Genomic DNA, 120105 nt, shown 5'->3' with positions numbered 1-120105 from the left:
TTGGAATTATCCTGTAACCTTGTAATTATACATGTACCATCTCGGTGGTACTCCCACACATTATCATGAACGATGTTTCTGGAACTATGACCATCTATTTTTAGTGTTGACATAAAATTCCTACTTTCGCTTTCGTGTAAACAGGAAGTGGTCTTGTCTTTCACATACGACGACTGGTGACTTGCGTGTGTTTGACGAGTAGTATCATACAGCTCAGCATCGGGGGGAATATTGTGAATACTATGTATTATAAGTGCAGTGCAGCTTATTGCATTAGGAAATATATTGTTAATGTTATGTTTATTAGTGTCGTAGAGCCTATTGCATCAGGAAATATATTGTTAATGTTATGTTTATTAGTGTCGTAGAGCCTATTGCATCAGGAAATATATTGTTAATGTTATGTTTATTAGTGTCGTAGAGCCTATTGCATCAGGAAATATATTGTTAATGTTATGTTTATTAGTGTCGTAGAGCCTATTGCATCAGGAAATATATTGTTAATGTTATGTTTATTAGTGTCGTAGAGCCTATTGCATCAGGAAATATATTGTTAATGTTATGTTTATTAGTGTCGTAGAGCCTATTGCATCAGGAAATATATTGTTAATGTTATGTTTATTAGTGTCGTAGAGCCTATTGCATCAGGAAATATATTGTTAATGTTATGTTTATTAGTGTCGTAGAGCTTATTACATCAGGAAATATATTGTTAATGTTATGTTTATTAGTGTCGTAGAGCCTATTGCATCAGGAAATATATTGTTAATGTTATGTTTATTAGTGTCGTAGAGCCTATTACATCAGGAAATATATTGTTAATGTTATGTTTATTAGTGTCGTAGAGCTTATTGCATCAGGAAATATATTGTTAATGTTATGTTTATTAGTGTCGTAGAGCCTATTGCATCAGGAAATATATTGTTATGTTATGTTTATTAGTGTCGTAGAGCCTATTACATCAGGAAATATATTGTTAATGTTATGTTTATTAGTGTCGTAGAGCTTATTGCATCAGGAAATATATTGTTAATGTTATGTTTATTAGTGTTGTAGAGCCTATTGCATCAGGAAATATATTGTTAATGTTATGTTTATTAGTGTCGTAGAGCCTATTACATCAGGAAATATATTGTTAATGTTATGTTTATTAGTGTCGTAGAGCCTATTGCATCAGGAAATATATTGTTAATGTTATGTTTATTAGTGTCGTAGAGCCTATTGCATCAGGAAATATATTGTTAATGTTATGTATATTAGTGTCGTAGAGCCTATTGCATCAGGAAATATATTGTTAATGTTATGTTTATTAGTGTCGTAGAGCCTATTGCATCAGGAAATATATTGTTAATGTTATGTTTATTAGTGTCGTAGAGCCTATTGCATCAGGAAATATATTGTTAATGTTATGTTTATTAGTGTCGTAGAGCCTATTACATCAGGAAATATATTGTTAATGTTATGTTTATTAGTGTCGTAGAGCCTATTGCATCAGGAAATATATTGTTAATGTTATGTTTATTAGTGTCGAAGAGCCTATTGCATCAGGAAATATATTGTTAATGTTATGTTTATTAGTGTCGTAGAGCCTATTGCATCAGGAAATATATTGTTAATGTTATGTTTCTTAGTATCGTAAAGCCTATTGCATCAGGAAAATAATAGTGACTTTTAAGTTGTATAAGTCTCGTATAGGGCATTGGATGAGGATATATAGTGTATATATTATGTTTGATAAGTGTCCTATGCCTCACAGCTGCAGGTAATTCATTGAAGACATCACGTTTTGCAAGTGCCGTGGCTCGTTAATATTAACGACGCAGTCAGAAATATACAATCCATAGTATGATCTCTACCAAAGAGCATTATCATAGTGAATCTTGTGTATATTTCTTATCGAATGTTATGTTGGATTCAGGGGGCGGGGGGGTGGTGGGTGGGGTAGAAAAAGTTCATACTGACCTATTCTTGTTGTGAGAGTCGACTGAAGTAGGGATCGGATGTTTAGCTTCTGTCACGCCTTATTATCTTTGTGACGAAAAAGCAATATCATTTAAGTGCTTGGATATGGGTCGACAACACGTACTACCTGTATGTTACAATATGGAGAAACATAGATCACTCTTCCATTTTAAACATTCGATTCATCTTTAAGATTCTCAAACAAAGTTCAAGGCGTCAATAAATATGACAAGATTTTATTGAACCAATTCCATTGGTTTGAGAATATACATAAATAGCTAGCATCACACTGCAGGTAATAATAACTCAATACATGTAATAGCCGATACCAGAAACACAATATAGCAGAATAAACTGGATATGTATAGATAAGTCACAACGAAGTCTTGAGACTAGCTGCATGTTGAACTATACCAAATATTAGAGAAAGCAGAGAATAGTTTTAAAGATGTTTTTTGTAAATGTCGTCAGTTTTGTCGCGTAGTAATATCACATAGCTAAATTATATCATTTTTCACACGTGACTGTAGGTATATAGTCGGATACGGATAAACAAATAACATATATTGTGAAATAGGTTTTCCTAATCCGATTAAGTATCCCCCCCTGCCGTAGTGACCACCATAGCCTCCCATGCCGTATCCGTATTTGCCTCCGTACAGACGTCCATAGCCTCCGTAGGGACCTCCAAAGCCTCCGTACAATCCACCAATTCCACGATACAGACCGGTAGGCTCGGCAAAGGCGGTACCAGCCAGGCAGGCAACAAGAGCGGCGACTATCTTCATCCTTTTGAGTATCTATTTAGTAATGTGAAAATCATTGTTAAGAAAGGGAAGTAGTATGTTATCGTTACTCATCTGGAAAATTGATTGATTTACCTTGGGCTGGCTACTTCCAGGTAAGTAACGCACCTTAGCTTAATGGTGTTAAGTAAGCATTCTTTTCGCATCAAAGAGCCCGAGATTATCACCCTACGTGTACACATGCGAGTGAGTGAGTCAGTTGGGTTTAACGCAGCTTTTAACAGTATTCCAGTTATATCATTGCGTGTCAGCTTAATGTGGGAGGAAAGCCCGAAGTGATGCAGGTCTCAGACGTATACCACTTCGGTGAAACCCACGAGCACGGGTATGGTGCTGACAAACCTAGAAACTTATCGGGGCGACCCGGGATGTACTCACGCGAGCTGGTATACATGAACATCGATGAAGGAAGTACAAAACAACGTATATAAAGGCTGAAAAACAGACACATTCTCTCTCTGGCATCGTCTAACTGCATTTCAAACAGTCCTCGATCCTCAACGTTTAACCTTTATTAAGTACGATCAAATAGTGATAATACTAGGTGTTCACAAAAAGATGACCACCCGTCACAAACACATGCAAAGGCAAGTCATTTGCTCACCGTAAACATAGGTGGTACCCGTAACACATTCTAAGTGAAACAAATATTGAGCACAACAACCAAAGGTGTGCAGCATTCAAAATGTCTGCGAAAGGTGGCCTTTCCCTTATCTATATCATTCTACAAACGTTCATGAAAAGCGCTGTGATTGATAGATGCTTATACGAAATTCGTGACAGATTTACACAATGCTAATAACAAAACGCTTCCGTTTCCTTGATACGTGTATATAAATGAAAGCAACAATAATTTCCTTTTTCGTCTATAATGTTAACAATGGTGATCACTAGTGATTTCTAACTATTATAACGATTGATAGTAATCACCTACTACCTGGTTTTTATTGTTATTTAGTAGGGTTCCAACAATAATATATCTTCCAAGTTTGAGATAGATACAATGTAGAAAAGTCTTGTTTTTCTGTATTATATGGCAAGCATAGATGTTTTATAACCTAGCTTAATCTAAGCATTTGATGTGTTGTTGTGTCATAAGATTAACCTGTCAATACGCCATCCCGAGTAGTAGCAGTAGCGGCAGTAGATGGTCCTTCTGTTCTTGTTGTTGTTGTAGTGGTGGTCGTAGTAGGAATAGTAGCAGTGGTGGTAGTAGTAGTAGTAGTAGCAGGTGGATATGTATTATTATTGTTAGTAGAAGTAGTAATAGTTGCAGCAGCAGTAGCAACAATAGTAGTAGTAGTACTAATAATAGTAACATCAGCAACAGTAATAGTAGTAGCAGCAGCACCAACATTAATATTAGTAGTAGTAGCAGCAGTAGTCGTTAGTATTAACACTCCTGCTGTTGTACTAGCAGTAGCAACAGCAGCAATATTAACATTAGTAGTAGTAGCAGCAGTAGTCGTTAGTACAACATCAGGAGAATTGATACTAGCAGTTAGCAACAGCAGCAACATTAACATTAGTCTTAGCAGCAGTAGTCGTTTGTACAACAGCAGGAGTATTAATACTAGCAGTAGCAACAGCAGCAACATAAACATTAGTAGTAGTAGCAGCGGTAGTCGTTAGTACAACAGCAGGAGTATTAATACTAGCAGTAGCAACAGCAGCAACATTAACATTAGTAGTAATAGCAGCAGTAGTCGTTAGTACAACAGCAGGAGTATTAATACTAGCAGTAGCAACAGCAGCAACAGTAGTAGCAGTAGTGTGTCGAAGCGGCAGCAGAAGAAGTAGCTGTAGTAATTGTAGTAGAGGCAGTGGTAGTAGTAGATGCAGTGGTAGTAGTAGAGGCAGTGGTAGTAGTAGAGGCACTGGTAGTAGTAGATGCAGTGGTAGTAGTAGAGGCAGTGGTAGTAGTAGAGGCAGTGGAAGTAGTAGTAGTAGTAGAGGCAGTAGTAGTAGAGGCAGTAGTAGTAGTAGTAGTAGTAGTAGCAGTAGTAGCAGTGACAATGGTGGTGTTGGTGGTCGTCGTGGTGACGGTTGTGTAGAGGTAGTGGTGGTGGTGTATGTGGTAGCTTTAGTCGTAGTAACAGTGAGTGAGTTGGCCGCTTTTAACAGTATTCCAGTTATATCACGGCGTGTCAGCTTATTGTGGGAGGAAAGACCGAAGTGATGCCCGAACGTCTCAGACGTTTACCACTTCAGTAAAACCTACGAGCACGGGAATGGTGCTGACAAACCTAGAAACATAATTTGGGCGAACCGGGATTCGAACCCACAATCATAGGTTTCTGGCATGCCAAAGGGACGCAACTCTAATCAGCAAATGGCGGCGCCTTAGACGACCGGGCCAACCGTGTCTCCGTAGTAAGTGGTTTAGTAGTAGCGTTGGTAGCGACGGTAGTGGTACATCATTCTGTCAGCAACTGGTTCGACTGTTCAGATTACTGACAGATCACAATGAAAGTGGGAGACTTACGTCAAAATTTACTGAACACAGAAACGTATCAAATATTATCACAAATTAAACAGGATAACACCGTCTGCGCCACAAGTTGGATTATATATCGCTAAACGACCCATTCACGCTATTCTCTCTATAGACAACATTAATTTACATTTAAAACCCATGTCTGTAATCTCTCAATACATCTTACAAGATCAGACATTCTACTCAAAATCGATATTTAAAACTTATTGTATTAAAAATGAATCAAATAAACAGCAGGTAACGTCGCGTTCAAGATTATTGCATTTAGAAAGGGACGTCCTTACGTGTGCGTGCGTGCGTGCGTGCGTGCGTGCGTGCGTTTGCTTGCTTGTACTGACCTGGACTTATGCCCATTTTATAGTGCAAGCCCGCTGTTTTAGCCACCGAATGCCGAGCGCCATGGTAACATCAAGTACCATATTTTAACGTCTTCTGGTATGACGCCGCCGGGGATCGAAACCACGACCTTCCGCTCCCCACACAGACGTTCTACAACAAGACCGACCTTTTAGATCCAGGGTAGAAAACTGCTGTCATATAGCTTGAATATTGCTGAGTGCGGCGTTAAACAACCAACCAACCAACCAACCAACCACAAGACCACGTAGGCGGTCCACCAATGAGGGGAATCGAACCGGTCTTCGGCTTGCCGAGCGAATGTTATATCCCATGGGCTACCCCACCGTGCCCCTGTAAGTTAAAGTACTTACTTGTAGGGATCCCTGTCAAATCAAATACAGAGGTTAGTATCCATCAGGTTATTTCTGAAAATGTACTTTAATTAAATCCGTACCACTGATAATAAAGTTTACTAATGTGGTATCCACGCCGGTTAGGAAAAGCATGAAATGTACAGCTATTCTAACATAACTGACTGAATTTTACGTTGAAACATGGATAATGATCAAGAGTGATCAACTGAAAATGATGTTATTTTTAAAACATTATGTGTGGAGGTTTTTACACATGTTGATTTCCACTGTCTGGCTGATGTCCCATGAAAGGTGCAAGGCCTGATACTCGAGTAGAGCACGCTCGACATGTCCAGCCAGAGCGTCTTTGCATGGAGGTTGGTGACGTCTCCCCATTGTTTCAAGGGCTGGTGGCATGGCTACATGCATGAGCATCACGAGACTAAGTCAATGTGCACACTTTCAGTTGCTTGTCCCTGAACATCCTAATAATCCCGGGGCATGTGCTTGCTGGTTAGAATGGGACTATGGGAGCAACCATCTTATTCACGGGGGTGAGGGGGAGCGATATTTTCTAAAACAAGACCCCATTTCCCTGTTTTACTGAAAACAGCTATGTGCCCTTTTCCTATAGAAAGTGGGTATTGTATTATCGAAGAGTCAAATGTCTGTGTAAAGTGATCTTAGCTCAAACCAATCAAGCTCCCCAATCCCCGACCTCCCACCCCCTTGACAACAAATGGTTGCTCCTTCGGGTTGGACTATAAAACAGGGTTTTTTTCCACAGTCGCATCCCGCATCTCGTTTAACGATCTCTGCGATTTTCCATTGTCAATAGTATTTATAGCGATTATTTCAAGATTTCTAGGAATCATGTTCAGTTTTCTAAGATCACTTGGTTTAGCCCCGCAGGCACCCGGAGCGACCCAACAGCAGGCGACTGAGTCTACCCAGTCGACCCAGCAGCAGACACCCCAGTCTACCCAGTCGACCCAGCAGCAGGCATCTGACCAGACACCGTCGACGTCAAGGGCTTCTACTTCCTCGACGCCCTTTGCCACCCCGATGACGACCACACCGGCAGCAACGAGGAGGACAACAGTGGCACGTCATCGGGGGGCGGCGCCATTGAATGTGAGTAAACACAATAGTTTTGGTTGGATTAACTGCTTCAACCCGTTCTTCTAGATCTATACACGCTACTAGTTCTGTGTACATGCCTACTGTCTTACTCTCATGTGTCGTGTGTCGTGTTAATTTCACTATGGTGTGGGTGAGAGGAGTTTTAAGCCTATTTACGCACGGCGGGCAAAATATGAAGCATTATAAATGCAATAGGCTGACATCTTACATTTGTTTTTGGCAGCTTGTCGAGGCTGAGCTCATCCAGCTCCGCGAGGAGAACCGACGACTCCATGAGGAGAACCAGCGAGTCCTTGAGGAGAACCGTATTCTGAAGGAGGAAAACAGGAGGCTAAAGGCACATGTAAGTCAGATACAGAATGAATTTGTTTTACACCAATGTGAACAGCATACTAGTATTGTGATGGCGCGACATCTTGATGTTGACACAGGGTACATACAGTGTTGGTTATACGTCTTCCGTCTGCGTAATGACGTCATCGAGTCTCTGAACCGCGCGATATTCTCTTCCACTATTAATTGAACTACTCGATGAATTGTTATCAGTTCTCCGACCTTCATTTTTATGAAAACGAGAAATGACACATGAATTCGTATTTCAGTGTTCAGGTACTCAGGAAATGAGCTAAGGCAAAATGAAGGATTTGCCACTCAGTTCATAACTCACATGGATGACTAAGCGTTGTTTTATAGTCAGGGTTATAGCTATATATTGTTGAATGTAAATCTCCTTGAAGAAACAAAGTATGTCTTAGGGTCGGTAACAGGCATGCTTATTGGGAAACATTTGTTTGGGCCACCTGCACTCTGTGTGTTCACACGTAGTTAATGTCAACTCTTACATTCCTCCTTAGGGTGTCCCGTCGACAGCAACGTCCTCGGCGGTTCCATCTACCTCGGCGGTTCCACCTACCTCGGCGGTTCCATCTACCTCGGCGGTTCCCTCTACCTCGGCGGTTCCTTCTACCTCGGCGGTTCCCTCTACCTCGGCGGTTCCCTCTACCTCGGCGGTTCCCTCTACCTCGGCGGTTCCCTCTACCTCGGCGGTTCCTTCTTCCTCGGCGGTTCCCTCTACCTCGGCGGTTCCCTCTACCTCGGCGGTTCCCTCTACCTCGGCGGTTCCTTCTACCTCGGCGGTTCCCTCTACCTCGGCGGTTCCCTCTACCTCGGCGGTTCCCTCTACCTCGGCGGTTCCCTCTACCTCGGCGGTTCCACCTACCTCGGCGGTTCCATCTACCTCGGCGGTTCCCTCTACCTCGGCGGTTCCCTCTACCTCGGCGGTTCCCTCTACCTCGGCGGTTCCCTCTACCTCGGCGGTTCCCTCTACCTCGGCGGTCCCATCTACCTCGGCGGTTCCCTCTACCTCGGCGGTTCCATCGACCTCGGCGGTTCCCTCTACCTCGGCGGTTCCATCTACCTCGGCGGTTCCCTCTACCTCGGCGGTTCCATCTACCTCGGCGGTTCCATCTACCTCGGCGGTTCCCTCTACCTCGGCGGTTCCCTCTACCTCGGCGGTTCCCTCTACCTCGGCGGTTCCCTCTACCTCGGCGGTTCCCTCTACCTCGGCGGTCCCATCTACCTCGGCGGTTCCCTCTACCTCGGCGGTTCCATCGACCTCAGCAGCACCTGGGATGGCAGTGACTCTTGCCACTTTGTCGACACAGACGGTTCCAACTGTGAGTATTCTTTGTAGTTATTGTAGGTATTGTTATATATATTAATATATTTTTATGGTTGTATGCGAGTTTTATATATTACTGTGATATTCAAGTTATTATACTGTCCATCGATGTCAGGTTTTTATAGTCTGAATATGTGTATCAAATGTTTAACTTCTCGTCACGATATGACTGAGATCTTGCCGATATGACGTCAAATATCAATATGACGTCTATAAGTAATCGAGAGGTGACTATGGTTGATGCATGTCCTCGTATCCCAATTGCGTAGATCGATGCTCATGATGTGAATCACTGCACTGTGTGTATAATTACAACAAACGGTTATTTCATCTTTATAAAATGCTATTATACTATTCTATCTATCAATGAGTATTTTTTTCTCTCAGAATCAGGTCATCAATAACAACTTGAGGAGAGATCAGAGGCAAAGACAGAGAACGATGAACCTGTTCAGGCAGCAACAGCAACAACAGCAACAACAACGGCAACAACAGCGGAGAGAGGAACAACAGAGAATCGCTCGACAGCAACAACGCCAACAGCAGCAACAACAGCAACAACAACCCTACCAGACCCTACTACGTGTATTAGATGAGGCGCAGAGGACTTCGGTGAGATTTCGCTTCATTTGTTATAATTGTTACTTCATTACCCAACGATTGTAGAAGTACTGGCTTGTCAAGCACCGTCTTGCATTTTGCCATACCTTCTTATTGCAACTACAACAAACACTCCTAATGCGCTGTCATCAGTTCATGAAACAATCCGACAGAGGACAATAGTGCGTTAGGATGTTTCAGTTTCACATTCGGGGGCATGAGCGACCCAGTCATCTAAGGTGCCGCAATTGGCTGTGCAGAGTTCCTTAATCAGGCCAAAAACCGGTGAACGTGGGTTCGAATCCCAGTTCGCACCGATTATTTCTGTTTCTCAGCGCCATACTCGTGGCTTCCACCAATGATGTAAACGTCTGAGGCCTGCATTACCTCGGCTGTTCATCCTACGTTGACTAGAATACTCTTCCAAGCTGTGGTAAAACCCACACTCACGTATTTCCATGTACAGTGTTAGTCGTGCCGATTGTCGACGCTAGCTACCACAAGACGCTTGTCCCACATTAAACTGATTCCTCACCGTAATAACCGATATGTCCCCAAACACATGCTAAAAGCATTTGTATTTCCCGTTTTCTTAACATATAGATATAGACGGACGTTTCTTGTAAATAACAATGCCATTACTCTGTATGACAGAAATAATAGTTATAATTGTATGATATTAACTATGTTTCCTCAATTCAGACAAGGAATCTGATACAGAATATGTTGAACATTAAACAAACTTTTTTAAGCTTGCATGAACAAAACGCCCCAACTCACTCACTTTATACAATAGGAACACCGATACATGATTAGTATCGTTATTTTTACAATGTTATGTGTAACGGTGACTGTTCCCTTTTAAACTAGAACCTGGTCTCACTTTAAGCCGATACTTCACGATAACACTGATATACTCCGACAATGAAATATTACCCACACTCACTGTCCACAAAACCCCTGAACATTCGCCATAGAACAGGTCTTCAGCAACCCATGCTTGCCATAAATGACTGTGCTTGTAAGAGGCGACTAACGGGATCGGGTGGTCAGGCTCAGTGACATGTCATCGTATCCCAGTTGCGTGAATCGATGTTCACGATGTCAATCACTGGTTTGTCTGTTCCAGGCTCGATCATTTACAGACCGCCATCATATAGCTAGAATATTACGAGCGCGGCGTTATATAAACGAACCGACAGCCACCCTCCGCAATAGGAACAGGATTTATGATTTGTATCGTTTTTATATCTATTCCTGGTCAGTAGGACCCTGTTCCCAGTGGCTGTGTAAGGGTCTAAGTATTGTTTTTTTTCATTACAGAGTAGGGGGCGCGTCCGGAAGCCGGCGGGTGCCGTACAGATGAGCCTGGGAGGGGGCATGTCAAGTGAGTTGACCCAATGTATCCAGATGTATCATTTACAAAGGGAGGTAATCAACGCATCCACCAATTCTACGTGGGTTAGCCTAGTTCTGAACCGCTGGCTACACACACACAAAACGTACGATGTGTTATCCCATGTGTTATCCCATGTGTTATCCCATGTGTTTAGCTCATTCTTGTTATCCGCCCTAATAATGGTGGAATAATGATATACAAGCACTCACTCACTCACTCACTCGCCCACGTTTAGCCCCGCGAACATCCAGGTCAGTTGTGTCCTGTGGCAACCCATACTTGTATATTTCGGACATTGGTGTTGGTAGATGCTTGTAGACGTAGATTAGTGTGTATCTTGGACAAAGAATAGGAGCGTCCATCCTTGTGTTTAAATGGTCTGTTTCTACATATATTGACGAATCTCCTTACCACTTCAGGTATAGTTACCACCGACCAGGCCAAGTTTATAAGGAAACGCCAGCGATAGGTGACCAGCCTGGATGGACACAAGCTTCCACTGCCGACCAGGTCGAACTGGTTTTACACCTCCAAATGCTGTAAGTAAAACTAAAGATCAATCTTTATTTCAGAAAAAAATCTGAATTGCCATAAGGCCTATAGTACATATCTTTGTGGATAGTGGGTGGACATATTTATTTCTACTTATTCAAGTCACTCATCTTATCATTTCTAAAATTCATTGCTTCGAATATGTATATAGTGGAGCTAATTGGCGAAGCTAGCTACCACGAGACGCTGGTCCCACATTAAGCTGATACCTCATCGTAATACTGATATATATAGACAGTTTTATTTAGTAAAATGTCTTTGTCCCTAAAAACATGCAAAAACATTGGTATTTCCTGTTTTATTAGGGGGCACGGGTGGCACAGTCGTCTAAGGCGCCGCGATTCCCTGTGCAGAGTTGCGCCCCTTAGGCACGCCAGAAACCTCTAATTGTGGGTTCGAATCCTGGTTCGCCCCGATTATGTTTCTAGGGATGTCAGCACCATACCCGTCCTCTTGTGTTTCACCGAAGTGCTCAACGTCTGAGACCTTCATCACTTCGGGCTTTCCTCCCACATTAAGCTGACACACCGTGATATAACTGGAATACTGTTAAAAGCGGCGTTAAACCCAACTCACTCACTCACCCCTGTTTTATAAACATATAGATATAGACGGACGTTTCTTACTCAGTATGATAAAAATAAGTTTTAATTTTATGATATTACCTATTTTTTTACAATGAACGTGATCCTCATTTCAGACTAGGAATCCGATACACAATATGTAGGACATTAAAGAAACCTTTAAGCTTGCACGACATACACCATCTTTCATTGTAAGTGGTATCTAAATATCTTGAAATTGCGACATCTTAATCTAGAATATGATATCAAATGTTGTATTAATACACATGACAAGTTAGTTGACCCTACTACAGTAACTACTAAAACTACTACTGCTACCACTACTACTTCTATATGTTCTCCGGTTGACCCAGAACAGATAATCCAGTACCTGCTTCCTGTTGTCGAGTACATGTGTGGACCATTAACAATGTCTGATTCTACCATCCCATCGACCACTGTTAGCTTGTCAGTCAAATATCAGCTATAATATTGCTGCCTGCGGCGTTATGCAACATTCACCCCCTTACCTTTCCACTTGTAACTCTGCCTCCCTGAGACCTCCTATGATTTCGTTTTATAATATTGGTTCGACATGGATGTTTCTAGGTTTATCATCACCTGGTTTTTACATGATCTGTTTCTACATATGTTAACGAAAGTCTTCTTACCACTTCAGGCATCAAAATAACGACAAGGCTGCGTTCATCAGAAGACGACAGCGATAGTTGACCAGCCTCTGTAGCCACAAGCTGCCATTGGCGACCACATTTGCCTGATGTTACATCTTGAAATGCCGTAAGTAAAACTAAACTTATAAACGAATCATTTACGCTCCAGGTATTAATTCTTTAGGGCAAACATTTTTCCGTCGTTTTAAATAAAGATCGATTTTCTGATTTATAGCACACTTTGGAACTGGTTAAGTTCCAGATACTCTTCCGTCCACTTTAAACAACTTCACGAAGGACACAAACATGATCCGATCGTAATGTTTGTTTAAAGAGGTGATTGAAAAATTCTGAAATTAACAAAATATTGTTTCTTCTTCAGGTGTCTTTACAGACTAGCTTCTCCAACATCTGCCAATGACACCGCTTCATGTGCAGGAATTGACACCCTCTGATACATTCGATGTCATGTATCTTATCACTGAAAAAACAAAGCATTTCTTCAAACTTCACATAACCAGCGCGTTCCAAAGATGCCAACTTAACATGTTGGATCTGAACGCCAAACCTTTCCACAACGTTCTGCTTTTGACACATCGTCCACTTACAAGTCCCTGGTGGTGTCCATGGGTACCTCCTGATGACTCGGCAGCTCCGAGGTGTTGAGGGGTGTTTCATGTTTCATGGCTCACATTTCTACCCGAAACACCCGCTAACACTTCCTAGTTGAACGATGACTCAGTTGTATTCACAAGCATTTTCTAGGGTAATTGTATTTGGTCAATCGTCTTCAGTAAGGGGATTGTTGCGAAAGATTTTAATAAGCGTGTCAGGTCTTACTTGTGTGTCCGAGAACATATCACATTACAATGGGTTAAAGCGTCACCTCAACAAAATATTTCTGTTAACATTCATGATACAATGAGTTGAGGAGGATATTCCTAATCATGTGCGGTGCTGTGGAAGGATGTTGGTATTATCAGTCTTCAACGAAGATGGACGATTCTTCAACAGAACTAAGTGACAAGGTAAGTTTCAAACTGCGCTTATTTGATGGTTAAAAATTGTAACTTATAGACTGGCTGTTCCAAACAACTGTCTTAAGACATTTAGAACTCCCAGGCTTATAGAACACCGCATTCATAAGTTCAATTCTAAATTCTATGGACAGACTATTCCTAAGAATTTTCTTAAGAAGTACAAAACTTCCTATCCTTTCCTTTACCCGACACGTCTTTCGTCAGTTCTGTGTGTGTTCCTGTGTGTGAGAATTGGCATCTGATCACGATCTGTACTATAAAAGGGACGCTTGTCGCCGCTGTACACTACACCGCCTACCACGCCCGTCCACCACGACCGTCCACCACACCTCAGCTCTAGTCTATGGTGAATATATGAACGCTAGATCCCTGCTAGATCCTTTAACTGGATACTTTATATACACAATGAAGACTGTAAACGTCAAGAGACGCCACTCAAACGCACATACAGCCTAAGACACCAGTGGCCAAATAATAATATACACATACTAAAAATAGATGTTGTTTATTATCCAAACATACACTCGCCTAATATCTGTATTGGGAACACAGTGCATTTAGCGAGCATTGGCCTCACCCACCCTCCCCCTACATTTAATAGGGCTATTCTATGTGCAGACTAGGTAACCCAGTACCTTATGGTTGTTGAATACAATCAGGGCCCGTCACATGTGTGATGGCCAGTGAAGACCCGTGGTAGAATAGGTCTTCAGCAACCAATTCTTGCCGTAAAAGGCGACTATGCTTGTCGTAAGCGGCTACTAACAAGATCGGCTGGCCAGGCTCACTGACTTGCTTTATGCATGTCATTGATCCCAATTGCGTGGATCGATGCTCATGATGTCAATCACTGGAATGTCTGGTCCAGACTCGATTATTTACAGACCGCCGTCATATAGATGGAACATTGTTGAGTGTGTGAGTTAAACAACAAACAAATAAACACGTGTGTGATTGTACTCACGTTGATCATTCTACCATCCCATCGACCACTGTTCGCTTTTCATTCACCCCCTCACCTTTCCACATGCAATGGTAACTCTACCTCCCTTAAATGTCTCAGAAACTCCAATTCCATTCAACTCGTCAAATAGGAACTAGTATATGATATTGTGATTGGAAAATTTCTAAATTCTTAAGTTGGTCTTTTTGCCTCTTGCCTCAGTTGCCAGCTACCCTCTTGCCTCAGTTGCTGCCTTCTAAGTTGCCACCAGCCTCGGTTGCCAGTTGCCACCAGCCTCAACCTTCACCTGCCTCAGGTACGACATACACTTAGCCCAAATTTATCAGACTGTCAATCGTTTCACAGTAAACAAAGTTATAGTTCTTAAGTTGGTGTTAGTAGTTAACTGTGTACGTTGACAAGTAATAGATGTTCCTATCCCGGTGTTTGTTAATTGCCTCTTTCATATATCATAACGAAAATCTCCTTATCACTAGTACTTCAGGTGTCCTTCCGAAGGACCAGAACGCAGCCTCAGTCACCTTAACAGTTGCCAGGCGTAGTTGCCGTCTATCCAGCGTCCACCATCCTCAACCTCATTCACTAGCTGGATTGGTCTCACCGTCAAGTCCATTGGTCATCGAGTCATTCCTCCTCCAACGCCATCTGGAGTTACCTCCTCAGATGCAGTAAGTAAAACGGAAGCTTTAAACGAATCATTTATACTGTAGGAATTAATTCTTAATATATAAAGATTCAATTCCAGCTATACATTTTCCTTGAACAGTTGCTGCTGGCGAAATATAGCCCTTTTTATATTGTACCGTAATTTATAGTGATATCTTTTTATAGTTGTATGCTAGTTTTACATATAAATCTGTGATATTCTAGTAATTTTACTGTCCTTCGCGGACAGGTTCTTATTTGGTTTAAATATATTGATAAATAGTTTGTAACTTCTCGTCACGATATGGCTGAAATATTGCCAATGTGACGTAAAGCATGAACTCGCTCACTCACTCACCTTGAACAGTTGTCATATAAGTGCATGCATTTCCGACATTATGTGTCTGTCCACTATAAACCGAAACGTTTAAAAACGGCTACGAGTATGGGAATTTGTCATGTTTGTTTATAAAAGGGATTGAATAATTGAGCAATTAACGAAACTTTGTCTTCTTCTTCAGGTGTTGTGACGGCTACCTTCAACATCCGCCAATTACACCGCTTCATGTGCAGGAACTGACACCCTCTGATATACTCGAAATCAGTATATCTTATCACTGAACAAAACAAAGCATTTCTTCAATCTTCACATAACCAGCGCGATCCAAAGATGCCAACTTAACATGTTGGTCTTATCTGTACGCCAAACCTTTCCACAACGTCCTGCTTTTGACACATCGTCCACTTACAAGTCCCTGGTGGTGTCCATGGGTACCTCCTGATGACTCGGCAGCTCTGAGGTGTTGAGGGGTGTTTCATGTTTCATGGCTCGCATTTCTACCCGAAACACCCGCTAACACTTTCTAGTTGAACGATGACTCAGTTGTATTCACAAGCATTTTCTAAGGTAATTGTATTTGGTCAACCGTCTTCAGTCAGGCGATTGTTGTGAAAGATTTTCATACAGGAAGTATGTACGCGATTTAAAATGAGCGTGTCAGATCTCACTAGTGTCTTCCGAGAACGTATCAAACTGCTTTTGATTAAAACTGCTTTTGATTAAAACGTCCCCTCAAAAAAATATTTTCGTATTGTTGTGAAAGATTTTAATAAGCGCATTGAAATGAGCGTGTCAGATGTTACTTGTGTGTCCGAGAACGTATCAAATTACAATGGTTTAAAGCGTCACCTCAACAAAATATTTTCGGATTGTTGTGAAAGATTTTAATAAGTGCATTGAAATGAGCATGTCAGATGTTACTTGTGTGTCCCAGAACGTATCAAATTACAATGGTTTAAAGCGTCACCTCAACCAAATATTTCGGTTAACATTCATGAGTTAAGGAGGATATTCCTAATCATGTGCGGTGCCATGGTATGCTGTTGGCAGTATCAGTCTACCGCTGAAGTGGATGGATGTTGAACAGAACTAAGTGACAAGGTAAGTTTCAAACTGCACTTATTCGATGGTTAACAATTTTTAGATCAGACTGTTCCAAACAACTTTCTCCAGAATTACAAGACTTCTTACCTATCTTTTGGTCAGTTAGGTTCTAAGTTCGTGTTCCTGTGTGTGAGAAATGACATCTGATCACAATTTGTACTTGTACAGACATCCTTGTCCACGCTTTACCCCGTCTACCACATCCGTCTACCGGACCCGTCTACCACATCCGTCTACCGGACCCGTCTACCACATCCGTCTACCGGACCCGTCTACCACATCCGTCTACCGGACCCGTCTACCACATCCGTCTACCGGACCCGTCTACCACATCCGTCTACCGGACCCGTCTACCACATCCGTCTACCGGACCCGTCTACCACATCCGTCTACCGGACCCGTCTACTGCAACCATCACCGCTCTAATCTAAGTGAGTGTAAGAACGCTCGGTCGCTGCAGTTTGTCTGTAGTATTGATTGTATACCAGTTGCAGTAGTCACGGGGGCCCACCACAGTATAAGTGCCAGTCTCAAAACATATTACCATTACACTTTCATCTATGTATAGAGAATACTTTCATCTGCGTGTGCGAGTTTATATAGTATACATACATATCGTTACTCAGTGATTTTTGTCTTGTGAAGTTGCGACCCTACTTGGTCACTAGTTTATAACAACGTTTACGTTTAGCTGATTACTTAAGTACTGTTAATTTACCTGAATCTTTGGCAGCATGTATATTTTCATTCGGCCTTTTCCGTATATTTACAACATACTCAGATCATTTCAAATTGTCAAACTATCAGAACTAAAATAAAAACACAAACTGCAGAATTTTTCCTTCAGTGCTTCACTGGATTGTGACGAGTATTGGTTTGGAATGGTGTTTATAGTTTGGATAATTCTCACTCTTTCATATTCACGTTTTACCTCCCTCATAAACCTACTTTCGGTAATGGTTGGTTTAACGCCGCACTCGGCAATATTCCAGCTATATGACGGCGATCTGTAAATATGTCTGGACCAGACAATCCAGTGATTGGCATCAATTGGGATCGATGACATGCATTAACGAAGTCACCTAGCCTGACCACCCGATCCCGTTATTCGCCTTTTACGCCACGCATAGGTTGCTGAAGACCTATTCTAACCTGGATCTTCACGGTTCCTTTCTGTAATGGAGAAATCATGACAATCCACATATTCGAGTGATTTCTTCGACTTCAATCATGTTATGGTTGATATATATAACTCCGCCAAAAGTGTGAGTCTTGACCTATAGTTGTTTCTTTGTTTGTAGTTGGAGAACATTTTGTACTCTCCTCTCAAATGTTACGTGTCTAAAATAGTGCGTTAATTCCATGGTAGACCTATGTCGATGCTATATTTTACACTGTGGCACTTATACGCTTCCATACTACAGCCCTGTCATATATCATTAGGCAATTCCTGACACCAAATAGCAGTATAGCATATTATCCATAGAGGCAAGGGTACTGGTGTAATTATTTTCAGTAATTCTCCCTGAGCAATAAACTTTCTTCATGCTAACTGTCTACGCCATTCCTTTGTCACATTGTTTTCATTGATTGCGAAGCGTACCATAGCAACGTCACCTCATATCAAGTAATGGCTTGCATATCATGAATAATGACGTCATTCCTTGTTTATGACGTCAGTCTGTGACGTAGTCATCTGGTATTGGAACTTGCGCAAAACATCTTAGCGCTAAGATGATCGTAACTCCACACTTTAACATAGGCTTACGATAGTCGTATCGCTAAGATCGCTTTGTGCAAGTGGGCCATGATTCCTCTACTGGTGATAAAACTAAAAGTCACCAGGGCTGACTGGTTATATATGTATATATATATATATATATATATATATAATACCCCACTCGCTACTCGGAATGACGCATTATATGTCCCTAGTGAAATAATGTTGAACGCCCTTGTCAAGGCTCAGGACAAATTAATCCCTCGGAACAGATAATCTGTCACTCCGACCTGCCAGAAGGTTGTTCAGTCCTGCTCCATAAGTAAAACAAATGTTTCGGTGTATATAACAGACATATGAATATATATCCATCGTCCATCTTCGTTCAGATAAAACGAATGTATCTCTCTCTCTCCAACATGCATCTCCTCCGAATCCCAATGGACTTGTATGGACCCAGCTACTTTCCTCCACGATGTATATGAACTCTCCTGGATTGGAGTGTCCCAATAGCCATCCTGCTTCCATGTCTGTGCTTGTCACACTGAAGACTACAACACTACAGTCTGTATGGCCATAGTTACAAAGGATGCTGACTACATAGATATCAGTTGATAAAGTTAACTAAGTCCTTCTCAAATTCAAACCCCTTCTCCTTGATCAGCTATGTCGTCCTAAGTCAGATGTAATTCTTACGTCCACGTTCTGATATCACTTACTCCAAAACCGTCCTGAAATTTTTTTTGGTCTCTATTACGAGGATGGATATATACAGGCGTGGTGGAGCCATGCTGCCCTGGATATATACATCTGAAGCACTGATCAAACGTTAATGTTGACAGTCGGGGAACTCATAGGGCTAGTGTTTATAGTTAAGGTTTCAGCTATGCTTCAAATTCTACATTTGTCATATTAATTTTCAAACTCTTTCGGCCTGTCATGAGAATGGATATATACAGATGTGGTTGAGCCATGCTGCTCTGGATGTATTCATTTGATACCTTCTAAACAAGCAGAGGTTATTCAAACTATGAGTACAAACAGGGGTTTCAAACCATAAGTCAGTTGTACAAGCGACTCAAAATGTTGATATGGGTCACATTTTACCCTTGTCTTGGCAAATTCCAGTGACATTAATGACGATACATATTCCATATATAGATATTAGTCAAACATTCAATAAGTATAAACGTTGTATCGTGAGGCGACAGCCCGCCATCGCGGAGGAAGTGTTTGCACAATGTCTGATTATCTGATATTCTGCTGAAAGCGTCCAAATCCACAAACCCATGATAAACATGTATATATTTTTATACATGTTTTATGTTCCTTTCATTGTCTCATTGTAACATCTTGTAAGAACACGCGTCTGTTTAAATGTGTGATTACTTGGTGATTTCATCATGACACTTGTAAATTTGTTTTTAATAAAGTTTTAAAATTCGCTATGTTGTCAAGTTCTTACCTGGTGCCGCCGCAATTTGCTGCCACGTCCCTTTGTCGTGCCTGGATTCCTGATCGTGGGTCTGAATCCCAGATCCCAACTTGTGAGGACCACGCTCCTTCTGACTGGTTTCACCAGTGCTAAACGTGTCCTGCATTTCAGGCTTTCCTCCCACATTAATGACTACAACGGAGAGCGTTTTTCTAGTTTGTTGTTTAACGCCACACTCGGCAATATTCCAGCTATATGACGGCAGTCTGTAAATAATCCAGTCTGGATCAGACAATCCACGCAATAGGGAAACGGAAACGTGTATCAACCAAACAGTTAATATTAATGCCAAATTCCTTCCCTCCAAATTAGGGGTGGTCGGGTAGCCTAGTGGTTAAAGCGTTCGCTCGTCACGCCGAAGACCCGGGTTCGATTCCCGACATGGGTACAATGTGTGATGCCCATTTCTGGTGTCCCCCGCCGTGATATTGCTGGAATATTGCTAAAAGCGGCGTAAAATCAAACTCACTCCTCCAAATTGGTGTCAGTAGAACATTATACACGGGACAAATAAAAAAAACGGGCTTTTTATACGATGAACGAAAACGGAAACAAGAGTAATACAATGTGTTACATGATGTGTGACAAGTAGGGCTAATGGCGGACACGATCGATGCTGAATGCCGTCTGACTTATTCGTGCTTAACTCGTGTCATTCCGGCACCAGCCGAATGGAGACTGGTCCCTCGATGGCATGGAGTGGCACGAACACCAGATGTCGCTTCAAACAAGAACGATAACTCCTATTCTACCAGCGTCTTGTAATTTTGTGGGAATATTGTACAACATAATTACTTAAGTTCTTGCATATGCATATTCAAGATTTGATACATATATAATTTGCCAAGTCCGAAAGTATAAAAGATAAATCAAAAGTCAAATCAGTTTGGACACAATGTGCTCGGGGCCTCACGTGACCGGCGATTGATAGAACCGGGCCCATTCTACCACCTGTCTTGGTGAAGTCAGGGTCGAAGTGGTGTATTGGACAAAGGAACACTATTCCTGGAACCAGTGCCCTCATCCACCAGACCACCTTTCTCCACCGACACGGGCGCAAATCACGGCAAACTCAATGTGACTATTCAATATTCGGCACTCGTGAAGCGCAACCTCCTTGCGATGAGTGTGGGGTAACGCTAATAGATCTTCCCCCGTGTGGACCCGGGATAGAATGTGTCCACAACATCCAAATGCTGGTCATAAAGGCGACCAAATTGGGCAGCCTGTTTGCCATGGGTTGCGTCCCTGTGTCGGCAGAGAAAGGTAGTCTGGTGGTTGAAGGTGCCGGAGCCGGCAATAGTCTCATACTTTTAGCCATCGTATAGGTGCAGTTTGAAACTCACCTTGGCATTGTTTTCTGTCCAGCAGACATCAGTCTTTGTGCTAGACAGATGTGTCTACATCCCCTGGACAGACAGCTCCCCAGGCCAACCTCAAGGTTGAGCAAAACGGTAGCCCTCAATGCCATTATCATATAGCACCGCACATGATTAGGAATATCCGTCTTTAACTCATAGTATAAAGAATTGTAACTGAAATACTTTGTTGAGTTGAGTCTTCCACCAAAGTCAATTTGATACTTCTACTGACATAGCAGTGATATCTGACACGCTCATTTCGACGAGTAAGAACTTCCTGTTTCAAAATCATTCAAACAATTTCCTGACTAAAGACGTTCACTGAATTCAAGTACTAGAGAAATGCTTGTGAATACAACCGAGTCATAGTTCAACTGGAAGGTGTTAGCGGGTGTTCAGGGTAGGAACATGAGCCATAAAACATGAAACAACCCTCAACACCTCAAAGCTGCGGAGTCATATGGAGGTACACATGTACATCATCACGGACTTGTGTGTAGTTCTGGAACGACCAACATGTTCACTTGTAACCTTCATGTAGATGTCAGATTTCCGAAATACTTTGTCTACTTTCACGATACATTATCTGGTGCAAGTCAAGAAAACATAAAAGTGTTGATATCAATAATTATACGGATCAATTTATCACGGACATGTCGAGTATATCAGAGGGCATCAATTCCTGCACATTAAGGGGTGTGATTGGCAGAGGTTTTGGAGAAGGTAGCATGTCATCAAACCTGAAGAAGAAACAGAATTTAGAATTATTCAGTGACCTTTATAAATAAACATCACGATCAATTTACGCGAGTGTGGCCCTTATTACCCCCCCCCCCCCACCCCCACCCACACGGCATATAATGCGGGGGGATACAGCGATCAGCCAGTCTGTCCGTCCGACGTCCGTCCGTCTGTAACCATTACCTTTTCCAGGGCAGAACTCGAAAACAATTCAGTGTAATTGATAGAAACTTTGAAAATCTATCAGCGAGACACTGAAGTTGTGCCTTTTGCTATTTAGGAATCTTAGAAATTTTTATTTTTTATGTTTCCATGGCAACAGGTTGGATTTAAGTTTTCATATAGAGTGGGTTCACTCACGGAGTAATAAACTGTTAAATATTTCCTTGCTTAACATTGCATGTCTACATATAAACCACATACTGAACTGGTGCCATTTGATATAAAGGCGTTTTAGAAATGTTTATTTTAGAATAACCATTGCAGCTATTTTGACATGTGCTAAGAGAAACGTGGGGTCAGTTCCATGGATTGGGACCATAACGTGTTAAAATGGGTGGGGGATATAGATGACTTCGTTGACTATACGCTTGTTTAGTTATTGTTTCTTGCTTGGTGATCTTTCCTCGCTGCTTGTTTCGAATAAATTCGTCCTGGTACTTGGTAATGATACCTGGTGATACTAAGGCTCACGAAACACAATGAGATTATGTCGATAATACGAGATTATGTCATCCCAAAACACAGACGTGTGATATATATATATATATATATATTACTATGTTGATTTGTCTACTGATATCTAAGGCGGCGCTACATGTTTCCAGTCTTAAGTGTATAAAGTATCCAGTCATAGCGTTCATGTACTCACCAAATACAAGAGCGGAAACAGATGTAGAAAACGAATGTGGTACACGGCTGTGGCAGTGGTAGCTGTGTATGTACAGATTGTGATCAGATGTCCGTTCATACAGAGGAACAAAAATATAGAAATGAAATGTCATCGTTCAACTGGAAGGTGTTAGCGGGTGTTTCAGGTAGGAATATGAGCCATGAAACATGCAACAACCCTCAACACCTAAGAGCTGCCGAGTCATCTGGGAGGTACATATGAACATCATCAAGGAGTTGTAAGTGGACGATCGTGACAAAAGCAGGACACTGTACCAAGGTCCACAGACAAATACAGTTCAGGATAACTCCAACATGCTCAGTTGTCATCTTTGGAATATGCTTGATACGTCTAGGTTTCTGAAATACTTTATATCCATGTATCTTATCTCTGAAGTATACAGAGTATATGAGAGGGTGTCAATTCCAGCACATGAAACGGTGTTATTAGCAGAGGTGTTGAAGCTAGCCGTGACCACCACCTGAAGAAGAAACAGTGTTTTTATTAATTTCAGAATTTATTTAGTAACGTTTATAAACATACATGACGATCTATTCGCGTGTGCATGGTCCTTATCGAATTTGTTGATAGTGGAAGGACGAGTATGGGGAATGCATATACTGACAAAGCTGTTACAGTGAGATATGACGTAGAAGTTAAATCTTGATTCCATATGATGGTAACAATGTTTGCCGTAAGGAATTAATTTCTATGACATAAATAATTGGTTTATGACTTCAGTTTACTTACTGCATCTGGAGAGGTGACACCAGGTTGACGTGGTCGCTGTCTTTGAAGCAGGAAAAGATTGCTGTTTGGTTGATGGAGAGACCATTGGTTGCTGGATGGTGATACTGAGGCTTGTGCAACTGCGCATGGATGGCATCTATTGTCAGCGTCTACCGTCGCCTTTTTCGTATTAACATTTGCTGTTGCCTTGTAACCTCGCCTGAAGCGGTAAGGAGAAAGTTCAGTGACGTGTAGAAACAACCAATTAAAGCACCAGCGTGATGCCAGTGTATTGTTTGAAAGTATGTCAATTGAAATAGATCCTCTTCACACAACAATTTCATATAAAATCAAATTCATGTTAACTCATGGTACGGTATTTTCTCAGTGGACAGACCAGTTTGATGTTGGAAGGCCAGCAGTAATGCAGGTTTCAAACTTTACTACTTTGGTGTGATGCTGATAAACCTAGAGAGATTATCAGGACGTATCAGGAATCTAACACACGATTATAGGCATCTGAGATGTGAGAAGACATATGAGATGTGAGGAAGAATTATCATTGCATGTAGACTGGCGTTCTGCATCAGTCACTCCCTCATATTTCAGCAATTGCAATATGTCAGCAAATAGTTGACTGCCATGGAAACAGTGGTCGGTGGGATGCTAGAATGATTAACGCTGGCACAATCACACTTTGTGACTGGCCCTGAATGTATTCGACAGCAAGCATAATTTAGGTACTGGGTTATCTCGTCTGCCCTGGGTCAGTCACCCCGAGAGTGTGTAGAAGAAACAGTAGTTGTAGCAGTATTAGTAATATAGGGTGAACTCCGTGAAATGTATGTTTGTCTGTTTAACGCCACACTCAACAATGCTCCAGCTATGGCGGCGGTCTGTAAATAATTGGGTCTGGACCAGATAATCCAGTGACTCATCATGTGCATAGATCTCTACAATTGGAATACGATGACATCCATGAACCAAGTTAACGATCCTCACCACTGATCATGTTAGTCGCCTCTTCACTGGGGAAAGTGTGAGTGAGTGAGTGGGGCATTGTGCCTGTATAGCATTATTCGGCTGATATCAGGGCTGAGGACTAGAATGGGCTTTACACATAGAATAACATAAGTTCTGTGTGACAACCCATCTGTACCCAACTTGCTGTCTGCTGTATAGGTATGTAACCTCCATCTAATAAATATACCACATGACGCGCTACTCAATGTACTACTCTGTAATATCATATACTGAATTGAATTAAAACAAAACAAACAAAAAGAACTTACTTGTCATTCCTCCTCCTAGCGTCATTTGCACCATTCCTGCCGGCTTGCGCACACGGCCTCTTCTCTGCAATAAAAGAAAACAATACACCTCACACCTTTACTGTAGCCAAGGTTTCAACAGTCCCACTTACCAGGAATACTTTGTTGGAGCAAGCTCAGTGATTGACGATGCACGCTTACCACTTTGATGAAACCCTCGAGCACATGATATGGTGCTGACAAACCTAGTTTCTGGAATGTCTAAGGAATATTGCAAGTCGGTCCCAATTTATAATAGATGAAATAAAATCTTACCTAAGTCCCCTGTGCCTCGTCCAAAACGCGCAACAGATCCTGGTAGGGCTTCTGTTGTTGCTGCTGCTGCTGCTGCTGCTGTTGTCGTTCCCTCGCAAGTCGCTGCTGTCTCTCTCTTTGTTCCTGTTGTCTCTGTTGGTGCTGTTGCTGCTGTTGTCGTTCCCTCGCAAGTCGCTGCTGTCTCTCTCTCTTTGTTCCTGTTGTCTCTGTTGGTGCTGTTGCTGCTGTTGTCTTCCCCTCGCAAATCGCTGCTGTCTCTCTCTTTGTTCCTGTTGTCTGTTGCTGTTGTTGCTGCTGCTGTTGCTGCTGTTGTCGTTCCCTCGCAAGTCGCTGCAGTCTCTCTCTGCGTTACTGTTGTCTCTGTTGTTGGTGCTGTTGCTGCAGTCTTTGCCGTTGCTGGTTGAGTGTTCTCTGTCTGCGCAGTTGGTCTTGAATATTATTTTGTGCCTGCGTCTGTGAGAAAAAATACCCATTGAGAAACACGTATATCATCATTATAAGATACCTTTAAACTTTTTTATACTTTGAGTGAGTGGGTTGGCTTTTGTGACGAATATTTGAGTCTGAGTTACACTTTCTGGTGTAGTGATAATCCTGACATTTCAAAAAGAATTAGTTTACTTGATTAAGGCAAACCGCAATTTCAAGGAAAACATCTTCAGATTCAAATTCATTTATTTACTCAAAGCCACACTCGGTAGTACAGATAAAATTAACATTACATAAATATTCATAGAACAATTTATGAAATTGGATACATACTTTGAATGTTATGTAACGCTGCATCCAACAATATTCCTACTGGGAATATGTGATTACAACTTCTAAATTTCTCAAAGGAGAGCTCAGGTTTGATATACTCATATACTACCTGTAGAACCAGACATGATATTGGTCTCTTGGATAAGTTGCTGACGAAACCATTTTCGCGTATTCTTGAGGCCAAGGATAGGACAATCCTAGATATGAATATTTCATATGACACACTTATCAACCGGCCCAAGTCACTGGACATCCCAAGTTTTATGAGAGGTTCGAGGTTCTTCCATACGAGAAGAAACCCACAGATAAATCGGATTCAGTGCTTGAAGCCCTCACAACGTCATGCCATAATGACGTCACCACCCACCTCATCTTGGAGAATATCATACCAGACATCACATCACTTCTACAGCGCCTTCTGGCAGATCAGCTCCCTGGTGGCATTCGATGGAACAAAACTTCACAATCACATCCACATTGCACGTCATCTTTAAAACACAACAAACTCCCAGAATCTGTATTTGGTCAGTTGGATCACATAAAGTACAACAAACCATCTTCATCCGTTTACACTCAGGAATCACACATCATTTTCAATGACAACAGAGTTAATGAGTGGATAGCCACTCTATCACATGATTCCCAACAGAATGTCCTCAACCATGCCTCAAAACTTAAAAAAACATCCCTCGCCCAATTAAAACATCGCAAATTAATTATTCAGCAACAAAAGCAGGATGCCCTCAAACGCAAACAAGAGGATGTTGCTCGTAAACTTAAAAGACAGCAAAGTAAACATGATGCCAACCAAGAGTCAATTATGATACATGGACTGTGGCAGTCCCACAATGAAGTGGACAACCGTTTGAATCAATATCGTCAAAGAAGGAGCGTGTGGAGGCACTGAAGTGTCAAATTCGTTTCCGAAATAACAATACACTCTCTCTGTTATATATATATTTAATTATACCCCGCCCAACAAAGTTTGCGGGGGATATAGAGACGGGCTCCGTTCGTCCGTCCGTCCGTCGGTCCGTCACGTTTCGTTTCCGGAGCTTTTCCATCACAAGGGATACGTATTTCAAAGTATCATGTATCTTTAAAGGAAATCGAATTACTACATAAATTTTGATTGTTTTATTTTGTAAATAAATAAATAACTTTTATAATTGGTAGACTTATTCAGTAACTGAGATTGTTAGTGGCTATATCCTCGAAGGGGGTTAAAGTAGTGTAAAATTATTGTCCCCCTAAGAGGGTATGTAAGACCACGTCTTTCAAAGTATGTTTATTTCTGCTCGTTTTTAGACGTAGTATTTATGTTCATTTATTCTGGCTAGATTTGTTATTAATCGCCAACAGCGGAAGGGATGATGTAAATCCGGCTGGGGTCCCATGCAGGTAGCAAAAGTAATGTAAGTCTTCAGCCTTCAGCTGCTGGCGATATATAGCCCTTTTTTATATTGTACCGTCATATATAGTGATATCTTTTATTGTTGTATGCTAGTTTTAAATATTAATCTGTTATATTCTAGTTATTTTACTGTCCATCGATGACAAGTTTTATTTTAGTTAAGACATATGTATTAATAAATGAAATTTCTCGTCACGATATGGCTGAAATATTGCCGATGTGACGTAAAGCATAAACTCACTCACTCGTATCCGAAGCATAACTCATAAACCGTTCATCAAACTTTGCAGGTTTGTCAGGTACATGCTGAACTGGTGCCTTTTGCTATCTAGAAATTTTAGAAATTTGTATTTTTATACGTTTCCATGGCAGCAACATAGACTTAGGTTCCAAGCTCTTCTTTTTTTACAATTTCCATGACAAGTTCCACTTTGGTTGAAAAAGGTTAGGGTTTGTTTAGATTTAATTATGTCATAAATTCTGTAACAGGGGCGGGGGATATAGCCACGTTAGTGGCAAACTCTTGTTGTTACTATCTTGTGCCTGGTATTTAGAACTTTACTCTGAATGTGTGTTTGGAACTTAATTATCACTTAATACTTATTTTTTGTTTATGTAATTTTCAACGGGGTGCTCAATTAAAACAATTGAAAATATCGTATTTTAATATAAAGATTTAGTGAGATATGTTAAGATAATATTTCATGACCAGTGACATAAACTGTTAAATATCAAATGTTATAGACGCATAGTGTTTACATGTAGGTTTATCTTTTAACACTGCACAGAGAACAGCAACCAGAAACGTGGGTGAACGAAGCGTTATTTATTCCAACTGGTCCAGCGGAATCCAACAGAAGGCGTTTGCATGCTTCCTTTGTGATGGCGTGCGTCCCGTGGGCACACCAGAAACCTATGATTGTGGGTTCGAATCCCGGTTCGCACCGATTAGGTTTCTAGGTTGGCAGCACTATACCATATGCTGGTGGGAGTCACCGAATTGGAAAACGTCAAATTACAGACCGCCGCCATAAAGCTGGAATATTGCTGATTATGGCGTTTACCAACACACATCAAGCTGTTGTGTCCACTATGGATATACCTCCACTATGAATATACCTCCACCATGAATATACCTCCACCATTAATATACCTCCGCCATGAATATACCTCCGCCATGGATATACCTCCGCTATGGATATACCTCAGCTATGGATATACCTCAGCTATGGATATACCTCAGCTATGGATATATCTCCGCTATGGATATACCTCAGCTATGGATATACCTCAGCTATGGATATACCTCAGCTATGGATATATCTCCGCTATGGATATACCTCAGCTATGGATATACCTCAGCTATGGATATACCTCAGCTATGGATATATCTCCGCTATGGATATACCTCAGCTATGGATATACCTCAGCTATGGATATATCTCCGCTATGGATATACCTCAGCTATGGATATACCTCAGCTATGGATATACCTCAGCTATGGATATATCTCCGCTATGGATATACCTCAGCTATGGATATACCTCAGCTATGGATATATCTCCGCTATGGATATACCTCAGCTATGGATATACCTCAGCTATGGATATATCTCCGCTATGGATATACCTCCACATATGTTTACAGTAATTAGCTCAAGTACTCTCCTGCACTGAGGCAACCTCTCTTTAAATTATGAAATTTTGGGGATTTACAGATAAGATTGATCTGTTTCGGAAATTGTTGGTGGTAGATGCTTGTAGAAGTAGATTAGCGTGTATCTTGGTAAAATTGAGTGAGTGAGTGAGAGTTAAAATTAAATTTTAAGTCACATCGGCAATATTTCAGCCATATCGTGACTATCAAGGGTTTGATATAATAAATACTATTAAACGTATAACAAAAATTGCCAACGAAGGACAGTAAAAACACTAGATTTATCACAGAAAGAGATATAAAACTAGTATGGAATCATAAAAAAGAGAACTATACATTACAATAACATGATAAAAACGGGCTATAAATCGCCAGCTACCGAAGGTAGATCACCACATTGGGGACCATGGGGACTTACAGTACCTTTGCAACCTGCATGGACCCCAGCAGGATTTACACCATCCCTTCCGTCTCTGGCGGTTGTACCTAATTTTAGCCACAATTAAAATTACAAATATGCTACGTTTAAAAGCGTAGTAGATGTAAGTATTCTTTGAATGATATGGACTTACGATATCCTCTCAGGGGGACAATAATTTTACTGTACTTGAACCCCCTTCAAGGATACAGCCACTTACAATCTCAGATATAAATTAATTCTACTAATTTTAAAAAAATATTATACACAAAACATTAACAATTTATGAGTCAATTCTATTTCTTTTAAAAAACCAATAACTAAATGAGTACTTATAGTATTAAAAAGATCATTTATAGATTTGACCGGGAAATATTTATCCTTTGTGATGGAAAAATCAACACAGTCAAGCAAGATTATGCTTGACGGTGATTCTTTCATCACAAGGGATGGAGAACGGAGGAGCCTCACCTTTCAACAAATATTCATGGGTGTAACGGCAATGGCCAATATGGCATCGTCGCATAATAACCTCTTTAAATCTGGACTGACAACCCAAGTACGTGTTTAAAACTTGGTACAACGTCCTGATTCAGACACTATCGTCCACTTACAAGTCCCTGATGGTGTCAATGTGTACCTCCTGATGACTCGGCAGCTCTCAGGTATTGAGGGGTGTTTCATGTTTCATGTTTCATGTTTCACATTTCTACCTGAAACACCCGCTAACACTTTCTAGTTGAACAATGACTCGGTTGTATTCACAAGCATTTTCTAGGGTCATTGTTTTTGGTCAACGTCTTCAGTAAGGGGATTGTGAAAGATTTTTATACGCGGATTGCAATGATCGTGTCAGATTTTAATTGTATGCCCGACAACGTATCAAATTACAAATAATTAAAACGTCACCTCAACAAAATATTTCAGTTTGTATTTTTGATAAGACGAGTTGAAGGCGTCTGTTCCTAATCATTTGCGGTGCTATGGTAGAATATTGGCAGTATCAGTCTACAACGAAGGTGGATGTTTGTTGAACATAACTACAAATGACAAGGTAAGTTTCAAACTGCGCTTATTTGATGGTTAAAAAGTGTAACTTATTTTATAGACAGGCTGTTCGAAACAACTGTCTTAAGACATTCAGAACTCCCCAGGCTTATAGAACACCGCGTTCATAAGTTAAATTCTAAATTCTACAGAAAGACTCTTCCTACAAGACTTCCTACTGATCTTTTCGTTTACTCGACACCCCTTTTGTCAATTCAGTTCTAAGTTTGTGTTCCTGTGTGTGAGAATTTACATCCGATTACAATCTGTACTTGTACAGGCACGCTTCCCCAGCTGTACACTACACCGTCTACCACAGCTATACACTACACCGTCTACCACAGCTGTACACTACACCGTCTACCACAGCCTTACACTACACCGTCTACCACAGCTGTACTCTACACCGTCTACCACAGCTATACTCTACACCGTCTACCACAGCTATACACTACACCGTCTACCACAGCCTTACACTACACCGTCTACCACAGCTGTACACTACACCGTCTACCACAGCTGTACACTACACCGTCTACCACACCTCAGCTCTAGTCTATGGTGAGTATATGAACGCTTGATCCCTGCAATTTAACTGGATACTTTATATACACAATGGAGACTGGAAACATCTAGAGACGACACTCGATTGCACCTACAGCCTAAGACACTAGTTGACAAATGATGATGCGACTATGCTTGCCGTAAAAGGCGACTATGCTTGCCGTAAGAGGCGACTAACGAGATCGGGTGGTCAGGCTCGCTGACTTGGCTGATACATGTCATTGACCGCCGTCATATAGCTTGAATATTGCTGAGCGCGGCGTTAAACAACAAACAAATAAACACATGTGTGATTGTACTCACGTTGATCATTCTACCATCCCATCGACCACTGTTCCCTTGTCAGTCAAATGTTAGCTGTAATATTGCGGACTGCGGCGTTCTACAACATTCACCCCCTCACCATTCCACATGCAATGGTGACTCTACCTCCCTTAGATGTCACAGAAACTCCAATTCCATACACCGTCAAGTATATGATATTAGACCATCTTTAGAATATAGAAATCTTCCAATCACAATGACACATGTTGACACACAATGAGGATGGTCACTGGAGTAAAGATAACTCTTAAATTCAAAACAATAAACTGTTGAAACAAGTTCATACTTTTAACGTATTTAATCAATTACACTATTTTCTATAATGAACAATGTTTCTCCACTAATTGTGGATAAGTTAACTTTTTATATGTGAACTCAGTTAAATTCCCGTCTTGGAACTAAACTATACGCACATGTTGCAACCTGACAACTTTTGCTAAATTGAACTGAAAAACCACAGTTATCGTAACATGTTAAGTGCCTCTTGCACGTGAAGCACAACATTTTCATGTCCATTGAATGTTCGTTTGGGTGCGTTTTGGCGCACTGTTTTTAATGCTGCGTTTTCGCGCACAGTCCTTCTGTCCAGTCACTTTTGTCAAATGATGTGGAAAGGAAATTCTTTGAATAGCTGGTTTGTCTGACATATGCTGAAATAACAAACGAGTCAAGCAGTCCTTCTTAATATTTCTGGGAATTAAAAACAAGATTTTCAAACATTATTTTATTTCTGAAGGTAATGTCCAGCCTCAGTTGCCACCAGCCACCAGCCCCACTTGCCACCTGCCTCAGGTACCTCACCCGACATACACTTAGCCTACATTGATCAGTCTCTGTTACCAAACTAATCCCGACTTACCAAGACAGAAAATCTCTTCAGCTATCCATAGTCTCACCGTGAACAAAGTTATAGTTTCTAAAGTTGGTGTTCGTAGATAAGTGTGTACGTTGGCAAGAAATAGATGTTCCTATCCCGGTGTTTGTCGTTAACATATATGAAAAAGGCAGTGAACAATCTCCTTATCACTTCAGGTGCCGTTTCAGAGGACCAGAACGCAGCCTCAGTCACCTTAACAGTTGCCAGGCGTAGTTGCCGTCTATCCAGTTTCCACCAGCCTTAACCTCATCCACTAGCTGCCATTGGTCTCGCCGCCAACAGTCCATTGGTCATCGAGTCATTCCTCCTTCACGTCCATGCCATCTGGTGTTACCTCCTCAGATGCAGTGGGTAAAACTCTACATTTATACTGTAGGGATTAATTCTTAATGTATAATATTGAATTCCTACTGTGTATTTCCCTTGAACAGTTGTTATATAAGTGCATGCATTTCCGACATTATTTGTATTCGGCTGTATCAGGCATTTTCTAGGGTGATTGTATTTGACCAACCGTCGTCATTAAGGGGATTGTTGTGAAAGATTGTAATCGCTGGTTAAAACGTCACATCAACAAAATATTTCAGTTAACATGTGTGATGCTATGAGTTAAAGCAGGATATTCCTACACATGTGCGGTGCTGTGGTAGGATGTTGGAAGTATCAGTCTACCACTGACGTGGATGGAAGTTGAACAGAAATATGTGACAATGTAAGTTTTAAACTGCGCTTATTTGATGCTTAAAAATCACAAGATCCTCGCATTGACAGAGTGTTCCTAACAACTTTCTTAAGAAGTACAAAACTTCCTATCTGTCTGACGTGGATGGAAGTTGAACAGAAATAAGTGACAATGTAAGTTTTAAACTGCGCTTATTTGATGCTTAAAAATCACAAGATCCTCGCATTGACAGAGTGTTCCTAACAACTTTCTTAAGAAGTACAAAACTCCCTATCTGTCTCTTTCATTTACAGAACACTCCTCTGGTCAGTTCAGTTCTAGGTTCGTGTTCCTGTGTGTGAGAAATTACATCTGATCACAATTTGTACTTGAACAGGCATCCTTGTCCACGCTTTACCCCGTCTACCGCACCCGTCTACCGCACCCGTCTACCGGACCCGTCTACTGCAACCGTCTACCACATCCGTCTACCGGAACCGTCTACCACATCCGTCTACCGGACCCGTCTACTGCAACCATCACCGCTCTAATCTATGGTGAGTGTAAGAATGCTCGGTCGCTGCAGTTTATGTCTGTAGTATTGATTGTATACCAGTTGAACCACTTTCATCTACGAATGCGATATCATATATTATATTCTACTCAAAAGAAGTTAGGGATCACCCGAGTCTTTCATACTGGTAATGTTAATCTGTCATGGCATGACATATGAAAGAATCAGGTGATCCTTAACTTCTTTTGAGTAGTATATATACGTATCGTTACTCAGTGATTTTGTCTTGCGAAGTTGCGACCCTAGTTTGACACTCGTGTATACCAACGTTTATGTGTAGCTGATGACTTAAGTACTGTTAATTAAATGTTTGGCAGCATGTTTATTTCATTTGGCCTTTTCCATATTTTTAGAACATATCAGATCATTTCAAATTGTCAAACTATCATCACTAAAATATAAACAGAGAAAGTTCAGAATTGTACCTTCAGTGCTTCATTGGATGATGACGGGTTTGAAATATTTTTTATAGTTTGGACAATTCGCATTCTCTCATATTCACGTTTTACCTCATTTGGCCTACTTTCTGTAATGGAGAAATCATGACAATCAACATCCGAGTGTTTCTTCGCCTTCAATCATGTTATGGTTGATAAATAACTCCGCTAATAGTGTTAGGAATGACCTTTTGTTGTTTGTTTGTAGTTGGGAGAACATTTTGTACTCTCCTCTCATTATTACGGTTGTAAAACTGTGCAATAATTCGATAGCAGACAATTCCTTCTTCCCCGTAGATATTATATATGTTGTTGCTATATTTTACACCTTGGCATTAATAGGCTTCCATACCACAGGACCCGTGAAGAACCGGGGTTAGAATAGGTCTTCAGCAACCCTTCCTAACGAGCAATGCTTGTAGTATGAGGCGACTAACGGGATCGGGTGGTCAGGCTCAGCGACAAGGTTGATGCATGTTATCGTATCCCAATTGCGTGGATCGATGTTCATGATGTCGATCGCTGGATTGTCTGGTACAGACTCAATTATTAATAGACCGCCGCCATAAAGCTGGAATATTGCTGATTGTGTCATTAAACAACATACCAACAACAACCATACTACAGCCCTGTCATAGATCATTAGGCAAATAATGATACCAAACGGTTGTATAGCATATCAGTCATGGGGGCAAGGGTACTGGTGCAATTATTTTCAGTAATTCCTTTTCATGCTAATTGTCTACGTCATTACATTGTCACATTTTTTTCATTGTTTGCGAAGCGTACCATAGCAACGTCACGTCATATCAAGCCATGGCTTGCATTTAATTAATATTGACGCCATTCCTTGTTTATGACGTCAGTCTCTGACGTAGTCAATCTGTTATTGGAACTGAGATGATGTCTCCACTATTCATAAAACAAAAAACACATGGGGTGACGTTGGTAATATATAGAGGATATTTCATGTGTCGAGTGAAACATCATGTTTCTCTCATTGTAAGATATTGTAAGAAAACGTGTCTGTTTAAATGTGTGATTACTTTGTACATTTGTTTTTAATAAAGTTTTAATAAGCTATGTTGTCAAGTTGTTACCTGGTGGCGCCGCAATTTGCTGCCACATCCCTTTGTCGTGCCTGGATCCCTGATCGTGGGTCTGAATCCCGGATCCCAACTTGTGGGCACCACGCTCCTTCTGACTGGTTTCACCAGTGCCCAACGTGTCCGACCTGCATCATTTCAAGCTTTCCTCCCACATCTATGACTACAATGGAGAGAGTTTTCTAGTTTGTTGTTTAACGCCACACTCCGCAATATTCAAGCTGTATGACGGCGGTCTGTAAATATTCCAGTCTGTACCAGACAACCCAGTGGTTGACATCATGAGCATCAATCCACGGAATTGGGATACGATAACATGTATCAACCAAACAGTCAATATTAATGCCAAATTCCTTTTCTCCGAATTGGTATCAGCAGAACATTATACGCGGAACAAGAATAAAAAACAACGTGCTTTTATACGATGAACGACAACGGAAACACGAATATAAAAATGTGTTACATGATGTGTGACAGTTAACGCAAATGGCGGACATAATCCATGTTGAATGCCGTATGACTTATTTGTGACAAACCCGTGCCATTTGGACACAAGCCAAATGAGTGAGTGAGTGAGTATGGTTTTACGCCGCTTTTAGCAATATTCCAGCAATATCGCGGCGGGGGACACCAGAAATGGGCTTCACACATTAGTACCCATGTCGCGAATCGAACCCAGGTCTTCGGCGTGACGAGCGAACGCTTTAACCACTAGGCTACCCGACCGCCCCTCGAAGGGATGGAGTGGCATCAACACCAGATGCTGCTTCAGACAAAAACGATAACTGCTATGCTCATGTAATTTTGAGGGAATATTGTAAAAATATCTACAAAAACATGTATTTTGTTAAAGAGCACATTTATCAATCAACTCATTTTTGCTAATGTTGTGCTTGAAAATTAAGATTGTAAAATTAGATGCGGATAAAAATTACAAGAAGGTGTTTTTTTGTTTTAAAATGATTTCCACAATGTAATATTCAAACCCCGTGGGGATTCAGAGTTGTCTTGCCTGATCAATATAGTAGAACCTCCAGTAGTTTTATTACTTGCAGGTGAAAACGAATGATAGCAATTATATTGCCTTAAATCAAATACATCGTTATACTTAAGATATGTCTCTTGGAGACACAGTGCTGATGGTTTAAAGTCCTGAACTAGCAATTCTATCCTCAATTTTTCCTCAGTCCTCTGCAAATCCACTGCATCAAATGAGGCATTTGAGTCATGGCAGCTCAATAGATGACCTTAGACGCGAGCGTGAAGAAGATAAACTGCTAGCACTGGCCTGTGAAGACGGAGTTACCCTCATATCCAAAGGTCCAAATGAGTTATGAACAGGCACCTCTGAAGGAGAGGATGTCTTAAGATGTTGTCTATTTAGGGTTTTTCTTTCTGTCTTTGTCATATATACATTACCTGTTTTTTCAATAACTGGTAATGGGCTGAATGATGGATGTTGTTTCTACTGGTTGATCAGAGTGAACCCACGTGGCAACTCAGTTTGACATTCGATTGATGAAGTGGAAACAGAGCTAGACACTGCATCATAAAGAGGTAATCGGTGATGGTAACTGGTTAGTTACTTGTTTTTTGGCTTCCAGATACGACATATTGTTGTTGTGTTTCAGTTGCAATATCTGTGACTCAGTTTTCATACAGGACAGGACTTCATGTTGGCGGCACTCGTGAAGAGCAGCCTCCCCGTTGTGAGTGCTGGGTAACGCTAATAGCTCTTCCCCCGTGTGGCACTCGTGAAGAGCAGCCTCCCCGTGGTGAGTGCTGGGTAACGCTAATAGCTCTTCCCCCGTGTGGCACTCGTGAAGAGCAGCCTCCCCGTTGTGAGTGCTGGGTAACGCCAATAGCTCTTCCCCCGTGTGGCACTCGTGAAGAGCAGCCTCCCCGTGGTGAGTGCTGGGTAACGCTAATAGCTCTTCCCCCGTGTGACACTCGTGAAGAGCAGCCTCCCCGTTGTGAGTGCTGGGTAACGCCAATAGCTCTTCCCCTGTGTGGACCGGCGGTAGAATGTGTCCTCAGCACCCCACTGCTTGTCATACGAGGCGACTAAATTGGGCAACCTGGTTGCCGTGGGTTGCTCCCCTGTGTCGGTGGAGGAAGGGATTCTGGTGGTTGAGGGCATTGGAACCAGGAACAGTGTTCCTTTGCCCAACACACCACTTTGACCCTGACTTCACCTAGACGGGTGGTAGAATTGGCCCGATTCTATCAATCAGCTGGTCACGCCATGCCCACTTTAGATATATACTCAACAATATATATACAGGAACAAAAGTCCCTGTGAGACCAATATTTTAGTGTATTTTTCAAACAAGTAAAGTTTGGTTTTCGATATTGTACATGTAAATGTATGGATTCAAGTCACAAAAACGCTACTGCTACAGAAAAGCATGCATTCCATGCAAACGTTGACTTTTATGCAAGCCCCATGCATTTCACTACTCAAGAATGAGTATGAAAACATGTGCGTTAACGGAATTCTATATGCATTGTTTAGCATCGTGCTGACAACAACCAGTCAGAAAAACAGCAATATAACGCAAGTATTCAACATTACGAAATGCCTCGCCTGTCCGAAAATGAGCGTCTGCGAGCCATCGTTATGCTTGAAGCAGGATCGAGTCAACGTGATGTTGCAAGACAATGTAACGTCCACAGAAACACCATTTGGTGTTTATGGCAACGTTCGCAACAGACGAATGGAGTCAGAGACCATCCTTGGAGTGGCAGGCCACGCGTAACCAATAATCGACAAGACAATTGGATTCGAACAACACAATTACGAAATTCCAGCCTGAAACAGTGACTGCAAGAAGCATCCCTGGCCTTCAACGAATATCTTCACAAACCGTACCTCGCCGTCTCAGATGTGCAGGGATTGTCGCCAGAAGACCCGCCAGACGTCCCATTTTGACAGGGAACCACCGTCAAATACGTCTACAGTGGTGCAGACAGCGTCTACGCTGGACAGCCATGCAGTGGAAACAAGTTCTATTCACTGACAAATCTCGTTTTCACCTCAGTCACAGCGATGGACGGATTCGAGTGTACCGACGTCGAGGTGAACGTTACGTCAATCATTGTGTCATGGAAGAAGATTGGTTCGTGGGGGTAGCGTTATGGTATGGGGTGAGATTACAGCAAGACAGAGGACCCGTTTGATAGTGGTAGAGGTAAATCTCAATGGACAGCGCTACCGCGACGAGATCATCGGCCCTGTTGTTCTACCGTTTTTGCGTCGTCATGGCCCAGGTATTACCTTTCAACATGACAACGCCAGGCCTCATATTGATCAACTTGTTCAGGATTCTCTTCAACAAAACAATGTGAATGTCATCCTCTGGCCGGCTCGCTCCCCTGATCTCTCACCAATCGAGCACATGTGGGATGAGATGGATCGGCGCCTTCTACGTCAACCACGTGTTCCACAGACACTCCAGGAACTTCGAAACATGCTCCAGCAGATATAGACAGATATCCCACAGGACTTTGTGCGACGCCTGGTCCATTCCATGAGACGAAGATGTGTTGCTTACATCGCAACCAGAGGTGGACACACACGCTATTCATTTGTAAATTAACATTATGGCATGTTCATGGTTTTTTTTATGAAATCACGCATTTTCTGAAGTCAGTATGGCAAATTAAACCATTTGAACACTAACAGGAGTCTTTTATCTGTTGCAAATCGAAATTGTCATTGAAGATTATGAATCTGATAACAACTTATGTATATTTAATGACGATTCAAGCACATATTTACATCCTGTCACCGGAACTTATTCTGCACTTGATCTGTCCTTTACAGATTCAGATGGTCCGTACATGACGACCGTTGTAGAAGTGATCACTTTCCTACTGTTCCAAAAGCTGTAAAACCAGTTGATGACCCATCTTCACCACGGTGGACTTTTACAAAGGCAAATTTATCTTTGTATGAAATTTTTGTACGGAAAAAATAAAGCCTGACAATTTCAGAAATGTACCCATACAGTTGTTTTCAGCTAAACTGAATCATAGTGCTGGCCAAACAATTCCTAAGTCCTCTGCAAATCCTCATATTCGTAAACCATGGTTTAATAACGACTGCAAACAAGCAAGAAAGTGTAGGAAGAAAGCGGAAAAGTATTTCCGCAAACACCCTACTGTTCATAATTTGAATAATGTTAAAATTACTAATGCTAAAGCACGACGTGCTTGTAAACAAAATAAGCGACAATCTTGAAGGAACTATGTCTCCAATATTAATTCACGGGCACCCATGTCACGGGCACCAAGGTATGGTACATGGTTAAAAGAATAAAAGGCAAAGGTTCCAAATCGTCTGTACACTATCTGAAACACAGTTACAAATTTATAACTGATAAAATTGATATTGTGAATAAACTTGGCGAAACTCTTGCAAAACATTCTTCATCATCAAATTATGAGATATCAGAAACAACAGGAAAAGAAAAAAGTTAATTTTGATTCTAACAATGGTGAAGATTACAATGAAGTCATCGCATTGCATGAGCTACATACCGCTCTTGAGCAAGCTCATGAAACTGCAGCAAGGGATGATAATATCCACTATCAGTTATTGACGCATTTGCCTCAATCATGCCTTGAGACACTTTTAGATATTTTTGACCAAATATGGACTTCAGGGAATTTTCCTCCTTCGTGGCATAATGCCATTGTAGTCCCTATCCCAAAACCTGGCCGGGATCATACAGATCCATCAAATTATCGCCCTACATCGTTAACTAGTTATGTTTGCAAAACCATGGGACGAATGGTGAATAATAGATTAGTTTGGTATCTCGAAACCAATTACCTTCTCACAAATATTCAGTGTGGTTTCCGGAAAAATAGAAGTACTATTGATCATTTAGTACGGTTAGAATCCTTTGTTAAAAATGCTATTGTATTTAAACAACACCTAGTATCAATTTTCTTTTATCTTGAGAAAGCATATGATACTACCTGTAAGCATGGCATTTTAAAGGATTTACATGATTTGGGCTTGAGAGGTCGTTAACCTCATTTTATATCTCCCTTTTTAACAGACAGGCAATTTCAAGTCCGAGTGGGTACAACCCTGTCTGACCCACAAGGCAGTATTTTGCCTGTCACTTTATTTAGTATTAAAATAAATAGTCTGTACCTGAACTATTTTTGAATGGCACCCCTATCAAAGTTGTAAAGGAGGCAAAATTCTTGGGACTCATCTTTGATAGCCATTTGACTTTCTTACTACATAGTAAATCACTTAAAGCGAAATATCTGAAGGCACTCGATTTGTTGAAAGTTGTATCTAATTCAAAGTGGCGAGGGGATCAGACAACCCTCTTACACTTATACGGGTCATTGATCAGTTCAAAACTTGATTACGGCTCCGTCGTCTATGGTGGAGCCTGCAAAAGTAATTTACAAAAACTAGATACTATCCATCACCAAGCACTGAGGCTTTGCCTTGGAGCCTTTCGGACTTCACCTATTCCAAGTATGTCTGTTGAGGCGGATGAGCCTTCTATCTAACAACGCCGTCTGAAACTATCTTTACAATACGTCACTAAATTATATCCTAATCAGTCAAATCCAGCTTTTAATTGCGTATTTAATCCTCTTTACGAAAATATTTAAAATAGGAAAACATCTCTTGTTCCACCACTTGGAATAAAAATTAAATCTGTCGTTTCTGCTGCTAACATTAACTTTCAAGATAATACGGAAGCCTTTTAGGGCCATTTGTATTTTAATTTTTTTCGATACTATCTTGAAATTTCAAGATACTAAGTTCAAATTTCAAGATACTTTCTTGAAATTTCAAGCTACAGAGGTTGAAATTTCAACATATTAAGTTGAAACTTCAAGATACGAGTACTAAGTTGAAATTCAAGAGACTAAGTTGAAATTTGTTGGTTACCATGCCATGTTGATATCATTGGTAACACAATGACCAATGCTGCTGCAAAAACAGCACTAAACAAATCTGTGACACCACCTCTGATCCCACACACTGACTTTAAACCTGTGATTAGATCTTACATTCGTGATCTAATGCAAAAGAAGTGGGACACCCAAGTAGGTGTAAATACGCTACATGCAATAAAACAGACCATCGGTTACCAAAATGGTTACACTTACTTGGGTTGTCAGTCCAGATTTGAAGAGGTCAGTATGCGACGATGTCGTATTGGCCATTCTCGTTATACGCACGAATATTTGTTAAAAGCTGAAGATCCTCCATTCTGTATCCCTTGTGATGAGAGAATCACGGTCAAGCATGTTTTGCTTGACTGTGTAGATTTTTCTCTCACAAGGGATGAATATTATCATTCAACTTCTTTAAAGGATCTTTTCAATAATGTCAGTACTCCTTTTATTCTTGTTTTTTTAGGACGTCAACACTGCTTCCGCGAGTGGCCAATGTGACATTGTTGTCCTCCCCTGCCCTCAGTATCAGTCTACACTGCTCCAAGTTACCTAGAAACTATTGGATTTATATTTTGTTGAATATTTTGATTTGTCTTTCGGTTTTCATTTTTTTTAAATTCAAATCGGAGTAGCCGCCAATACATCGATCTGCAAAACAATAATGCATGGGATGCCTGATCGCTGTGCAGAGTTGTGTCCCTTGGGCACGCCAGAAACTTATGATCTTGGGTTCGAAACCCCGTTCGCTCCGATTATGTTTCTAGGTTTGTCAGCACCATTCCCGTGTTCGTCGGTTTCACCAAAGTGGTAAACGTCTGAGACCTGCATCACTTCGGGCTTTCCTCCCACATTAAGCTGACAAGCCGTGATATAACTGGAATACTGTTAAAAGCGGCGTTAAACCCAACTCACTCACTCACTCACTCACTCACTCACTCATCAAGAGATTTTAGCATGACGTAAGCCTGATATGTAGTCTTTTGTTGTTATGGTGAATTAAGGAGTCGATTTTTTTATTGCTCTTAGGTATATTAAATATATTGAAGAGGACCAAGAAGAACCATGTTATTAGGGGTATTTCTTATTAAATCTGAGAAAGGTTTTGCGGAATAAGGTTGCATACTTTCTATGAAGTTTTTGAATGAAGTTCCCCAAAAATGTCAGCACCATAACACAATAATGGAATTATCTTACTGTCAAATATTTTAAAGTTGTTTTACTACATTACTACACTTTGGCGCTAGAATACATACACGCGCTAGAATGCAATATCATATATTCTAGCGATTGCGATTAGTTCTAGCGGTTGCGAGCACTGAGATCTGATTTTAAAATGAGATTGCACTGGAATATTGTGTTGCGGTGAATTTCCTGTGGGTGACCGTAAATCAAAATGAACAGGCTATTTAAAGGTGCACTGATCTAACGCAATTCCCAGGGACTGGTTGTTGCCTTTGTTATTGTTTTTTTCCCAGTGAGTACCTGGATGTATAGCAGAAATCTAGACTAGTTCGCGACCTCTGCTGCGCCATTCGTAAGCGCATTAGTCACTTTTATGGGTAGTAATAAGGGCGTATGGTCACATTGATCAACAAAATGAAATACTGTTTTCGAGATAATAAGGAAATGTAGGTATCTTTGTGGGTAGCATCGGTGGTGACGAAGTTTTGATAAGTCACTTGCTTGGCAATTTTGCGATTTTCGTTTACACTATTTTTGACTTGCAAAACTAAGTAAATATTTCACCTGAGCATTGTTTTTTTTATAGTATGTATATTTTTTTACTGTCAAAATGTGTAACATTTTCAAATTTATTAAACGTCTAAATATTCAGGGTTTTTTCAAAGTGACTGAAAAAAACCATTTCCATCTGTATTATTATAATAACGAACTCCAAACATTTTGATGTTTAATATCATCACCAAGAGACTGAAAATGTTACGTTGAAAAGTACATGTCTATGTTGTTTGGCTTCTAATCCTACATAATAATATGTTGTGATGATTGTAGGCCCTTTTGATCGTCTTAATCAATCTGGGCAGATTTTTTTAGTCAAAATGACTGAAATATTTGCACATTTTATAAATTGCCTGAGAGAATCGCATTTTACAAACTGATGGTAATATATACACGCTTACAAAGGAAAAGACCTGTGAAAACAACGTCTATCGCGCATTGAAGAATTTCTCAACCAAGACGTAGAGAAACAAGAACGAATCGGTTCAAAAGAAGGAAAACAAAATGCAAATACTATAATTACAACCTACCAAAGTTATGTGTATAAATTTTAGGCAGCTTCCTTGTTCGTGAATGTATCCATGAATATCCACACAAAGGAACAATATCCCACTCGCCTGCAGCTGTACAAAGAAACTTATTCGATGTCACGTGTCTCTATGACAATCAAATATTTTTAAAGATATCTATCGTTTCGGGATATTATAACCCGTGTTCGTTTCTCAAATGATCACTTGGATTGTTTCAGGTGTTTTACATAGGTGTCAAGTGTCAAGTCTCAATGGTCGGCTGAGAAAGCCCTCGTGACAACTATTTTCATAACGTCCACAGTTCCTAAAAAATCCATTGAGTGAGAGATAACAATGATCAATCAAACAACGTATTACCAGTTAACCCTTTGAACAAAGTATGTTGTTTTTACATCGGCACTTCACGCCATGGTATGAGTGTATTCCCTTTGTTTTAGTAAACCTAGACATGTAAACACTCACTTTTGACATATCAACTGTGCAAGATAACAGTAATTAATCAATCAACGTATTTTCTGTTAATCCTTTGATGACTAGGAACGATCCGTTGATTTACAAAAAAAAGTAAATCAACTGATCATTCGCCTCTTGCTGGTCTGCCACGTGCATATTACATAACACACATTTCACCTCACTTCAAACCTGGATTTAGATTGAATAATTACCCCAGACACAATAAATGCCAAATGGGAACCTTTGTCAGGTAATCTAAGTGGTGCTACCACTAATTGTACCTGTAATAAATTCATTAACTGAGCATCAAGTGATTGACGACAAATACACAAGTGTAGGGTTATACGAGAAAACGTGGATGACAACAAGGGAGTAGTAATTATTGACGCAATCCGAAATCCGAAAATGCTTTCACTGCAGGGATACTTTTAGGCTGAAGAAATTAATTAACATGCGCACTTTGACGAAATCTTTATAGATCACAGTTAACCAATCAGTGTTTATGCAAAAATGCGTAAAACAAATATTGCCTCCAGCCTCCAAGTTTATTTAGCTGTCCATGCAGACGGTAGCCCATGCAGTCTCTGGTCACGCCCAGTTGCGTTACGTATCATCCAGGTACTCACGGGGGGAAAACAATAACAAAGGCAACAACCAGTCCGGGGAATTGCGTTAGATCAGTGCCCCTTTAAAGCGCTCGGCTTGTTGCTCAAACCAAATTGAATAGTGGAACCAGTTTAGTGGTGAAAAATCATATAAACTCCTTGACATTACATGCCACATTTAATCGAGGTCTGGAGTTTAGGCCCTAAGCAGAACCTGGGTCCCGTCTATCAATTTGCGCAAGTTGACGACGCGCACAAGGAGCCGGGAACCAGCTTAATATCAAACTTAAGCTTAAGCTGGTTCCCGGCTCCCTATGCGCGTCATTATCACAAGCTAAAATATTCTTCTGTGGAAATTTTGTATATTTTAGTTACCACAAAGTACATTCTAGGATTGTCCTGTACGATTTTATTTATATGAAATCAAGGAGGGTGGGATTATTACATTCTGTGCTGCTGATTCTGTCAAGACATTACATAATCAGTTGCAGTGGTGGGATATTTCTTTACCTTTAATTCCATTAGTATGGGCTTGAGAACTTCTTCGTATGCTTCTTCTGGTGTTTTATTTACAGAGTTATGGGAGGGTCTACTGTTCACTGAGTAAAACAGGTTTGGGCGATCACATGATGCGGATTCTAAGCTGTAGTTTGCGCAAAACCGAAGATGTTTTGCAATGTGTTTTTTTTGTCGTTTTTGTAGCTGTTGCTGTCAAAGCAACAACTTTTGCTTGTGGTAGTATAGCCCGTAACATGTCCAGTTGTCGATAATCAGTGCGGAAACTCTCACACCACGTTTCAATGCAGTGAGCCTCATCCACAATGATATGCGATACCTTCTCCTGATATATATATTTTTTTTTAGCTCACCAAGGAACCCCTTCTGTAACAAGTGCTCAGGGTGCCCGAGAATATATGTTGGCATATGGGACATGACACTTTCGAATCCAAAACGCTCTGGTATAATTTGCACACACCTTTGGCCGTAATACTTAGCCTTTTCATGGATGATTGCATTCAGTGGACTCACAACCAATATGGATGTTAAATATTCCTGCAAAGGGCATTTGCATATCATAGTGCATGAACAAGCTGCCTGACAACGCCTGACTCCCATATAATAAGGAATCAATTCATATGCCAGACTTTTACCGAAACCAGTCGGCAGAACAGTCATTACATCACCGTTTTCTGAAGCGTAAACAATGTCAATTTGCTGTTTCTTCAAACAAAACACAGAAGTATCTAAATCTACAGAGTATCGAATTAATGCACATTTAAGAGCATTAACTCTATTCAACATGTCTTCAATTTTCGCCATTGAACTAGTAAAATGTATAAAGAAATACAGTAGTTTGAACGCTCAGCCGAAACGTAAACATAGCAGACGAAGCAGCGTGGTCCAAAAATAGCAACCAATAGAAACGCACGTAACAGAGCCATTATGTCATTCGTTCACAGCCATCGTCTCATTGGCCTCTACCGGCTCCTAGATTGTGATATTGGAGACGGGGCCCAGCTTAACTTAAGCTGGGCCCCGTCTCACAATAACTGGTAATAAACTGGTTTCACTGTATACGCGACGCTTTCAGCCTTCGCAAATAGTAGACAGAGGAGCTACTCGGCTAATCCACCCAGGGTTGCTTGACCCGGAATGAGACGATTTTGTTGAACCAGTGACCGCAGGGATGTATTTGCAACATCGGCACTGGGTTATTATGTAAGTGAACAGTAAGCACATGAATGAATGCATGCTAGACCAGTAATCTCAGTTTAGGTTTGTGTGAAACATGAGAGCTGGTCCCACACACACACACAAGGACAAGGGGAATCCCCTTTGAGGCGTTTCGTAACATGGCGATACTTGTTGACGTGATGGGACACCGTTTCCTAACTATGTCATTGTACTGACGATACATGTCGTACACAAGACTAAATAACAGATCTTATTATCATCCACAGATATATCCGCAATATGCCTAGTTACCAGCTGGTTACATAAGCACTGACAGTCTCGATAACACATGACAATATAGTATCAACAAAGATAACAGGTGCAAACATAACGATGGGAAGCTAGGAAATGGAGAAATCTTTCACAGGTTTTAGAAGATCACCACTACTAGACTATATCTCCAACCTACAAATGGTTACTTTCACTACCTATGATGGAAATCATCCTAACAATCAATTGCCAGTAGTTCAGTCAATCCTCAGAAAGTGTAAACAACATTGAGATCCTCCCTCCTAGTTTGTTTGTTTAATGCGGAACTCAGCAATATTCTTTCGACCTCAGTGGCCAGTAGATAATCGAGACCAGACAATTCAGTGATTGATATTAATAGATGGTCATGGTACTTGTAATAACATGCTATCACCGAGGGCAACCACTCAGTTGATTAAGTCACCTCTTACGACCAGCATACGTTACCTATTCTGACCCGGAATCACGACTGAAGTAGTTGTTGATAGGGTACAGTAGATATGTACCTCACGATTGGAGGTAAATAGAAGCACAACACCCGGCTATCTGCCATGTTGTTTCTAGGGTGAAATAGATGCACAACACCCAGCTATCAGCCATATTGTTTCTAGGGTGAAATAGATGCACAACTGCCAGCTATCTGCCATGTTGTTTCTGGTGTGGAATAGATGCACAACACCCCGCTATCAACCATGTTGTTTCTAGGGTGAAATAGATGCACAACTGCCAGCTATCTGCCATGTTGTTTCTGGGGTGGAATAGATGCACAACACCCCGCTATCAACCATGTTGTTTCTAGGGTATAGGTATGACTGTATGAATGGATGTACAAATGAAGTCAGTTATGATTTTATACATCTATGTTTGTGAAGCCAGTTGTAACAGGAATAAAGTTATACAATTACGAGGGAGTCGATGGACAAAGTTGCGAGTAAAACGGTAACCAATGCGACCTAATTTAAAATTTGTCTACTGTCTAAAATTCAGATGTAGCCAAATGACTACCTAGAAAAATATCTTGTGGCGACTAAATGTTATGCTACACATCTGTAGCCCCAAATTAAATAACAGCTGATGTTGGAAAACACCTCTGCTAATAACTGTACTCGCAAATAATTCCTTCTAAAGTCGACAATAAACCAAAGTACATAAAAATTAATGTAATTAGTACTTTATTTTAGTTGGCAATGCTCTTTGGATAAGCGAGGATATACCTATATAATCTAGTAATATAAATTGCATCATTGTTCAAGTCACAAGTAACAAAATTCAAGTACAGTTTCCATTAAGATACATTTTTAAGACTAGTGCTGTAACTTGTACATATTAAAATAGTTATTTGATAAACATAATTTCAAATGCTTTGGGCTACCTACAATATTGGCTTGACTTCTTGATTTTACCACTGGCTACCTGGAAAAAAATACTTGTAGCCATATGGCTTCTTGGTAAAAATTTAAACTTTGAGGCCTGTTATAGGAGAGTGGGTACAAGGTTATGTTATATACAACTATCACAACTGTGTTTATACAATTGATTCAATGAATTGATAGAGTTGACTGCACTTTGAGTATATAGATACTGTCCCATGTACTCTCGACTGACTGATGGCTTGGCTCGTCTCATGTTGATAGCCTCTTGGAATTTGCACTCCCTCCATTTGTTAATGTTTGTACAGAAGACGTTAGTAGGAGTGAAACGATACAACGGTGTGCCAGTGCATTGAAAGTTTTTATGCTACAATTCAATCGACAATAGGTTTTCTCCTTTATCAATGCAAGACGATACTCTTGCTAAAATATCTAACTTACTGCTTGTTTAATGACCCCCAGCAATTTTGTCATTCAAATATCGCAAAATGTCATTAACGTTCCAAGTTTACTGCTAATAATAGCAGCTACGCATATGTGTCTGCAGCTTGAATTTCCTTTTGAACATGCTCCGAATTATTTATAAAGAAGTTTCCACACAATTTGACATAAATAAGTGTAGTACGATATGTATCATATCGTACCTTGCTGTATCATTTCACCCCTAGAAGTTAGTGTGTTGTGTTATATGGCAGTGTATTTTATTGTTTAACAATGATTGTAACCATGGTAACTGTTACATTGTTTCTGTTGAGATTCGGGAGACGCTCATGACATTGTGTTTCGACAGTGATCAGTTTTCAGGAAGTTTCTATATTTAGATGGAAGTGTGGTGTGTAAGCTTCCAGTCCGGTATGGCGCGGACGGTGATAGTATGTTATAGAAACTTCTGTAATGTACTAGTGCCTCTAGACTGGTAAAGGCACTGTGTAGAACTTTTCAGTAACTAGTTGGGCTGTATATAAGGGGACAATAGCATGTAACAGATGCCAGGAAATGGAGTGCTTGGGGCTGTTGATGATGTGTTCCGAGAGGGATAATAAAGAAAATTATATCCAGAATATTATAAACAAATTGTCAATGCCTGTAAAGACTCCAGATTAATCTGGTCCCAAATATGTATTCCAGGTTAGAGTTGGTCCGATGCAGCCTGTGCTGGTCATAACAGGCGTCTCAGGTGTGTAATGACAGGTCAATGGCAACATGTCAACCATGATGACATCAAGCTGGCAAGCAGACTCTTAGAGATTTCTCAAGACTGCAGAATGTGACGTGGCGGACAACTTGATATTGAACTGAGTATAGGAGTTAAATGCTTGTAACCTTCACACTGGCACACCTTGAAAAATAGCAAAAGCATGTGTTGTGGTTTTGAGTGAGTGAGTTTGATTTTACGCCGCTTTTAGCAATATTCCAGCAATATCACGGCGGGGGACAGCAGAAATGGGCTGCGGTTTTGAAATGTAAATGTGGCTAGTTTCTAGTTACAACTTTTATTTATAACAAGGAACTTGATCACAGATGTCACTGATAATCTACCACGTTTCATGTTTTATTGCAGATAGAAGAACATTTCACATCATGTACAGCTAGCCCAAATAACCTCATGAGGGAGAAGATGTTTCATTCAGAAGAAGTTTGAAAAGATGAACTTTTCAGACATTAAACAACTGCACTCAGAAGCAGATCGGCTCCAGACATTCGAACACTGGCCTCTAGCCTCCGCAGTCAACCCCCAGCGACTCGCCAAGGCGGGGTTTTATTATATCGGACCGAGTGACAGAGTGAGGTGTGTCTTTTGTTACGGAATCCTCAAGAGTTGGCTCCCTAATGATGACCCAGAAACAGAACACAGAACCCACTTCCCCGACTGCCCATTCCTGCAGGGTAGGGAGGTGGGAAATGTTCCCATGCCAACATGGCAGGCGGCAAGGCCAAGGTCGCTTGTCCGAATGGAGAGCATTCGGTTTCCGGCTTATGATGAGATTGGTACCCGCTTGGAGTCCGTGTCTAGACTGCCACGGAGTGTACTGCAGGACAGACAGGTGATTGCGGAGGCAGGCTTTTTCTATACAGGTGAGTGGGCGATTGACTGAGTGGGATGGTGGGTTGGTGAGTGAGTGAGTGGGGGGGTGACTGAGTGAATCCATGTCTGGACTGTCAGGGAGTGAACAGACAGGTGATATTTCTGAATTTTATCAAATAAAGAAATTCCAAATTTGTGAACTAAAACTAATGCCATGGGCACTTGTTTTGGAAACGTAGATGAATTACTGTAACACATATATATAACTCAGAAAAACATATACAAGACATTGCCAACATCTGCCGAGACATCTGTAATTGTCTTCATGCAGGCTTTGGTGACAGCGTCAAATGTTTCTCCTGCGGAGGTGCATTGCGGAACTGGCAGAAGGATGACGACCCCTGGATTGAGCATGCGCGGTGGTTTCCCCGATGCCCCTACGTCCGTCAGCAGAAGGGGAATGAGTTTGTAGATGACATTGAAGCCAATTTCAGGAATGCAGTAAGTGGCATGGTGGGTAGTACTTCTACTTATCTTCCTTGCCTGCTGTCACGTCTGTGTTGGTCTGAGTGTCCTTTCAGGTCTGTGTTTGTGCCACCATCATTGTCTTCAGCTATGACTGTGTGATTGTAGAGGAAGGCGTCTTCTATACACATGGGTGAGTGAGTGAGTGAGTGAGTGAGTCCGTGTCTAGACTGCCAGGGAGTGTACTTCAGGACAGACAGGTGATTGCCGATGCAGGCTTATTCTATACAGTTGAATGAGTGAGTGAGTGAGTCCGTATCTATCATTTCTAACTGCAATATATAATGTCTATATTTATCCTTAATCTGATCATTATAAATATCATTTCTAACTGCATTGTAATCTGGTCTATATTTACCCTTAATCTGTTCATTATAAATATCATTTTTAGTAACATTGTAATCTGGTCTATATTTACCCTTAATCTGATCATTATAAATATAATTTATTATTACATTGTAATTTGGTCTATATTTACCCTTCATTATGTCATTATAAATATCCTTTCTAATTACATTGTAATCTGGTCTATATTTACCCTTTATCTGGTCATTATAAATATCCTTTCTAATTACATTGTAATCTGGTCTATATTTACCCTTCATCTGGTCATTATGAATATCCTTTCTAATTAAATTGTAATCTGGTCTATATTTACCCTTAATCTGGTCATTTTAAATATCCTTTTTGTATTACATTGTAATCTGGTCTATATTTACCCTTCATCTGTTCATTTTTAATATCTTTTCTAGTAACATAGTAATTTGTTCTATATTTACCCTTCATCATGTCATTTTAAATATCCTTTCTAATTACATTGTAATCTGGTCTATATTTACCCTTCATCTGGTCATTATGAATATCCTTTCTAATTAAATTGTAATCTGGTCTATATTTACCCTTAATCTGATCATTATAAATATCATTTCTAATAACATTGTAATCTGGTCCATATTTACCCTTAATCTGGTCTTTAAAAATATAATTTATTATTACATTGTAATCTGGTCTATATTTACCCTAAATCTGATCATTTTTAATATCTTTTCTAGTAACATAGTAATTTGTTCTATATTTACCCTTCATCATGTCATTTTAAATATCCTTTCAAATTACATTGTAATCTGGTCTATATTTACCCTTAATCTGGTCATTATAAATATCCTTTCTAATTAATTGTAACCTGGTCTATATTTAACCTTAATCTGGTCATTATAAATATCCTTTCTAATCAAATTGTAATCTGGTTTATATTTACCCTTAATCTGGTCATTATAAATATCCTTTCTAATTAAATTGTAATCTGGTCTATATTTACCCTTAATCTGGTCATTATAAATATCCTTTCTAATTACATTGTAATCTGGTCAGGGGTCCGGAAAATTTAAAATCCCAATCGGACATTTACATTTATGCCACGCCCCCTTCAAACAGCGTGTTTTAGTACGACTTTTTACACACAAATTACAAGTTGTTACGTATTCATAATATGATGAATTATGAATTGTTTCAATTTAAATTGTTTAATTCACCGGACAATTAATAACAAATAATATCATTTTAGATATATATGGAAAACATTCGTTTGTTTCTGTTATAATAACGATCTGTCAACGTTGTGAACGGTCTAATTAATATTCATGAGTCTGCTAGAGTGTACACGTTGTAACATTTGGATCGAGACTATTATCCCATATTTGGTTATCACGTGACCTCACTGGAAAAGGTTTTTTTTAAAACTAAAGATTATTTAAAACAAGACAGATAATATAATCATAAATCATAAACTATCGTTGATAGCAGTAGTTATTTGAATACTTTTTCATCTGTACTTAATTATTGACCATAAAATTTTTTGTAATCGATCGTCACAGAAAGCAAAATGGCGGTCAATCAAGATTCAATATACGACTAGCTACTGAAAACAATAAAATCTGCAAATCCTCGTTGTTTGTCAACCAAGTGAAAGTCGTTAGCCACGACTTACAAAATGATCATTCAGACTTTGAGGGTTTGGCAGATCCGCTCGACTGATCTGCATCGGTCGACTGGCTGTCGTCACGCTTTCGCTTCTTGACTGAGGTTACGTATCGTAACATTGTGAGGATAATGAGGTACATCGATGATGCAAGGTATTTATGTACAGTTGTAAATACGTTTTACTCAAATTAACAAGATGTTCTCAGTAATAAATCCTCGATTAATCAGTGTCAACTCAGTTTATTGCCTATTACAGTGATTGACCGATTGGACTATCATTCTAGGTACGATGTATTTACAGCAATCAAAACAAACAAAGCTTGTCAGTGTAGATAATCTTCATTGTGTTACAACTGCAGACAGAAATTGCTCAGTCCTAACGGTTGATCATGTCCGGTCAAAATTTAAGAATGTCCGGACAATACTTTTTAAAATGTCCGGACAGAAAAATTTAAATGTCCGGTAAGCAATATTTTAGACCGGACATTTGAGATTCCCAATCGGACATGTCCGGCGCATATGACGGTTTCCGGACCCCTGAATCTGGTCTATATTTACCCTTAATCTGGTCATTATAAATATCCTTTCTAATTAAATTGTAATCTGGTCTATATTTACCCTTAATCTGATCATTATAAATATCATTTCTAATAACATTGTAATCTGGTCCATATTTACCCTTAATCTGGTCTTTAAAAATATAATTTATTATTACATTGTAATCTGGTCTATATTTACCCTAAATCTGATCATTATAAATATGATTTCTAATAACATTGTAATCTGGTCTATATTTACCCTTCATCATGTCATTTTAAATATCCTTTCTAATTACATTGTAATCTGGTCTATATTTACCCTTAATCTGGTCATTATGAATATCCTTTCTAATTAATTGTAACCTGGTCTGTATTTAACCTTAATCTGGTCATTATAAATATCCTTTCTAATCAAATTGTAATCTGGTCTATATTTACCCTTAATCTGGTCATTATAAATATCCTTTCTAATTAAATTGTAATCTGGTCTATATTTACCCTTAAACTGGTTGTGATAAGGTAAAAATGTCACGTGAACATGATCTGTGTTCCAGTCACTGCCGCAGTCGCCCCAAAGGGAACATCCTATACCAGGTGAGTTCCACTGAATGTAGGATGTAGGATGTGTTAATCGTAGGATGAGATTTGTGTCTCTATTCTCCAAGCCCAAGATTGAATTGGTCCCCTGTAACCTATGCTGATCTCCAGGTGAGGATTCCAGGTTAGAATTGGTCTAAAGTAACCCATGCTGGTCTACAGATGGGGATTCCAGGTTAGAATTGGTCCCCAGTAGCCTATGCTGGTCTACAGGTGGGGATTCCAGGTTAGAATTGGCCCCCAGTAACCTATCCTGGTCTCCAGGTGGGGATTCCAGGTTAGAATTGGTCTAAAGTAACCTATGCTGGTCTAGAGGTAGGGATATTCGGGTTAGAATTGGCCCCCAGTAACCTATCCTGGTCTCCAGGTGGGGATTCCAGGTTAGAATTGGTCTAAAGTAACCAATGCTGGTCTAGAGGTGGGGATATTCGGGTTAGAATTGGCCCCCAGTAACCTTTGCTGGTCTCCAGGTGGGGATTCCAGGTTAGAATTGGTCCCCAGTAACCCATGCTGGTCTACAGGTGGGGATTCCAGGTTAGAATTGATCCCAAGTAACCTATGCTGGTCTCCAGGTGGGGATATTCGGGTTAGAATTGGCCCCCAGTAACCCATGCTGGTCTATAGGTGGGGATTCCAGGTTAGAATTGATCCCAAGTAACCTATGCTGGGCTAGAGGTGGGGATATTCGGGTTAGAATTGGCCCCCAGTAACCCATGCTGGTCTATAGGTGGGGATTCCAGGTTAGAACTGGTTCTCCGTAACCTATGCTGGTCTCCACGTGGGGAATCTGGGTTCGAACTGGACCCAAGTAACATATGCTGGTCTACAGGTGGGGAATCCAGGTTACAATTGTCCCCAGTAACCTATGCTGGTCTCCAGGTGGGGATTCAAGGTTAGATTTTATCCCAAGTAACCTATGCCGGTCTACAGGTGGGGATTCCAGGTTAGAATTGGCCCCCAGTAACCTATGCTGGTCTACATGTGGGGATTCCAGGTTAGAATTGGTTCTTCATCACTGAAGATGCTACACCATGGATCATTGGTCAGGCTCGGTCACTTGGTTGATTGCGTGTCCTCAAACCCCAACAGTGTGGATCACTGCTCATAATATCAATTACTGAGTGTGTCATGAAACCACAGACAAACAATTTAAACGTTGATCCCTGACTCAGAAAACAACCAAGCACTTTTAAAATGAAAGCCATCCATGTTATGTTTCCAAGTACTTGATCGTCTCCTAACCAACACAACTTCATGCATATTTCAGCTCTGTTGGTCAAATAACAGCATATTTCTACCTTCTTTGACACATCTTAGTCTGTCTCATTGATCGGCCTGTTATACCAATATGATTAATGAATCTACCAGTTTCCATGAAAAGATATGTATTACTATGGAATATTTTTGGGAATCAGTGTGATATACTAATATGTTAAGGAATGACAGATAGACGCCATGAAGTGTGGTCTCCCATGATCCAGGCAGTAGTGGAGAGTGGCTACAGTGTGGAGGTCGTACAGAGGGTTCTGCTTGATCTCAAGCGATTACGAGGTGCGTGTCCATCTCTTCCTTCTGTCCTGTGTTTGTAGTACTCCGCATTTACAGTAAATTGGCCCCCAGTACAGTAAATGTATCTGGTCAAGATGCAGTCATGTACAGGGAGACTGCAGCATTAACCAACACTCACTCACAGCACGGTCTGACTGCCATGTTTTCTCCTCTGTCCACCAGGTCCAAATTCTCAAATTGATGTGCAAAGCTTGATGGAAGCCGTTATGAGGGACCAGGAGGAAAAAGGTGGCTCCGGATCAGCATCACAGGCTCGTCCTGCCCCATCAGGTAGGCTGGTTACCATGGTTACATTGGCTGGGGATGCATGACCCATCTCTACTGCCTTAACTTAGTGTCCATACAGTCAATAACAACATTATTGGCTGTGTTCTTCAGGAGCCCCGCTGGGATATTCCTGGAACATGATATATTTCAGCCATGCCATGCCATCCCCTGACACTGCAGAAAGCATCTCCAGTACCCATGCTTGTTTTATTGAGATCATTTGGTTTCAGTGTGTGACCTGATCGTGTGTCTTCTTGTCCCCATGGTATGTGTCATCAGTGTTCGAAGTAATTTTAGGAGCCAACAAGACAGTCGGGCAGGTGATCCATAAGTTTTCTCGGCCAATCTTCAAAGTTACCTGCCCACTTTCAGGCATTATGAATATTAAAAAATCACAAAAACTGAGAGACAAGTTGTGTCTTGTGTCTTCAGCTGAAATAACGCAAGCATTTACTTTAGAATCTTTAAAGGTTATAATTCTTAAGTAGTCTTAAACTTACTTGCCAGACAGTTGGGCAGGTGGAGGAAAATTTCATGCGGGCAGGCGGGCAGGCGGGCAGGCGGGCAGTTTTTTCGGACACCGTGTGGCATTCCTCATGCACTCAACCCCTGGTTCAGCTTGCCCAGAATGTTTACACGATGCTATGGTCTCGGTGGAATATTTTTCACTGGGAATAAACTACAATATTACCCATAATGGAAGAAAGCTCATGTGTAACAGCTTTTCCATATTTGCTATTGCGCATTTTTGCGATTCTCAATGCTGACTGGGCCTTCGATGCTCTGTGACGTCTAAATGCTTCATTGTTGAGAAGATTACAATGACGTCATCCATTGTTTAAGTTGTCACAAACTGATTTCATTATGTCATCTTAGCAATTGGCTTCCTTCAGTGAAGTTTCTCTGTGGGGTTGAAATTTCATACGTTTTTTTTCGTTTTTTTCTCTTTAAATGTCAATATATGTGACCCGGCAGGAGAAAAGAAGTATGGTTGCTGGGATATCATTGTGCTGTGACAATATTAAGACATTTGACGTCAACTTACTTCAGTGAAGATCGATATGTGTGATGTCATGTATCTCTATATATAAATATGAATTGAAGCTTGTGAATTGAATTTTTGTGTTCTGAAGATGCTGTAGTTTTAAGATGTAATGAAAAGTCAATGTTTCACCCGTTGGGTCCCTTATCTCATGGCTGGTGGGCCCAGCCGTCTAAGGTGCCGCACGCCAGAAACCTCTGATAGTAGGTTCGAATCCCGGTTCGCCCCGATTATGTTTCTAGGTTTGTCAGCACCATACCTGTGCTCGTGGGTTTCACTGAAGTGGTAAATGTCTAAGACCTGCATCACTTCAGGCTTTCATCCTACATTAAGCCGACATGCCATGATATAACTGGAATACTGTTAAAGCGGCGTTAAACACAACTCACTCACTCACTCATGGTGGGTCACATATGGAAAACCTACTTCAAGCTCAGACTTACAGGTTATCTGTCTCTCATGAATGAATGCTGCAAGTCCCTCGCCAGTTCATTCACAGGGAACAGGTTATCTGTCTCTCATGAATGAATGCTGCAAGTCCCTCGCCAGTTCATTCACAGGGAACAGGTTATCTGTCTCTCATGAATGAATGCTGCAAGTCCTTTGCCAGTTCATTCACAGGGAACAGGTTATCTGTGTCTCATGAATGAATGCTGCAAGTCCCTCGCCAGTTCATTCACAGGGGACAGGTGATCTGTCTCTCATGAATGAATGCTGCAAGTCCCTCGCCAGTTCATTCACAGGGGACAGGTTATCTGTCTCTCATGAATGAATGCTGCAAGTCCCTCGCCAGTTCATTCACAGGGGACAGGTTATCTGTCTCTCATGAATGAATGCTGCAAGTCCCTCGCCAGTTCATTCACAGGGAACAGGTTATCTGTCTCTCATGAATGAATGTTGCAAGTCCCTCGCCAGTTCATTCACAGGGGACAGGTTATCTGTCTCTCATGAATGAATGCTGCAAGTCCCTCGCCAGTTCATTCACAGGGGACAGGTTATTTGTCTCTCATGAATGAATGCTGCAAGTCCCTCGCCAGTTCATTCACAGGGGACAGGTTATCTGTCTCTCATGAATGAATGCTGCAAGTCCCTCGCCAGTTCATTCACAGGGGACAGGTTATCCGTCTCTCTTGAATGAATGCTGCAAGTCCCTCGCCAGTTCATTCACAGGGGACAGGTTATCTGTCTCTCTTGAATGAATGCTGCAAGTCCCACGCCAGTTCATTCACAGGGGACAGGTTATCTGTCTCTCATGAATGAATGCTGCAAGTCCCTCGCCAGTTCATTCACAGGGGACAGGTTATCTGTCTCTCATGAATGAATGCTGCAAGTCCCTCGCCAGTTCATTCACAGGGGACAGGTTATCCGTCTCTCTTGAATGAATGCTGCAAGTCCCTCGCCAGTTCATTCACAGGGGACAGGGTATCTGTCTCTCTTGAATGAATGCTGCAAGTCCCACGCCAGTTCATTCACAGGGGACAGGTTATCTGTCTCTCATGAATGAATGCTGCAAGTCCCTCGCCAGTTCATTCACAGGGGACAGGTTATCTGTCTCTCATGAATGAATGCTGCAAGTCCCTCGCCAGTTCATTCACAGGGGACAGGTGATCTGTCTCTCATGAATGAATGCTGCAAGTCCCTCGCCAGTTCATTCACAGGGGACAGGTTATCTGTCTCTCATAAATGAATGCTGCAAGTCCCTCGCCAGTTCATTCACAGGGGACAGGTTATCTGTTATTCCTCATAGCTCGTTGGTTATTCTCTTCCCTCACTCACTCATTAACTTCTTACATTGTTGGATGTAGTTGATGACTGAATGATCAAGAATGTATTCTCCACAATTAAAGAACGATATCATTCCATATCACGTCACATCCATCCATGAGTCTTGTTCTGTGTTCCCAGGTACACACTGGGACCCCGAGGATCGAATCATCTGTAAGATCTGCATGGAGCGAGAGGTTGAGGTCACCTTCCAGCCCTGCGGCCATCTTGTTTGTTGTGAGGAATGTACCCATCACATCCAGGATTGTCCGGTCTGCCGGAGAGCAATCCGATCCACAGTCCGCACATACTTAGCTTAATGTTCAAGAAGTACAGTACAGTCAGCGTTGTAATGGCCTTGTTATCTTTCACTCCAACAGTTTGGGACTGTTGATGTCAATGATTCCAACTGTAAACTGTAAACTGATTCTGTCATAAGATAGTATTTTCGTCTTCACTAGAGTATTCCTGGACCAAGTGTCAGCTGTTTCTACAGTACTTGCAGCTTGTGTTCTGATAGAGAGGAGATTTAGAGCCTGAAGTGGGGGAACCAAGTCAGAAATACCTGAGTATTTACAGACTAAAAGTCTTAAGATATCTTAGGTAGGGAACATTATCCATATTAAGGTTAATTATGAACATACCAATACTTAAAGAAAACATCATGGACTGGTTTTTTTATTATTTAAAGAAATATCTTGAAACTTTATATTTTTAAGCAATGTTTCTAGTGAAAGGTTATGATTTTATTTTCATATTGATATTAATCTGAAAATGTTAATTTAAAACAGTAAAACATATTTTAGATTTATAAGTAATTTTGACATCTATGGATTTAGAACTCCAAAAATAATTATTTTAGCAAATTTTCTAGATAAATAATAATAGAAAATAACAAAAAAATTGTTCTCAATAGAGTGTACCTGCTAAATCTAATTATTTTCTTACTTTAGACAAATTTTATTTTATGTATTTTCTCATGCTTTTAGAAAATCATACTGCATAACAAATATTCTTCAGGAAAAGAAGTGATGAGAGTTATCCCCCTTTGACAACGTTGACATTGCCTTGGAACATTTCAACTTGACTGGATATTATTTTTGACAGTACATGCAGCTTGTGTTTCACAGGTTTCCTTGAGTTTGACCTCTGCCATATTGTCTTATTTCATCCAAGGGCTCACAACAGACTTTTATACCTACTATATCAGAAGCTCCTCACAGCGATAGCCCATTCGCGGAGCTCTCCATACCGTCACTGCCACCATTCAAAGTGCCCCACTGTGATAGGTGGCCACAACCATGCTCCGTGAAGATCCGGGGTAGTATATAGGTCTTCAGCAATCCTTGCTTGCTGTAAAAGGCAACTATGCTTGTTGTAAGAGGCGACAAACAGGATCGGATGGTCAGACTTGCTGACTTGGTTGATGTATGTCATCATATCCCAATTGCGTAGATCTATGCTAATGATGTCAATCACTGGATTGTCGGGTCCAGACTCAATCATTTACAGACCGCCGTCATATAGCTGGAATATTGCTGAGAGCTGCGTTCAACAAACAAACATACAACCACGTTTGGAGTTGAACTTGCAGCCGACTGACCGTCATGTTTACAAGCAAGTAATGACTGTCATGACGCTGAATACTCTTACCCCAGCTAAATTATTTTCTTTGTTTGTCAATTTGAATTTCTGTTTCATTTCAACTATGATGTAATTGGTACAGTAAGAATGTAATGGCCGCGACCTCACTGGTGGCAGCGATTTTTCCGAGTGTGTAACGAAGGTGTCACGCACTGGGAAGGAGCTAGACTATTTCCTTGATGGGTGACATGGAAGGTGAAGGCCACTCATTGGGACCTGGCGAACTATTGATGCAATATCATAATTGTCGAACTTTATGATGTTTTGGGCGGTGCCTGAGAACCAAGACTGTTATTTTTTGGTAGCCTAGGCTTGTCAACGCTATTGCCAGTGCTTGCAAGTTTCTCCACAGTGGTAAATGTCCAAGACCAGCATCACTCCTGCGTTTCCTCAAGCTGAGGCGTTGTGTTGTTACTTAAATACTGCTGAAAGAGTTCAACCCATCTCACTCACTCCCAGCATACTTGTTTATCATCTTTGTTTACTGGTAGATGTTTATTAGAATTAGGAAATTGGTGGGAATGAATACACAAATCGTTTTCCTGTTTACTGTTATGCAAGTCAGGCTCCTTTGAACAGAATATTTTGAGTCCTGTAACATGTTTGATAATAGATAGGAATGAGTTTAATGGCTCAAGTTCAAAACGTTCTGAAGTTACGTCCCAAGTTCCACAATGTTCAGGAAGTTAAGTCCCAAGTTCCACAATGTTCAAGAAGTTACATCCCAAGTTCCACAATGTTCAAGAAGTTACGTCCCAAGTTCCACAATGTTCAAGGAGTTACGTCCCAAGTTCCACAATGTTCAAGAAGTTACGTCCCAAGTTCCACAATGTTCAGGAAGTTACATCCCAAGTTCGACAATGTTCAAGAAGTTACGTCCCAAGTTCCACAATGTTCAGGAAGTTACGTCCCAAGTTCCACAATGTTCAAGAAGTTACGTCCCAAGTTCCACAATGTTCAAGAAGTTACGTCCCAAGTTCCACAATGTTCAAGAAGTTACATCCCAAGTTCCACAATGTTCAAGAAGTTACATCCCAAGTTCCACAATGTTCAAGAAGTTACGTCCCAAGTTCCACAATGTTCAAGATGTTACGTCCCAAGTTCGACAATGTTCAAGAAGTTACATCCCAAGTTCGACAATGTTCAAGAAGTTACATCCCAAGTTCCACAATGTTCAAGAAGTTACATCCCAAGTTCGACAATGTTCAAGAAGTTACATCCCAAGTTCCACAATGTTCAAGAAGTTACGTCCCAAGTTTGACAATGTTCAGGATGTTACGTCCCAAGTTCAACAAAGTTGATCTAAAGAAATCTGAAAAATAATGGGTCAAACAGAAGGTAGTAATATATGACCCCATCCCTTTTCCTCACCTCATCTCTTTTCGAGACCCTAAACAGAATGTGACCAATGACGTAAACAAGGTAGATGCGCTCATGGGGTGTATGTGATGTTTGTATGTACATGGGATCAGGTCCCGTGAAGATTCTCAGGGTAGAATAGGTCTTCAGCAACCCATGCTTGTTGTAAGAGGCGACTAAAACGGGATTGGGTGGTCAGGTTCACTGACTTGGTTGATGCATGTCATCGTATCCTAATTGCATAGATCGATGCACATGATGTCAATCACTGGATTGTCTTGTCCAGACTCGATTATTTACAGACCGCCGTCATATAGCTGGAATGTTGCCGAGTGCGGCGTTAAACAAGAAACAAATGTGATCAGATAGACAGGGGTCTACGTATGTTTATTCATCTTCTACTTGTTGTTAATTGGTACCGATTCTGTTTTGTTTGTACCGGTACATGTTACTCTGCTCACTTGCAGTTATTATACTATCTCCCGCCCAAATAACGTCTTGCGGGGGACATAGAAAAGGGCTCTGTTCGTCACATTTTGTTTCAAGAGCATAACTCATAAACCGTTCTTTATGCCCGATATTTCTTTATGACATGTTGCAAACACACCAGCATGCGTTGAGCTGGTGCCTTTTGCTTTCAAGAATTTTTTAACAAATATAATTTGTAGTTTAAAGGGATGAAGCTGGACTTGTACAAATGGGGATTCCATTTTGAGGAGCATAACTCTTAAACCATTCCATATTTCTTCATGAAACTTTGTGAGTACATCAGATATCATATATCACACTACCCTGTTAGAATAGGTCATCAGCAGCCAATGCTTATTTTGAAAGGCCGCTACATTGACTAGGTGGTCTGGCTTTGCTGAGATTTTGTTATGTGAAGTTACTTGATTTGTGTATTGATAGCTTTTTCTCAGTTTATTTTGATTTCATTGGGTTTCCACGAACAAACAAGTATGTACAAGAGATGTATTTGCATATTATCCTTGAATTTGAAACAAGCTTTGTAACTTATGTTTTGGTAAATGATGATTGTGTAATCTTAATCTGTGACTTTTGCCAATAGTCTGAAAACCCAGTTTAGTAACTGTTTTGTCAGTGTCGCGTTAACGAATAAACAGACAAACAATTAAGCTCAGCCAATAATTGCCCATATATAATACCACCAAAATCTACAGAATATTGCGCGGAGAGACATCTGGTGAGTGAAACTGCTGTTCTGCCTGTTGAGAATGACCTCCTCCATTGCACTGTGAGATCCTATGTATTGTGGTCATGCTGAGACCAGACCAGTTGTACGTCTTGTTTCACAGAGTTTCTTGGTTGAGATGTTCAGGTGAAGAGCCAAAATAACATCATTTCTAAAAGAAGTATTTAGCAAAAAAAACATAAAAAGACACAGACACTCCTAAGTCAATTCCCAACATGGTCGTCTGACTCCTACACCCTAGAGAATAAATTTGTGAGAGAGTGAGTGAGTTTGGTTTAGTGCCGCTTTAAACAATATGGCATGTCAGTTTCCTGTGAGAGGAAAGCCTGAAGTGATGCAGGTCTGAGACGTTTACCACTTTGTGGAAACCATGGGTATGGTGCTGACTAATCTAGAAACTTGATCAGGGTGGACCGGGATTCAAACCCACAAACCAAAGGGACACAACTCTGTACTGCGAAATTGCGGCATCTTAGACAACTGGGCCACCCCTGCCCCAGAGAATAGATTTGGGTTTTTGGATATATTTAGATAAGCCAACTTTATTTCCGAGACTATATGTCAGTCTACCAACATTGGTACAATATGTGATGCCATTTATTTATTGCCCTTGGTATAATCTGGATGGAATATTTTTCGAAGCTATGTAATATCTAGTGGACTTACTCATGGTGTCACAGGGGTACGGGTGGCCCAGTCATCTAAGGTGCCACAATTCGCTGTGCAGAGTTGTGTCCCATTGACCACGCCATAAACCCATCACTGTGGGTTCAAATCCCTGTTCACCCCGATTATGTTTCCAGGTTTGTCAGCACCATACCCGTGCTCATGGGTTTCACGAAAGTGGTAAACATCTAAGACCTGCATCACTTCGGGCTTCCATCCCACAGTAAGCTGACACGCCGTGATGTAATCTGGAATACTGTTAAAAGCGGCGTTAAACCCAACTCACTCACTCACTCGCTCGTGATGTCATGAATCAACGTGGAACACTTTGTGTTGTATTTCTGTTAAAGCAAAGTTGTTAATACTCTTTGATGTTTTCACCATGCCTGCATTTATGGAAAGCCATGGATTTGGTTTCATGACCAAGTTGACTTGAAGTCCATCCCAGTCCCTATGTGTTTGTTATCCTAGATATCAACACAGTGAGTGAACTGCCTTGCCATATTCTCTACTATCCTGTGTAGCCACATCCAGTTTGAAGTAGTTACTGTTGTTGAACATATTCCACCCAGAGATGGCCTGTAACCCCTGTCTGTTATAAGAAGTGGCTCATCATGATTGGCTGGTCACAATGTCAGAATGCCTGTTGATTGCATGGAAACTTTTGTTTTTTATCACCCGCCCAACAATGTGAGCAGGGGATATTGAAACGGGCTCCGTCTGTACGTCACGTTTCGTTTCCGGAGCATAATTCAATATTTTTTCATCAAACTTTGCAGGTCTGTCAGGTACATGCTGAACTGGTGCCTTTTGCTATTTAGAACTTTTAGAAATTTTTATTTTTTACGTTTCCTTGGCAACAAGATGGACTTATGTTCTGTGAGGGTAGGGTTTGTTTCCAGAGCATAACTCATAAACCTTTCAATATTTTTTCATCAAACTTTGCAGGTCTGTCAGGTACATGCTGAACTGGTGCCTTTTGCTATTTAGAAATTTTAAAAAGTTTTTATTTTTTACGTTTCCATGGCAACAAGAAGGACTTAGGTTCTGTGAGGGTAGGGTTCGTTTCCGGAGCATAACTCATTAATCGTTCAATATTTTTTCATCAAACTTTGAAAGTCTGTCAGGTACATGCTGAACTGGTGCCTTTTGCTATTTAGAAATTTTAGAAATTTTTATTTTTTACGTTTCCTTGGCAACAAGATGGACTTATGTTCTGTGAGGGTAGGGTTTGTTTCCGGAGCATAACTCATAAACCTTTCAATATTTTTTCATCAAACTTTGCAGGTCTGTCAGGTACATTCTGAACTGGTGCCTTTTGCTATTTAGAAATTTTAGAAAGTTTTTATTTTTTTACGTTTCCATGGCAACAAGAAGGACTTAGGTTCTGTGAGGGTAGGGTTCGTTTCCGGAGCATAACTCATTAATCGTTCAATATTTTTTCATCAAACTTTGCAGGTCTGTCAGGTACATGCTGAACTGGTGCCTTTTGCTATTTAGAAATTTTAGAAATTTTTATTTTTTACATTTCCTTGGCAACAAGATGGACTTAGGTTCTGTGAGGGTAGGGTTCGTTTCCAGAGCATAACTCATAAACCGTTCAGTAATTTTTCATCAAACTTTGCAGGTCTGTCAGGTACATGCTGAACTGGTGCCTTTTGCTATTTAGAAATTTTAGAAATTTTTATTTTTTTATGTTTCCATGGCAACAAGATGGACTTAGGTTCCAAACTCTTCTTTTTTTCACAATTTCCATGACAAGTTCCACCTCGGTTAAAAAAGTTTAGGGTTTGTTTAGATTTAATTATGTCATATATTCTGCAACAGGGGTGGGGGATATAGTCACGTTAGTGGCAAACTCTTGTTTCTTCTTTTTTCAAAATATTTATCTTGTGCAATCCTCAGTGTGAATTGCCAGTGTCATATCGTGAAGTATATGCATTTTTGTCATTACTATATTAAGCTGTATAATATGCATTTTTTTCATTTCTATATTAAGCTGAATTTACACCTCTTATTGAGTTTACTCCATTATATTTTCTTCTGTATTTGATCATCTGAGCTGCATGACATTAAGGTCTTCATACATTTTGTCCTCACCTGGATACTGTTGTGAGAAGCGAAGTAAATGTTTCATTTGGAAAAATTCAAAATGTCCACCTCATCATCTCATGTTAGTGAAACTTTGAAGTTCAAGGTCACTTCGTATGCAATAGACCCGTGAAGGTCCAGGGTGGAATAGGTCTTCAGCAACCCATGCTTGCCGCAGAAGGCGACTAACAGGATCGGGTGGTCAGGCTCGCTGACTTGGTTGATGCATTTCATCGATCCCAAATGCGTGGATCGATGTTCATGAAGTTAATCACTGGATTGTCTGATCCAGACTTGATTATTTACAGACCGCCATCATACAGCTGGAATATTGCTGAGTGGCGTAAAACAACAAACCAACCAACCAACTAATCATATGCAATAGGCATGTTTATTCTCATATCTTGATTGACTTAATTGGTGCTAACGTATGGACCACTCAGCTGGACCACTCCCCTGGGACTATATGGAAGGTCTATAGTTTTTCTGCCCAAATCTATTTATTTTACACAAGCTAGTCTGACATGAGACTAGTTGTTCCTTGTGTCTACCTCAGTCTGCATCCGGTTTGTCTGCTCCGGGTTTGACCACAGTCTGCAGCCCAGCAAAGTGGACAATGGTGGAACACTCCTCACTCCTCAAGGACAGCATCCTAGCCATGCAACTAAATGTCTCATTGTATCTCATTATTTATCATATATATATTTCTATATAATTTAAGATTTTATTGTTTCCCTTATTCACAAGTAATTATTCCACTGGGGTTTGAAAGCAGTTTCTTAATTATTGCCTTAACATTGTTTATGAATTGTTGTGCAAAGACAGCATGGGCGGATACAGAGGGGGGTGGGGGCGGGGGGGTGCACCACCCCCCCCCCCCCCCCCCCCTTTTTATTTCGAAAAAAATCTTTATTTCTGTATAAATTACCACCAAAGACAATAAATAGATCTTAATTGTGCACCCCCCCTTTGCAAAAAAGCTGTATCCGCCCATGGACAGGGTTTACAGCTGATCATCAAAATGTCTATGAAGGAATTCCATGTTTCCAGACGCTGTGTCAATATAACACCTGACACTATAGATACAAACAGTCTGTGCATGTTAAAGATGTTGGCCAATTTTAGGCCAACTTCGTTAAAGTATTTGTCAACAATACAACTGGAAAGTTCTAGTAAAGAAATAGGACTAAGAATTCTAAATATGGATGACAACTTCTAAAATCAATTGATGTCTTCAGCCTCTTCTAAATGAACTTATGTTTGTTGTGTATTTAAAGATATGTCAATACTTTCAGTAATGCTCTGCTTTCAACATGAGGTGGAGGGGTGGAGAGCTGGAACTTGGGATGAGACGAATATATTTTCAGGCAGGACTTATCCAACTGTGTTCTATAGACGGTGGGGACAAACGTGCTGGTATAACACGAGGACAACTTTTGTTTTTCCAACATTGTCAGAAGCATTGTTTTTTCAACAAAATTCTGTGACTCCCCCTCCCATTGTATCCATGGTTATTAGTTAATGTATGGTACGACATATATCCTGATATATTTTAGTGGCTAGATCAGGACATTCTCATCGTGTTATTATTCCTCTTCTTTGTTAAATACACCCTTGGAATTAGTTCATTGTATTGTCAATAGTTGTGTTTTTGCACATAGCATTTGAACAAATATCCGAAACAAGATTTCGGTGAAGTGTACGTGTTTGTCCCAGGAGTATATACAGTAAACCCTTGTTAATCTGGACAGTTGATTTCCAAGTGATAGCATCCAAATTTACATGTTTATGGATGAGCGATTCCTGGTTAGGGGTTAATTTATATTTGTATATACGTAAGTTGTAGGTGTAATTGTCTGTAATAACATTGTCCAGATTAATGGGGGTTCACTATAAGTAGCATGGGGCCAGGTGTTACTGTATCTGTATCGACACAGAGGCTGTACATGCAATGTTGCTTGCAATAAAAATATGTCAACTGTTCGTTCTGTGTTTCTGTTCAAGTTTATGTCAGCCTCTAACAAGTATTTGGGTGGATTTTTAGAACCACAAACATTACTGACAAACGCCCATCCTTGCATAATTGAACATAGAGTATAAAAACACTGGAAGTATTGATTATTGATGGTGACAATTGCCTTATGTGATGTCCGGTTCCATAGGTTGTTGGTTGGAAACCTTGATTTTTGCTAGGTCTGGCTTTCAATACTGATCATAGAGATTGATGATTGTTAACAAAATATTGATCTATTATCGATGAATATCGGAGAAGTAACTTTGAGCAAATATACAAACAAGTCCGAAAGAAATCAAGACACTTCATGCCAGGGGTGAGTGGTTTATGCATTGATAACTTTGTGGACATTTAAGTTGTAACAAAATAAACTGCTTTCCGTCTTTGGCAATTGATTCGATTTAAAATTACAAGTCTGTTTTGGTTAATTTAAACTTTATTTCATCATTATTGTGCATGTAAGATATTATCGATAACAAAATTTTCATATCAATAAACTTAAATGTTTCTTCCCATTGACGATAATTCAGATTTTTTTATCCTGCCCTAGTTTGTGCTTGCGTGTTTTGTTTAACGTCTACGACCTGCTTCACTGTGGTGTATTTTCCAAAGAGCTGACGCGCTGTGATGCAACTCAAATATTGTTGAAATCATCATGAACCCAACTCATTCACTCCATACACGTCCATATTCGAATCATGGGACCATGTCATGACTTCTGTTGTTTGAAGTCTCCTACCAAGACTGTTACATGCTGCAGACGTTCCCGTCACGCCATGGTTAACTCCCTTTGGCATGAGGAGGTTAATGGTAGACCTGGTTGACTGGCATCGTACCTCACGACGCAGATCGCTCATCATGTTATCAACGACTGATTTATCTCCCCTAGACTCTCCCCTGTGTCATCTATATGTCGAAAAACAACATTCACTCATGCAGTATACAGATGTTGTTTGTGACAGTTTTCCTCTTGTAGAGTGAGTTTGGTTTTACGCCGCTTTCAGCAATATTCCAGTAACATCACCACAGGGGACACTAGAAATGGGCTTCACACTTTGTACCCATGTGGGGAATCAAACCCAGGTCTCCGGTGTGATGACTGATCCTATTAGTATATAATACAGGTCAATGGGCACAATCCGTTGCCCATAACAAGTGTTGGTCTGGCTGTTTTTTATGTTTCTTCTCCCCTCTCCCCTCCCCCCTCCTTTGGCGTTGACATTCCCATCCTTTTCCGAGCCGTTAATTGAAAAGCTATTCCTTGTTTTTCAACAAAACTTGGCATATGTATTGCTCATCAGCTTCACTGGTGGTTTTTGGTATTTTGATATTTTTCAAAATTTCACACGTGTGAAATCACTTGCTAGCCAGTGGGATGACTCAAGTTTCTCTTCAACATGATATCCATTGAACATAAAGTCTGGTAGTTCTAAAGAACACTGATCTTCGGAATGTTTATTGTATGGATTACAACCAGATACAAACACTGCAAGATTCCATTCTTCCTGTGATACAAGCCTGACACAAAGCATGATCATATTGAAAATAGCATCTACCTGCAAGATAAATCTTACTTCAGACCTAATTCTTTTTGGCTTTTCAAAACATTTCCACACAGATGATATTTTTGATCTGATACTCTTATTGGCCAAATTTCACATTTATAGATGCAAAATGAAAAATAACCAACCAACCATTACACATTTCCAAAATGAGGTTAAATATTATTACTAAATAGAAAAATATAGACACTTTAATAAAGCCAAACAGACTGAATTCTATACGAAATTGGCTCCTTATGAAAACCTTTTGAAAATATAAACATTTGCTATTCCAAAACTTTACTAAATATATATCCTGCATTCTGTCTTCATAAATACTAAAGCTTCTAGTGAGTGTGAATGTGTGTATGGATGTGTGTGAATGATATGTACTTTATTAAAAGACCCTGGTCATGTAATTGGACTCTTATCAAAACATGATGTACTTTTACCAGGAACTATAAAAAAATATTAAATTTTTTTTAAAAAATAGCATCTACCAACTCCAGTGACGTTCTTGTTGAAATACAGTAAACTACGTTTATAACAAACACGCTTTTAACAAACTGACGGATATAACACACTGGGTTTTTTGTCCCAACCATTTGCTGTACATATGCTTATTATGAACAACAGTTAACAAACTAAAATTAGCGGTCTCTTTGAGTTTGTTACATTCGTAGTTTACTGTACTTGTTTATTTTGATGTCCACGTCACCACAACACGCATTTCCCTGCCATTAGTTTCACGTCATTTTGTCACACACTCAGACTTTGCCGGTTGTCACTGAGGATGTGATTATTTAGTTCAATACCTAATGTAAAATGTAATGAAACTATCAATTATGCAAAATGGTTTAATGTGGTCTTCCTGTATACTGCTATTTAAGATAATGTAACGTACGATGAATTAGTACACATATAACATATCGATAAGGAAGAGAATTTAGCGTGAACTTCTTTATTATGAGACCGCCTCAATGGTCCTGTGGTAGAGCGTCTGCCCGGAGAGCGGAAGGTCCGGGGTTCGATCCCCGGCCGCGTCATACCAAAAGACATGAAAAGATGGTACTTGTTGTTACCCTGTCTGGTGCTCAGCATTAAGAGGATAAAATAAGGACTGGTCGGCTCGGAGTCGGTATACTGTGTCTGAGTGGGGTGTTCATGTTAAACTGTGGCATGGTATCTCAGTAAGCTAGCACTATAAATCGGCATCAGTCCGGACTAGTACAAGCAGCCACACACACATGCATGCATGCACGTCGCTATATAAGTGCAATAATCTTGAACGTGACGTTAAACCCCATTTCACCTCACCTCTTTATCATGAAGATCATAACATTTCAGAGTATATACTTACTCCTGCATCAAGTGTCATCAGAAGGTGTAGGTATACTCCGAAACGTTTGGTTCCTCATAATGAAGAAGTTGACATCCATAATTTCTCTTTCTTATGTGTATCACTTCTAGATGCCTTTCAAAGACTACATACAATGACGCTCTGCTCTGCCTGGATCCTTCTGATCCAACAGCCAGGGTAGAAGATGGTGATAGTCATGCAGTCGACCCTGTCCTGTCTTGAGTGAGTGAGTAGTGTTTTACGCCTCTTTCAGCAATATTCCAGCAATATCACGGCAGGGGACCCAAGAAAGGAGCTTCACACATTGTACCCATGTGGAGAAATGAACCGGGTCTTTGATGTGCCAACGAACACTTTAACCACTAGGCTACCCCATCAACCAAGGATGTTGTATTGCAAATACTAAATGACATGTCAAAATAATGATGAAAAAATTATTTATATGAGTACATGAACACTTGACCAGTTGCTTTCTCACTTTGAAAGGGGAACTTATCTAAATGGGCCAAGGGAGTTATAATTCAACAAAATATTTTCATTGATATCAATAATAGTGGCATAATGGATAGAAGGTAACATCGATATTTGTCTCAGTCCTTGTTGTAAAATCTTCCCGAGGCAAGGGAGTTAACTGACTGTCAAAGTCCAGTTTCCACCCTTGCTGAACTAGGCTGGAATTATGGAGCTATATTTGGCTGGACTAACGAGTCTATGCATAGTTTAATCAAAATCGTTCGATAAAATAGATATCCGGTTCGTAAACTGCCGTGCAGATTTATAGGATTTGCAAAGCATGTGTACTAGGGGGGTATAAAAACTGTCAGGTTCATAGATCATATAGACAGAGGAATATGTCCACGCTCACACTCATATCACAGTTCCAGTATATGGACGCTACGTGTAGAAGCCAGACAGGCCATGTGCGTGAGTACCACACATCCACCACACAGACCTGTAACACGACAGTCACACCGAGCCAGATGGGTCCTACTACAGTTCCAGTATAGGGACGCTACATGTAGAAGCCAGACAGGCCATGTCCGTGATTACCACACATCCACCACAAGGACCTGTAACACGACAGTCACACCGAGCCAGAGGGGTCCTACTACAGTTCCAGCATAGGGACGCTACATGTAGAAGCCACACAGGCCATGTCCGTGATTACCACACATCCACCACACAGACATGTAACACGACAGTCACACCGAGCCAGAGAGGTTCTACTACAGTTCCAGTATAGGGACGCTACATGTAGAAGCCAGACAGGCCATGTGCGTGAGTACCACACATCCACCACACAGACATGTAACACGACAGTCACACCTAGCCAGAGCTGTGACGCTGTTGTACGGACCACGGACTTGTATAGGTCCGTGTACAGACATACAACATGTAAACAATATGGCAACATATAAGAACATATAATCTATGGTGCATGATACAAAAATGGCGCCACTTTGTCACACAAACAATGCAAGACCCACTCAAGTAATGAGGAGGTTACTATCAGTGCTGTCTAAATAATGTGTGCAGGTGTTCAACGCATAAAAATACTTTAAAACCTTAAACTTTGTCATCATCACCAGGAAGACATCACTATTATGAAGATGATGATCCATATTGGCACAAAATACATAGAGATCTGTGCTTAGTCGTTGACGGATCCACAGGGGGTCTGGATCCAACCACCACCCAGTTTGGAAACAAAATGTGGTTTGTCGTTGGCAGTAAACTACATGTATCAGAGAATTTTGATATTTTGGACCCCTCCCTTTTAAAAGTGCTGGATCTGCCCTTGTTTGTGGATCAGATAACGTGTAATTATTCAAATGAGGACACAAACAGAAGTAATTGGTAGGGACCGACATTCTCACGACGCTTGTGTTCCCTTAATAGTTAATGCAAGAAATGATTGTGTGAGGGTTTCCATGCCATATATGGAGTTGCATGCCATATATGGAGTTGGACTGGTTCTACTTGTAGTGGACAATGTATGACGGCAATATCCGGGCGGTGTCGAAGATGACAAGCTCCTTGCCGCATGCCGATGTGTGAGAGTCGTAGCCTGGATGGACACTGCCCTGTGTGAAGCTTGAGATTGTGTACGTCTGGAAACAGAAAATGGTCACAGCTATTGCCAGTCTGGTGAGTGAAGAAGTGAGTGACTGCTGAATGATAACAGCAGTATTTCAACTATATTTGAGATTTTGAATTTGCGTACCGAACACAATTTTATTTGCGTCCTGCGCACCACAAGTCTCGAATACCTTCTAAATAGGCCCCCGAATACCTCTACATAGACCCCGAATTACCCTCTATAGACCCCCAAATACCCTCTACATAGACCCCCGTATACCTCTACATGACCCATGTATATCCTCTAAATACACCCCCAAATACCCTCTAAATGGACCCCCGAATACCCTCTACATAGACCCTCGAATACCTCTACATGGACCCCCGAATACCTTCTAAATAGACCCCCGAATACCCTCTACATAGAACCCCAAATACCTCTAAATGGACCCCCGAATACCCTCTACATAGACCCCCGAATACCCTTAACATGGACCCCCGAATACCTCTTCATAGACCCCCGAATACCCTTAACATAGACCCCCAAATACCCTCTTAATGGACCCTCGAATACCCTCTACATAGACCCCCGAATACCCTCTACATAGACCCCCGAATACCCTCTACATAGACCCCCGAATACCTCTTCATAGACCCCCGAATACCCTTAACATAGACCCCCAAATACCCTCTTAATGGACCCTCGAATACCCTCTACATAGACCCCCGAATACCCTCTACATAGACCCCCGAATACCCTCTACATAGACCCCCGAATACCTCTAAAAAGACCCCGTAATACCCTCTACATAGACCCCCGAATACGTCTAAATTGACCCCCGAATACCTCTACACAGACCCCAAAATACCTCTACATAGACCCGCTATTACCCTCTACATAGAACCCCAAATACCCTCTAAATAGACCCCCAAATACCTCTACATAGACCCCCAAATACCTCTACATAGACCCATATATATCCTCTAAATAGACCCCCCAAATACCCTCTATATAGACCCCCAAATACCCTCTAAATGGACCCCCGAATACCCTCTACATAGACTCCCGAATACCCTCTACATAGACCCCCCGTATACCTCTACATAGACCCATGTATATCCTCTAAATAGACCCCCAAATACCTCTACATAGACCCCCGTATACCTCTACATAAACCCATGTATATCCTCTAAATAGACCCCCAAATACCCTCTATATAGACCCCTGAATATCCCCTTAATAGACCCCCGAATACCCTCTACATAGACCCCTGAATACTTCTACATAGACCCCTGAATACCTCTAAATAGACCCCCAAATACCTCTACATAGACCCATGTATATCCTCTAAATAGACCCCCAAATACCCTCTACATAGAACCCCGAATACCCTCTACATAGACCCCTGAATACCCTCTAAATAGACCCCTGAATACCCTCTAAATAGACCCCCAAATACCCTCTACATAGAATCCTGAATACCTCTACATAGACCCCCGAATACCCTCTACATAGGCCCATGTGTACCCTCTACATAGACCCATGTATATCCTCTTTATAGACCCCCAAATACTCTCTACATAGACCCATGTGTACCCTACATATAGACCCCGAATCCCACACACCAAAAGTGGATTGGCAGCCTCAGTCCGCCATGTCACTGAGCATGACCACCAGATCCTCGTATAGCTCCTCTTACGACAAGCGGTGAGTGGGATCTACTCTGATCGGGAATAATCTCGGGACTTTGGACTGACAGAATAAAGAACTGAGGACGTGTTTCACACAACTGTGCTAAGAGGCTCTTAGCTCCCATACTTAACCTAGACTTACGACATCCGTAGCACTGCTATCGCTTTGTGAAATGGGTTCCTGCTTTTAACCAGTGTACCGAGAAGGTGGAAAACCTGTGCATCAGCTACCCATTACAACTTGATACTTAACTTATATATTTGACAATAACAGTCAAAAACGGTTGTGTTGAAATTGAAACGACCTACGTAAATACGTCAAGGTAGCCGAGGTCTGACAACCGAAACTGATGACTAAAAGAGGAATAAGGATGGACCAAGTTTTACTTTGAGACAAACAGATGTGAGTTTGACACATCAAAGTTTGATACAACAGTCTTTGACTGTACCTATATATGTTTGAGAAATAAAGTGGGCTCCACCCATGTGTAGTGTAATAAAGTATAGCTTTGCCCTGAACTATTTCATCTGAAGCACAAGGACGCTTAGCTAAATTCCAAGATGAGAGCCTACCCACAATATAATATGTTTCATTTAAACCATTCAAAGAACTCATGACATTCCACATTTAGCTTTGTTTAAACCAGTCAGGTTGTGGTTGAGTGCTGTGGTTGTCCACTACCCTGGGCACACGTGTTACCTTTCCCAGCAGGACTTTACAGAGCAGCAGCTTGGTGGAACCTCTGATGTAGCGCATGGAGTAGTCGGGGTACTCGCTGAAGTAGACGCCGCTGCCGTACTTGTTGCCGGACTTCATTTGGAACCCTGGGTCGCCTGGCAACACAAGGTCAAGATGGCAGATCAGCAACACTAACATCTCCAGACTACATCTGTCCATGCATGTTAGTGGAGGAAGGACGTGTGAGGAAAAGATATGTGAAGGAATCAGATAAACCCACCATGCATGAGGAATCCCTTCTCGCAGATCTTCTTGATGTTTCCCTCATCTGTTCCATGGAACGCCAGAATGGGCTGGGCGTTCATCTCCCCGCGAGAATTCTTCAGAGATTCCTGGGCAGATCTAGTTGCAGAATGACAATATTGATAAACATTAAAACTAACAACCGTCCATTTACCGTAATGTAATCACACCACACGGGGGAGGGCGTTACCATGGTAAAACATCAAATGATCTTTTGCCACGAGATGTAAATCAAAACAGCAATATTAACTTACTGGCGTAAAACTAAAACTAGTGAGGAAAATTAGAGTTATTTATTATGGAATATTGTGTAATTCTTGTTTAATTAGTATTGAGTGAGTCAGTGAGTTAGCTGGTGTTACGCCACTTTCAACACCATTTTGTCATGTCATGGAGTGTCAGCTGATGCAGGAGTGATGAGATCAGTGACGGAAGTGATGCGGGTCTCCTACTTCAGTAAAACAATGCAAGATCACAAGTATTCTGTGACCATAATCAGGACAAAACTGTTTTTCGAATCCACAATCATTGGATCCTGGTACGCCAAAGGAAGGCAATACAGCTAACGAGAATTGAAATGCAACAATTGTAAACATTTGGTTAGCGAGTACACCATACTGTTTTGAAGTTTCTACGTCACAAAGATAGTTTTCAAAGTCTGGTTTGTGTGTTGAGGTTACCGTGGGACTGATTAGCATAGTACTTGCTAAGTACGTAGTACTTGATAGTACTTGATAGTACTTGATACACAGACATACCTGAACCGCTTCACCAGATCAGGCGTCACCACGTATTCAACTTTCACAACTTTGTATCTGAAACATATTAGGAACATTTTATGTCTCCACATAGCCCATCACATGTTATGATGATTCATAGATGATTCTAAGGACATACAAGGTCACACTAAATTACCATGTGGTTGTTGTTAGGATACAGGGCCCCCGTTCCAGCCATCTTAGCACTAAGGTCATTGTAACTCCCAAACACTGACCTATGACTGTCATAGTGCTAAGATCACTTTGTGGAACTGTGATTATAACTCCCATACTTTAACACTGGCTTACAATAGTCGTAGTACTAAGATCACTTTGTGAAACAGTGATTATAACTCCCTTACTTTATCACTGGCTGAGAGAGTCGTAACACTAAGATCACTTTGTGGAACTGTGCCCAGAACACCCATACTTAACACTGGCCTATAAATTATAGTCGTAACGCTAAGATCACTTTGTGGACCGTGATTATAACTCCCTTACTTTATCACTGGCTAAGATAGTCGTAGCGCTAAGATCACTTTGTGGAACGGTGATTATTACTCCCATACTTTATCACTGGCTAAGATAGTCGTAGCGCTAAGATCACTTTGTGGAACGGTGATTATTACTCCCATACTTTATCACTGGCTAAGATAGTCGAAGTGCGAAGATCGCTTTGTGGACCGGTGCCCAGAACTCCCATACTTTAACACTGGCTTATGATAGTCTTAGCGCTAAGATCACTTTGTGGAACGGTGATCATAACTCCCATACATTAACACTGGCTAAGAGAGTCGTAGCGCTAAGATCACTTTGTGGAACAGTGATTACAACTCCCTTACTTTAACACTGGCTAAGATAGTCGTAGTGCTAAGATCGCTTTGTGGACCGGTGCCCAGAACTCCCATACTTTAACATTGGCTTATGATAGTCATATTGCGCAGATCGCTTTGTGGGCCGGTGCCACCGTCAGACCACTGACCTCCCTCCCTGGTCGCTGAGCAGTCTGTAGAACTGAGACTCTGCAGTCCTGAAGTGGAGGTCTTCTGCTGTCCCTTTGAAGTTCCTCTCGGGTGTGATGGAGAAGTAGACCGTTTTGGTGCCAGCTAGCGCCTCCTTCTCGCCCTCCACGTACCGGCCCAGACCTGACGGTGCCCCCTACAGACCACAAGCAGAGTTCCACAGAACACTAGCAATTACACCATCAGTCACAGAGGAATGAATGTATACACAGCGACATTGGTAGAGTTTAAACATGGATGGAAAATGCGTCCCAACATACATCCTTAGGTTTGAATCGACCTGCTGATCAGGAGATCCCCGACACATCATGTAGTGATTGAGTATGATTTTACGCCGCTTTTAGCAATATTCCAGGAATATCACGGCGAGGGACACCAGAAATGGTCTTCACACATGTACCCATGTAGGGATTTGAACCTGGGCCTTCAGCGTGATGAGAGGATGCTTTAACCACTAGGCTACCCACCACCCAGATCCTATAGTTACATCGAGGGATCACTGTTATTAGTCTATACATCCCTTCACAAACATAGGTCTTTAACGCACCCTTTATTCTGGAGTAGAATTGATGCCTAATACATCCAGCTTAACTTAAAAGGCGACAGAGGAGGATTGGATGACTGCAGTGCCTACCATGAAACAGCAGAAGAATCTCTGCGCCGAAAACAATACTCCCTCTCATACAGTTATGTACTGGTGATATTAAGGATATTCAGACTGTTGTGCCACTCACCATGTTTATCTCACCATGTATGCCACAAGATGAATACTATTGACTTTTAAAAAAAAATCCTGCCTACCCTTAACTTCACCCGTAAGTACCCCTTTCTTGATCAACCTATAACCATACCTTTTCTATTCTGTTGATGGTCAACGGCTTGCCTCCATCAGGAGGGTATTCCAACCTGGCTTCCAGGTCGATCTTGTACTTCCTTCCCTTGAAGTCCTCGATCTCAAGTGTCTTCACCTTATCGTTACGGGCCTTCTCAAGTTGACAGTTGATGCCTGGTGTGAATGGCGTACTGCATCCCTTCTCGTCCACATACACCCACTCCACCAGCTGGGCCAACGTCCTGGCCTCCCTCTGCATCAGAGACTTCTTCTGCAACGTCTGCAGCTTCTCCACGATGATGTCGTAAGCTGCCGACATCAGCCGAATTTTGCCTGTCAGAGTCAGGCCGTCTGCTGTGTTGGAGAGTGCTACACCCTTGTCATCTGCTATTCGGTACAGAGAGGACACCTGGTGGGAAGGCATGGAACTCATTATAGTGCATAAAGGTGTGACATATTGGTGTGGTTGTGGAAAGAAAGAAACACAGTTTTTATCAGATTGACTCCCATTAACTCAACAATTAAAGCCTACATTCTACTGAACCTAGGAATTAAATGATTGAGGTAGGTCAACAATAGAATATAACCTGGTCAACACCCAGCACATTAGAATAAAACTAGGTCAATTCCTACTACATAAGAATGAAATTAGGTCAACACCCAGCACATTAGAATGAAACTAGGACAATTCCTACTACATAAGAATGAAACTAGGTCAACACCCAGCACATTAGAATGAAACAAGGTCAACACCCAGCACACTATATGAAACTAGGTCAATTCCTACAACGTAAGAATGAAATTAGGTCAACACCCAGCACATTAAAATGAAACTAGGTCAATTCCTACTACATAAGAATGAAACTAGGCCAACACCCAGTGCATTAGAATGAAACTAGGTCAACACCCAGCACAATATAATGAATCTAGGTCAATTCCTACTACATAAGAATGAAATTAGGTCAATGCCAACTACACATGAATGAAATTTGGTCAATGCTTACTACATAAGAACGAAATTGGGTCAACACCCACCAAATTAGAATGTAACTAGGTCAATGCCTACCTCCTTGGCTTTCAGTTTGCCAATGAATTCGTTCCAAGATTTTGACAGCGGCTTGTGATCAAACTCTTCCTTGCACAGCATCGTTATCCTCTCCTTAGCTGCCTCAGCGTTCTTCTTGTCGTCGGTGTAGATGCAGAGGACCACGCTGTCATCGATGTGTTTGTTGCTTGTGTCAATGACGTCATCTGGGGATTTGTGATGTGACCTTTTCGATCTTCGATGTGACCTTTTACTTCTTGCCTCTTGATGACCTACAACATCAATGTCAGCTCAGTGTCTGAGACGGGAAATCCCTTGTGACAAATGGATACTTCCGGAAGGCTGGAGCAGGCTATAGTTGAGTGATATGAGTAATCTCCCCTTGGATGATTATGAACAACATGTTTTATTCTGGTGTGAAGCACAAAATGAATAAGGTAATCGAGGAACCACTGGAATCTGGTGATTCTACTCATTCAAGTGATTTCTCCAACTCCAACTTGTTTGACAGGCATTACTTATGGATAACAACATCTTTAACACTGTAAAGACCACACTTCGGTATAGCCTCCCACATCATCAGCTGACTCCTCAAACAGCACAACTACTTCACCAGTTCCACTACCCTGCTAAGAGCCAACGGAAGAAACACTACCAAACCTCAAGAGTCTAAAGGTGTAGTTTATAAAATTGACTGCAACTGTGGACAATCTTATGTAGGTGAAACATCCCGCCCCATCAACACCAGAATCAAAGAGCACAAAAAACCTCAACCATCAAATCAGACACTAAATCAGCCATCTCGGACCATATCAGCAACTGCCCCAATCATATCATCAACTGGAAAAAACATGCAAATCCTCTCCAACAACCTCCATGACTTCACTAAAAGAAAACTAACAGAAGCAGTCCACATTCGCCGCCACAAGCCATCAATCAACAGAGATCAAGGCTATTTCATCCAATCCGCCTACTATGAACTCATTAAGCAATAATCACAAACACATATGTGAACTTATCCTGTTTAATTGGCTTCATGTCCCATTGGCTTCCAGCTATGTGTTCTCTGTCCATCATGTTGTGACAGTATCATCCTTCTGTTGTCAACACTTACTCATGTTATCCCACTCATGTATGCAATTGTTGTTACTGTCAATCCTCTACTGTTAATCCTCCACCTACTATATATATTCTGTACAATGTTCCCCAAACATCTCACCTGGGATGCTCACATTAAAAACCTTGTAACCAGATGCAGCAAAGACCTAAACACGTTAAGATGCCTAACCGGCTCCAACTGGGGGGCCTCTAAAAACACCCTCCTCTCACTCTATATATCACTAATTAGGTCCAAACTAGACTATGGCAGTGCCATTTACGACACCTTAAACAACTCTCTCATTAAAAAACTAGACTCAATCCAGTATCAGGCCCTAAAACTAATCACACGAACTCAACATGGCACCTCTTCCACCTCACTCCAGGCCTTAACAGGAGAAATGCCACTTAAACTACGTAGGGAACAACTTACCCTAAACTTCTGGGCCGCGTCCCAATCAAACCCACTAATCGAAAACTTAATAAAAAAAATATTAGCCCTAGAAACCAAGCCCTAGCCCGGAAACATCCACTACTTACTCCAATTTCCCAAAGAATAACCAATTACCTAAACGAACACAAAATAAATAATCTTAAACAAAACAATAAATCATCCAATATCTTCACTCCAAAACTTAAAATACCAAAAATAGACACAACACTAGCCGATACACTAAATAAACAGACCGATCCTAACATCGCTAAAACCACCACACTAGCATACATACATGAAAATTGGCCAAATTGGTGTCACATATACACAGACGGATCCTCAGATCCGATCTCAAAACACACAGGTTTCGGAGTCCACATCGCACAACCAACCAAAGACACACAATCTTACCGACTCCCAAACAACCAATCCATATTCACGGCCGAACTAATGGGCATGGCCTCAGCACTACACAATCAGCAATCTAAAAAACACCAAAAAATCCTCATCCTAACCGACTCCCTCAGTGGACTACAAGCCCTCAAAAATAAAAACACTAAAAACCGCCCCAAACTAATAAATCAAATACTCAATAGCTCAAACAACTTAACTAAGGTAGGTAAACAAATAGAGTTCATTTGGATCCCCGCCCACGTAGGAATCTTTGGAAATGAAAAGGCAGATAAAGCAGCAAAATTATCCCTTAAACTCCCAGAAATAAGCTTAAACTTACCCAGCTCAAAATCAGAAATCAAAAGTGTCACTAAACAAAAAATTAACAAAAAATGGCAAAATATATACCAAAACTCAAATAGCCAAATCAGGAAAGTACTCAAAAAACCCCTAAATAAACCCAAAATACTACACCCATCCAAAAAAATCGACAGAATAATTACCAAACTACAAACAGGCCACACCAAACTAAATAATCACCGTAAAATAGCTAATCTACACACAACAGGAAACTGCCCACATTGCAAACAACAAGAAACACCAGAACACGTACTCATTCACTGCACACACTACCAAACACACGGAACAACACTACAGACCACCCTAAATCTGAAAACCGGACTTACACTAGAATCAATCCTAAATCCACAAAATAAATTAGAAAAATTCAAAGCCTTAGGCATATACCTAATAAAAACAGGACTAATTAGTCGCATTTAAACCCCAAATAAAATATTAAAACCAAAACTACTTTATTAGATAACCACCCAACACACACAGCTCCCTTAGTTCGTCCCCCACCCACTCTTGGCATTCTTTCCAAATCTCAAAATTTCAAAATTACTATATAAGTAACCCCTAAAGCCCCCTCCTGGGTTGCACAAACACACTTTTCCCCTTTTTGGAAACACATTAAATGGCCTGGCCGGGCCCGTGTGCGACATACGCTTGCGTTACGTTAAATCTCCAATATAAGTAAGTAAGTCCCCAAACCACAAAAAAATCCTAATACTTACCGACTCCCTAAGTGGACTGCAAGCCCTCCAAAACAAAAATACCAAAAACCGACCTAAATTAATAAATCAAATACTTAAAAGCTCCAACGAACTAACTAAGGCAGGCAAACAAATAACCTTCTTGTGGATCCCCGCCCACGTAGGAATATACGGTAATGAAAACGGCGATAAAGCAGCTAAACTATCCCTCAAAATCCCAGAAATAAGCTTAAACTTACCCATCTCAAAATCAGAAATTAAAAGTGTAAACAAGCAAAAAATCACAAAAAATGGCATAACCTTTATCTAAACTCAAATAGCCAAATCAAAAAAGTGCTCAGCAAACCACTAACCAAACCAAAAATTCTCAATCCATCAAAAAAAATCGACAGAGTAATCACTAAACTCCAAACAGGACACACCAACCTAAATAACCACCTAAAAAAAATTAAAAAAACACTACAGGTAACTGCCCACATTGCAAACAACTAGAAACCCCAGAACACGCACTCATCCACTGCACACACTACCTCACACATCGAACCGCATTACAAACCACCCTCAATCTAAACAAGGCTCTCACTCTAGAAGCAATACTAAACCCACAAAATAAACTAGAAAACTTCAAGGCCTTAGGCCTATTTTTAATCAAAACGGAACTAATAAAATGCATCTAAAAACATAATAACCTACCAAATCAAAATTACATAAACAAACAAACATCCACCATACCCAGCTCCCTTAGTTCTCCTTCCCAACCCCATCGGCATCTATTCCAAATCTCAAAATTCCCAAATTATATATAAGCAACCCCTAAAGCCCCCTCTTAGGGTTGCACAGACCACCTTCGCCCCTTTCGGAAACACATTAAATGGCCTGGTCGGGCCCGTGTGCGAAATACGCATCAGTCGGAAAGCGCACGTTAAATCTCCAAAGTAAGTAAGTAAGTAAGTCCCCACACCACAAACACCTCCACAAGCCTCCCCAATGAAAACTCAAACAATAAAAACCAACCTAACCGACAAAGACGAGTATTCTTCCACTGAGGAAATAAATGAAATCACTTTCTCAGCCCCTAAAACCAACAAAAACTTCAGGCACAAAAATCCTCAATTAACTAGCACTAAAACTCTTAATAACCTCACACTACTCCTAGCCTACATGCATAAGCAAAACTCACCAAATGCTAGTACTAAAGCTTTTCACTCAGTCTACCAGATCTAAATTCACCCTACCAAACTATAACTCAATAAGAACTGACTGAGCCAAAACAAACCTAGGTAGAGCCGGAGGCGGCCTAATCATATACGTCAGGGAAGATTTAAGCTACAAAGAACACACCAAAATAAACACACCAAACCTAGAGGCAAACGGTATCCAAATAACAAATAACAACCAAAAAATTAATATCATAAATATATACCACTGGGTAGAAAAACAGGTCAAACCTGAGGATTTAAACACCCTCCTCCAAATAGGCAATACATCTACAATCTTCCTAGGAGACTTTAATGCCCACCACCCTACCTGGGGTATAGAAGATAAAATAGATAAACATGGAAAACTCATCTCAGAATGGATAGAACAAAATGACCAAATACTACTAAATAACAACCAACCTACTAGATACGACAAAATACACCACAAAATGTCGGCTATCGACTTAACCATATGCACCCCAGATTTAGCCCAAAGTATTCAATGGGAAGTACACGGGGTACCACTAGGTAGTGACCACTTCCCAATAAATATAACTATAGGAGACGTAAACATCCCAACACCAGCCCAAAACCAGGAACCTAAATTCCACTACAACAAAGCCGACTGGGACAAATTTCAGGAAATTTGCAACCAGGCTAACATAGCTGACCTAGAAAGTAACGACCCTGAAATCTACTGTAAAAACCTCACTGACTATATAATAAACGCAGCTAAAAACTCCATTCCTTTCAAAACAACCAGCATAGGCAAACCCTTGGTTCCTTGGTGGAACGAGGAGATAGAACAAACTAGGCGTAAACGCAAATCCGCATTCAATAAAGCCAAACGTGACTTCAAACACCTAAAGATAGCACATGAACTAAATCACAAAGTACAAAGCTTAGTTAAAACAGCTAAAACAAGAGACTGGAAAAAATTTTGCGAAGAAATTAACCATCATACAGACGCCAGAACAGTTTGGCGCAAAATCCACGCCATTAGGGGCATTAAACGTCATAAAAAAACTCCCAACATAAACAATTCAACAAACCCCACTGAAAAAGCTAATAACCTAGCAAATCACTTCTCGGCCGTCAGTAGCAATAGCAACTTCAACCAAAAATTCCAGGAACAACTAAAATCAGAAACCAAATTTACCAAAGAGCCAAAAGATAATAACCTAGAAATTAATCTCCATTTCACAATGGAAGAAATACTCCACGTCCTACAAAATAGGAAAATGGGCACAGCCCCAGGCTTAGACCTTACTTCATACCAGATAATTAAACAACTACCACCCAAACTACTCCAAACTCTTCTGAAACTCTATAACCTCATATATCTAAACGGAAAGGTCCCATCACCTTGGAAACAAGCCCTGGTCATACCAATCCCCACACCCAATAAACCAGCTGACCAGGCTAATTCATGCAGACCAATCTCTCTAACTTCTAACTTATGCAAAGTAATGGAATCAGTGGCAGGTTACAACACTACTTAGAACAAAACAACATAATAAATCCAGACCAAAGCGGTTTCACTCCTGGACGCTCAACCTTAGATAACCTCGCCCGACTAGAGCAGGACATTAAAACAGGCCAACTTAACAAACAATATACTACAGGCATCTTTCTAGACTTCTCCAAAGCATTTTCGACATGGTTTGGCATAATGGGCTAATACAAAAACTACAAAAAATAGGTCTTAAAGGTCAAATAATTAACTACATCCAAAGTTTCCTAACAAATCGCGAAATCACTGTGGGCATAGAACAAACGCTATCGGACCAATGTCCCCTAGAAAATGGCACTCCACAGGGCAGCATCATAAGCCCAACACTCTTCAATATTATGATTAACGATCTATTCGAGGGACTATCCCCCAAAGTAAACACACCAAAATTCGCGGATGATGGAGCCCTCTGGATCCGCACTAAAAGCATTAAAATGTCCCAAAACTTACTACAAAAATCTCTAAATAAAATACAAAAATGGGCTGACAAACTCAGAAAAAACCACAGGAATAGTATTTAAACACAAAAATATGCAACCCGTTCCAACTAAACAACAAACCAATCAAATTCCAAAAACAAACCAAATTCTTAGGATTAATCTTCGATGAACATCTCACCTGGGATGCTCACATTAAAAACCTTGTAACCAGATGCAGTAAAGACCTAAACATGTTAAGATGCCTAACCGGCTCCAACTGGGGGGCCTCTAAAAACACCCTCCTCTCACTCTATATATCACTAATTAGATCCAAACTAGACTATGGCAGTGCCATTTACGACACCTTAAACAACTCTCTCATTAAAAAACTAGACTCAATCCAGTATCAGGCCCTAAAACTAATCACACGAACTCAACATGGCACCTCCTCCACCTCACTCCAGGCCTTAACAGGAGAAATGCCACTTAAACTATGTAGGGAACAACTTACCCTAAACTTCTGGGCCGCGTCCCAATCAAACCCTCTAATCGAAAACTTAATAAAAAAAATATTAGCCCTAGAAACCAAGCCCTAGCCCGGAAACATCCACTACTTACTCCAATTTCCCAAAGAATAACCAATTACCTAAATGAACACAAAATAAATAATCTTAAACCAAACAATAAATCATCCAATATCTTCACTCCAAAACTTAAAATACCAAAAATAGCCAACACAACCCTAGCCGATACACTAAATAAACAGACCGATCCTAACCACCACACTAGCATACATACATGAAAGTTGGCCAAATTGGTGTCACATATACACAGACGGATCCTCAGATCCGATCTCAAAACACACAGGTTTCGGAGTCCACATCGCACAACCAACCAAAGACACACAATCTTACCGACTCCCAAACAACCAATCCATATTCACGGCCGAACTAAAGGGCATGGCCTCAGCACTACACAATCAGCAATCTAAAAAACACCAAAAAATCCTCATCCTAACCGACTCCCTCAGTGGACTACAAGCCCTCAAAAATAAAAACACTAAAAAACGCCCCAAACTAATAAATCAAATACTCAATAGCTCAAACAACTTAATTAAGGTAGGTAAACAAATAGAGTTCATTTGGATCCCCGCACACGTAGGAATCTTTGGAAATGAAAAGGCAGATAAAGCAGTAAAATTATCCCTTAAACTCCCAGAAATAAGCTTAAACTTACCCAGCTCAAAATCAGAAATCAAAAGTGTCAATAAACAAAAAATCAACAAAAAATGGCAAAATATATACCAAAACTCAAATAGCCAAATCAGGAAAGTACTCAAAAAAAACCTAAATAAACCAAAAATACTACACCCATCCCAAAAAATCGACAGAATAATTACCAAACTACAAACAGGCCATACCAAACTAAATAATCACCGAAAAAAGCTAATCTACACACAACAGGAAACTGCCCACATTGCAAACAACAAGAAACACCAGAACACGTACTCATTCACTGCACACACTACCAAACACACGGAACAACACTACAGACCACCCTAAATCTGAAAACCGGACTTACACTAGAATCAATCCTAAATCCACAAAATAAATTAGAAAAATTCAAAGCCTTAGGCATATACCTAATAAAAACAGGACTAATTAGTCGCATTTAAACCCCAAATAAAATATTAAAACCAAAACTACCTTATTAAATAACCACCCAACACACACAGCTCCCTTAGTTCGTCCCCCACCCACTCTTGGCATTCTTTCCAAATCTCAAAATTTCAAAATTACTATATAAGCAACCCCTAAAGCCCCCCTCCTGGGTTGCACAAACACACTTTTCCCCTTTTTGGAAACACATTTAATGGCCTGGCCGGGCCCGTGTGCGACATACGCTTGCAGTCGGAAAGCGCAAGTTAAATCTCCAATATAAGTAAGTAAGTGCTCATTCAGTCTTGCTTGACAACGGTATAAGGGTCTATACCGAAACGTTGCCTTTACAATGTTAAAGAAATTTTTGTCCATAAATTGTGTCTTTGTTAGCCATGTTATGGTTGAAATAAAATTTCCCTATAAATTTGTATAACGACCTTTATCATAAAATGGGTAGGTTTCTCGGCAGGATAAAGCCAACGGATAAAAAGGATATCCGTTGGGGTCATATGCGGATAGAGATGCAAATATCAAAGGTCAAGTAGGACTACTTTCACAGTTTATAAACAAACATGGCATCGCCCTCGTCATTCGGCGATCGAGTCAGTATTCCATCGGGAATCTGGATAAACTACAGGGATAATTTCTATCATTATCAAACGAACAGTCTAATATACTGAAAATCAGTGTCTAACTGTGACGTAGCTAAGGCATTTTATAAGTTTTTGCAACTTTCGAGATATAAATTTCGAAACAATTTTGCAAGGGCACGAGGCCTAGCCAAGCGGGATCAGTAGCCATATCTGTGCTTGTAGACCTCTGTGGCTTGAAACCTTATCCACAAATCAAAATGGTCAGATTCGGCCGAAATATGTTTGAACTGTTACCTTGTTTCGATTTGTCGCTGTGTGTACATCTGACTACACTTCTTAACGTTATGAAAGGACAGTGAGTGAGTGAGTGAGTTAAGATTTAACGTCACATCGGCAGTATTTCAGCCATATTGTGACGAGAAGTTCATTAATAATACACATAATTATACGAAATAAAAACCTGTCGACGAAGGACAGTAGAATAACTAGAATATCACAGACTTGATTTAAAACTAGTTGTGAATAATAAAAACAGTATGAAAGGACAGACCGACTGTCAACAACGTCTGACCGTGGCCGTGACATCTCAGACTAGGTTTAGAGTAGCTTCCCTTTGACAAAGGGCAGTTACTCTAGCGGACAGACAGATGGATTGCCGAGAAAGGCAATTAAAAAAAACTGTTTTTGCGAAATAAGTTGCTTCGCCACTGTATAAGAAACAGATTTCAGTTGGAACTATATTGGCTACTGTCACACTCCGACTGACACATCAACTTACCCTGTGACGTAATAAATATTAATGCGCGCACTTCAGGAAAACTCGCAATGTTTAGGTAATGTTTGTGAGAGGGAAAGCGATTTTAAAGCACAGAAATAAGGAATGACATTATATGATAAAGAGTTTATCACGCTTGTGTGTTTGGGGATGGTAAATATCCTGTATTAGGAATAAACACTATGTATTTACCTTGCCAAGGCTTGCTAAATACAATGTTTATTCCTAATGCAGGATATTTACCAACCCCAAACACACTCGCGTGATAACCTCTATATATTTGCGTAAGTATTACTTGTTTGTAATGCACGTTAGAATGCCTGATTATGCCATCATAACGGTTTGACATTAAAAAATATATTATGCCCTACCATTGACAGTGTCTGCAAAAGACTTGGCCCCTGTTGCACAAAGCGATCTTAGCGCTATGATTGTCTTAAGTCTTTGTTATAGTATGGTAGTTACAATCCTCTCATTGTGAAGAGGCCTGGGGCTCACTCACAAGTAAACATCCATCGCAACAAAACAACTTACAATATGAGTATCACCAAGACATCTGTGACGAGTCATGCCCCCGATCTTTTCTACCGTATACCAGCATATCACCGTATCACTGCAATACTTTGTCCAACATTCTAGTGTGACTGTCCACTGTGGGGATAGGGAGTGGGTATTGTTTTACGCTGCTTTAACAGCATTCCAGCAAGACGGGGGACACCCGAAATGGGCTTCACACATTGCACCCATTTGGGGAATCGAACACGGGTCTTGGGCATGAGGAGCGAACACTTTACCCACTAGGCTACCCCACTGCCTCTCTGTGGGTATTGGAGTCTGAACAACATCAAGGTCCACAGACAACATGGCAGATGATCAGTGGAGCTCGCACATAGGGGCAGAATCTGTGTATTTGGATCATGTATTTGATGGTAATAGACTAATGCTCTTATATCTGGGCGAACACAACCTGTAGGTCATGCTCAGCTGGCTCTACTGTTGAGAACAGACATATTTTTGTGGAATCATGTTATCATTTGTATTGAGCCATACATTCCTGTCAAATCTCAGATATTAGTTCTATAATCAAGTGCAAATAGAGCCTCTTGGAAAAAGAAGTGTGTGACATACTTAAAACACATGAGTTTGTAACATGTTTCTTGTGCGTTTACAGATTCAGAATGCTTCAGAAGGGGACAGGCCCCTACCCCTATCCCAACTCCCTTCCCCTACCCCAACTCCCTTCCCCGATCCCAACTCCCTTCCCCATCCAAAATCCTTACCCCTATCCAAACGCCCTATACCGATCCCAAATCTTTACCCCTATCCCAACTCCCTACCCCTATCCCAAATCCTTACCCCTATCCCAAATCCCTAACCCAATCCCAACTCCCTTCCCCTATCCCAAATCCTTACCCCTATCCAAACTCCCTACCCCTATCCCAAATCCTTACCCCTATCCCAAATCCTTACCCCTATCCCAAATCCTTACCCCTATCCCAAATCCCTAACCCTATCCCAACTCCCTACCCCTATCCCAACTCCCTAACACGATCCCAACTCCCTTCCCCTATCCCAAATCCTTACCCCTATCCCAAATCCCTAACCCTATCCCAACTCCCTAACCCGATCCCAAATCCCTAACCCGATCCCAACTCCCTAACCCGATCCCAACTCCCTAAACCGACCCCAACTCCCTACCCCGATCCCAACTCCCTTTGGATTCGTGAATGAAAATGCCATTCTGAGAAATAACCACCATACCCCTTTTGTCATGTGCAGAGTGTGATGGCGATGTACGTGGCCTGCCACCAGCAAACACTGTCCTGAAACCGTTCAGCATCTCGTCCTGGAAGATGACGACTCGGACCTGGCTGAGGCTTGGTGACGGGTGGCTGGCGCCGTACTTGTTAATGGCGTCATAGATGGCGCTCGCCATCTTCTCTGGAGACTGCTTCAGTCCACCTGCACAGAACCGAGCCGATAGTCAACATGGTCTTAAACAATGCAGGAATCAGTTTCACAATCTATGCGATGTAATAACAGTAACTCCTATTCTTGTTGTCAGTTTTAGGTGAGATGAAATGGGGTTTAACATCGCATCAAAGATTATTGCACTGACTCACCTGTACCAAGAGCAGGTATTGACATGGACGAGACGCCCTTCATATTCACCCAGTCCATGCACTGACTCACCTGTACCTAGTGCAGGTATTGACATGGACGAGACGCCCTTCTTATTCACCCAGTCCATACACTGACTCACCTGTACCTAGTGCAGGTATTGACATGGACGAGACGCCCTTCTTATTCACCCAGTCCATGCACTGACTCACCTGTACCTAGTGCAGGTATTGACATGGATGAGACGCCCTTCTTATTCACCCAGTACATGCACTGACTCACCTGTACCTAGTGCAGGTATTGACATGGATGAGACGCCCTTCTTATTCACCCAGTCCATGCACTGACTCACCTGTACCTAGTGCAGGTATTGACATGGATGAGACGCCCTTCTTATTCACCCAGTACATGCACTGACTCACCTGTACCTAGTGCAGGTCTTGACATGGATGAGACGCCCTTCTTATTCACCCAGTACATGCACTGACTCACCTGTACCAAGAGCAGGTATTGACATAGACGAGACGCCCTTCTTATTCACCCAGTCCATACACTGACTCAGCACCTTCGTCCAGCCGTAGTTAGACTGTTGAGCCCTCACATGGGCTACCATCTTACATTTCAGATTACCACCGGAAGTCAAGACGTAGCCATACTTTGTCATAGAATGTTCTGAAAAACATCAAACGATCATTGAAAATAGATGGGCAATACGATTAATATGCTATCATGCTGAAATGGCATTGTGTGTTCAAAGCTTTCGGACATGGGAGTCGTGCCAATTTACACTTGTCAGAGGGGTACACATATGACGTGATCTAGACTACCAGTCCTCAGACTTTCATTTTGAGGAAGCCTCGGTGGTGAGAAGATAGCTGACTTTGTGTGCTGGCGATTAGGTGCCTTTTCTCTGGCAGCGTGGGTTTGAATCCCAGACGGGACTCTACCCCCAAAAGTATTAGAATCTCTGCTTTTGTAAGAAAGTGTTATCCCAGACACAACTTTTGTTACATGTTGAAAGAGAACAGAATTGTGTCCCTAAGTTCGTGGTTAGTTCGACTGCAGGGTAGGCCCAGACTATGATCCGTTTCATCAGTACTGTACCCGTGTTTCATCAGTACTGTACCCATGTTACATCAGTACTGTACCCGTGTTTCATCAGTACTGTACCCGTGTTTCATCAGTACTGTACCCATGTTTCATCAGTACTGTACCCGTGTTTCATCAGTACTGTACCCGTGTTTCATCAGTACTGTACCCGTGTTTCATCAGTACTGTACCCGTGTTTCATCAGTACTGTACCCATGTTTCATCAGTACTGTACCCGTGTTTCATCAGTACTGTACCCGTGCTCCTGGGTTTCGCTGTCCTCCCACTTTCATCATATAATACTCAAAAGAAGTTAGAGATCACCGTGTCATGACAAATGAAAGAATCAGGTGTTCTTTCACATCTTTTGGGAAGTATATGTCACAAATAATGTCTGTAGCAGTGTAAAATCCATAGCCACACACACACTCACTGCCACTCATATACGGGCACACGGATGGCCCAGTCGTCTGAGGCTATGCAGTTCGCTACCATCAGAATGCAAGTTAAATCAATCATACATATAATGTTGCAATACTCGACTCCAAGAAGAACAAGACTCACTCTTCTCGAAGCACTCCTGTTGTATGACTGGTCCTGCTGCCCGTAGTATCGCCTTTGAGATGGCGCCTGCAGGAAAGAACACACCACATTGTCAAGAGCTTCATGGACATCTGTAGCCACTGTTAGCAGGATCACTTTGTCAAATTGGGGAATAATTTTGTCATGTTCACAGACAGATACTACATTGGGTGTCACATGAGTCAGGGCATGTCAGGTCACATGACTCCCAGGTGATCGGACTTACTGTAATTGAGGTCACATGAATCCTTGCAGCAGTTGACGATGCAGTCTGTAGTTTCCATGGTTACATCACCTTGTGCAATGACAACTGTGACGGGACCGAGCTTATAGTTGGATCCGGTGGGGGAGTTGGAGTGCATCCCTGAGGAAGAATGTTTGATTCCATGAAACATTTTTCATGTTACTTCATAGCCAACTCACGTATTCTACATCAATCTATCACCCACCTTTCCCAAATTTAGTCACCTTTCCTGACCTTTAGTCACCTTTCCCGACTTTTAGTCACCTTTCCTGACCTTTAGTCACCTTTCCCGACTTTTAGTCACCTTTCCTGACCTTTAGTCACCTTTCCTGACTTAAGTCACCTTTCCCAAAGTTTACTGGGGACTTTTTCTAACCCATAATCTCCAACTAGGCAACACTAGCCAGTTAACAGAGCTGAATTGTAAGTGGAAGGTCTAATAGTTAATAATGTTATTTACCTTTTGAAAAGCCGAAAAGGCTATTCACAGGGACCCCACCTGGGGCTGCCAGCACTGGGCAGGGAGGAACCAGTGCCTGTCCCCTCCCAAATGTCCGGTGCCTCCTGGAGGACCCCCTGTGGCCCCTGGAGGACCCCCCCCGGCCCCTGAAGGCAGGCTTAGTGTAGGGGCTGGGGGTGCTACTCATCCAGTCACTATCACCATACGGCCTCTCATTCTCCGCCTTGAACGCCTGGTAGGTATAAAAATCAGGTTCTGATATTACACTGACAGGGGCTACACAGACCTACAGATTCTGTCAGAGTTGCTGAACCTTCTCTTTCAATCATGCATGTGGTGTTATAGGAAAGTACCTATTATTTGTAGGATAAATCATTTTCTATTTGAGTGAGTGAGTGAGTGAGTGAGTTGGGTTTAATGCCATTTTTAACAGTACCGTATATCGCTGTTTATAAGGCGTGTTTTTCGTACCTCGAATTAGGGGGCTTTCAAGGGAGGTTGTCTTATACACAGGGTTGAAGAGTGTTGATGTTTTTCCCCCAATACAGACATAACTGTGAACACGTAACACCGGAAATACCATGTCAACAAATCCGTACTGAAGTATGCAAACTAATCATGTAATTACACTGTCTGGTTATAAATACAGTTCATTATATATCTGGACTTACCTTTGTTATCTATTTTATTAATTCAAAACGTCATTCAATATTGTTTATTTTCATTTCCACAAAATCGTATGTGAAGTGATCGGAAGGTCGCACAACTCACCGTTATTTACAGCAACCATGGTCATATTACCACTATTGATGCCTTGAAACGAACTTTAGTGGATAGAGAATGGATATATATATCATAAATGCCATACTTTGACTCGCTGAAAGTTATATTTGTTGTTGTTTCACTATTATTTGTCAGCATAAAGTTTTCACCATCGCGAAAAAAATATTCGGCAATAGCGATCAGCTGTACCAAAGAGATATGCTTATAGTTATTAATCTATTTCAAATATATATAATAAAATACTACTTAAATAACATGATATTGGAATAAATTATTCCGAATGAAATAATTTGTTTCAGTTTCAATTCTTTCTAATATTGTATCAAAATTCATAAAGGTAATATTGTTTAACAATGCCAATCAGAACAGGAAATACAAATTAATCACTAAATGATCATGTCCAGTGTTTTTTTTTATCTCAACTTTTAAACTTTGACCAAGTTTAATTGCTATGATCTGTTCGTTTCCCTTCAGCAATCAGGGAAACATTGTAATTTTTTTCTGAGGAAGACAAACACGTTTTTATTGCAAATGTAGGGATTGTTTATGCCTGCTTCATTCCGATTCGCTTTACAGACGGGGTATATAAATTAGCATAGATTTTAAAGGCTTTTTCAAGTGGGTTGTCTTATATGAGTGGTCGCTTAATAGCCGCGATATAGAGTATTCCAGTTATATCGCGGCTTGTCAGCTTAATGTGGGAAGAAAGCCCGAAGTGATGCAGGTCTCAGACATTCACCACTTCGGTGAAACCCACAAGCACAGCACAAACCCATACTCCCTGATTTCATCAACATGGTCATTAAAGGTCTATGACCTGCATCACTTGGGGCTTTCCTCCCACATCAACAGGGGCGGTCGGGTAGTCACTGGTTAAAGCGTTCGCTCGTCACGCCGAAGACCCGGGTTCGATTCACGACATGGGTACAATGTGTGAAGCTCATTTCTGTCCCTCGCCGTGATATTGCTGGAATATTGCTAAAAGCGGCGTAAAACCATACTCACTCACTCACTCACTCCCACATCAACATGTTGACAGATGAAACAACTGAAACTGAAACATGTTCAAAGAGGCAATAAATCAAACTCACTCACTCACTCCCTACTCTACAGACAGATTACCTTGAACACAGCGCGATCACTCGGATGCACCACGAAGTACACAGTTTGTAAGGGAGATGCGGAGTTGGTGTCTAGGAATGTCCGGACGGAGCTGAACATGAGGTCGGCTGCAATGTCGGCTGGGAAGCCCTGTCGCCCTGTGCCGAGGGCAGGGAAGGCAATGGATGTAAAACCACTGCAGTCCGCCTCCGTCAGACACTCCGTCACGAGGGTCCGCAACACCTGGCAACACAACACTCAAGGTCAAGGTCAAACAATACTTCATGCAGTAAACTTCCGTGTATGCATGACCAGATCGTCTAAATACATTTTGCCAGGGCTACGGTCAAGCTTTTCTTAATCAGATAGATTGTACCTATCTCTATATATCTACAACAGGTTCCGGGTAGGGTCGGGTAAAAGGGTGGTGGGTACCTGGGTAGTAAATCTGGACTCGTCCCAGCCCTAGTGGTAATATCCTAAAAAAGAGAAATAGGTGACCATGCAGGTGAAACCTGAGTTACCGTATTCAATGTAATAAGCGCCCCGCTCTAATAAGTGCCCACGGTGATATTTGCTAATATATTGGCTAGTGAACAATCCCAATTAGCACCCCTTCCGATTGATCAATGTACACAAGACTGATTTAGTAGTAAAAAGATGCACTCGTGTGTTATATGCACCCTTAATTATGGGCAATTAAATTCTGGAAAAATATATCTGTCGTATATAAACATTTCAGGCTGTCAGCATAAACCACGAAATTTACAATCTTTCAACTCTGTTTTTTTTTCACCAAAATAATATTCTAATAAGAGCCCCCTATTTCTTATTTTGAGAGCGCACTGGGCGCTCATTACGTCAAATCTGGTAGTTTGAGAATGAACCATCTTTGGAATAAATTCAGGGTCTTTGAATGCAGATTTATTTATCTATATTTTAACCATTGAAACCATACAGTAAGTTGTATTTAGAACGTCATATACCTTCTCTGCCTTCCCTTTGCCGTTGTTCCACTTCAACAGCAACCCATGGAAGACGGCCTTGCACTGCAGATTACCTCCCTTTGTGACCGCGACCTCACCGAGGTTGATACCTTCCTCATACTTCCTGTCACATTCTTCTTGTAGTTGAGGACCAGCGGCCTTGAGCAGTGACCTTGACACTGCACCATAGTTAAGGTCAAGGTCACCCTGAGCTGGATTTACCAGAACATCCACCTGCATCATGGCACAATGAATTACTACCAAGTTGTTCACAAGGTCACTGTGGTCAGTATGATCCATCTCCGTCTTCATGCACGCTTTTTATGTAAGCATTACCATATCATAATTTGTAAACTGGTCTCCAGGATTCAAAGCTAGATCGGAACGTCACCCTGCTTCAAAATTAATCAACATTTAGGGCATCTGGGTTAATGTCCACATGAATGGATAATATTGATTTCAATAGAGAGAGAGTTTATGGATGTCAACTTCTATATTATGCAAGAACACAACATTTCATAGGATGTGCTTACTTCTTTTTCAGGTGAATGAAAGAGTACATGTATCTTATGTGCATTAAATGCCAATGAAAAGCCTGGCTTGATCCAAACCATCTCACCTTCACTAGCGCAAGTTCCCTGCTGACAACATTGATACCCGGGGAGTCAGTATCATCTTCATCACTTGCTACGGATGTTGATCCTGCAAGTACCAAGATGAGGTAGGTCATTAGCTGCACGCCCAAAGTATACAGTCGGGCTTAATGACCATAGTGTACAGTCGGGCTTAATGACCATAGTATACAGTCAGGCTTAATGACCATAATATACAGTCGGGGTTAATGACCATAGTATACAGTCGGGCTTAATGACCATAGTATACAGTCGGGCTTTATGACCATAGTATACAGTCGGGCTTAATGACCATAGTATACAGTCGGGCTTAATGACCATAGTATACAGTCAGGCTTAATGACCATAGTATACAGTCAGGCTTAATGACCATAGTATACAGTCGGGCTAACTGACCATAGTATACAGTCGGGCTTAATGACCATAGTATACAGTCGGGGTTAATGACCATAGTATACAGTCAGGCTTAATGACCATAGTATACAGTCGGGCTTAATGACCATAGTATACAGTCGGGCTTAATGACCATAGTATACAGTCAGGCTTAATGACCATAATATACAGTCGGGCTAACTGACCATAGTATACAGTCGGGCTTAATGACCATAGTATAAGGTCGGGCTTAATGACCATAGTATACAGTCGGGCTTAATGACCATAGTATACAGTCGGGCTTAATGACCATAGTATACAGTCGGGCTTAATGACCATAGTATACAGTCGGGCTTAATGACCGTAGTATACAGTCGGACTTAATGACCGTAGTATACAGTCGGGCTTAATGACCATAGTATACAGTCGGGCTTAATGACCATAGTATACAGTCGGCTTAATGACCATAGTATACAGTCAGGCTTAATGACCATAGTATACAGTCGGCTTAATGACCATAGTATACAGGTCGGGCTTAATGACCATAGTATACAGTCGGGCTTAATGACCATAGTATACAGTCGGGCTTAATGACCATAGTATACAGTCGGGCTAAATGACCATAGTATACAGTCGGGCTTAATGAATGATTAAGACACAAACATAATCGGGGCAAACTGAGATGAAAACCCACGGTTATAGATTTCTGACGTGCCAAAGGGTTGCAACTCCGCACAAAAAGTGAGTTATATTTTCACATATACTGTTGCAAAACGGTCCTTACAACATGTTGAGGGCATAAACAAGATATTGTCCCATGTAGAATAACTGGATGTGAAGTTACTACAATACATACAATGAAACCTCGAAGACATTATGACCGTCAAATATATGGGGATCTATTCTAACCCTAAATCCCCATGGGGTTGATATTATGGAGTTCAACTGAAGAAGATTTTATTGTAATTGTTCATTGTGAACATGAGGGTACCCATGTACTAAACAACCTTAGCACTACTACAAGGTATGGCAGTTACAATCACCTTAGCACTACTACAAGGTATGGCCGTTACAATCACCTTAGCACTACTGCAAGGTATCGCAGCTACAATCACCTTAGCACTACTGCAAGGTATGGCAGTTACAATCACCTTAGCACTACTACAAGGTATGGCAGTTACGATCACCTTAGCACTACTACAAGGTATGGCAGTTACAATCACCTTAGCACTACTACAAGGTATGGCAGTTACGATCACCTTAGCACTACTACAAGGTATGGCAGTTACAATCACCTTAGCACTACTACAAGGTATGGCAGTTACAATCACCTTAGCGCTACTACAAGGTATGGCAGTTACAATCACCTTAGCACTACTACAAGGTATGGCAGTTACAATCACCTTAGCGCTAAGATCGCTGTATATACCCCTGGTATTTTTTGTTGTAATTGTTCATTGTGAAAAAACCTTAGCGCTATGACCATCCTAAGTCTATGTAAAGGTATGGCAGCTACGATCACCTTAGCGCTAAGATCCCTGTACTTACCCCTGGTATTTGTTGTTGTAATTGTTCATTGTGAAACAACGTTAGCGCTATGACCCCTAAGTCTATGTAAAGGTATGGCAGCTACGATCACCTTAGCGCTAAGATCGCTGTATATACCCCTGGTATTTTTTGTTGTAATTGTTCATTGTGAAACAACGTTAGCGCTATGACCGTCTTAAGTCTATGTAAAGGTATGGCAGCTACGATCACCTTAGCGCTAAGATCCCTGTACTTACCCCTGGTATTTTTTGTTGTAATTGTTCATTGTGAATCAACGTTAGCGCTATGACCCCTAAGTCTATGTAAAGGTATGGCAGCTACGATCACCTTAGCGCTAAGATCCCTGTACTTACCCTGGGTAGACTCTGTATCTGAAGCATCCTCCGACTCCGACCCACTGTTACTATAATGAACAGGCTCTTCCTCAAGAACACTTTCCTCACTGCTGTCAACATCACTGTCACCATGACTACCACTGTCTTTCTCAAACAGCTTGTTCCCAACTTTCACGAACATGTCCACTGTGTCGGTCTTGATGTCGCAGAGATAAACGTGTTGAAGGCAGGTGTCACCCTCTGGATCGGGCCGCCACATGTGGAGAAGGGCCTCCATGATAGCAGTGATGGCGTCCTGCAGAGGGTAGCCAAATATACCCGAGCTGATGGCAGGAATGGCGATGGATTTGATATTGTTGGCCTCAGCAACCTTCAAGATGTTCCCCACAGTCTCTTTCAGGACTTCCTCCTCCCCTTGGTCACCCCCTGCCCACACTGGTCCCACGGCGTGTATCACCACCTTGCAGGGGAGGGACCCTGCAGGCGAGCACACCGCCTCCGCATCCACCAGGGGACCGTTTTCCTTGATGTATTGGTCACAGTACTTCACAATGGCATTTCCACCTGCAACATGATGTGTGTTGGCATTTTGGGTCTTCATGTAAGATTGTCGTTGGCTATTTCAACAGATGCACACAATTTGACGTCTTACCTATAAAATAGTGACCCTTTGCAAACTTTCAAAGCATTTAATACTTCATAGCTTATGAAGATATGAACATGATACAGTAAACTGGTCATACCGAACACACGAGTTACTATTTGGTCACGACTATTTGCTGTAGTCATGCTGTATATGTACTTATAACGAACTACGGTTATAACAAACTAAAATTAGTAGTCCCTTTGAGTTCGTAGACTGTAGTTGTTTCCGTATTGCAATGGCCTGAATCTTACCCACAATGTGTGCTTATGTATGGTGATTAGCCTGTCATACTGCGGATTTGTTTTGTTTGTTTGTTTCTTCTTTAACGCCTCACTCAGCAAAATTCCAGCTTAATGACGGCGGTCTGTAAATAATCGAGTCTGGACCAGACAATCCAGTGATTGACATCATGAGCATCGATCCACAATTTTTGGGATATGATAACATGCATCAACCAAGTCAGCGAGCCTGACCACCCAATCCCATTAGTCGCCTTTTACAACAAACAAAGTCGTCTTTTACGGCATGCATGGGTTGCTGAAGACCTGTTCTGGATCTTCACAGGTCGCAACATGCATTAAAATTATCATCACACTAACAACAATTACTCAACGTTTGATGTTGTATCTTGATATTATCTCATCACGATGACAGGAACATTCCATTTGCCCTCATCGAAAACATATATGGACTTGGAGCATATTGTTATCAGAAGAAACAATCTCATTAAAATCAGACCTTAGTTCTACCGCTAAGCAAAGATCTGAAGACGTCCCATCAGAACAACCTTTCATCCGACCAATGAGAGAGTCGCTTACCAGATCATGAAAGTGACAGTCGGAATGTAATCATACAACCTCAAAAACTTTAACACTGGGTATTCCAAACGACAGTTACAGGTTTAACGACTGAATCCATAAAATCTAGACCATCTATCAGCCATTCCAGAATGTTGTTTTTTGCTTAGGTTTCAAAGCGTAGTCGCCAATTTGAAATTAGCTCCGTAAAGCACGAGAAAGCTGCCTTCTGATTGGTCATTCTACTGGTTAGTCAAAGTTCGCGCGAGGTCGGTCTGACTTGACCCGTAATGGGATGTCCTCAGATCTTTGTTTAGTGGTAGCGAGAACTAAGGTCTGATTTTAATGAGATTGCAGTAGAAAAAAAGATGCTGTCCTATGTTTAGTGTGAAAAAATGTTTTGTTATGGTTTCAAAACATGCATTTGTATTTTAACCACAAAACAATTGTTGGCATTAGTCATTTATAAATATTCTCCATGATTAGGTGGGCTGATATCTTTAACTAATGCCGTATAACTTTATTTGGACAAACAATATCCTGGATAAGTGTGTTGCCTACCTTTATCGACTATGGCTTTCGCCACTCCTCCTCCATGCTGCAAGTCCCTATTGGCAGCGTTAACGATGGCGTCCACAGCCAGGTCCCGCATGTCTCCCAACATGACGGACAACACTCCTCCCGAGGGGACATCCCATCTTCTCATCTCTCGCTTCTTCTTCTCCTTCTTCTCCGGAGACATGTCCTTTGGTTGAATGATGCACTTCGTATTTTGTTCAACGGCTGACAAGAGTTCTCTTCCCTTCCCCTTAACAAAGAACTCTTCAATTCCTGGAAGAACGATCTTATGCTGTTTAGAAAATATTTGAGACGTCATTTTGTTAAGGAGTTTCTCCGCGTCAGCAAAGCCCTTCTGATATCCTGAAATTTTCAACTCACAGCTGACGATTCCTTCATCAACAATTATCTTAACTTGATGCTTCTCCAGCTTCCCTTCTATCAAGCGGATGTCATTTGATTTAAACATATTTAAGAATTTGGCAGTTGAGGCTTCAAGGGGGAGAGATTTTGACCGTAATGCGTTCATGCTGAGGAACTTCTCCACCTCCTCCCTGACACTCCCTCCTATATCACTGGTGCACACGATCAGGAGGTTCCCCTTCTGCTGGTCCAGCTCCAGCTTCCCCTGATGAGCTTCCAGTAGCCCGCTCCTCTTCTCTCCCCATTCTGCCTTCCTCAAGACTGCTTCTGTAGCAGTGTCTACAGCAATCGTTAATTCCATTAAACTTGTCTCAAAAACGTTTCTTCCTTTTTTGGCATCAGCCTCTGTTTCCGAATAGATCAGAACCTCCTTGTTGCCGCATCCCCATACACAACGAATGCTATTCAGTTTGTTTTGTATGAAGTCTGCTGTCTTGTGTGATCTCAGAAGTTTCATGGCTTCCTCTGTCTTGAAAGGGGTTATTTCAATTATTATATTTTGAACAATTCTCAAGCATTCTAATTTTGCAGAAAGAACATCAGCTCTGGCCCCTTCAAATGTAACAATGTCTTTCTGGGTGTCTATTCTTGTATTTACCTTCGGAAACATATCTTCAAACTTTGACAATAGTAAATAGTTGACCTGCAATGGTTTCAAGTTGCAGCTCTCAGTCCTTGGTGGTGAAACAGGTTTTGGTGATCGCTTCACTTTTGAAATTTGAAACTTTACAGATTCAACTTGTCCACTGGTGCCACATATGATGAGATCCGTCATCTTTGTCCCCTGGCATAATTTCACTAAATCTGGCCTACTCTTCAGAATGGGGTTGACTGCTCTGAGAATCTCCTCCAGTAAACATTCGGACACAGATGTTTGGAAACATTCAACTTTCAGACATTTACTGACATATTCTGAAATGTCTCTTCCAATGCTTGCTTTCCAGGAACTTAATTCATTTACAGAACCAGTGTGTTCAACCATGAGCATCACTCTGTCTTTGGGCTGGGGAATAAATCTGACAATGCCATGTAAACTTTCACAAATATACTTCATAAATTCTTTCTGATAGACAGAAGATTTCGACAGGAAGCGCACCACATAATCGTCCAGTGTCTTAATGATCACTGAGCTGTTTGTTCCTTGTGGAGGATCACCTGACCTGTTCGTTCCTTGTGGAGGATCAGCTGATCTGCCTGTCTGAGCTCCCCCATCAGTTCTTCTTGTGGACCTGCTTCCGGCTTCTGGTTCCTGTTCTCCACTGCGTTGATGGACTTGGCCAGGCGTCCATGAGGACTGTCTGGGTATAGGTCCCTGGTGGGTGGGGGCACCTCGGTGTGTGGGGGCACCTCCATGTTTGGGGGCACCTCCGTGTGTGGGGGCACCTCTGTTTGCTTGGGCAGTGCCAGGCGAGGACTCATCCTTGCCTCCCCACGTGTCCAGCAGCTCATGGTGGAGGGTGACAATCACGTCATGTGTGTTCAGCTTGTGGGTTTTTTCACAGACTCTTTTTGCAACTGTGAACGTAATGTTTAACAAATATGAAATACAAAAATAGTGATATACATGCCTATGAAACAGTTCATGTTACTTAAAGTCTTACATTGACGTCATTTATCTCACCTAAAACATACTTTTAATATAAAGTTAGGTCTTACACCATGAGCTGGAGGCGAGTGGAATCAAACCTTATGAGGGACACATAAAACCCCATGTACCCCGAGTGATCCTGCTGCAACAAATTTATCTTACCGACATGTTTTAATATGACATTGTAAAATAATTCAAATAAATTCAAAATTGATAGAAAACAGCTGATCAATTGAGCCGAGGTTAGCTCCATTGGCTCGGAAAAAGCGTGAGGCTTTTTGCTTTGAAGCAGAGTATAAATGATTTATTCCATCTCTCAGAAATGCATGTGCAGCCTGTTGTACTCATGGCGGTATATAGGAGTTTTATTTCCCCTCTGAAAATTTTACAAAGATCATGTGGACCAATCAGATCTCATCATTCTGACACGGAGGTATGATAATAGTCATCACTGAACATGTTTCAGTTCTGGACAGGGATGAAGGGTCAAGCTAGAAATGAGCAAACATGCCTGCCTTGGAGACCAGCTTTCTGTTTAATAAAACACATAAGTATAAATAGTAGTTTGGCGCACTTCTATATTAATGTCACTGTGAGCAATATTCCAGCTATATCACTGAAGGATGTACATAATCAAGTCTGGGACAGGTAAACCAGTGATTGAGCAATGTCCAACGTAATCAAGGTTCAATGATATGTTATCGGCCAAGTCATTGAGCCTGACGACCAGAGCCAATCCTAGGTCAGCAGCAGCCGCAGTAGTAGCAGTAGTAGTAGCAGCAGTAGCAGTAGTGGCAGTAGCAGTAGTAGTAGTAGTAGTAGTAATAGTTGTAGTAGTAGCAGTAGTAGTAGTAGTAGCAGTAGTAGTAGTGGTGGTATTAGCAGTAGCAGTAGTAGTAGTGGTGGTATTAGTAGTAGCAGTAGCAGTAGTAGCAGTGTTGGTATTAGTAGTAGCAGTAGTAGTAGTGGTGGTATTAGTAGTAGCAGTAGCAGTAGTAGCAGTGTTGGTATTAGTAGTAGCAGTAGTAGTAGTGGTGGTATTAGTAGTAGCAGTAGCAGTAGTAGTAGTGGTGGTATTAGTAGTAGCAGTAGTAGTAGTGGTGGTATTAGTAGTAGTAGTAGTAGTAGTGGTGGTATTAGTAGTAGCAGTAGTAGTAGTGGTGGTATTAGTAGTAGCAGTAGTAGCAGTGTTGGTATTAGTAGTAGCAGTAGTAGTAGTGGTGGTATTAGTAGTAGCAGTAGCAGTAGTAGTAGTGGTGGTATTAGCAGTAGCAGTAGTAGTAGTGGTGGTATTAGTAGTAGCAGTAGTAGTAGTGGTGGTATTAGTAGTAGCAGTAGCAGTAGTAGTAGTGGTGGTATTAGTAGTAGCAGTAGTAGTAGTGGTGGTATTAGTAGTAGCAGTAGCAGTAGTAGCAGTGTTGGTATTAGTAGTAGCAGTAGTAGTAGTGGTGGTATTAGTAGTAGCAGTAGCAGTAGTAGTAGTGGTGGTATTAGTAGTAGCAGTAGTAGTAGTGGTGGTATTAGTAGTAGCAGTAGCAGTAGTAGCAGTGTTGGTATTAGTAGTAGCAGTAGTAGTAGTGGTGGTATTAGTAGTAGCAGTAGCAGTAGTAGTAGTGGTGGTATTAGTAGTAGCAGTAATAGTAGTGGTGGTGGTATTAGTAGTAGCAGTAGTAGTAGTGGTGGTATTAGTAGTAGCAGTAGCAGTAGTAGTAGTGGTGGTATTAGCAGTAGCAGTAGTAGTAGTGGTGGTATTAGTAGTAGCAGTAGTAGTAGTGGTGGTTTTAGTAGTCGTTATTGCTGTCGCCATCGTAATAGTTGTAAGAAGTAAATGTACCTTCAGGGTCATAGAAGTACACAACGGCTCCGGTGCGGTCTGGGGAGCGTGTGACAGCCTTGACCTCTCCTCCGTCACTCTTGCGTCTGTTCATGAAGTAGAACTTGATGTTGTCGTCCGTGGTGTCCGGCCTCAGGGACGTGACCTTCACACTGGCAGACTGCAGCACTTGCGTCACCTTCAGCCACGAATCCTCAATCGGTCTTTTCATGAAATGGGACTTTAGTTCCCCAATGTCTGAAAGAAATGTATTGCTTAATTCAAACTCTAATAGGATTAAACAGTCCAGAGTTTTACAAACATTTCAAACAATTACAGGAATGAGGAGAAGGGTTTAGCTTAAGGATCTGATTTCTATAAGCAGACAGACCCCTATTATCATATCTCGCGTAACCAGTGAAAGTGTTTGTATCGGTCTATATATACTTCTGTCTATTATGACGATTCAAGGAACAGTTAGGAGATTCAATGCATTTTGCTGTTTTCCTAGTAACTAATATTTGCATTATTGTATCACTGGTCCAGGGCTTTTATCTTCCTAACGTGTTGTGATTTCACTAACCTTAATGATTAGGGCTTGCAAAAAAGATTGATAATCTATATTATCATCTATGGGAAGAAATATAAACAATTATCGATATGAAATTTGTGTCAACAATAATACCTTATTTAAACTGTTGTGATGAAATAAAGTTTAGATTTACCAAAACAGACTTGTAATTGTCAAAAATGTTATTGCTGAAGATGGAAAGCCCACTGTTTTTGTTGCATCTCAAATGTCCACAAAGTAATCCCTGCATAAATGTGCCACACTCACCAGTGGAGTGAAATATGTGGATTTCTTTTGGATATATTTTTGTGTATTTGCTCCATGGTACTGCTTGGTATTGATTGACATTCAGTTAACGATTATCGATCTCTATGATCTGTATTGATAGCCAGCCCTATTAAAGATACAAAAGTTTTACACAAAATGGAAATGCAAAACGTAAACCAAACAAAATCATTACGGTAGAATCTTGATTTGAACGCACTGAGTGTCACAAGACAAAACTGTGTTGGTCATTCAGGACAAATCATGTTGCACGTTACAGAATGTGACTTACAACAACAATTACAGATTTATGCCAGTTACCTGGCTTTTCTTTGAAAGTCACCAAGAACGCCCCGGTGCGTGCTCCTGGGAGTACCGTTTCCACTGTCAACGCAGTTTTCGCCTCCAGGAAGTTCTGTATGCAGTCAGCATGTGTTGCACTACTGGCGTTCTCTACCAGGACCCGGAACTCGTCCTCGATACACACCTGCTCCACCTCATCTGTCGCGACACAGATTACCTTGCTAATTATTCTCCTTATCCTTCAAAAATACATGATTATGATTGTATCTTATAATTTAAATCTGTAAAAATTTAAAAGAAAGATAGTCTATAGAAGCACAGTTATAGTGTATTGTGGCAGGATGACAATAATTATTCAATGGAAGAAAACATGATAGGAATAACGGAATTCTATACTTTATAGAAGCAGAGTTATCGTTTATAATGGCAGAACAATAATAATTACTCAGTGGAAGGAAAAAATGATTGGTTTAAAGGACTTACTCTCAGACGAAGGTGTCAATGATCTGTCCGCGGATCCAGATGGATGAGGCTGAGGCTGAGGCTGAGGCTGAGGCTGAGGAGGGCCTCCAGGACAAGGGGGATGTGTTCCATGTGGTGGTGCCCACCCTTGACCGTAATGACCCATGGCGTGGGTGGGCATGATGCCGTGTGGTGGGAGATAACCATGGGGTTGTGGGTAGGGAGGCGCGGGAGAACTCCAGGTCCCAGTCTCCCCAACCCATGAAGGTGCTGCTGCAGGACCTGGCTGTGGAGCGGGTACCTGCGAGGGTGGGGCTTCTTGTGATGATTCCCCCTTTGAAGGCAAACTAGTCGGGGGGAAATAGGGTGGGTGGGTATACTGGTATTGAGGGTCCTGATAGGGGAACGGATACATAGGCATCCACATAGGAGCCCCCCCTGGTCCAGTTTGTGAGGGGTATCCGTAATATCCTGGGCCAGTCGGTGAGGGGTGCCTGTGAATTCCTGGTCCAGTTTGTGGGGGTTGCCCATGATATCCTGGTCCAGTTTGTGGGGGTTGCCCGTGAATTCCTGGTCCAGTTTGTGGAGGTTTCCCGTGAATTCCTGGTCCAGTTTGTGGGGGTTGCCCGTGATATCCTGGTCCAGTTTGTGGGGGTTGCCCATGATATCCTGGTCCAGTTTGTGAAGAGTGCCCCTTACGTCCTGGGCCCTCTTGGGGATTTTGAATTAGTCCATCTGGGTCATGGTGACATAGGTCATCTCCTCCTCCTCCCCCTTCTTCTTCCCCTCCTCTTCCACCACCTCTTCTGCCATCTTTTCCACCAGCTCCTCTTCCTCCTTCCCCTTCTCCTCCACCATCTTCACCCCCTAATCTTCCACTTCCTCCACAATCTTCTCCACCTCCTCTTCCTCCTTCCCCTCCTCTTCCTCCTTCCCCTTCTCCTCCACCATTTTCACCCCCTAATCTTCCACTTCCTCCAGAATCTTCTCCACCTCCTCTTCCTCCTTCCCCTCCTCTTCCTCCTTCCCCTTCTCCTCCACCATCTTCACCCCCTAATCTTCCACTTCCTCCACAATCTTCTCCACCTCCTCTTCCTCCTTCCCCTCCTCTTCCTCCTTCCCCTTCTCCTCCGCCATCTTCTCCCCCTCCTTCACCTCCCATGTCAGTAGGTGGTACTTTGTTCAAGGACCCACTGGCAGCATATGTATTCCCTAACAGCTTATTTCCTCCAGTCTCTTCACCTTGAGAGTCTGTTAGGGGCTCCAGGGATGTAGTGTTCACATCGTATCCTGTCTCAGGATTCGCTATGTCTTCAGACATAGTGTTGTGGGTATGTTGTTTGATTGTGTGTGTAAGGTACACCAAGACTGGCTATGGCATCTTGGCGTTAGTACTGTGAGCCATAAAGATTACTCTGTACACAATCACAGGCCGGCAACGTCTCTCCCAACCAATCAAGGAGGTGTCAGCAGAAGCTTCTGAAAACAAGAAAACAGCGTTATCATTCTCCCTCCATGAGGCACATTAGAAGTTTGTTTGTTCATATAGTAGAGGGGCGGTCGGGTAGCCTAGTGATTAAAGCGTTCGCTCGTCACGCTGAAGACCCGGGTTCAATTCCCGACTTGGGTACAATGTGTGGAATATTGCTAAAAGCGGCGTAAAATCAAACTTACTCATTCATATATAGTAGGGAGTAAAATGGAGGTTAATGTTAACTGTAAAAAAGAGTCCCTTATATCCTTAAGAAAAGATAGGGTAGCTTATGTCATAAGAAAATTGGATTTTCGAACTCATTCTTGGTACGTGTCTATTAGATTAGCTGGAAAAATCTTCAGTAGTTTCCCCATTGCAGTCACTAAATAAACAAAAAATAACATTAATCAAGGGCCATAACCGTGTATGCACAAAAAGTAAACTGAAAACACATGTAGCAAGGGATGTAACTCTGGAAGAACATAAGTTTTGGGACTAATTTTCAAACTCAGTCTTGATTATTATCTCTCAGATAAACTTGCAAAGTTTCATTCATGTAATTCAGTAGTTTTATTTATTCTACCCCGGATCTTCATGGGTCCCCATTAGAGACACTACGTACTAAGTACAATAACTACCCACGAAGATCCGGGTTAGAATAGGTCTTCAGCAAACCATGCTTGCCGCAAAAGGCTTGTCATAAAAGACAACAAATGGGACCGGGTGGTCAGACTCACTGACGTGGTTGATGCATGTCAAGGTATCCCAATTGTGTGGATTGATGCTCATGATATCAATCACTGGATTGTTTGGTCCAGACTTGATTCAATCTCATTAAAATCAGATCTTAGTTCTCGCTACCGCTAAACAAAGATCTGAGGACATCCCATTACAGGTCACGAAAGACCGACCTTGCACGAACTTTGACCGACCAATAGAAGGACTGACAAGAAGTAGACATTAGCCAATCAGAAGGCAGCTTTGTCAGGCTTTACGACACTAAGTTCAAATTGACCACTACGCTTCGAAACATATTTTGACAAATTCTCGATTAAAAATTTGAAACCTGAACAAAAGAACATTCTGGAATGGCTAATAGATGGTCTACATTGTATGGATTCAGTCGTTAAACCTGTAACTATCGTTCGGAATACCCTGTGTTAAAGTTTTCGAGGTTGCATTATCAGAATTCACATTCAGAATGTCACTTTCATGATCTGGTAAGCGATGCTCTGATCTGTCGGATGAAAGGTCGTTCTGACCTGACCCCTAATGGGATGTCTTCAGATCTTTGTTTGGCGGTAGCAAGAACTAAGATCTGATTTTGCTGAGATTGAGACTTGATTATTTACAGATGCCGTCATATAGCTGGAATATTGCTGAGTGTGGCGTATCTAAAAGATACTTGTCAAGGCTGATTTCGAAAGTTGGTGGCATAATTTCCTTTTTACAGAGTTATTGCCCTTCATCCATGTTATTATACTTGTTTGTTTGTTTGTTTGTTTGTTTGTTGTTTAACTAATGCAAACTTTCGTTCATGTTACGATACAAGATTCTGAAAAAACTTGTCCCCATTTCATAGAATATGCACTTAGTTGAAAAGCACAGAGCAAGGACCATAACTCTGTAAAAAAATATCTTACAGCACCAGTTTTAAAACTCTTTAGAGATCATGAACAGTAACGCCAGTGTGTAAACTTTCATTTCTCCAACTAAAATAGTTTGGGAGAAAGTTTGTCCCCATTTTGAAGCGAACAGACAGGCGGATGGTTGGACTTTGTTTGTATTCCCTGGCAAACTTTTTCTACCAGCTCTACCATGAATAAAACGCCAAAGGTACAGTTGTACTGTGGGTTGAGATCTGTACTGTGGGTCGAGATCTGTTGTACTGTGGGTCGAGATCTGTTGTATAGTGGGTCAAGATCTGTTGTACTGTGGGTCAAGATCTGTTGTATAGTGGGTCAAGATCTGTTGTACTAGGGGTCGAGATCTGTTGTACTGTGGGTCGAGATCTGTTGTACTGTGGGTCAAGATCTGTAGTATAGTGGGTCAAGATCTGTTGTACTATGGGTCGAGATCTGTTGTAATGTGGGTCGAGATCTGTTGTATAGTGGGTCAAGATCTGTTGTACTATGGGTCGAGATCTGTTGTACTGTGGGTCGAGATCTGTTGTACTGTGGGTCAAGATCTGTTGTAATATGGGTCGAGATCTGTTGTACTGTGGGTCGAGATCTTTTGCACTGTGGGTCAAGATCTGTTGTATAGTGGGTCGAGATCTGTCGTAATGGTTTGAGATCTGTTAATTGTAATGAGTTGAGATATGTTGTAATGGGTTGAGATCTGTTGTAATGGGTCGAGATCTGTTGAAAAGTGGGTCGAGATCTGTTGTACAGTGGGTCGAGATCTGTTGTACAATGGGTCTGGATCTGTTGAAAAGTGGGTCGAGATCTGTTGTACAGTGGGTCGAGATCTGTTGTACAATGGGTCTGGATCTGTTGTAGAATGGGTTGAGATCTGATGGACAGTGATCGAGATCTGTTGTATAGAGGGTCAAGATCTGTTGTACAGTGGGTCTGAATCTGTTAAAAAGTCGGTCGAGATCTGTTGTACAATGGGTCTGGATCTGTTGAAAAGTGGGTCGAGATCTGTTGTACAATGGGTCGAGATCTGTTGTACTGTGGGTCGAGATCTGTTGTAATTGTTTGAGATCTGTTAATTGTAATGAGTTAAGATCTGTTGTAATGGGTTGAGATCTGTTGTAATGGGTCGAGATCTGTTGTATAGTGGTTCGAGATCTGTTGTACAGTGGGTCGAGATCTGTTGTACAGTGGGTCGAGATCTATAGTATAGTGGGTCGAGATCTGTTGTACAGTGGGTCGAGATCTGTTGCACAATTGGTCTGGATCTGTTGTATAGTGGGTCTAGATCTGTTGTACAGTGGGTCTAGATATGTTTTACAATGGGTCTGGATCTGTTGTATAGTGGGTCGAGATCTGTTCTATAGTGGGTCGAGATCTGGTGTATAGTGGGTCTAGATATGTTGTACAATGGGTCGAGATCTGTTGTGCAGTGGGTCAAGATCTGTTGTACTGTGGGTCGAGATCTGTTGAAAAGTGGGTCTAGATCTGTTGTACAGTGGGTTGAGATGTGTTGTATAGTGGGTCGAGATCTGTTGTACTGTGGGTCGAGATCTGTTGTATAGTGGGTCGAGATCTGTTGTATAGTGGGTTGAGATCTGTTGTACTGTGGGTCGAGATCTGTTCTATAGTGGGTCCAGATCTGTTGTACAGTTGGTCGAGATCTGGTGTACATTGGGTCGAGATCTGATGTACAGTGGGTCTAGATCTGTTGTACAGTGGGTCGAGATCTGTTGTACAATGGGTTTGGATATGTTGTACAGTGGGTCGAGATCTGTTGTACATTGGGTCGAGATCTGCTGTACATTGGGTCGAGATCTGTTGTACAGTGGGTCGAGATCTGTTGTACAGTGGGTCGAGATCTGTTATACAGTGGGTCTGGATCTGTTGTATAGTGGGTCGAGATCTGTTGTACAGTGGGTCTAGATCTGTTGTACAGTGGGTCGAGATCTGAGGTACAGTGGGTCTAGATCTGTTGTAGGTGGGTCATGATCTGTTGAAGGCCAAACAGGATATTCAACTGATTTCAGAAACCTGTAAGCGCGATCATTTTCATTTGTTTTCAGATAAAAGAGACGGACTTCTTTGTGAGGAAAGATGTTACGAACATCCTCCAGTAAGACATTGAATCATTTTGGAGGAGACGAGGCTCGCACACCACCACAAAGATTAATTCTTCACTGAAACTTGTTGCGGTGGTATTAACTTTGATTTTTCTTTAGAGGGAAAAGTACAAGGAGAATGTGTTACGCGAATATGATTTGGTCTAGAGTTTTGAAGGTTTCCTAAGTTCTTCCCTAATGGGCGGATAGACAACAAACGAAAACTCATGACATCAGCTCACCTTAAGCTACCTTGACGCTACCTTGACGCTACCTTGGTGAGCTAAAACATGCAGTTTCTGATATACACGTGCATTTTTAGTCTCAGTATCATAATAATTCATATTCACAAAACCTGTAATTACAACAATAATATTGATATATAAATAGAATATAAATCAATCAATACACCAAGGTTCGCGATCCGGACAACAGCTTTGTTGTACCGACATGACAAAACAATAAAATCTCTGTCTGAAGCACTCGTAAAATCCGTACAGCCGCCAAGAACATATAGTTACAGGGCGTTTATTATTACTAGTTGTGTGTGTAGTATCACCCGTTCTTTTGTCACTCATTTTGTCGTGTCATATATCACACATCACTCAAGAGAGAGAGAGAGAGAGAGAGAGAGAGAGAGAGAGAGAGAGAGTACGTCCGTTAAATACGCCCGCCATGAAACCCGGCTGTGACGAGGGAAGAAATTGCTTTATGTGGCAATTATTCATTAGTGTTTAGTTTCTTGCTTTAAATTAATTATTATTGTCTGTGCACTAAATGAAAGTTATTTAACAATAATCTTGACATATCAATAATGTAATTCATATGAAAATAAGCGTTCGGGTATAACATCAGTTATTTCTCTAATATATTCGATGAAAGTTGATATATTGAAACACATCTAGGAAAATATTTATGGATTAATAGTTAGATGTTAGGCTGACATTTACAAAAGACAAGTTATTCACGCAACTTGGCTCGCTCCTCTCACTATCACGGCAGCTACACGCGATTATCTCCCTTAGTAGAGTATGTCGCGAGGTGCATGGCTTTCTTCTTTTTCCACTAATTTTGAAAGTTTTTACTGCCCGTGCTGGCTAATCCTCCACTAAATAATTCATTTTAGACATTCTTTTCCAAATGACGGTTATATTTACCCTGTAGGATGAGGATTGCTTATTGTGTCCCCGGATAATCATCTGCGTATCGATGCTATATTTCGATCGTACACACATGGACCATACATGACAATGATTCTGATAGCGCTGTGAGCATCTAAACATGACCAATAATGTGTGTGTAGGTAATCTCGTACCTGTACGACCACTGTACGCCCATGGTGTGAGATCCGCCGTGAAAGTGTACAGCACCCCACACAGCTGATGAGCGGATGTCGTAGATCTATCTCCCTGTTGTGTCAAAACAGTGGGAAACACTCTGCAACTTTCCCTTACCGTGATAAGAATGAATCGGGCGTCCCTGGCCAACTATTGATGTTCTGTTTCCTCCCTCTGCTGCTTCTTCGTTGATATCTCTGATTCTGGGAAGTACGCTCTAGAGGATGACGTCACGACTATTCCTACTTTCGCTTTCTATTCCATCCGCTAGTGATGCACACTGACAGGGAAGAACCACGTAATACCATATGTTGTGAAATGTTCAGTTAGTTGTAGATCTATATGAAAAAAAAACATTTGAATTTTTGTCTGCATCAGTTTAATTGCAACTTGCATATCTGTAACATTTATGTAGATTTATTCAGTTATCTAATATATATTTATTTATTTTTTTATTTTTTTTAACGCAGCACTTAAAATTATTCTTACTATATGACGGCGTCCGTAAATAACCGAGTCTAGACCAGACAATCCAGTCATTGACATCATTAGCTTCGATCCACGCAATTGGGATACGATGACGTGCATCAACCAAGTCAGGGAGCCCGACCACCCGATCCCGTTAGTCGCCTTTTACGAAAAGCATAGCCGCTTTTTACGGCAAACATTGGTTGCTGAAAACGTACTCTACCCCGGATCTTCACGTGTCCTAATATTGTTTAATGTGTGTATTTATGTGTGATGGATTAGTTTTCTACAAGGGCACATCCAATACACGAACCTCGTGTGGCGTTTACAGTGTTAACCGATGACACGGCACAAACTGCATTAACTGATAGAACACAAACTACATCTTTAAATGGTTTAACACAAACTACGTCTAAGGATGATTCAACACAAACTACATCTAAACATGACTTAACACAAACTGCATCACTAAATGATTTATGAAAAACTGCATCAATTATTGGTTCAGTATAAGCGTTACAATCAATGATTACATCAGTATTTTCTTCATTACATCTTTTTATATTAACAAGCTTTAAAGGCCATGACAAGTGATAGTAACTCTCAATCATCATCGACATTATTTTAAAATAATATATTCATCTTATTGTCTTTATCCTGCTCAGTGTGATTCAGCCGCATAGGACTCACAAAATAATTAGATTTGTCTATAATCCTCGGAACTGGAAACAGAATCACGAAATTATTCAACCAGATAGCTGCATGTGTGAGTGAAAACAAGCCATTGCGACGATAAGGAATGTCACTTACAGTAATGACAAAAAGTGCAAAGTGTGCCTTTAAAAAAATATCCGTTTTGCTAGCGATAACATCGCAACCTTTTTTTAACCACGTGGATAACGCCGCTTTTATTAATGTTGGAGGAAAGCCCGAAGTGATGCAGGTCTCAGACGTTTACCACTTCGGTGAAACCCACGAGCACTGGTATGGTGCAGACAAACCTAGAAACATAATTGGGGGAACCGGGATTCGAACCCTCAATCATAGGTTTCTGGCGTGACCAAGGGACGCAACTCTGCACAGCGAATTGCGGCGCCTTAAACGACTGGGCCACCCGTGCCCCCTTCACCTTACATAACCTTACAGAACTTATTATGCTATTACTACTGAGTAAAGATCTCCTCCTCGCTCAGATCTGTTCTGAATATGACGATTAGGTGTGAACCCTTTGCATAGTTCCGACTATCGTCACGAAGCCACGCCCACCCTGCAGAATGTTGCTGTGTCCCCCAAACTTTGGAATGCTGAGTGGTTAAAATGTTAAAATGGCGGAAAGCTCTATGTTGAATCGTTCCGATCGGTTTACCAGGTCACATTTGTCAAACAGAAAACACTATTAAATTTATTTTTTGAATGAAATATATCGAGTAAGGTTTTAAGTAGAAGGACAGCTTCTGTATGACAACTGGAATCGAAGCGACATGCAGTGCGTAAACATTTGGCCCTCGTCGTGAAAGCCACGTGATTTGTAATTGTGTTTGTAAATTTGTAACTGCGACGTATAACATGTACCTTCACAAACATTCATGGATTTAATTTGATATAAAACGATGCTCATGGGGATTAAAAGCTACAAAGATTTCATTCCACAAAGCAAATCCGCCCTTCTCCCATTACCACGAATATGACAGAATATGTCCCCACCACCCACGTTGTCGTAAAGGCGTCCCGTCCGACGATGTCGGTGGTTGTTCATGAGACGTACCACATGTTAGCCTGGCGCGATATTTACGGGGTGCAACATTTTGAATATGGAATGGGTCGCGTACCTAAGTCTTCATTGAACCAATATATTGTTACACAAAAAAAAACAGCCACATATTACTTTTAAATAAGTTTTTACAAACTGTTGCATGAATGGGCAATGGTTAAATAGACATAATGAAATTCAATTTCCAATTATATAAAAACAAACAAAACTCGGTATACTTTCGTTTGCCCATCTGTTTAGCGGTAATATTTCTAAATGCGTCGTGAAGAGACGAGTCCATGGCTTATCCCGTTACACAATGATTGGGTAAACCCAATAGAACCTGAATTTCATGATAACGGACAGGGGCATGCAGTCAACATTTGCTTCTGAGGATTGCAACAACCGAGCGCTCTAATGTCCCTTTAGCGACAAAGTCATCGGTTGACGACGCTTAGAATTAGGCAGATGCACTGGCATGCTTGAAACTGGGTCAACACAACGTCACGTTGCAAACTATTTTGGTGTCAGCCAAAGTGTGATCAGAAGGGCATGGAATCAGCTGACCAACGACATGCAGGTGGTCGACAGCATCCCACCACACAGCAGGAAGACGAGTTCCTCCTGATTGCAGCAAAACGTCATCACTTCGTGATTGACACTACACTCAAAAATGGCCTGCAGACAGGGCGTAACCGTCTCCATGAGACCGGTCTCTGGTCACGGAGTGCATACATTTGCATGCCACTGACCGGACACCACAGACAGGCACGTTTGGATTTGCTGAAGATCACGTCAACTGGACAGACCTGGACTGGGACTGTGATCCAGCACGTTTGCACTGGCCCCAAGAAGATCCGGGTTATAATAGATCTTCAGCAACCCATATTTGCCGTAACAGGCGACTATGCTTGTCGCAAGAGGTAGGTCAGGCTCGCTGACTTGGTTGCATGTATCCCAATTGCGTTGATCGATGCTCATGACATCAATCACTGAATTGTCTGATCCAGACCGCCGTCGTATAGCTGGACTATTGCTGAGTGAGGCGTTAAACAACAAACAAACAAAAATAATTATTTTAGATAACTCAATAAATTTTCGCAAATGTTACAGATCAACAAGTTGCAATTAAACTGATGCAGAAAAATTGAAATTATTTTTTCACATAGATCCTCGACTGACTAAACATTTCACAACACAACAAACAAACCAACCTTTCACTGATGAATCGAGATACTGTCTAGACTTCACAGATCGTCGTGCCCGGATGTGGCGTATACAGATAACGATTTCAGGATTCCAACAAAGCCGAAAATGACCGCTGTCTTCATGTCCAACAGCGGGGAACGGTGACAGGTGTGCGCTGCAGGGATGACCTGCTGGATGTGTACGGGTGACCGTATGCGTACGGGTGACCGTATGCTGGTGCAATGGGACCAGACTTCAGTGATGCCTTCCTAGAGCAGGAGAACATTGTCCACAACCCTGTCACCAGACCTCAACCCTATTGAGCACATGGGAACGAGCTGCAGATCGCCCTTTCGCGATGTCCTATCCTTCCGGCAACTCTACAGGAACTCGGCAACGATCTTATTGAAGAGTGGAGCAGTCTCTCCTTGGCAACCATCCAGAAAGTTGTTGAGAGCACGAGACTCTGATCGCATCACGTGGATGAAATAAGCGCAAATAAGAGTTGTTTTTTAGGACAAGGAGTTTGTTTTCGCGCTGTTGTCTCTGGTCAGATACTCTCATTCTAACGGACGATCTGTCTGATTATTGGCCTAATGTTGTATGTTGGCATTGTTGTCTTCAAGCAATGTTGTCATTTGGCTATTTCAACTGATGCAGAAATGTGTCGCCTTTTTCGGCAAGCATGGTTTGTTGAAGATGTATTCTAACCAGGATCTTCACGGGTCTATTGCGGGTGTGTGGATCAATGAATAAATTAGTAGTTAGCAGAAAAGATTACATATTATGTTATCATTGAGCCTGTGATATTAAAATACGCTTTTGTTGAATATATGCACAATTTATCATGCACAAAAATGTATGATCTAATTTAATATATTACATCGCGTGGCTACTTCTCAAAAATTGAAGCTCACATAAAATATTCAGGCATGTTTTTCAGTAATGTTCCACCATTGTAAACACATAAATGAACAAGTTTATAACAACCATTTTCACTTTTATTGATATCATTGTACAGCCAATGGTTTTCACAATGCAATGGACATAATTTTATTCTTGTCTTTTGTCAAATTGTTATTTTGGTGGATTTTGAAAACACGTGAATGCGAATTCGAAAGTCTTGGAAATCAACATGGCATATTTCATTGTGGGGGAGACAAAGCAACAAAAATCGCTGTACTAATTTATTTCTCAACAAACTTTATTAAATAACAGTAGTTTGGTTATTTTGAGCTTGTACTTGTATATTAGTTTGCCAAAAACTGTCTCGGGTAAAATAATACAAATTCAAATTTAATCCCTGTCCACTCCGAACATGAACGTGGCTGAAATTGAGGGATTCTTTTTTGTGTCAGTTTCATTATTTCACGACAAACGAAGTGTGAGTGTGGTGGCACGGACACACTGGGTCCTGTTGGCTTTGTTTAATTATGCGTCTTCTGAAATTGAATTCATCACGTTTGATAAGCTGATGAGACCATGTGCCCGTGCAGTGTGCCAGTCAGTGCCGGTAGATTGGATTGTTTTCCTGATCTTTTGGTTTGGTTTGTTGTTTTACGCCGCACTCAGCAATATTCCAGCTATGTGACGGCGGTCTGTAAATAATCGAGTCTGGCCCAGACAATCCAGTAATTGAAATCATGAGCATCGATTCTCGCAATTGGGATCAATGACATGCTTCAACCAAGTCAGCGAGCCTGACCACCCGATCCCGTTAGTTGCCTCTTGCGACAAGCATAGTCGCCTTTTACGGCAAAAATGGTTTGCTGAAGAACTATTATAACCCGGATCATTTTGGAGCAGCCACAGTCTGCTTGTACTAGTCCGGACTGATGCTGATTTATAGTGCTAGCTCACTGACGTACCATGCCGCAGTTTAACATGAATACCCCAATCAGACACAGTTTTCTGACTCCTAGCGTACATTTCTGATGAGTTATCGGCAGCTACTTGTAAGGATCGATATGTAGGCTATCTATGTATTTATAATTAGAGGTATCATATCAGAATAAAGATTTCTTGTCATGGTAGAATTATGGTTAATTGTAATTAGATATACAATTTGATATCGAACAGCATATAAGGGTCACGACTACCGCCGGATTGTGTTGTGTAATGTGATAGTCATGTAAACAAGTGAAACTAGTGAATATTGTTCTAATATTGATTCCTCAGTATGTTCGCCGATATGAGGGAGCTTAATAGCATGATCATTGATCATACATGGACCTTACCCTAACCCGCCAAACGTGGACCTGATTGAACCAGCAAATGACGAGGAACGCATCATCGATCCACTCAGCTCCGATATAAGCTGACGTCTCACCAGTGGAACATCCTTCACTATCTCCCTTACCCAGTCTTTGGCATAATGTGTGAAGTTGGCACCATTCTCGTCCACAACAGCCAGATCGCCCCCGTGGGACAGCAGCAGCTGAAACAACTCCGTATGCCCCCCATGGGCCGCCACCAACAGCGGCGTACATCCACGTCTGCCCCGACCGTTCACGTCCACCGACGTCTCTGCTAGAAGTCGTCTAACAATGTCCACGTGACCCTCTGCTGCTGCCAGAATCAAACAGCCATCGTTGTTGTTGTCAGTCAAAGAGACTTCAGCTCCTGATTTTACCAAAATATCAAATATTTCTGTCTGACCATAAAAGACTGCAAACATCACTGCCGTCCAGCCCTTCCCTCCTCGTCCATTGATCTCAAACGTGTTCATTTGGAGCAGTTCCCGAACTATCACCGCATTTCCCCCCATACTTGCTAGCATCAAACAGTTGTCGTTGGCCGCATCCTTGACGGTAACATCTGCTCCGGCTTCCACCAACATCTGGAATACCTCTTGGTGACCTGCCGCTGCAGCGGCCATCAGTGGGGTCCAGCCATCGTTCCCCCGACTCTCTACATCAAAGATCTTCATGTCCAGCAAGTACTGCACTATGTAAGCATTCCCACCGATACATGCCTGGATGAGACACGCGCTGCCATAATCATCAACAGTCAGCAGATCTGCTCTTTCGTTTACCATTAGATTGAACACACCGTCATTTCCTTCGTGGGCAGCAGCCATGACAGCAGACATCCCGTCCTGACCACGTTTGTTGATGTCGAAGACGTTGTCCATACAAAGCAGCTCCTGGGCCACCTTAACGTGGCCATACACGCTAGCCAGCATCAGACAGTCGTTACCGTCGTCGTCAATAAGTGTCAAGTCTGCACCTTCAGAAACAAGGATTTGGAATATATCCACATGACCTTTCAACGCAGCCATCATCACTGCTGTCCGCCCATGTTGCCCTCTGTAGTTGATGTCCTGTGATTTCATTGCAATCAGTGTTTTCACGATGCAGCAGTTGCCTGTCTCACAGGCCTTTATTAAGCAAGTGTCCCCCATGCTTGTCAAAATAACATCCGCTTCTGAAGCAACTAAAAGATCAAACACCTTCTGATGCTGATTACTAATAGCGGCAAACACGGGAGTCGATCTGTTCTCCTGTTGTCGGTTTATGTTAAAGACCTTCAGTGAAATTAGATGTCGAACTATTTCTTCACTTCCGCCAATCGCTGCAAGAAGTAAACAGTCATTGCCAAAATCATCCAAAAGCTTTACGTCAGCACTGACAGACACCAAAGCATCGTATTCCCCACGCTTCCCCAGCAGAGCAGCAACCATGACAGCAGTGCGTCCATACAGTCCTCTTCTGTTGATGTCAAACATCTCCATTTCCAGCAACATCAGCAACACGGAGTCGTGGCCAGCTACAACGGACGCTGTCAGACAGTCCAGCAACTTATCTGTCCTGATGGACACGTCAGCTCCCATAGACACGAGGTAGTCCACCATCTCATGGTGGTTGTTCAGAACGGCTGTCACCAAGGCTGTGTAGCCGTGGGCACCAAGAGCGTTTATCTCCTGTGGCCTTTTAACCAATATGTCTCTGACAATACCCATACTTCCCACCTCTGCTGCCAAATGCAAGCAGTTGTTCCCCTCGGCATCAGGCACGGATACGTCAGCATCGGCAGCTACCAAGATGTTGAAAATCGCTTTATGATTGCTCAGTGCAGCTACATGTACGGCTGTTCGACCAAGCTTCCCGCCCGCGTTGACGTCATGTTTCCCCCATGACAATAGATTGTTAACTATAAATTCAGATCCTCCTTCCACAGCCAGATGAAGACAGTTGTTACCATCCTCGTCAGTCAAGGACAGATCGGCACCTTCAGACATTAGCAATTGATATATTGTCTGTTCGCTTTTCAGCGCCGCCTCCATTACAGCCGATCGTTGTTTGTGAACCTGTCTGTCGATGTCGTACAGCTCAGCGTCCAAACAGTCCCGGACGAGAGAGGTGTTACCCGCCAGAGAGGCCCAGAACAACAGATCTCCAACTTCACTCAACACAAAGTCCTCGGGAAGTCCCGGCGGCTCAGATGATAGCTGGTCGTATAAAGTCTTCATTGCGTCGTGAGCTGTCTCCATGTTGTGTCAGTGTACCTGGATATCAGGAAGGAATGGTGTTAGTGTGTATGTTCTCTGTGAACTGCGTTGTAAGATTAAGATTAATTATACATTTTGCTGACGTGCATGTTGTCATTTGCACCGAGTCCGATTTTAATGTCCCGATCTAACCTATAATGCCTGCATTCAAAGTGAGAAATAGCTGCCTGACGCTAGCTGTATCGGCCTAGCTGACATTGTCTGTAGCCTGATTGCCTGACTGAAATATGTATGTTCTAATACATGGCGTCTGGTGTTTGGTGTCTTGTAGCTTTTCAAGATCCCATCAACTGTTTGATGTTTGTTGTTTAACACCGCACTCAATTTTCCAGGTATATGACGGCGTAACAAATCTTATAATTGGGATAACACTTTCTCAGTAAAGTAAAGATTCTCGTACTTTTTGGGGTCCCGTCCGGGATTCGAACCCACCCCACCAGAGTGAGGCACCTAATCGCCAGCACACAAAGTCAACCATCTAACCCACTCAGCCACCGAGGCTTCCACAAAAATGAAAGTCCGACAACTGGTAGTCTAGATCACGTCCTTTGTGTACCCCTCTGACAAGTGTAAA

General features: G+C 41.4%; 5 protein-coding genes across 12 annotated transcripts in view; 1 reads left to right on the top strand and 4 right to left on the bottom strand.

Annotated features, from left to right (window-relative positions):
- Window positions 1–74, bottom strand: part of LOC139474861 (protein mono-ADP-ribosyltransferase PARP14-like) — a 17562-nt gene extending 17488 nt beyond the window's left edge. For both annotated transcript variants that reach the window (XM_071258041.1, XM_071258042.1), the window contains exon 1: window positions 1–74. This exon is cut by the window's left edge. The gene's annotated coding sequence lies outside the window, so the exon portion shown is untranslated.
- A 24836-nt stretch (window positions 75–24910) lies between these two features.
- On the bottom strand, window positions 24911–26317 carry LOC139474107 (probable serine/threonine-protein kinase DDB_G0291918). Its single transcript, XM_071256976.1, has 3 exons — window positions 26313–26317; window positions 25184–25636; window positions 24911–24953 (listed from the first exon to the last, which is right to left on the bottom strand). Exons 1-3 carry the CDS (start codon window positions 26315–26317, stop codon window positions 24911–24913), a joined length of 501 nt encoding a protein of 166 aa, XP_071113077.1.
- A 19581-nt stretch (window positions 26318–45898) lies between these two features.
- Window positions 45899–59978, top strand: LOC139473702 (baculoviral IAP repeat-containing protein 7-B-like). Of its 6 annotated transcripts, none has more exons than XM_071256416.1 (7): window positions 45899–46007; window positions 49203–49717; window positions 49999–50168; window positions 53266–53305; window positions 54755–54859; window positions 55040–55147; window positions 58092–59978. In XM_071256416.1, exons 2-7 carry the CDS (start codon window positions 49288–49290, stop codon window positions 58268–58270), a joined length of 1032 nt encoding a protein of 343 aa, XP_071112517.1. In that variant the 5' UTR covers window positions 45899–46007; window positions 49203–49287; the 3' UTR covers window positions 58271–59978. The 6 variants fall into 6 exon arrangements, with proteins under 6 accessions (XP_071112517.1, XP_071112516.1, XP_071112515.1 ...); XM_071256415.1 differs by having other exon boundaries at window positions 54746–54859; XM_071256414.1 differs by having other exon boundaries at window positions 49999–50180.
- Window positions 59979–68262: 8284 nt separating this feature from the next.
- LOC139473981 (protein mono-ADP-ribosyltransferase PARP14-like) lies at window positions 68263–111832 on the bottom strand. 2 transcript variants are annotated; one of them, XM_071256848.1, is made up of 21 exons: window positions 111594–111832; window positions 105087–106544; window positions 104622–104801; window positions 103487–103723; window positions 99645–101579; window positions 97659–98204; window positions 95373–95455; window positions 94754–94987; window positions 93789–94010; window positions 91884–92115; window positions 91406–91543; window positions 91162–91227; window positions 90001–90180; window positions 89149–89349; window positions 78270–78520; window positions 77223–77612; window positions 76332–76507; window positions 75350–75406; window positions 74569–74690; window positions 74310–74443; window positions 68263–71949 (listed from the first exon to the last, which is right to left on the bottom strand). In XM_071256848.1, the coding sequence occupies exons 2-21, from the start codon at window positions 106384–106386 to the stop codon at window positions 71815–71817; spliced, it is 6819 nt and encodes a 2272-aa protein (XP_071112949.1). In that variant the 5' UTR covers window positions 106387–106544; window positions 111594–111832; the 3' UTR covers window positions 68263–71814. The 2 variants fall into 2 exon arrangements, with proteins under 2 accessions (XP_071112949.1, XP_071112948.1); XM_071256847.1 differs by having other exon boundaries at window positions 111733–111832.
- Window positions 111833–116051: 4219 nt separating this feature from the next.
- Window positions 116052–119513, bottom strand: LOC139473982 (ankyrin repeat domain-containing protein 50-like). Its single transcript, XM_071256849.1, has one exon. The coding sequence runs from the start codon at window positions 119511–119513 to the stop codon at window positions 117255–117257; it is 2259 nt and encodes a 752-aa protein (XP_071112950.1). The 3' UTR covers window positions 116052–117254.
- Between the last annotated feature and the right edge of the window lie 592 nt (window positions 119514–120105).

This window comes from Haliotis cracherodii, unplaced genomic scaffold (assembly GCF_022045235.1).
Source record: "Haliotis cracherodii isolate W230 unplaced genomic scaffold, xgHalCrac1.p SCAF_3, whole genome shotgun sequence".
NCBI lineage: Eukaryota > Metazoa > Mollusca > Gastropoda > Lepetellida > Haliotidae > Haliotis > Haliotis cracherodii.
Note: the sequence above shows the minus strand (reverse complement) of the source record. Positions and strands in the feature narration are given on the sequence as shown.

Coding starts and splice junctions, on each gene's coding strand:
- LOC139474107 (XM_071256976.1), bottom strand. Junction 24,954..25,183: donor ACGAGGCACAGGGGACTTAG/GTAAGATTTTAT, acceptor CTTTTATTGCAG/AGAAGAGGCCGTGTGCGCAA.
- LOC139473702 (XM_071256412.1), top strand. CDS start 49,288: ATGAACTTTTCAGACATTAAACAACTGCACTCAGAAGCAGATCGGCTC. Junction 49,718..49,998: donor GGCAGGCTTTTTCTATACAG/GTGAGTGGGCGA, acceptor GTCTTCATGCAG/GCTTTGGTGACAGCGTCAAA. Junction 53,306..54,745: donor AAGGGAACATCCTATACCAG/GTGAGTTCCACT, acceptor TAATATGTTAAG/GAATGACAGATAGACGCCAT.
- LOC139473981 (XM_071256848.1), bottom strand. CDS start 106,386: ATGTCTGAAGACATAGCGAATCCTGAGACAGGATACGATGTGAACACT. Junction 103,724..104,621: donor GACTTTCAAAGAAAAGCCAG/GTAACTGGCATA, acceptor CATTTCTTTCAG/ACATTGGGGAACTAAAGTCC. Junction 95,456..97,658: donor AGATACAGAGTCTACCCAGG/GTAAGTACAGGG, acceptor TGGTACTTGCAG/GATCAACATCCGTAGCAAGT.
- LOC139473982 (XM_071256849.1), bottom strand. CDS start 119,513: ATGGAGACAGCTCACGACGCAATGAAGACTTTATACGACCAGCTATCA.